The sequence below is a fragment of the Trematomus bernacchii genome, unplaced genomic scaffold, assembly GCF_902827165.1.
Source record: "Trematomus bernacchii unplaced genomic scaffold, fTreBer1.1, whole genome shotgun sequence".
In the NCBI taxonomy this organism is placed as follows: Eukaryota; Metazoa; Chordata; class Actinopteri; order Perciformes; family Nototheniidae; genus Trematomus; species Trematomus bernacchii.
Window position 1 is genome coordinate 4,728,802 of NW_022987573.1, and position 117,004 is coordinate 4,845,805.

The 117,004-nt window shown below is 39.8% G+C and overlaps 7 protein-coding genes and 1 pseudogene across 24 annotated transcripts; 4 read left to right on the top strand and 4 right to left on the bottom strand.

The window, feature by feature from the left end:
- The first annotated feature begins 2,640 nt into the window (after positions 1–2,640).
- LOC117479541 (protein phosphatase 1 regulatory subunit 12B-like) lies at positions 2,641–16,429 on the top strand. 4 transcript variants are annotated; one of them, XM_034126578.1, is made up of 8 exons: positions 2,641–3,262; positions 7,762–7,778; positions 7,896–8,025; positions 9,713–9,817; positions 9,989–10,039; positions 10,222–10,272; positions 13,031–13,106; positions 14,140–16,429. In XM_034126578.1, the coding sequence occupies exons 1-8, from the start codon at positions 3,161–3,163 to the stop codon at positions 14,181–14,183; spliced, it is 576 nt and encodes a 191-aa protein (XP_033982469.1). In that variant the 5' UTR covers positions 2,641–3,160; the 3' UTR covers positions 14,184–16,429. The 4 variants fall into 4 exon arrangements, with proteins under 4 accessions (XP_033982469.1, XP_033982472.1, XP_033982471.1 ...); XM_034126581.1 differs by lacking the exon at positions 13,031–13,106 and adding an exon at positions 10,998–11,065 and having other exon boundaries at positions 2,643–3,262; XM_034126580.1 differs by lacking the exon at positions 13,031–13,106 and adding an exon at positions 10,995–11,065 and having other exon boundaries at positions 2,644–3,262.
- A 102-nt stretch (positions 16,430–16,531) lies between these two features.
- Positions 16,532–78,158, bottom strand: LOC117479482 (synaptotagmin-2-like). Of its 6 annotated transcripts, none has more exons than XM_034126448.1 (11): positions 78,128–78,158; positions 76,797–76,863; positions 48,660–48,726; positions 31,253–31,468; positions 30,743–30,903; positions 26,750–26,887; positions 26,412–26,579; positions 25,769–25,936; positions 24,416–24,533; positions 23,710–23,843; positions 16,532–22,346 (listed from the first exon to the last, which is right to left on the bottom strand). In XM_034126448.1, exons 4-11 carry the CDS (start codon positions 31,446–31,448, stop codon positions 22,131–22,133), a joined length of 1,299 nt encoding a protein of 432 aa, XP_033982339.1. In that variant the 5' UTR covers positions 31,449–31,468; positions 48,660–48,726; positions 76,797–76,863; positions 78,128–78,158; the 3' UTR covers positions 16,532–22,130. The 6 variants fall into 6 exon arrangements, with proteins under 6 accessions (XP_033982339.1, XP_033982337.1, XP_033982338.1 ...); XM_034126446.1 differs by lacking the exon at positions 78,128–78,158 and adding an exon at positions 77,096–77,170; XM_034126447.1 differs by lacking the exon at positions 78,128–78,158 and adding an exon at positions 77,100–77,118.
- LOC117479430 lies at positions 71,952–81,929 on the bottom strand (annotated as a pseudogene).
- On the bottom strand, positions 78,534–80,301 carry oard1 (O-acyl-ADP-ribose deacylase 1). Its single transcript, XM_034126451.1, has 5 exons — positions 80,016–80,301; positions 79,696–79,861; positions 79,148–79,206; positions 78,928–79,040; positions 78,534–78,805 (listed from the first exon to the last, which is right to left on the bottom strand). Exons 1-5 carry the CDS (start codon positions 80,154–80,156, stop codon positions 78,658–78,660), a joined length of 627 nt encoding a protein of 208 aa, XP_033982342.1. The 5' UTR covers positions 80,157–80,301; the 3' UTR covers positions 78,534–78,657.
- A 1,457-nt stretch (positions 81,930–83,386) lies between the features above and the next one.
- Positions 83,387–88,164, bottom strand: LOC117479366 (serine/threonine-protein phosphatase 4 regulatory subunit 2-A-like). 3 transcript variants are annotated; one of them, XM_034126296.1, is made up of 9 exons: positions 88,061–88,164; positions 87,257–87,338; positions 86,929–87,099; positions 86,619–86,712; positions 86,469–86,506; positions 86,222–86,296; positions 85,850–85,999; positions 85,226–85,470; positions 83,387–84,552 (listed from the first exon to the last, which is right to left on the bottom strand). In XM_034126296.1, the coding sequence occupies exons 1-9, from the start codon at positions 88,092–88,094 to the stop codon at positions 84,251–84,253; spliced, it is 1,191 nt and encodes a 396-aa protein (XP_033982187.1). In that variant the 5' UTR covers positions 88,095–88,164; the 3' UTR covers positions 83,387–84,250. The 3 variants fall into 3 exon arrangements, with proteins under 3 accessions (XP_033982187.1, XP_033982188.1, XP_033982189.1); XM_034126297.1 differs by having other exon boundaries at positions 86,929–87,124; positions 88,061–88,161; XM_034126298.1 differs by lacking the exon at positions 86,222–86,296.
- Positions 88,165–88,901: 737 nt separating this feature from the next.
- Positions 88,902–93,411, top strand: LOC117479367 (eukaryotic translation initiation factor 4E type 3-like). Its single transcript, XM_034126299.1, has 7 exons — positions 88,902–89,384; positions 90,205–90,277; positions 90,795–90,889; positions 90,981–91,041; positions 91,130–91,196; positions 91,318–91,473; positions 91,567–93,411. The coding sequence occupies exons 1-7, from the start codon at positions 89,224–89,226 to the stop codon at positions 91,608–91,610; spliced, it is 657 nt and encodes a 218-aa protein (XP_033982190.1). The 5' UTR covers positions 88,902–89,223; the 3' UTR covers positions 91,611–93,411.
- Positions 93,412–95,554: 2,143 nt separating this feature from the next.
- Positions 95,555–108,789, top strand: LOC117479368 (forkhead box protein P1-B-like). Of its 8 annotated transcripts, none has more exons than XM_034126307.1 (16): positions 95,555–95,657; positions 98,134–98,278; positions 102,551–102,661; positions 102,761–102,850; positions 104,001–104,121; positions 104,544–104,646; positions 104,763–104,870; positions 105,134–105,221; positions 105,575–105,652; positions 105,751–105,952; positions 106,148–106,224; positions 106,318–106,419; positions 106,552–106,679; positions 107,502–107,556; positions 107,723–107,883; positions 107,968–108,789. In XM_034126307.1, the coding sequence occupies exons 2-16, from the start codon at positions 98,258–98,260 to the stop codon at positions 108,119–108,121; spliced, it is 1,599 nt and encodes a 532-aa protein (XP_033982198.1). In that variant the 5' UTR covers positions 95,555–95,657; positions 98,134–98,257; the 3' UTR covers positions 108,122–108,789. The 8 variants fall into 8 exon arrangements, with proteins under 8 accessions (XP_033982198.1, XP_033982194.1, XP_033982195.1 ...); XM_034126303.1 differs by having other exon boundaries at positions 98,134–98,274; XM_034126304.1 differs by having other exon boundaries at positions 98,134–98,274; positions 105,751–105,946.
- Positions 108,790–108,851: 62 nt separating this feature from the next.
- mdfic2 (MyoD family inhibitor domain containing 2) lies at positions 108,852–111,507 on the top strand. The gene is made up of 3 exons (XM_034126309.1): positions 108,852–109,621; positions 110,016–110,261; positions 111,155–111,507. The coding sequence occupies exons 1-3, from the start codon at positions 109,489–109,491 to the stop codon at positions 111,415–111,417; spliced, it is 642 nt and encodes a 213-aa protein (XP_033982200.1). The 5' UTR covers positions 108,852–109,488; the 3' UTR covers positions 111,418–111,507.
- Positions 111,508–117,004: the final 5,497 nt, after the last annotated feature.

The window sequence follows — 117,004 nt, forward strand, 5'->3', positions numbered from 1 at the left end:
TTGCCCTGAGCAAGTATGAGGGAGTTTAGGAACAGAGATGTGATGCGTACCTCACTATAAAAGGAAGATAGCATGAGCCGGCCTGTGCTGAAGATTATGGGAAGAGAATAAGGGGGGGGGGGTTGTTTAAAGGAACAGTCTGACATCTTGGGATATACGCTTGTTAACTTTCTTGCCAAGAGTTACATAAGATGATCCGAACAACTCTCTCATGTCTTTGTGGTAAAAATGAAGTAACCGCTAGCTGCTGGTTAGCTTAGCTTAGCATAAAGACTTGAAACGGAGGGGAACAGCTAACCTTGCTCTGTTTGAAAATAAATAATATCTTTCTTCCAGCAACTTTAAAGCTCACAATTCAACATGTTATTTCCTGTCTGTTAAACTTATAATGTGACTAATAAATGCTACCATTGCTCCCGCTTCCCTTTTTTACAATAAAATAACTGAAACTAAGCTAATCAGCTGCTGGCATTAGCTTTATACAGTATTTATTGTACTAAAATGAGAGGTATACTGTAGATCAGTGGTTCTCAACTGGTGGGTCGCGACCCAAAAGTGGGTCGCGGACCCGTTTCGAGATGTGTGAGTGAAGAAAAAAAGAAAATTAAAAAGAAAATTCCTTATTTATTCTTTTGGGAAAAAAGTCAAACTTTTATTTTGAAGGCCCAATTTTCTAACGCTGTGCATGCACTCGGCGTTGGACTGGAAGTACCGGAGACCATGGGTGTTTCTCAATCGCGAGTACACTTGCTTGGTAGCACATGTCTGCCGAGCATCTTGCTTCAGAAGCGAGTCAAGAATACTTCCTGGCATTCGGAAAACGAAGTGTGGAATACGCTAGCAAGTGTGAAGGTGTGCGTCATATGAGAGGCCCCGCCTTACATCTTCCGCCACAGATTTGGGGAAATTGGTCCGTGCGCAAAGCATTGTGGGGATTTTAAGATCGCGAAGTCTACTCATGTGCAGACTCAATATTTCTCCAAACGGAGTACGCCGGGCTCGGTAGATTTCCAAGTATACTGGAGATTGGAACAGTACTTCGGCGGCACTCGATGACGTAGTATGCTTGAAATAGTGGCTCTGAAGCAGCTTTACTCGCGATTGAGAAACACCCCATAAACGGTTTTTAAAACTTCTGTCACGTAGTGATCATCTTCTCAATAAAACATCTTTGCTGAGGTTTTTTCGAGTCTTCTGGCCAATCAGAATCAAGATTGTTGCCGGAAGTCCCCACGGAGAATAACTTTGCAGTAGAACTATTCTTTATACATCCATGGGTACAACTTCAGATACAAATGAACACATAATGAAATATGACCCCCGGTTTGATGATTGACAGGTCACAGAACAATGGGAGCTATCCACCCTTACCCACAATTTAAATCTCCTCTTTACTCTTCTCTCAGCAGCAAGTTCAGCATCAGAACAAAGTGAAAAACAAACAATGGCATACAATATTATTAATATGTCGGGTAGTAATAGATGTATTTATGTTCTTCTCAGAGTGTACCAGAATCCGTAGTTTATATGTTAGTATTTCTAAAAATCTCCTGGGGGAGACCCCCCTTCTGGGGTTGGGTTTTCAGCATGTGTGCCTTTTTATGTTACACAGTTCAGCTTTGATTCCATCATCTCATTAAACCTTTTTTAAAGCATTCTTTTGTTCTGTGAAGGGATATAAGGGATATATGCACTGTACTTCACTTTAATTAATCTTGTATGCTGAAAAGCGTATATATTACAGCACGATTTTTTGTTGAATAGATTTGAGTGGTTCAAAATGTTGGGTCGCAATCTATTGACTAAGGAAAAAGTGGGTCCCGAGGCCTGACCAGTTGAGAACCACTGCTGTAGATCTCGTCATCTAACTCTAATTAAGAAAGAGGATTATCTATTCTTAAACAACTGCATTTTTTAATGAAGGTTCATCTTATCTTAGCGTAAAACAATTTCTTTAATTAGATGAACTCTTAAAAAAAAGATACAACAAAGTCTTGGTATTTTTACAAACTACATTGGGCCACAGGATGAAAACATAATCATTACAGATGTAGAACTTAATCACCAATGACTTGTAAATACTACAGGGCATAAATGTAATTTAAATGAAACACATTTTGGTAAGAGGAAATGTGCCACGAGTGCTTGGTGTTAACACTGCATAACATTCATACTAACGGCATCTCAGCTCCATCGCACCGCGGGGTGTAAGGAGTCACTTGATACTGCAAGGATGTTGATGCTATCTCAGGTAATAGTGTGTGTGTGTGTGTGTGTGTGTGTGTGTGTGTGTGTGTGTGTGTGTGTGTGTGTGTGTGTGTGTGTGTGTGTGTGTGTGTGTGTGTGTGTGTGTGTGTGTGTGTGTGTGTGTGTGTGTGTGTGTGTGTGTTGAGGGGCGGGGGGGGGTTGACCTCCCTGTACACAGACTGCTGCAGCTCCCCCTCCAACTGAGGCTCTGTGATCCACGTTCCCCCTTATCCCCGTCCACATCACTGGACAATTTTAGCCCTCAGTGACGAGTCCAGCCATTGCAGAGCTTCTGGCAGACTGCCAAAGCTGAAGAGGGTGGGCGGGGGGGACTGGGAGGGCGACCAAGCAGTGAAAGGGGAAGGATAGATAGAAAGCAAGGGAGGGAGATGGAGAGAGAGCGGGTGTATAACTTTGGGGAACATAGCAAGAGGCAGCAAAGGGAACAAACTTTTCTCTCTTGGCTGCTTCCATTTGGACTTTTTCACATTTCACCAAATACCTCAGTGTGGACAGAGCGGAAACTAGGGAGGATCATTTGTTTGCTTTACTAGTTAAAGAGTTATTTCCATGTTTGTGTGAGCAACATAAGTTAATTTGCTTTGTTGATCTTTGCATTTGTATCTGATTATCGCTGCACTTTGAGGAAGGCGTGCGCACACATTTGAAACACACTTAGCTGCAGCTCTCTCCAGCTCATAGGAGTGTGAATCTGGACTGAGACACACACACACTTATATACAGACACACACACACACCTGTCGTTGCTGAGGATTCCCCGGGAGCGCTGTCATGGGCATCTGCGTCACTGTTGCTTGAGGGAAACGGTGCGTCTCGGCAGCTGTTGTCTGTGGTGGCCTCGCTGAGTGTTACAGTAGAAGTTGAGCCGCCGCTCCAGAGAAGAGGGGGGGGGATGTCAACCTACTACCCCCGCACCAAGGACCTGACCCGCACCAGGAAGTCAGTGACAGACTCACCGCCGGCCTCTCCGTCCGCTACTGACAAAAACTACAGAGTAAGACCAGAAATGCATCATACAGAGAAACACAACTTTTACGTTTTTTTAAATGTAATTATTTCACAAATTTAGACAGATATGTTTTATTTATCATTTCTGTATGTGTATTTATTTCAATTGAGCTGTACAAATATTGATTTTAAATATCTTAGTTTATTTACCAACTATCAAGTGAAGTATGTTAAGAAGTGTTAACACTGCAGCTTATATTTATATGGTTCTAAGTGATCGATGCATAAACTAGTTAAGTTTTCTGGGAATAAATCTTAAAGAAATGTAAACACAAGACAGCAAAAGCTCTGGGTAAAACCTAAAACCTGGGCAGATTAAAGTTTTAAAATAATGTTCAGTTATTTGCAATCAATTATGAATTGTTTGTCATTTTTCCAAGCTAAATATTCTATTTTTAGGGAAAAGCGATGACTTCTAAACCAGCAGATTACTGATAATAATTGAAAATAATGAAATAATGGCAGACCTTGGAAAGTATTTGTGTTTAGACATGTGCAGCATGTTCAGATACACCGGCAGATACTTCAACATTTCATAAGCAGGATTTTCTACATGATGATGTGCATTCGCATGAATAATCCGCCACTCCCATTTCACTCAGTTTATTACAATGATGAAATACTTTTGAACCACTCATCTCAGTTTATCTGATGACTCGTGTAAGACAGGCGAGTATTTGCTCTGAGAGTCTGAGCACATTTTCTGGAAAGGACTTTTGGATTGAAATGTTCCTTCTGTAATTTCCTGTTCCTTTTTTCTACGGCCTAAGTGGCTTATTCTCCTGGGCGTTGTTTGACTCTTATGTTTATGTCAGTGCGGCGGACTGAGCTCTACTCTGTGTGACAGCCACATTTAAAGAGATAGGAAGAAACACAGAAATATGAAGTGAATCTGTCTTTTGGAGATGCACACATTAGCTCATCTAATGTTATGTAACACTACAGACGCTCTCATTCCAACACAACCAGTGTCATTTATCTGAAGTCTTTTTTTTTTGAGACTGTCAGTTTCTCTGTGCTGTATCCATGGTGAAACTCAAGCGTTCATTTTCCATGATGTCAGACGAATCTGAATTGGTTTGAGTTTTCATGGGAGAGAAAATGTGATACAATGGGTAGGGGGGGGGGGTGGCTTCAAGTTGATGCAGTATTTTTAGCACTTACAACAATGTTTTGATGAGAACCTGGTCCTCTTGTGTAAAATACAACATGTTTCACAGCTGTGAGCAGAAGCAAGACATGTCATCAGGTGCACATTTAAATCATTGGATGACTCATCATTTGGCAGTTGGTCAAAGTGTTGGAAAGTAACCAAATGTCCCATATACAGTACTTACTTAAGTATAATTGTACTTAACTTGAGTATTTCCTTTTATGCTACTTTATACTTGCAATCTACTACATTTAAGAGGAACTTTACATTGGACTTAATGTATCCACTAGCTTCAATACTTGTATGTGTTCATATTATAATTTTAAACAAAAAAATGTATTTACAAGCTTAAAGTCGACCTATCATGCTATATTTAAATGATATATTGTAGGGCCATACCTATATAAGGTATATTTATACGTTTCTGTTTTCAAAATACCAAACAGATCATGCATTTTAGCCATGCCTCATTTCGCTCTATTTGCTGTTCTCCAGCCCTGTTTTTGCAGGGGGCTGATTCTGTGAGCTGCAGCTGACCACGCCCCCCTGCAGGAGAGGGGAGCCGCTCTGATCAAGTCAGAAGAGGGGGAGAAAAATAGATCTCCGTCCTGCGTGTTTTATTATAGCCTATTATTATATAGAGTCGTTATTCATTTGTTTTAAAGACCTTTGACCGGCACTTTTCTAATTTTGTCCGGAAGATTTAAACTTTAACGGACATCTTGACCGGCGAAAGAAAACCTAACTGAAACTCTGCCACACGGTCCCTTCGTTCCTTGGAAGAGGCGGAGAGGTGGGTGTTTGTCATCTGCTGGTGGACTAACCGGAGAGCATTACAGTGCTTGCCTCGACGGAGGGATTGCATTGAATTAAAGCAGCGGGAGCAAACGCTTGTCTCGGGGAGGGAGAAAAAAAGCCACAGCGGAGAATAAACACCATGCGCGGGAAGTCTTCTTCGCTGCTTTTGTGGCAGACTACAGCGCCACTTACAGGCCTGGCATATGTACTACAGTGTCTCCAGCTCCATCAGTTTCAGTCAGTGTAACCCCCACCACCAAGAGTGTGTGTGTGTGTGTGTGTGTGTGTGTGTGTGTGTGTGTGTGTGTGTGTGTGTGTGTGTGTGTGTGTGTGTGTGTGTGTGTGTGTGTGTGTTTGCCTCAGACTTTCCTACTGCAAAATCCAGTCATCTCTGAAGGAATGATGCTGTGACAGAACGAGGGGAAGCGTCCCCTAATGATGATTTTATTGGCTCCTGGGAGCTGCTGTTAACAATATGGTTTATATACTGTAGCAGTGAGCTCAGGCGGGGGGGGGGGGTCTGCATGTATATAGCTCCGAATCCCCCCTGGGGTGAATGATGTTGGTCCTGGCAAAGCATAAAACTGGAGGCAGTTGTGTTTACAGAGCGCCTGTGGTTCAAACATGCACCCGTTTGTGTGCTGTTTCCATCAGCCTGACACCCTGTTGTTTTTCTCCCCCCCACCCCCCCTGGTTGATTGTCTCGGCTGATGTGCTCTGCCACACACAGTCTGCCACTTCTGCCTCTGTTTCTCCTAACAAGGGAATCACATCTGTGCAGCAGAAGTAGAAAAGCAGCTATGATTCAGTTTCTGGCTTCGGTTACATTTGGGCAAAAAGGTTCAAGATTCAGCAGCATGTATTACTGTAAGTATTACTCTTCCACTAAGAATCAGGCCCTGTAAATCCCACCGGGCTTGCTTAAGATGTAAGTGGAATTAAGTAAAGAAATAAATCTAATTTCACCAATTTGATAATCCCCTCGTGTGAAATCGGTTTGCGTACAGGAACTCATAATCTCAAAAGAGAGTTTGGTGAAGGTCTGTGTAACAGTTCACTTCCCTAAAAGAAGACTTCATGATGATTTATTCATAAACCCAGGGGACTAATCGACCCTGTTGATTAATGAACGTACACCAAATCTGATCGAGGCATCCTCTGAGCCTTGCACAAAGACACAGAGTGAGACAGAGCTCTTTATGGCTCCATCTTCGGCCCTTTTTCATCTCAGGTCACAGAGGTCTGTTTTTTCCTGGATAGCTCTGCATAAGCTCATGACCACATAAGGACAGGCAGCACTGGTTGAGTTATGTAAACACTTGCTGAGGAATAGCTCCTTCGACGCAGCATGAAAAATCCCCCAACTCTTTAAATGTGAGCGCAGTAGTAACTGTGCACTGTGTTCCTTTGGACATTAATTATTCCCCCATAAAGCCGAAGCTTTTAATGCAGTCTACATCTGCTTTTTGTTTCCAACAGGACCACCACACAAGTCGTTTATTGCTGTTTTTATTTCTAATCAGAGGTGTTTAAAGCCTTCTTTCCCTGGCCAGCAGCAACTCCAAATCCTTAACTTAATTTGAAAGTAAATTCTACTAGACTGCCTTAAATACTGTGAAGACATTATGGTGCAGTCTGGACTCACATTACGACCTCCCTCTTTGTTCCTGTCTCTAACTGATAGTAAACACTTTCAGTCATGGTCCTCTCATGTGCCACGTTTATCAGCTGATGGCAGTGAGTTATCTATTTGTTCAGTGCAGGAATAAACCTGGCTGAATGGTTGAATAAACGTGAATTATGAGATTGGAAACCCTTTGCACACAGCGTATATCGTGCATAAACACAGGGAGGCAGTAGACATAAATTACACCTACCAGAACATGTATTTTATGCACAACTTTGAGGTATTATCGATTCTGGAAAATGACCTGATTGAAATCCAGCTAAAAAAAACAAAAAACACACAACCCCTCTGAACGTAGCACAATATCAGGATTCCTTGGTGAAGTGGAAACAAATTCAGTATGTGAATACAAAAGGCAACTTGGCAGCCATAGACTGGACTAGTCATAGCAAAGGCCTTCTAGGACAGCCTGCTATCAGTCTGCTGTCTGAGGTCAGGCATCGACCCATCACACACAGGATACTTAGCTCCTGATGTCATGATGTCATCTTTATGCTGCAGGCTTTTGCGTGGCAGCCGCCTGCTCTAAAAGATTAACCAGGCTCACCGGGGAGGTTTGACCCACGTGAACCCTGTCAGTGCAGTGTTTAAGTGAATTATATCTCCCTCCTGCACACATTTCTTCCCCGTGGGACTTCAGGTCTCTGAACACGCTGGGATAATTCACTTGGAAGTTTTGTTTTTGTTCTCTGTGGTGTCAAAAGGGAAAATATCGCACTGCCTAGCCTCTGTTTGGTCTTATCATAATATAAAAATCTGTATGACAGACTTCTTTTTTTTTCACTGTGTTGCTTTCATGCTGAGCTGCTGAGTGATCACACTAACATGTTTTTGTTTTGTTTTTCAGCATGAACGACTGTCACGGTAAGAATTTGGCTTTGTTTTTGATTCTCCTGTAATATGAAACTGTATTTCCTGAGAGAAATCTGAAATAAATGCCCTAAATAAAGTGGCAGTGTGGACTGATTGTGTTACTTTTAGATACGACTCCAGTGGGGAGAGTGTAACAGACAAACCATTGGGCCGAACCAGCTCTTACACTCGGAGAGAGACGAGGCTGGCTGCTCTGAACAGAGCAGAGCAAGACCCCACTACCAAAGACTATAAGAAGGTAAACTCTTACCTCAGTTCAAACAAGCACAATCTTTCTTTTCTGAATGATTAATGTGGTACAGAAAGCTGATGGATCACCAGGTAGATTTGTCTATTTTAAGAACATTCCAATATAAGGGGAAGCAGATGTTGACAGTATCATATATTTCAAATCTTGAAAAAAAGTATTTGACATTTAACAATAAGATTTTAAGAAGAAGGATGCTTTTTATTCATTACATTACATTGCATTTAGCTGACGCTTTTATCCAAAGCGACTTGCAATAAGTGCATTCAACCAAGAAGATACAAACTTGAAGAAAACAGAATCATATAAGTACATCAGGTTTCATAGAGCCAAAACATTTTTTAAAAAAAAGTTTTCAGTCTGCGCCTAATATTCATATTAGTGTCTTGTATATCGGATTACACATTGATATTTTGTTAAAATAAATGGATGGACTTACACATACCTGAAAGAAAGGATAATATTAGCAAGTTTTGAATAAGATATTTATAGTGACTGATTTCACATTTATTCTTTTTTTTGCACAGAAGTGTTCAATATGCATACATAATTTAGTAATTTAATCACAAACACATTTAGTAAAATATGTCAATTAACTCATTTAGATGGACAAGATAACTTGGAAAGACAAGGCAAAGCTTACCTCTGCAGCATTTTGATACTGAATTTTTTTTCAGAGAGGGACACACAACTCTGTGAGGAGCATAACAACAGATATACGTTTTGTCTACAACACATGAGCTAGCTAACAAGGCTAACACGCTAGCACTGATGGCACAGAATGATCGCAATTCAGCCTGGCAGGTCAGCAAGCTCACTCTAATGATGTTATATGTTCAATGTATGCCATTCAGAGTATGAATATATAGCAGTCAACAACATACTGTGTAAATATATAGTGGGTCAATGTTTACCTGAGCAGAAAAGGAAGTCGCTTACCCTTGTGAGCGTTGTAATCCGTACGTTGTTTACATTATGCTAGTCCTGTGTGTGGCTAGTTTTGCACTTCGCTCAACTGTACGGTGGTTGCCAACAACTTAAAAGGTGCATACCGCCACCTACTGTACATGAGTATGAATCATCATATCATACCAACTCTTTAACTTATGATCTAATAACAATTTTTTTTTTTTAAATCAACAAAAAACATGAAATAAATAAAACAAAAATTAAAATCTATGTTCTTTCCTAACCTAATGATGTTAAAACTTAACGGTCAGTCTTCGGTTTAGCGCTGTAACCGTTAGCAACTAGCCGACGGAGAAATGAGAGCCGTGTGGAAACAACCCCTAGACCACATTATGCTTTGAAGAGAGGCAGATGGCCTAAAAAAGTGTCATCTTGAATTATTAAATAAATAAACATAAAATGTAGCACATTTGAAAATAATAATAAAATAATAATAAAAATACCATTGAACAAAAGTATATATTTTTTTATTGTATGTAACCTCTTATTTCCATATTTATTATAAATTGTCCTTTTTGTCAAAAACGAAACAAATATCAAAACCATTTAAAAAAGAAAATATGTTTGCTTGATAACATTTAGTTGTTATAATGACTAATGTGTTATTGAATATTTTTAAAATAATTTACGGTATTGAAAAACCAACATTTCTCTGAACATCTGAACATCTTTCTTTCATTTCCTTAATCTTAATTTTGTTCACTTCCAGATGTATGCAGAGGCATTGCATGAGAATGATAAACTCAAGTCCAGGTTGCAGGACAGCAAACAGGAACTGGTGAAGATACGTTCCCAGCTGGACAAAGTCACTCAGGTACAGAAAAACCTAAACAAAAAACTGTCAACTCTTTCGATGTTTCACCCTTATCCTCTTTCATGGATGTGTGAAACTATAAGGCGGGTTTGATTACTTAGTGAAATCATGATCAAAATAAATATAATCCTTCCAGTTCTTCAAAAATAACAGTATCATTTTACTTTATAGAGGCACGACAGAATATCAGAGAGATCTACAGCGGTCGAATCTGAGAAAAGGGTAAGTGCTTTACAAACCTTTTGGCATTTTGTTTTTTTTATAAGATCATGCTCCTGCACTATAAAGATGGATGACCAAATGCTTTCTTCGCTTTTTTCCCTCTATGTTTCCTGACTACTTCAGACCGTAACATTGTGTTTCACTCATCATATTTATTTCAGTTTTTCCTTTTTTATTTGCAGGAAAAACAAGCTCTTGAGAAAAGAGTGTCAAACATGGAGGATGAGATAAAGGTCGGTGCATGCGAAAATCAATTGTGCATACTCACCCTGGATTTAAACAGCATATTTTGTCTCTTTTGTGTGAATTTACCTCGGATGTTTTTTCCCTCCGACACCATAATAACACTAACAGTGCTTGAAAGAACACCTCCAGCCAAGCCCCTCTTACCCATGCTAAATCAAGCACGCCTAAAGTGTTCAGAGAAAACCAGACACATATTAGCACACTCCAGGGTTGTTGTTAGCCAGGTGGGATTGAAGTCAAGGAGAGGGAAGGTTAATGCTTCAGGCTCATTACCCACAGTGTTCTGCTAGGCCACTTCCTGCCAGGCTGAGGAGGAGTCTGGGCTGCTGCTCCTCTGCTCCACTTATCCCACAGTTGGGGTGAACATTGTGACCTAGTTCCAGCTGAATACCAAAACCCTGTCCAAGAGCAAAAGACCTGCTTTTGTGAGGAATTCCTGCACTGCACTGTTTGGACCCTGCTTCATCAAAGAAATACAGGGCAGATTTCAGGCCTGGGCAGACGCGGTCTTATTTGTCACACATGACACTTTACGATTATAATGTCATTGTTATGGCAAATTACAGCAACATTGTTATACTCCTCATTAGCACTAGTCTGAGAACGTACACTATGCAGACAGTGACCTGGACAGTATAAATAGGACACATACATCAGGGTGGTTGTTACCAGCAAATATGTGACCCCCGTGTTGTCGTGGTTCCCTCAGCAGGACCCCCCAATGCGGTTCCGCTGTGGGTACCAGCCCTGAGAGCAGGGTGTCTCAGGGGGAGGGGGATGGTGAGTGGTTGCTAAAACGCAGACAAGTGATTGACACCTGCCTGTCACCTTCACATTATTATGGTCTCAGAGACTCAGGCATGTTTACACGTGTGGACCCACATATATACGTCACATGATAAGCTCAGATAGAATGTAATGCCACTCACTCACAAGGTCACTTGGAAAGGAAAAATAGAAGCAACACCTTTAGATGCAAAAATATTAGTGTTGTTTTCTAGTAAGAGCTGTAAACACTTACACCATTGTGTGAGAGTGTTACAACTATTGCTGTTTTGCGTGTAATATAAGAGATTGACAGTTGTGAGTCTGCAGGAGACAGAAGCGTCAACATACCAAAGCTATTACACTCCCTCGCTATAGATGGCACACATGAGCTTCATCTCTAGTAGAAAGCACGGGTTGGATAATGACTATTTACTTAGGTCATTTCAGGGGATTTACATCTATAGCAATTTTTGTACTTAATTTCCCTTCTGTAATAGTATCCATGTCTGCGTGTCCGCTTGCAGGGTTTCACATTTCATTAGAAAGATTATTCTCGACAGCCTCTGAAACCTAATTAATAGCAACTCTGTTGAATTATCTACAGGACGTGAGAGTTTGGTCAGATCTAATTTAACATCACAGAGCTCAATAGAGTGTGATACAGGATACTATTCATTATGCATTCTTGCCTCACTCTGTCTTTCGCTTGTCTTTTGCCAAGGGCGCCTTTTACTGTTGACTTTTCCTGTATTTGTTTAGTTTTTATCACATGCTAAATATTCTGTAAATCTTGTAAATAGGAGCCTGCTCTCCATAATCTTTCCAGATTAAATAAAACTGAATGAATGAAAGAATGATCCCAAATGTCTTTAATACATTATGTTTTGGTTTTGTAAGAAGCAGCTGGATATCATCCGTACATTTATCATGGGTCAATTCAGGTCAACACAATTGTGTTTGGGTAGTCTGAAACATAACAAGAGCCCAGTGTGTGTGTATGTGGGGGTGTGTGTGTCTGTCTGTCTCTGTCTGTCTCTGTGTGTGTGTGTGTGTGTGTGTGTGTGTGTGTGTGTGTGTGTGTGTGTGTGTGTGTGTGTGTGTGTGTGTGTGTGTGTGTGTGTGTGTGTGTGTGTGTGTGTGTGTGTGTGTGTGTATGTGGGGGTGTGTGTGTCTGTCTGTCTCTGTCTGTCTCTGTGTGTGTGTGTGTGTGTGTGTGTGTGTGTGTGTGTGTGTGTGTGTGTGTGTGTGTGTGTGTGTGTGTGGTTTGCCCTCAGGAATTGCGTCAAACCACAGATGTTTCTTTCAAACCACATTGAGGTTCACCTCAAAAAGTAGGCCGAGTAGAGAGGACGGGGGAATACATCGTTTTTCCCCCTTGACTTATAACCAGGCTCTTGCGAAACGTTTGAAATAGTAGAAATGTAGGTTATGCAATTTTTATAGAATTTATATTCCCTTTCCTTTGCAAAGCTATGCATATCATAACACTTCAGCATCTCACCACTCTACAGCCCAAGTTTGATGAGCTCAAACCCAAAGGAGAACTGGCTTCATATTTTCCTTTGCTCGTTGCAACATTTGCTATTTCTTCTCAATATCTCCCTGTGTAAATATAAGTTTTTCTGACGAGTCCCTCAGCTCTGTATTTCTCTTCCCCTATCTGGGTGAGTGTGTGGGCGCGTGCCTGTGTGAGTGAATCTGTCTCTGTGTGAGTCTTTCTCTTTGCACACGGCCTGCCTCCCTGCATGCTTTCTCTGTCAGCCCCTCTGTATCTCTCTCCTCCTCTGTGCAGGCGTTCCCTCCTCTGGCTCAGGCCCAGACCCTGCGGAGGGTGAACGAGTGTCTCCTGGCTGAGAATAAAGCAATGCTGCGCGTCCTCGCCCGCCTCTCTGAGACGGCCTCCATGCCGGAGACAGAGGACCTCTGATCCCCTGACATCATCTGTCCTCCTTTCTCCCCCTCCTCTCCCCTTCTCAGCCACATAACGTCTACACTCCCCTCTCCTTCTGGTGCCTCTACAGCCCCTTCTCGTCCTCTGCTGTGTTCCTCTCAGGCAGGTCCTGCACCTCCCTCCCCGATGCTCACTCCCCCCCCCCCCCCCCCCCCACACTGCAATGCATCTCCCTCTGCTCTCTTTTAACCCAATCTGCTTTATGGCTATCAGAGGGCAACCCTTCTGACCCCCTGACCCCCAAAACCTGTCTCACTTTGAAGTGTATTTTCAGCTACATCCACACATGACATGAATACTGCATTAGGAGCTTTCTTTTTCTTTGGTAATCATCTGATTTAGACATCAACGGCAGCGGTGTGCAACATAAAGTAAACACGTTTTTTTTGCGGTTATTGATCTTGCAGTCAAATGTAATGTGGGCCCTGTGTAATGTTCTGTGTAATCAATGCAAAGTTGTTTGCCAGGGAAATAGTCATTCCTAGTCAATCTACCAAAGGAAATGAAATGTGTGAGATCATTACTTTCCAAATGAGCAAGGCCTGTACCAGTGGGGGAAGCACTGGGTGTGTCTTGGTTTGTTTAGCCAGAAATGTTCAATTATTCCTTTTAAAACATTCAGAGCGAGGCATTACTATAGTAATAAGATTTATATGGGACTTTATTTTTTAATCAGAATGACTAAAAACGGAACATATTGATGCAGGGCCTCATTCACCAGTTTTCGGTAATGTGTCACAGCTTAAGAGCAGAGGTTTATTGTTTGTCTCGAGTAGAGGGGAAATATTTTGGCAAAGAGGTTGATATTTTTAGTCATCGCTCCTCATGAGGGACATGACCTAGTTTTGGGGAAATTGACCCTCTCTCAGTTTCTCTCTCTGACTTTGTTCTCTTTCACTTTTCACATGCAGACCATATTGACAAAGTCACTTCTCACTTGCATGATTAAGTACTCTAGAGCATGTCCTCAACTGTTGTGGTTAATTATCATTGAAGATATTTTACCATTAGAGTGAACAGTGCTGGTAATGTGCAAAGCTTTAAATGAGAAACCATCAACAAACCATTTCACAAATATGAATATGTGATCATTATATTGTGTTCTAATATAATTTCCTATTTTCTGCTGTCCTAGATGTTAACAGAGCTCAAGTCAGACAACCAGAGGCTGAAGGATGAGAACGGGGCTCTGATTCGAGTCATCAGCAAACTGTCCAAATAAAAAGATGTCTGAAGCTCCTGTTATGTGTCTGTGGACGCTCCAACCCCGATATGGCAGTTTAATTATCCACCATGTCCCAAGTTGTGACTCCTCTGCTCTGCCGAAATAAATTCCTGTTGGGACTTATGAAGATCCAAAGAGAAGTGTTATGGAGTTTCAGTCCGTGTGTGACGATGGAGTTGCAACAAATATATCTACACGATTAGTTCACAGTATTTAAATAGGGACCATATAAAACACATCCAGGGGTTTGCATGAAAGTACTGTTTCAATATTATACCCACACATTACATTGAAACATCACGTTACTTGCTGCACTGCAGAAACGTTTTTTAATATTGTTTTAATTATGACAGAAGATAGAGGAAACCAAGGCCACTTTGGCATTGGCATAGACTGTATTTTAAAATCATTGTAATTTAAATCAGAATAAATGACCACATGTTAAATGAGGCCTAACCAAGCAACAAATAGGTGCTCCAGTTCCAGAAACAAAAGCTAGATATTGATATGAATCCAACAAGGCATACTATAAGTACGAACCATCATTGACGCCATCACAGGATTGTTAGATGCAGTTCTCCTAATGGCAAGAACATGTTTGCTCCGGTCTAAGAATGCATTGAAAATTAAATGTTCCGGCTTCTGGCATACACTTTTATATAAGACTAGTGATGTTATAAAAAAATTATATTTTGAACATTTTTACTCTATGATAAAGATATAATGAGATGCATGATTTGCTTTGTGATTGCCTTGATTGTCAACTCTCTCAGGGTTTCCACTTGGCAGTGCCTGCTTACAATACCTACCAATGCCACTACAGTGTTATAAAGTTCTGTCGCCTTAAAACTATTTAGAACTAGTTAGATACATTTTTTTGTTAGAGAAATCCTTATTATTTTGAATATGACATAATTGTTCACCCTAAAATGTTCCCTGTATTTGGTATTCAAAGGGGTTTGTATGTTAGCCATGCAATGCAGATTACTTTGTGTAATGCACTTTCTACAGAGTGGACAGTGTGTGGGCATCACTAGCAACACTCCTTTATCCTCCAGCTAGTGTCAGTTTCCATGATAACATAATTCAGTTTGTGCCAGATTCTCTTTGTCAGTTTCAGTCGCCAATTCTTAAATGTTTGTGAGAAGTGTAAAGGATTCAGCTTCAAATCAGCAGAACGGCTACTCAGATGAGACAGTGTGTGTGTTTGTGGAGAAAAAAAGTGTCCTATATGTCGTGTGATAGAGATATATTTATTTATTTATGCATTTCATAGTTCTAATCTTCAATCATTTGTTTACTTTTTTAAGGAATACATCTATAATTTTGACTTCCTGCCCATCTTATTGTTAGTTGATGAAAATGCAAATGTCAAAATTGCGATGTAAATCACTGCTGACATTTTAAACCTCACAATATTGTGTGATCAAAAACTAAATAAATATCAAGCACAATCTAACGTTTTGAGGAATAAACTGTTGCCTGCACTTTAAATTATATTCGGTCCAGATTGCAATCATCCTTTGTTGTGTGTTGATATTGAGATACATAAATAACTGCCTGAGTTCATTGACTTATTTGGTACATCTGGCTACATCTTAAAATAAAGCTTTGAAATAAACCATTACTTCATGAAGGTAATCTTCTTTTGTTCTGGTCACTTCTGGAGGCCATGTTTACTGGTGCTTTCAAAAAAAATGGTTTGGATTAATTCTCAGTATTTGGGTTCAACAAAATATTTGAACTTTTGTTTAATCTTAACAAGTCTCCAACCATGATGCTACTCCCTTTGTCATGGAGCCTTCACTGTCATCCAACAGGAAGTCCTCCCTGGTCTAAAACAGTGTGTTATCATATTTAATGTATGAAACAGCCAGACTTATTGCATTAAAATTCCTTTCGTGTTGGCACAAGTGATGGATGATGTGCCATGAATAATTTAGGAATCCGTCTTCACTTCACTTTAATGGATGAGTAGCGAAAGTCCCCGGTGTTTGAATAATTCCTTTAACAATGTGATGCTGTAACACCAGGGCTATCTTTGTCACACCGGTCATTTACTCAGAACTACTAATTGGTCCGCTATTTCTACACAGAATGCATATTGAACTATACAGTATATATTGTTAAAATGTGTGTAATGTGTCCATGCTTAATACACAATGATAATACACTTTGCTTAATAAACTAAAGGAAAGGAGTGTGTCTCAGTGTGACATTCATGTATTATGCATCAGAGGCATACACATTATTAGGAGCCGGCTGAGCTGAACGTTTTGCATATTAAAACACAAACAAGTCATGGTAATTAAAAGGCCTTTATTTCCTATTTGTTTTTTTACAGAACTGGTAACACATATGATAAATTTGTAATAAGTTATTTGGTTCCCTTGATAACTTTATAAGGATCCCCAACGTTTGTCCACATAAGGGTCAAGAGGAGTTGGTGAGCAACGTTTGTGTCCAGTCAAGGGCTAAAGCATGCGATCCACAGTAGGCACAAGTACTGACATGAACACGCGCACCACGACACTAGACACGAAGAAACACAGCTAGAGGACACAACCTGACTGTCCTCCCACGCTTTTAAAAGATGATGAAGAAGAGAAAGAGGTGAAAAAAGAAGATTCGTTGCATCAGGGATGAGAGGTGGAGGACTAAGCGCTCAAGAGGGGGAGTTTGGTACGGTCCTGCATGTTTGGCAGTATACGGTATGTCCATGTTGTAAACATGAAGCCCGGCATTCTTTACGCTCAGCAAGAGCAGATTGAAAGGAGGAAATCAACAAGCCCGCTTCCTAGTCAGCATCATCGTACTGATGGTACATAGCTGGTTTACACATAAACAGGACAGAGACACAAACAGAAAGCAAATGTGATTCTGACATTGATTCAAATACAGTCCTACATTCTACATTCGAAGTATACATCACAGAAACAAATAAGGACAGAAGAAGTGATTACACATATGCACAAGAATACAAAGAAGAAATACAGCGAGTAATAGAGGAGACAAGACAACGTGTTTCAAAGTGGCGTCTGTACCCGCTGAGAGGCTTCTCAACACATTTAGACAGGGGGAGGTTAATGATCTACTGAACTTTGGATGTTTTCCCTTTTTAAATCCCAGCGTTTGTTCAAAAAACAAAAACAAACAAAAAACAGAGAGTTGTGAGAACGGTGCTCGAAAACTGTCCGCACGGCTGAAACAGCTCACAGTTTCAGATGCAGTTGTGCATAAGGTATTGTACATCTACACAGAACAGAATAACCCCCATATTTAAAATTAAACTAAGATTGTTTGAGTATTACGATCATACACACAAAGATGTACATTTAGGAATGAGTAATGTGTCCGTTGCATGCAGACCTGTACTGTATATTGTGTTTATATATTTTAGTGCTGTGTTTTTGCACCATTTCTGCTAAAGGGCCTACACTTTATCTGTTTAATTCACATATTCACACACACAGCTCCCACTCTCTGTCCCCCATAGAACTTAGATGACCGTTGTGACCCGGGCAGTATAATAAAATAAATAAAATAAATCTCTTAAATGTGCTATAACTTCACCTGTGATCACATTTGCCTCATCATCTCATGTGTTCTGTTTGTGTGAATCGTTTTCGCTTTAGTAGATTCAAACAGTGTAGACAAATGCAGGCAACTGTGACCAGGTACTGGCAGTATTTTAAGAAACACACTGAAATCTTGTATTTGAATTGTTCTCAGTGCATCGTTTGGTCACAGTCAGTAACAGTAATGGGACAGTGAGTAAATATAATATTGCATTAGATCATGTGCAACACCTTGGAGATCGTTTCCAGACTAGACGGATGGCAGTTTAAACGTTTACTTCAGAGAAATATCAGCAACTGAGGTAAACTTAAAGGAATATTTCAGGAAATAATTATACACATGTTGCCAATAGTTAAATAAGAAGATTGATACCACATTAGAATGACAGTGGTATCGATCTTCTCAAAGATATTTACCAACAATTGGATTATCCTTTAGTGCCGTATCATGACATAATCTCTATATTTTACACACTTTCTGCTATGCGTCTAAATCGTAATACTATGCATAGTTCTATGGGAGGGATTCAGGCTTACAATTTGGGTGCCACTGTTTTAAGTTTCTCTCTTTCTGCTTTTTCTATCACTGGATCTCCAACTATATTGTTTTGTTGCTTGAGCAAAAATGCTAAACAAACCAACAAAAGATCACAGATCAGTGTGTTATTGATTGTACGTGTGGTCACTAGTACTTCCTGGTAGGCCTACTGAATCCGACGAAGAGAAACTTAAGGAGTGACCCGGTTTGGTTCATAAATTGCACTCAGCCCAAGAAAAAGAACACGCTCTCATATTTATATAAGTATATACATATCATTTCAGCAGTATTATTGAGATTTGTGATATTATATTTATGCTATCAAAACAAGGCATATACGTTACTAATCACGATACTGTAAAATCAGCTACCTCTATGAAACAAGGACATCAACAGCTCTGAAAGTAGAAAAAGACACACTCACTCTACTAAACTCACAACTGCTCTCAAAGCTCACATTTACATAAAAGTGGATTTTTGCCCTCTTGATGAACAAAGACCTCTGAACGGAATGTAAAAGAGAAACACTGGCCAAGGAAAATGAAGACGTCAGCTTTTTTTTTTTCTTCATAAATAAACTCTAGCTACTCAGCTGAGCTCTAAGGAGTTAGTGCTAGAGTTTTATGGCTTTAGTTTTATATCTTATTCATTTATCTTGTATACAGGTACACGTATTGTATAATAAACACAGTAAAAGAGACACAGCCGTGAAGGGTTTCAGGTCATTTAAATACTTCAGAAGTGGGAAATTAAGAACTTCCAAGTAAAGTAAAAAGGAGAAGAAGGGATTCCAAGTCATCAGTGTTCACAAGAATGGGATTATTCATCCTTTGGCCCCTTTAAACACATAAAGATATGATCCAACAGACTTCATATAACAACTCCTACAATCCACCTATAGATCGCAGAGTTATTCAACCTTCATCCAATGAGTTATTTCAGATAACATCAGGCCAAATCTGTTATTAGAAAATAGTTACAGTATAGACTTGGAGACCCCCGCCACATCCTGAACATTAAAAAAGTTGGAACATATTTTGATTAAAAAAAAAAAAAGCAATAGCAATAAAATCCAGAAATAATTCACACATTGGTCTTCAGATAAGTGCTGAAACAGAACGTATGGCAAATAAATGGTATCAAAATAAAAAAATTTGATCACAAGGAATTATATAGCAAGCATGCGGCTACATTTTCATCCTACATAAACTCACACACAGTACTGGACGACACACTTGCTTAACAATTTCAGGCGTGGAAAGGTTGTTATTAGTAATATTACTCTAATGTTTGTATGACATTCTCTCCAATGACCCTCATGGAAAATAAATACACATTTGTTTCATTTAGAAAATATACAGTGCATCTTTTTTCCCCTTCGTTTGTGTTATTAAAATGACAAATGACACCCATTTACGTACACGAGATATTTTTGCTTCGTCTCTAAAACATGCTCCTATGTACAGTATTTTGTATAAACATGCAGTATCAACGTGTATGAACTATGTATATAGGCAAAACTACACACCAATGGGTTGTTTGATTGCTTCCATGTTGCCTTTTCTTTAGTGCTGCTTCATCAACAGAGGAAAAAGGATTATGTGGGATGATAAACTGAACCTGGTCTATGTTGGTCATAAAAAAATAAAGAGATACAATTTCCAACAGAGAAAGTGACAAGAGCCAACATTAATTTAACCCCAAAAGAAGTCGACATTTTGATTTACATTGACTTTGCATTTTCTTGCACACAGTCAACGGGTACTTTTTGCTGATGTTGTTCAAAGACAGCCCTGATTTTAATTAATAACTTGACCTTTGAGCAGGGTGAAAGCACCCGACATGTCAGAACTTTAATTAACAATCAAGCTTCCACCAATTTATTCAGGGCTGAGGAGTTTTGGTCAAACAACGGTTTGAATTTTCTCCTCAAAAGTCTTCTTCAACAGAATATTAATTTATAAATAAACTGAACCAATTACAAGGATCGAAGTAGCCTGGGAGCATTAGATTGTAATGTGTCTCTTTTCTTTTTGGAGGAGTCCATTATTATGAGGAGACCTGTCTGGCATGCCACAAGTGCCACAGAAAAATTCAATCTCACAACATTTTATCATTAAAAAACACAGAACAGAATAATACCCAGTAGTGCAATTAAATTCAACAGTTTGGTAAGCTGTGTATAAAATACACACGGATCAGTGCCTTCTTCCAGACCATATCCTTGCAATCAAGTGAGAAACGTCATATTCAAACAATCAAAACACATACACAAAAAGCTGAGCCGAAAACCAAAGCAAAAACAAAGAAACTTACATAATGCACTCCCCTTGCTCTTTTGTTTTTCCTTAAACCAGCTGTTACTAATGACATAAATAATTAAAGCTCTGGTTTCTGAGGGTACTTAAAAGTAACATTTGGATTTAAAGTGCTTGAGGAATAAAAAGTTAAATAAATTCAAATAAAATTGGATAAATAAAAGATTTAAAAAATCAAGAAATGAAGAGAACAACACCGCTAACTGGAAGGCGTCCCTGGTAGTTGAAAATTGCTTATTTTGTTACTTTGAAGGCTTGTCTCCTTTATGACTGTAAGACGGTTATAGGGATTCCTTTGAAGTAAAACCCTTGTGTCAAGTCCATGACTAATGGCAGTAACACTGAACGAGTGAGAGACAGAATTGGAGGGAGGGGAGGTGGTAGACTGCAGGCAGTAATCGACACCTTGCAAATATCATGTCATTGGTGGTTGGAATCAGTCTGTGTTGCACCCGCTCTGATGTTTCCTCGCTTTTTGTTATTCAAATGACAGACACAGCCGTTTTTGCGCAGTCAAAAAATACACATATACCCTTTTTTTTTTTTTTTTTTCACTGAAAATCCACCAGTCCCTGTTCCCTAACGTACCATTTGATGGATGAACTTTGACTAGTCGCAAGCCTAACGTCACCGAAAAAAACAAGCGCTCAAGCTTTTGGATCCAACCTTTCATTCTCGTCAAGTGGAGTATTTGAATAATAAGAACCCGTTTAGAAAAAAAGGCATGGAGTTTCAGTTTCCTCTCAGTTTTCCTGAGACGATGGGTGGAAAGGTTAACTAATCAAAAAGGCAGTGTGTTTGTGGGTAACTGGATATGTGCCTATCCCTACTCGCTACCCAACTCTAGGAATGTACTCAAACTAACAGAATCAGCTAGTATGATAACTGGCAGGTGTGGAAAATGGTGCACAAAACACCTAAGGAATGGACCTGCTTGTGTTATTTCTCTATCATATGGCAGTATAAAGCATTTTATTATTAAGCACTATTCTAAGCAAACTGTGTCACTAAAGGGAAGGGGTGAGAAGTACAATACGAGTGAATGTATGTTTTATCCCCTCTATCACCAGATTCCCATAACGCACTCTTACTGTTCTTCGTAGTCTACTCTGTATTCTTATTAATGGAACCACAACCCCAATACAAAAATAGATCTAAATGAAATCAACGGAGTATCTGTCCATCCTGTAACTTGTCTTCTTTTTTCAATGACATGATTTCTTATTACATGATGCTTCTTTTTTTAAACTATATTTCCCATCATGTTGAATGGATCTTTTTTGAAAGGTGGCGATGGGAGAGAGGAGGAGAGGAAGGGGTGGTGTGGGTTTTGGAGGTTTTGGAGGGAGCAGATGTACAGTCGGGGTGTTCTTCTGGAATATACACTGATATATGGGGCCGGGGGGAGATGATGGGGAGGGGTAAAGGTGGAGGTGGAGGTGGGGACGATGTGTTCAAGGGGGAGTTTTACTTCTTGGCATTCAGAGCTGCGAGGGCGGCATCCACCTCCTCCTCTGGCTGCAGCGGATGCCATTGGGCGATGGGGCGGCGGGGGTTGGCCAGCATGTCGGACCAGTGTTTGAGCCCGGCCCCCGTGGACTTGCTTCCCACCAAGATCTTCCCAATGGCATCGTTCTTGCCAATCTTGTCATAATCCAGCACTGTGATCACAGCTAGGATTTTCTGGGAGAGAAAGCATTACGACAATAAGAACGCTGCAGCGATTCAATGGATGAGAGGGATGGGAAAGATGCTTTACTTTTTAGAGGCAGGTGATTTATATATATCTTTTTATATTTCCAGAGATACATGAAGAATCTCTGGAAATATCGCCGACACAGCCCCCTTCAGAGGAGTCTTCATTTTCACTGTTTTCGGGTTATGGGAAGGTTCCAAACATCCACCCAAAAAATATATTTTGCAGCAAAATATTTGTATACAGCCATCCATTTCATAAACTAAACATATTAAAGTAATACAAAAATATGGTTGTGCTTTGTTCTACTAAGGGGTATCTCGAAAACTAAAGCCTTTTTTGAGGGTAGTTTGTTACTATTAGTTGATGTTGCATATTGTGTTTGGGCGTACAGATGGTGAGGTGTCAGCACAGGGGTTTCTCTGGTTAGGTGTTGGGAAATGGAACTTTAAAATGTTCATTGCCCTGCTTTAGTGCTGCACGATTTAGATTTTCATTATTTTGACTGATATAGCAGTGTGATATGACTCACCACATTGAAGGGATTGATCATTGTTATCTCATTATCATTATCATTAAAACATATGATGATCATGGCTGGATTTTTTAAGAGGATCTGTATCAAACAATGATATTTTACTAACTCTGTAGAATACTAATTGTAGGCCGGTACATTTATGAAGCACCACTAACCCTTATTGTGAATGTGATTTTGATACAATTACGATTCATTTAACTTCTTTCCCCTAAACATTGAATATTTAATGAGTTTCGTATTGTAGGTTTTGCTTACCATTTTTTAAAGATCATATATGAATCTTTGATGCTAATTTCTGTCAACATTTTCAGATATTAATAAGCACTGCACAGCCTCAGAATAAAGGTTAAATACATTTTTAAAAATTCTTTCTATCTACTGTATAAATAGCCAGTAGCGCAAGTGTAAATTACAGGATAATGTTACAGCAATAGTTTGGCATTTTGTGAAAAATGCCATTTTCTCTTGAGAGTTGGATAGATAAGTGTTTAAATGTGTACAAAACCAACAAAGTGTAAAAACATAAATTGTTCATATAAACAGATGTGTTCCCATCGTCTGATTTATCTGAGAGAGACCATCTGTCGTTGTCAGTCATGTTCAGTTAAAATGAAATAAAAAGCATGGGACAAGAATCATTGTGTCCATGTAATTGCTTCCAAGCGTGAATGGATTTTCTCTGCCTGATGATTAATTGCTTGTTAGTGCACACTGGTATTGATCTAGGTACCCATTTGCCTTTTTACAGTAAGTATACACCCATTTTCTACTTGTATACAGTATTTGATACATTACGCGGGACCCATCCTTACCTGCATTTGATCAATAGGAATCTCAAAGCTGAAGGACTCGTTGTAGTACGGATTCAAAGTGTTCTTCTTCACTGTCGTCTTCTTCTTCTTCAGCTTCTTTCCGTTCTGCAGCAGGTTAATTTTCACATAGGGATCTAAAAACCAGAAAGAATGTCAAATCGCGTCAAAGCTGATTTAATGTGGTTTTGAACATGATATGGCATTTAATCACGGCAGCATTTAGCTGTATCTGGGTAGAATTCTCCTGATCAGATACTCAGAATAAGCTTCCCCCCTCTTTTATTTCCAATAGGGCTGAAATAGAGGGACATGAGCGATGTCTAACATGCAGGATCTGTCTGGTATTTTGAGCAAATATATATGCCTAAAAATATATATACGACCTATAATATATGCCTAAAAATAGCATGATAGGAGATCTTTGCAGTTGCAGGGTTGGGTTGCAGTGCTGCGATGCACCAACAGATGGGGCCAATGCTGAACCAGGGGGGGGGTGGAGCTGCTGCATGGAGCACTGCAGCGTCGCACGTGAGCACAGCGCCCTAATGGCTGTGCTCTCAGGCACGTTCCTGTTTACTCTGCAGTCACGCTGCAAGCTCCCACATTACACACTAAGCTCTTGTGATATTTGCCAAATTCTGAACCCTGAAATAGATTCAAATGCGACAGTGTGGAGATGAAATGCAGGAATCTGATGCTCATGTACCTGACAGTCCTCCCACGTCCATTTTCTTCAGGTTCTTGGCCTCCAGAATACAGATGGTGAGTTTGCCAGCCGTGGGGACGTAACGCAGGGAGATGCAAATGTCTCCCAGCTTCTCCGGCTGTGAGGAGGAGGGATGAGGAGAGAAAGTTAAAGCAGGTCTGACGCAGAATAAATGTCTTGGCTGTGCTGGAAAAAACTCACAAACTGCCCCTTTGAAATCCTGTTTAAAACATTCACTGTCAATACAAACAATTCCTGCTGCCATTACTTGTCTTAGGAGCCATTACTAGTATGCTTAAGTACAGCTCGTTGGCCTTTTCAAAGTTAATAACATTTCTGAAACAGCAAGCAAATGTAGAGTGATTATTACATCTCAAGGTGGCTCTGGGGAGGTTTCATTGATTAAAAGCTGTTTTTCATAATCTGGGACAACATAATGGTGATAAAACGCAACGTGAGCGTCTGCATGGCGACAGAGGACGACTAAAAGTTTGTCCTTCCGCCCTCTGAGTCCTTCTGGTAAATAGAAAACATGCTGCCTTGTCCCCGTGGTTATTTTCTTATTATCTAATCAGATATTCAGGTTGCTCTAAATAGTAAAAAAAGTGTATTTGAGTCTTAATTATTATATTTCAGGATGTTTAAAACCGTCTTTAACATGTTGCATTATGACTACAGTTTGCAAAGTATATGAGATATTATCTGGTGGTTAGTTACTATTTACACTTCTGTCAGTTACAGGGTGACATTGTGATTCATTTGGGATATTGTGTGTGGCCACATGGTGGATGTAAGCCCAATATTTCCACTAATTCTTATGATCAACTTACTTGCTCAATACTCCACTATGTTTACCAGCTAGTCTATATGTACAATTTCATTGTTTGAAATGTTTTGTTTGTTTTGATGTCTTTTAATGCTATCTGTATTATGTATCTATGTGAAGCACTTTGGACTGCACTTGTTGTATGAAAGGTGCTATACAAATAAAGAGTATTATTATAACAGTGTTTGTCTGTTGTTTGGTGTTGAGCAGGTAAAGTGGCTTTTAGAGCTTTTTCTACTAAAAACCTGCACCTCATAGAGCGATGAGAGAGAAGCTCAACAGCAAAGTAAAGACATACAATTTTACATTGAGCAGAAACCCAATTGAAAGCTCTGCAAAGTCGATGGGAGCTGCAGATTCAGGGGGTAATTCTCAACACATTCACACTGTAAACATATAAATGAAAGCCTCTTCATGAGATTTCTTATAATCAACACATTGTTTCTGGCCTTAAATATCTATAAAACATACATCAAGTGAAGTGAGTATTAAGTATTAACAGTTATACGTCACTGCAGGACTCTCACCTCCTCTTGATCGGCGCTGTCCAGGTCCTTCCACTCCTCAATTGGCTTGGCCAGGTCCAGGGTGTTCATGGGTATTTTAATCTCTCCAATGACATCATGTTTAGAGAAGCGATCGAAGTCGTAGACGCACATCACCAGTGTCTTTCCTCCGATTTCTTGGAATGGAATCTAGAGGACAGAAAGTAGTCCCATTTCACCCATCTGTGTCGTTTATAGGAGTTGCTTTATTTTTTTGACAAATCTTGGTGCAGATAAGATCAGAAATATATACAGCAATATGGTTTATGACTTTGGCCTGGAGCTGAAAATGGCCTTGACTTGATAACATGCAGCTTCAGCAGAGCTCGTCTGACTTTGACAAGGAAACGGATTTTCTTTTTATATAGCGCTGTGTCAGCAGGAGGCAATGAGGTGGCCTTCTCCTTTAATTTGATTCTCTACCACATTCTCCTTCAATATGTCTGCTGCAATTGTTTCATCACTGCTGGCCAGAGGTGTTAGGATGAAAAGAAAGCAGCTTCTTAAGGCTCACAGACATAGAGGAAGACAGGAGGAACATTTCTCCTCTAACAGGACCTGTCTGAATCAAACGGCTTGTGTTTAATAAGTAATATGTAAAAAGGTTGGTCGTGTTTCAGCTTACCTTGAAGCCAAAGGTCTCGTTGAAGACGGGGTTGAGCGTTTTCTTGTGAACCTTTGTGTCGTACTTCTTCTTCTTGTCGGGGAGGACGAACACCTTGACGTAGGGGTCGGAGGTTCCACCGCTGTCCATGGAGAGGAGATCAGCTGCTTGAAGGATTCCCACAGTCAGCTGGGGAGGAAAGGAAGAGATTAAAAGTCACTGAGCGTTTCCCCCGAGCTCAAACTCAAAAGTCCTTCACTGTGTGCTTGATCCTGTTTCTCTATTTCCATAATGAACCATGAAATAACAGGCCAAAGGCTTTTCATTTGGACGAATGGACGAAAATGTAAAATAAATGCCTTGTTCTCCTGGAAGTCGTAATCGATGGAGTACTGCAGCTTGCCGAGCTTCTCTTTCTCCTTCACTTCTTCCTCTTTCTCGTCTCCGGTCAGTCCAGGTTCCACATCGTCCTCTTCATCATCATCATCCTGGTTTTTCTGAACAGAGAAAAAGGGGGACGGGCGGCAGAAGAAGAAGGGTGAGAGGGAGTTTGTGAGGTGGCGGCCGTGCTGAACACTAAACCTCGGGCATCAGCAGTCGGTTAGCCACAGCACCTACCTGCCACTTACCCCCGTCACCCCGCTGCTACTAGTGCAATCAGTTCATCGATGACCACGGTTGCAACCTGACTTGATTTCACTATTTCTTGGGTGACACCATTTGCTGTTTTATATTTTGGTTTGATAAAATCTGATAAAATCCGAAGTAGGGAATTTCTCTACAAGAAAGTGTACAAATGCCATTTTAATAGAACTCTTTTTGTGTGTAAAGAGTGGAGAGAGACAGAGATAAAAGGGTGAGAAATTAGAGAGAAACAACAATACATAAATAGTCAATATGCAGGGGGTGGACAGAAAAACAGGAACACCTTATAATATACTGCAATCTTACACAACAGCCATGCAAAAACCTCTGGGAGTTCTCAAATTGTACTCATAAATCAGTGATTCTCCAAACTTGTATATGGATAAACTTGTGTAACTGCCTGTAATTGTAATGGGGTTGGGTAAAATAAGAGGAACATGACATATCATGGGATCTTTTAGGATTGTAAAGGGACTGCATTGCAGTTAAACAGGCAGATACACAGGCAGCTACACAATCATAAAAAACTCAACCAAAATGAGTCATATGAACTTTTTTAAAGTCTACAAAATGGTGCCTACGTATCCCACACAGCTCAACGCTGCATCAGCAAAGATGAGCAAGAGCTGACGTAGGGACATTATGGGATGTTTTCTCAACAAAATTCTGTCTTTTGGACACAAAAGTGAGCACTAGTATGTATTGCACTGCATAGCACTTTGGAGCAAGGTGTTCTTGTTATATTGTCCACCCCCGTGTACAGCCTTTCAAACAGGCGCTGTCACAAGAAGCAGAGCGTCCTTCCCGAGAGGAACTGGAGGACAGCGCTTTGAGGGATAGATGTGATTTGATGAAACCCCTGACGCAGTCGTTCCTGACACTTTTCTTGAAACGCTCTGAAACTTTGCTGGCGAATTTCCTCTCACTGATAATATGAGCTGCTAGACAAACAGCTTTATTTCAGGCCAGACAATATTACTGTTTGCTTTCATTTGATTATTGTGTGCACACTTGTGCTGCTGATAGGATTTTGCTGCTCGAGCCTGATTATTGTAGTTAACTGAATTGCTGATATGATTTAAAACCTCCAAAACAGAGAGCAGATTTTTCCAGCTGATACTCTAATGTGAAATATTGTGATTCTTGATCATGTGCGGGAATAGAAATCTGCAGTTTACTGACAGTTAAATGCTCCTGAGATAATTGAAGATGGATCAATCTTGCTTTTACATCACACCAAGAGACTCTTCAGATTGTCATCTTTTTAGAGGCAGCCGAGACTAATCGAGTCAAGGCAATTTGCTCTGATATGAATATTAAAGTAAACTTTCATTTCTGATACTGTATGAATCTGGATGGTATCTCAGTATGGCCTACTTTCCTATGGCTGTCTTCTTGAAAAAACACTGATGTCCTCGTAAGAGTGGAGGGTCCAGCTACTCACTGATGAGCTGGAAGAGGAACAGGGCACACACACAGATAATACACACACTATCACACCCACTGCACACCATACTGTACTGCACACACACACTCACACACACGCTTGCTTACATGCAGGCTCTCATGCATGCTTAAAACCTCCATTACTCTCTCTCTCTCACACACGCATTCTCACACAATATCCTTTTATGTGGCATTCTCTATCTTCATTGTGTTAAATGCTTTTCATTCAAGCATGCCAGGCCACACAATGCAGGATCCAAGTTTCCTTCTGACAGCAAATGTCAAATGAATTACCTTATTTATGAAGACAGATTTCATAATTTCTGGAATGTTTCTTATCTTTCTTTTTTAAACCTCTGCGAGAAAGGTGTCCAGACATGTCCGTACATGTGTTCTGAGTGAAATGTACACATCCATGGCGGAATCATGCTATATTGAGAATTTCAAACTTCCAGTGGGGGTTCAAAAATAAAGACATGGTTTGTCTGAATGTATGCCCTTTGGTCAACTCAATGGGATGAATTGTGGGAGGTTTTATCAAAGGAAATATGTATTTTAAACAGCTGGTTGACTGTAAATTAAACTTTGAAACGACTGAAATTGTCGGCAAACATTCTGGCCCACCATTTCTCCTCAGTGAGACCCGTGCTTCAGGGAGAGAGGGGGGTCAATGACTGTCACCTAGTATGTCAGCAGCATGGGTCATCCAGGAAAGTTACTCTCAAGTCAAGTTGTGGCCATTCAATGGTACCTACTGCAAGGGCATATGCTGGTCTTTGTCAAGAGATACAGACAGCTTTATCTGTCGTGGAACTCGGAGCGTGTTTGCACAGGTGTGGCGCAGCGTGTGAATTTCAGACCAAAATTGTTTTATAATTTGTCCATTTTTTGGGTTGCGTTAAACAATCGAGGCCTAGTCATGGTGGAAACATGCTCAAAGCTTTCAGTTTAGGTAAAGTTCCCGCTTATTATTTGACAAATACCCAGCTTACCCCTTGCACATGCATGCTAGTGATCTCTAGTGAGTTGCTGAGTGCACTCGTCATTCAAAGGCTCAACCGTAGGATGAGATTTCATTTCAAACCACCTAAACACATCTTTGCTCTATAGTTTTTTCAAAAATATTGCAATCTCTAAGTATTCAAGACATAGCAGTCGGTGCGGCATATCAGTTCAGTAGATTTGTTTTGCGAAGCAGCTTAAAATCGCTCCCATAGATTCCTCAAGCACCCGCAGCACCTAAGCTTGCACAATTCTAAGAAAGCCATAGCACTCATTGTCATCATCACTGCAATCCAACCCCTTTCAAGCCCAGCCCACCCCCCCCCCCAACACCACCACCCCCACCACCACCCCCCCCCCCCCCAACCACCACCGGTCTGCGCTTACTCAGAGCGGCCAGAGAGGGGCGCCGCGTGCTATCAGACCTACCGTAGGCAAAGAAGTCCACCACAGTCAAGATACACGGAGCACACATAAGACACAAAGCAGGAAGGAGGAGAGCAGAGACAAAGGAAGAGATTGAACTCACAGCAGACACCAAAGAAGTGTAATCACAGCAAATGTAGTCAGCTACACTGTAGGCAGCGCGGAAAATGACAGATAGACAAGCCTCCTCATTAGCACAGTCATATCTAGCAGGGCCGCTCAAACCACTCCACGTTTAGATGTATACTTATTGTCAATGTCGTCAATCATGTATGTGGAAAGGAATAATAATTATAGGCCCGAGAACAACAGCATTGTGCTAACTGCTAATTTTCATAATTACTCTTTAATGACTAGGGGAAACAATGGCTGGGCTGAATAGATAAGAGTCCTGTCATTTTCCACTCAAAGCCCAAAGCATAAGTGAGAGAGAGAGCAACAATAACATTAATGACAAATACATTAAATAACTGAAAGAAAAGAAAGGTACAAATGAAAAATAATCATGGTGGATAAAGAATATAATTAACACCTGCGGAGAATACACTGACTGGGTTAGAAAGCCAACAGAGTCTGTATACATAATATGAAATCTAATACATTTCAAATAGGAAACTAGGATCAAATATGTATCACAAGGGCTACTGCTGTCATATGATTAGCTGAGGCAAACATACAGTATCAAGGCATGCATGTTTTCTCTCTATTCCCGTATCAAAGCCCCATAGCTGTTACATAATACGCTCATAAACAGGTTAGCTGTGCTTTGCTTCGTATACAGTATACGTGTAAATCCCCTCGGCCGTGATGTGGCCTCCCGCGGAAAAACATACCTCTCCCCCTTTCAGGTTCTTCATTCCCATCTCCCCCTTCCCCTTCTTGCCCTTCTTGTTCTTCTTCTTCTTGCAACAGCATTTCTTGATGATGCAGAAGCAGCATGTTAGAATGAGTAAAGCAGCGACCACGGCAATGGCAATGATGGCCCAGGACGGCACTGAGGAGAACATACAGACCGATGTATAGACGGCACATCCACACCCAGAAAGAGAAGAGAGAAGCAAATACTTTGACATTTGACCAACCAATCATTTAGCCTACTTTCATGTCATGTCCTGGGCCAAATATATTTAGTAAGAGGTGCAAGATTAGCAATTACATTGGGTGAAAATTAGATTTCGCTGCCATTAGGAAGGGCAGCCAGTGATCAATACTGAATAAAGACATTATGAGGCTGCCAATGCCCCACAGCTAAAGAGTAAATCTCATTCCGAAATCATTGCTCGGAGTCACATTAATACAAGTTGGTTGATCGGAACAGGATTGGTGTTTTGTGCGGCACTCACGTGGGATCTTGTCGATTTCATTGAGGAATTTGTTTTTGATCTCGTCGAAGCCATCGTTCTTGTCGACGGGCTCGGTGGAGTTGTCAGTGGAGACTAATGCGTCAAGGGCTGGAGTCACAGTCAAAGCACTGGCTCCCGTTGGGTCAGCAGCTACCATGGGCGTTGTTTGGTGCTTGAACAAGTTCCACTTCGTCATTTAGGCTGCACACAAGGTCCCTGAAAAACAGCAGGAAGACACTTTGATTAAGACAGGCCAGAGTCATTGTTACGTGTGTCAAAATCCACATGCATTGACGCATCAGTCAAGTCATTTAGCCAATTCTCATATTTGTGTCCCAATAATTTTTTGAAAAAGAGACAGGATTCAAGTTTGTTGTGCACATATTTGTTTAAAGCTATATTTAATGGAGAAAAGAATAATAACACACACATTATGAAGTACATAATGACACATCCATCAGAAAAATACAACCATAAAATCCATCAGAAAAATCCATTAATCCCTTTTTTTCTTAAAGAGAAAATTAAATGATGGAATTGTTTATGCTGGATTTCCAAAATGCCACTCGTCATGGTTTGTTTAACTTGAGCACTCTGATGGATGGAGAACATTTGCTGAGTATCATGTTAATAGTTTTTTTTTTTTTAAAGACTGGCATCTTAATTAATCACGAAGCAGAGCCACTTCACTCTCAGTCTTCTGAAAGTCACTAAATAATGAAAAGGGATCAAAATGGTCATGTAGCTCAGGTGGTAGAGCAGAGTTTGGTTGTTTGATCCAAGCCCTAGAAGTCTCCTTTAGTAACAACAATTTACTTAGAAGTTTGTCTGCATGGTAGACAATGTAAGTGATGTGTTGTTGCTTTGTAGCACTGTATCTCCGAGAGGATCATATTGCATGAGAGACACATAAATGATATGTCCTGGTTTCGAGAGTGTCTCTTCAAAAGGTCCACGCCTGATCCATTAATCCTTTCTTGTACATCTGCCACAAGAGCAAACACAGACGGACAAACAAACAGAAACTGGTTTTGCTAGATTTCCACTGATGTCTCTCCAGTTCCATTAATGCAGAAGCTTGTGAAATAAAGGAGTTTTTGTTCAGCTCTATTTATTCAGGAGGTCTGTTTGATAGCAAGACTTTTTTTTCAAAGGTAGACCTTGAAACAAGAAAACAATATCACTAAAGGGCAATTAATTCATACACAGCAGTCATCATACCCAGTCACAGTAATTAAAATATTTAAAAACACTAATACAGATAGGAACAAGCTCCACTAGTTTATACACGAGTCCTCCGGAGGAACTAATGTCTTTAGTGTCAGTTTGTTCCGCAGTCTGTTCTACTATTGAGGTGTTAGTAGAAAATTAAATGATAAGGATAACACTTTTTTAGTTTTCTATTGAAGCTTTTGACATACTGTTCTGGATAATGTGGCAAAAGGTAAACAGCTGCAGCTCTAATATAATATGCAGAAATATGCACAAAGGCAGTCACACACACACATTTCTGATTGTATCTACTACAAAGAGATTAAATTCCTTTTATGTTCCATATGATGCTTAAACGTATAAAAAATATCATATTTTCTACAAAGGCGGCAGCGGTATAACACAGATTAAATTATTATTAAATAGCTAATATATGTTATGACTAATAAAGGAAGGTATTTTATGACACGAGTGACAAATGTACTGAAAATGGTTTTCAAGATATCTGTTAATCTGACATATTGTCTTCTGTATGATTAAGTGTAATATCATAAGAGCTTCACATTTATCCTCCATGACAATACAGGAAGTGCCATATACTGAGATAAAGTTTTTTTATGACTCAGCCAAGGTCTGAACCCTTTGGATTTGTTACATTCAATCCATTTCCACTGAGGAAGTGCACAAGAATACATTTCATCAAATGATGGATTATTCCATCTACACCAGAGTCTGCCACTTTCCAACTTTAGTGCTGTGAGGGTCACTGGACAATGATTTACCGACAGTATTCATGAGAAATAACTATCAATTCTCATGGTTTTTGTCTGGAGCCTGTACTCAGGCCAACAGTGCCTGACCAGGAAAGATGTTTAACCGTATAAATGAACAACTACAAGCCGGTCTCCGGTGGTGTTTCCGCAGGCCAAACAAATGTTCAATCAGAGCTCTTATCGGTTCCAGAAATCACAGTGTGACAAGTGCAGCTGAAAGCAGCCTGCCGACAGAGTGATGAGTGATCGGGCGAGACCTCCATTCAGAAAGCAGAGAAAGATTACAAGCATAACAAGAGGATACTTCTGCTGTTGATTTTATTAGATTTATCTTTACATGGGCAAAAAATAAGAGCGGAATATCCTATTTCTCAAGTGCCAATTCTCCAAGTTGGTGCCAGAGATTCTGCCTCTATTTATTGCGGCGTATAAATTATTTAAATTGAGTCTGACAGCGGGATGGATGAGCTTATATTATTAAAGGGGCCAGAGCAGGTTTTAAATATCTTAAAATATAAGTATCTTTAGTGCTGCTGTTATGTAGCATGTTAACATCGTATATATACTGAGATGGAAACTGAACCACATGCACTCTTTAGAGTTCTCGAAAACATTTAGAAATAAGTATGATCCTCAATAAATCATCAATCAGAGACCTCACTGTCTCCACTCTCTATTTAACATTACTTTAGATATTGTGACTTGTTAAAAACATCCAATTAAATCGGAGGTTTATGTGCATTTTATCCGGTTTGCCCCCTCACATCATACCAGGCCAGACCAATTAAATTAACATTCATGGATATGTGCTCCAACATTTTATCTCCTCCACTCTGAGGGCGACAGTGAGGACGGACAGAGAGGACACAGACTTACGCTTTTGTTATATGACAGCCATTAGTCCTGCTTCACAGTCAGCTATTAGTGGTCACTCCAGACAAATTAACTATATAAAACCCTTTTTTCTTTGAAGAAGGAAGTGTTAGTCTTTTGTTCGAAATTATCTGCAGACTGAGGCTGCCAAAACGCACAGGATTTTTATTTCAACAAACTTAACCTACTGAATATCAAGTAAACCAATCATGAAATCTCTAAACAGAGAACAAAAATGCTAGGTATTAAATCTAGCTGGTTTTATAACCTAAATCAAAACACAATAATGCTAAGATTCTACTTAGGAGCTTTAAAATGCATAACTGTGGGGCTAATGTCAGCATGCTAACAAGCTAACAATGACAATGCAAACATGTGGATGTTTAGCTAGATTCATTTTAACCATCTAAGTTTAGTATGTTTGTATTGTAACATTTTCTAATTATCTGTAAACACAAAGTATAGCTGAGGCTCGCAGATTTGATCATAAACCCGAGTATTGGATACATTTCATGTTTACGCAAATGATGGTGGAATATTAACATTTAAAGTATGCCGTTTTATTCAAACCATACATGTCAAACGTAGTGGCACTACAGGGAAAGTCAGGGAAGCTTTGCTAAAAATGTTATGCCAATTTATTTTGTCGGTGTCGAGATACAGTATACCAGTGGTATGTGGAAACGTATCACTAAGGACTGTAGAGGAAATGTCAGGGGATCAACAAAGTCACTAGGAATCATCGTCTTAGGTGTACAAATGTCTGTACCACATTTCAGAGCAATCCATCAAATCATTTTGAGGTATTTTAGTTGGGAGTGGTGGACCAGCAAAATACATTGCAATCAGGCTTTCAATTTAGATGGATGCTGGAATATGCAGAAAAAGAAAAAAAATAAGATAGATAGCTGCAAGCTCGTATTAAGTTATAATAAGCAAGGCTCTTTATCTCCATTTGCTCCCGTTTTAACAGTGTAAGTGTGGAGCAGGGCGATCCCAGAGCAAGAGCATTCATGCACACGAGACGTTCCCTGTGACGAATGCAAGTTAAAAATAGACCTCTTATCCAATATGCATTCCATGTTATACTCGATTACTGAACATCTCTGGGAGTTTTGAGCTCCATCTCCCTATGTGCGTCTCATTTTGTTCCTGTTTGAGTCATCAGTATGTGTTGAAACAAAATGGTTCGGCTTCTCGGCCCTGAGCAGCGCGGCTATGGGCATGATCTGGCCTTATCTCTCTGCACACTGCTCAGGGTTGGATGGGGATCAAGCACTTTTATCTTTGGTGCACAAACAAACAGGGCGTAGCAGCCACACGTAATAACACGGTAGATTTACTGAGAAATTAAATGTGATACATAAAGGTTTAACGTGTCACATAAAGTCACTGGAGGCACATGAAGGTTATTGCAAACTGCATTCTTTTTTTAATTTTTAAACAAACCCTATTGTAGTCTTTGAGGACCAATCAGTGGGAACTGGCAGAGGCTGTGTTGTGTGGTTCTTTAATTTAAAAATATTGTTTTCAAGAAAACGTCCCTCTTCAAATGGATTAAACAAAAACACTGAATGAATAAACCCCAATTCAAAAATACCTTCTCCATCACAAGGGAATGGACATTACATACAGTATTTAAACAGAGTAATCATTCTTAATTAGTGCTTTCAAACAAATAATTCTCTATCTTAGCTATTTGCACCTTCTTCTATGTCATTTGCAGTAGGGATTCAATGTCAGAAAACAATAAGAAATGATGACTTACTTTGATTTGTATCATTACAGCATAGGAAAACCTATTTCACAGCTTTGATGTGATTTCAGTTGCAGCATAATTTAATGTATTTTTTCCAGAGGAGATGGAAATAAGAGCTGTACTCCAATTAGGGGCATTTCTGGTTCATGACTGGGCGTTTTAACCCCTAAGCTACAGGGATGCACATTGCAGAATATTTAATAGGCGGAACTTGAATGCAGTAAATAAGAGTATGAGAGATCAATGAGATCAGTAGGAGATATTTTAATCCGACTCATGCACCCTAATGGAGTATCACATCATATGTTGTCTTCATCTTCATTAAAGCAAAAATATGAGTAATTTAGAAACACTCAAAGAAGCCTACAGGCTAAGTGCTCTTACTTAATTACCTCCCACCTGTCAAGCTTTAATTGTAATCAGTACATGTCCTTGCTCTCACATGATAAAGAAACGCTGATTCCTTGTCTGATGTGACGCGTGATGACCTACTGACCACATTATGTGACATCTTATCCAGTGACAGGAAACCCCAGCCTGCAGATGTGACAGCGGGGGGGAGGGTTTACCGCGGGCTTATTAGCACCCAGGTCAGATACAAGAGAAAACAACCTTAGGAGAGTGAGCTAAAGTCATGCAGCTGTTTCATTACACGACAACATGTACCCTGAACAGCAATTAATTAACAATCTCCTGCCAGACATCCATTGTTTCCTCATGCCCTTACAACTTGCCTCTATACCATTTCACACATCTGTCTCCCAGTGGCAAATAAATATGAGTTACATATACACATGCTTCATTACATAGCTTTGTTTAAACCCTCAAATATCTTAGCACACACTTTCAAAATGGCTTCTGTAAAAGGAGAGACATTTTCCTGAGGTCATGTGACTGCAGCTCGGGGCAACAGTCAGGAGCAGTGGGGCGGCAAATTAAGTATTGAATATTAGTCACTGTGAAAAGGTTTGTTGTGTTCAAAGAGAAACAGCGGCAGTGACCATTGGTCGTCAAAGGCCACCAGACGACCGGGTCCCTCAAAAGATAAAAAGTAATCTGAATAATGTGTCCCCAATGAAACCACTCAGCCCCCACAGAGGCCCCCGCCATCTGTGACATTACGGGTTATGTGTGGGTGGGTAGAGTGCTTGGCCTCCAGCTGTAGTAGCTGAGCATCCTGTGCAGCTTCATTTCCTTTAAGTCTCACTAATGTGATTTCTGCAGTAAACTGGGTTGGATTATTTAAAAATGTACATGAAGTTAGTAACTTATTTATGTAGTAGAGAGAATCATAATTAGATGATTTCAGAATAAGGCAAATGCCATTTACATGCAAAGTGGTATGTATTTTACAGTGGGCAGATTAAGAGACGCTGCATGTGTGAACATTTGTATGCTTTGATTTTGTATTTGCTATGCCGACTGACTCTTTCATCTGTATCCCACTGAGCTATTTTAGGTGCGAGCCAAGTTGTGGAAGATCTCGAGGATATAATTTAGAAATTGTTCAAAGACATCCCGCCATCTTGAATTTATGATAAACACACTCGAAGAAGAAGAGAATATTGCCTCGACTAATGCTGAGTCACAGCTGACCTCTGATCTGTCTGGTCTCCATTTCAGCTGCAAATGTGTATTGGAACATTTAGAGAACGGGGGACACATTATTTTATTAGATCCATCAGACAGAGCATTACTGTAGACGGGAAGCTGAGCTGAGATGGTGGAGTTATTTCAATTAGAGCTAATGTGCAGCTTTGTTCCTGAACTCTTGCTACTCCATGGTAATTCACCCCTGCTGAAATGGACTTGGGGCTCCCACAGTCATAATGGTCTCATTTTGGCCGAGTTTTAATAGGATTACAGGGGGGATACTGATGGCTGCACTACTTGTTGTTTTCCAAGGAAGGATGAGATACTGTATGGAACTTGGCCTGAGCCGAACTTAGGAGAATATTCAACAATTCATTATAATGATTGCCATTTAGTTATTTAAATCAACTCATTACTCATAAAACTCGTACAAAATGCTCTGCGTCATTTACCTCAACGTAATTAAAAAATATTGAGCTGAGGTGCCTCAGTTGATTGGCATTTTAGTCTTTATAGCTGCTGCTAGTCGCATTTGTCTGTGCTTTTACCTTGATCCTATGCTGCATAAAGACATCTCTTCTACACCACTTGTGCACATAATGCCAGTGTGCATTCCTGAAAAGATCTCAGCTGGCATGCACAGTCAAATGAACAGACACAGATTCCTGCAAGGTGGCCTACTGTAGTTGCAGAACACTCCCTCTTTTGTCATTGTCATTTCATGGTGGAGAGCCAAGGGACTGACAAAAGCTCTGCCAAATCCAAAAAGACAGCACACGGTACACGATATGTGCCAGAGCCAGATTCTGAAACTCTTGACCAAGAGCCTTCAAGTCTCCTGCCACAATGCATCGATGGGAGCGTGCCAAGCATCTGTCCGGACGAGGTAATGTGACTTATCAGTAATTAAAATACAACGTTCAGCTAACAAGGCGTTGACATCAATGATCTAAATCCTGGAGCCCATCCCTCTTTTGAAGGTTTCTATGTCCCCTCGTTTGGTGGACAAATAGCTTAAGGCAGCCTATCATTGTGGCATTAGAGTTAGCTTTAAAATAACATTAAATTAAAAAAGGTTATTTCACTGTTGCAAAATGTATTTATTATTATATATTATTATTTTCAAAATAATTCCTATGTTTTCTTACTACGATTAATTATATGAACTTCTTAACAGTGAAATAGTCATACCACATTACATTATAACTGTAGTTCATGTTACATTTTGAGCATTAATATCCATATTACTATTAATACAATACTGTATATATAGTCAAATACATATCTTTCTATACAAATTGTTGTGATATGTTGCAGTACAATTTGCTCCAAAGTGTCTTTATTGTATGAATATTTATATTTTATTTCACTTTCTTATATTCTAAAATGAGGCAATTAATTAAATCTCACCCTGGGATGATATTGAGTATTCTGATTCTGATTAACTGATATCATTTTGTATTTTTTCAAAGCCAAAAATGTAGCCATTCCTTTTTAGTAGTCTCTGTGCCAACGGACAGACCGACTGACATTTTCACATTCACTCAGCAAGCAATCTGCAACACAGTCAGCAGAACTGCTTATGCAGGACCGGACATTTACCGAGGCATCAGACCCCTGTGTTTAGCCTCAGGGCTGCACAAACACTCAGAATGCAAACTACAATACAAGCATCCACAAGAAAAGGCCACGACTATCAATCAGAGATGTCTACATGGCAATTACACCTTTATCAACAAAGTAGAAGTGCATCAGGATATCCTGCTGGTGCCACTGCTGATCTGAGGGCAACAACCGAGATAAAGATGTCAAAAAGGTGCCTTGTGCATCGTCTCACTGAAGAGAATGAGAGAAAGGCCTCTTCCTCATATAACTCATTGTGTGCTGACCCAAAGAGCGGTCCAGAGAGGCTTATTTACAATCCTGCTTTTGTAGATAAAACAATGCTTATTCTCACCTGCAGCTGAATGTGACTCAGCTATTATCAAGGGGCATCCTTGAAAAGCAGGTGGGAGGCGCCAGAGTTTTAATGCTGCTGCAGGGATCATTTACGGCCAGTTGCCATACATCCTCCCTCTCCCTCTCCCCCCTCAGCACAACCCCTTTCCCCGTCCCCTGATAGGTCGATTAATCATTCTGTCACAGAGATAGTGACCCAATCTGCATGTAAGGCTGTGTGGAGAAACTGTGAAAGAGGAAAGGGCTTCTGCAGCACTGCAGATAGGCCACATCTACTGATAGTTTTGAGAGGGAAGATATGGAGAGACTGCAAGAACAGAATATCTTATTTCAAGTCAAATGAATAGTTTTGGAAGTATGCTTGATCAAATTCAATTTGAGAGTTTGATAAGCAGATAGATATCACTTTTATGTCTGCCAATGAAATACTAAGCTACAACCAGATACCAGTTAGTGTAGCTTAACATAAACCATGAAAACAAGGGGAACAGCTAGCTTGGCTCTGTTCAAAGGAAAAGCAGAATCCGAATTCCAGTCCCTTTAAATCTCTCTAATTAAAACTTCTAACATATTTTTGTTTAATCCTTGGTAAAAAAATGACAGTTCACCATTTGTATGTAACGGATAATTTTTTATGGGGCATGAGCAGTTGCCAGGCAACCAGCTGAGACTCCAGAAAGTTGCCATGACATGTTACCCCTTTAAAACAGATGTTTTACACTTTTGATTTAACCTGATTACACAAACCAGAGAAAATATGTTAGTTAGTGATTCTAGGTGGTGCTGGTAGGTTACTGTTGGATGGAGCCATGCTTACCTTTTCCCCATGCTTTTAGTTGTGTGCTAAGCTAAGCTAACAGGCAGCCAGTTGCACAGAAATAATAATAATACCTAATTTCTCATCGATATAAAGCGAATAAGTGTCAAACTGTTAATTTAGACCAAGAACTGAACAGATCTTCAACTTTCTATGAAGGAAATCTTAAATTCAAATGTTTTGCTGCAACATCGTAGGCTTTACACAACACATCCTCAGTATGATGAAACACAATGAAAATGTTTTTCTCCACAGCAAAGTGTTACCCTGCTCTGTAGAACGCTCTCTGTGACCATCACAAATCCTCTCCTCCAAGAGGCTAGATGGTGCAAAAAAAAAAATTCTGCTAGAGGTCTCACAAACACAATTGGCATGTTTTTCTCCCTCTGAAGATTAAAGAGTGGTGAAAATGTCCCATCAGCGCAGCAGGAAGCTGTGACTGGTGACAGGGTCTGACCGTTTAACACCGAAGCTCTCTGCCGTCGGCTGCCAGCGACGCACCATCAGATGGGCTGGGGCCAGGACTGGGAGGGCAAACCTCTCACCTGGAGGGAGACGCTGACTGCGCCTGAGCAATACCAATCATAGTTGTGTTAATGTGTCAGAGAGAAAATCACTGGCTCATACTACGAGTCCAATATGGGTGGCTTTGTCATTTTGAACATGCTTTTGTGAAATACTTTAAAGTAAAAGCAGATTATGTCAACCTAATGAAGCACCAGGAAGTAAAAAAAACATGGTTATGTGGGTGCAAAAGGGCACACCCACTAAAGTAAGACACTCTGGGATGCTGCACAGAATCGTTTCTTCTTTTGAGCAGTTCTCAGCAATCGGGCACCAGCTGCCTTCTTGCAGGGAGCCAAAAGAAAAAAAAAAAAATAAGATTTGTGAACTTCAAAGCATCCTCTCAGTTTTTCTGGTTATGTATGAGAGACTCGGAGAGTATTTGTCAGTGTGAGAGCCAATGGGAGCGGCAGCCTGAGGTACGGACTTAATGAGCCTGCCTGAATGTTTTAGAGCCTGACAAAAAGCGAACCTTCAAAGCTTTTTTCGGTATCAAATAGTCTCCTGCACTCCGGATATTGGAGGAGTAAACATGTATGCAATCATTGTATATATACCCAGCTGTATATACATATATTTTGTGTCCTCACATCTTCTGCACTGTGTTTGTTTACTTCACTCCTGAAACCTGAGTGATCATGTGACGGCGCCATACACGAGCCATTGACTGTAATAATGATAATTACAACACCAGAGACCCCGGGGAAGGACTAAACCTGGTTTATATTTCAAGATGTTACCTCAGGACGGTATAATTATATGTGTGCATAATGTGAGAAGTGTGTTATATTTGGACTTTCGCTATAAACCTCAGGCGCTCCTTGTCACAAAATAACCATATCTATATTTAGTCAGTGTGTTAAAATGATTTTGAATTGAATTTATTATAATGAACACTCTGCTGTGCTAATGATGAGCCTGATACAGACCCACAAGAGTCAGCAATGGGTTTATTAGTAAGAAGTATAGAAGCCCAAGATAGGTTTTGTCCTTGGTACTGTCACCTCAGTGCTGCCTGTGCTATATGTCCCATGAGAGACAGCAGAAAAAAAGAGCATCCTGCAGCACTTTACAAAATCCCCACCCTCCACTCTCCATACTCCTCAGCACAACTGTCAGCCTCTTTGTATGTCTGACTTATCACTCTGAAAAGATAAAGACAACCGTAGCATGAGTCTGTTTTGTGACATTATTATTATAATACATTACACCTGAGGTTTTTTAATGTGATGTGCCGTTTATCTGGCTCCAGTTGTTTGTTTTTTACGTGTTCAGGGAGGTTTGCAGAAGACACCAGAGTAGCTACAGGGGCAAGCAGAGCATCTGTCAGCAGGGCAGCCTCCTGGACAATCTCCAGGAAAGAGGTACTACACCCGCCAGGCGAGCTAAATGAGGCATGATCAATGAGAATAATTTGATCCAGAGCTACATCCCCCTAAATCTAAAAACCAGTGCCTGGTGTGGAATCATAACGGATTGCAAAGAAAATAGGTGAAGACAAGGTCCCCAGCTGGATCCTAGTGCAGATCAGGACGCAGTATTCCCTTCACGAGGCTTATGAATCAGCTTAGAGTAAACTTTGGACCACATGCGCCAGAGAGTAACATGCACACAGCACCGTGTTAAAACCGACATAAAGCTATTTAGATACAGCCTGTTAAAACTACACTCGGCACATCCAGCCTGTAAAGCCTAGAAGTCTAGATTCCTCAAAGGAAGTGTTGAAGCGATGCTGTGAAGAGAGTTGAAATACGCCCTTACCAGCACTTCTGAAATCCTGTAATCCTGTTCTCCACAAAAGGCTAACCCATTCACCAAAGAGGCACTTAGGGTTAATGTAACAATGCCTTAATAACGTCCCTCCACAGCTCTCCCATCAGCACCAGAAACTGCAGTCCTCCTCGCACTGTTTCCACTGCAGCACTACTTGTTCTCACACACACACGTACACACACACATGCTCACTCACTCATTCTCTTGGTGACTACCCCCACCTCGGTTTCTCTCAATCCCCTCCTCCTCTCCCTCTCTCCACTCTTTCTATCTCTGTCACTGAAAGGATCCCCCTCCCCCCCCTTTCCCCCCCCCCCCCCCCTCTCCTGCTTTCTCTCCATCTTCCATCTCTCCCTCCACTCTCCAGCTCTCACTACTCGGCCGGCTGATTTGTGATGCTGCTCACAAGGTGCTGTATGCAGCAATCTGTCCCCCGGTCCAATGCATAAGAGCAATCCAAAAGCATCCATATGCTCCACTGTCCGACCGGCACCCACACCCTTGAACATACAGCACAGCTGCTAGGGGACTCCACGCTGCTCAGATATGTCCCTGAGCTGCAACTGCATACAAAAAGAGTAGGTGTAAATAAGTAAAGGAGGGAAATAAATTACATACTGTACTAGATAATAAGACAAAGACAGGAAAAAGCCTGGCAGTTGCTGTGTGCTAACCGCAGCAATAGTGTGCTGCTGACTCTCCTTCTCCCTTGCTATCTCTGTTCATTTATCTGAATTATGTCTCTGGACTTGCACCACTCCCGCTGTCATCAAGGAAGATTTTAATCCTACGACAGCGGTAGGAAGACCAGCAGGGTATGGCGTATAGAGCTGTATAAATATTTGGTAGTCTTTGGTATGATCTAAAAACCTTTTGCTGACCTCACACTGCTTTATATAAGCACACGAAGCAGGGTAAAAAGGGTTTTGAGTATGCTCATGTGTAAAGAATCACAAAAAAGGCTTAAAAAATAAATAAATCATAGTAAAAATACTGCAGAATTGTCAGAAATGCCACCAAGACCTCTAACCTCACACTGCTTTTCCCCTTTGGAGTGCGCATTTCAGGGTGTAAATCTGGTGACGAGATGTGACGCACTTTTTTCGCTTTACACCAACGCTGACCTAGACAGTTTACGGCCCTTTGGGTATTACTGTGTGACACAGAGAATTATGTTTGTCCCCTAAGTGAATCACCCTTCTTACTGGCCAACAATGAGCACTCAAACAAGAAATCAATAAAATCTCAATCAGAGAAAATGGAAGGGAGAGAGAGAAGGAGAGAGGACTGGCTTTTTGTAATTTCAAAACATACAACTGGAGAGAGAGAGAGGGGAATGTCATTTGTTTTACTGTCTGTGGAAACACAATTTCTCAGCAGCAGTACATGGCCGCTGGTTTTGAATTAGAAGTGATCTGGTAATTATAGGGGAGGTCATGCTGTACCAATAAAACCCACATGAAGAGAGATGACACAATCACATCTACTGATGTCTTCACCTTTGGGTGCAGGTTGATTAAGTGTACAAACTTTAAGCGATATTTAGAAAGCCGAGACTGAGAAGCTTGTATTTTACCTACTATAGTGGGAAGTACTAGAGGTCATGTGTTTACATTTCTATGGATGGTGTTTTTATGTCACAACGGTGCAAGATGTGGTCACCAGACTGGACAGATGTGTGGTGGAGTACAAAGATGGGCGTGGTCCAAGCAAAGGGGCGATTAGGGGTCATTGGCCCCCAATTACACTTTAGTGTTGATGGCAGGGTCAAACGGACACAAGCCTTTTACACAGGAGACTGCTGCTTGTGTCCCATGTGAGAAAAGAATGTCAATATAGACTTAAGTCCAGGAAGTTGCTCAGACCATAGAGATTTGCCTTGGAGACCAGAGGGTTAAAGGATCAATTTCCCCCACGGACCAAGTAGAGATTATGGACTGGTATCTGAAGAGGTGCCAGTTCGCCTCCTGCACCCTGCCGAAGAGCACTTGTCAACAAACTCCTTACTGCTCGGGGAACCTGACCATGCTCAGACCATTGCTCCATTATTGCATGTGTATAAGTCCTGTCTGTGCATGTATGTGTGATTGGTGCTTATGTATGTGTTAAGTGCTAAATAACACCAAAGTGAAAATTGAATTTCCCCTTGAGGGATTAAAGGTGGGGTAGGTAATTTTGGAGAAACCAGCTTGAGTGCGCTAGATTTTGAAAATACACAGCCGGAAAAAATCTGCCACTTCCTTACAGAGCCCCTCCTGACATGACCAATGAGGGCACAAGATAAGTTTGTGCCCCGATGGAAGGCTGACAGGCAGGTAGGCCATCCAGTTATTTTAGCCGGGCCGGCTAAAATGATTGGTCGTGCTTTTTACAGTACTACGGCTTCCACAGATGAACTTTTTTTATGGATTTTTTGTCAAAGCACTTAAGATATTCATTGCTATCGGGATGTTAAGAGCATTCCATGGAATATAACAAAAAGTGTATCTCGAGCCGGTTTCTCAAACTTACCTAACCCACCTTTAATAAGGTATGTCTTCTTCTTCTTCTTTCCGTGCAATTTGTCGTTTTAGCTGGTGTAATCCCACCACAAAATGGTCGCTAGTTTTTAGTTTCCTGCGCATTGACGTTATTGTCAAATGTTACTAAAACAGGAGTAAATGGTGCATCTCCAGATACATATTTGGTTTGTTGCTTTTGTTTAACTGAACCAAGGTGTGTAATATTGCCTCAAAATAACAGTGCCCAGGTTCATCATGACCACCAAGGAAAATACATTGACAATACTTGTTAGCAGGTTCACTTCTATATTGGTGTTGGTATATTTATGGGATTTTTTGACAATAAGAGAAAACTCCTTTGACATTGCAAAGGTTCAACCAAACCTGGAGGTGGATGCTTCTTCACTTTCTGCTGCTCTCCGCCTCCATATTGTTTTGAGAAGGGTAAAAGTAAAATGGCAGCCTTCCAATGTGATTTGGACTAAACAAAAGCCCAACAGCTTATATTCCCTCCTCATCAAAAATGCGGTATGATATTTAGGCCTTGCCATTGAATCCATGACAGCTAGTCAAGCCTGAATTCCTCAGTGGATTCTTTTCCACAATGTGTGAGATCTCTTACTGGCCAGTGCATGAAACCCAGGCAACTCTGATTCAGTGTCTGAGTGGGAACAGGATATTGATCCAACACAGATTCATAGCATGCTGGGTAAACCCGTGGTGTGCAACACTGGCACCTCTCCCATGAGATATAAAACATATCAGCATAGTGATTTGACGGATGACAAATCTAAAGGTTCTCATCGTAGATTTGTACTGCTGACTATTGCTGCTAAAGAAGACACCAAATACACTAATAAACGTGTGTGTAGTAAGAGAGAGCTAAAAAAAACCTTCGCCAGACCTTACTTTGAACTAAACAGGCCAAGTCTCCTGAGAGATTCAGTGCAACTTGGAATACATATTTAATATGGCGTGCGTGTTGTGGAGACTAACTGCATGGAGCTGGCAGCCGTGTATTAAAGCCTTTCAGTCCATGACTATGGGAAGCCATTAAAATGCATCACTCAACCTAGGCTTTCCTACGAAATCCATGTATGTGAAGCCATGTATTTTTTTTCTGGACAATGAGTAAAGGCACATGGCTGCGTTTTAACAAGATGTAAATGCCAATGTTTTTCCGATGAGATATTCAGCAAAATTTCAACAGGAAAACTGTGATGCTTCGCTGAAGGTGATGAGACGAGAAACCTCATATACAGCATCACATCCACCAGCAATCACATCTAGTGCTTCCCTTTATCGAGTGAGGTCTTATGATTTATGTTTGCGGTGGCCTTAAACATGAAGCAGCGAAGCATTGTAGCCGCTTTCTCGATCTTCAAATCTTTATTGCAAATGCTGCCTTCATGTATGTGTGGTGAATGCACAGTGTTGGGGCTGGCAGCCAGGGATTAGATCTGGTTCTGTGTCTGTATGGGATGTGCTGCAGATGTGAGGAGGTGCAATAATGCTATACTGTGTGTTTCATTTTGGTGGCCAATTTTAGATCTGGCAGAGTGAGAGGTAAACCCCTCTGCTGGAGCTATATTTCTATAATCTGCTGTCCAGAAGCTGGGACACTGTGTGCCGGTATTACCTCTGAAGATTGAAGAGGTACTGCAGGAGAAAATGCCAATTTAGGACTGAATGGAAACTTCTTAGATTATATGTTTCAAAAACAACTGTGTTTTCAAAGATTGTACAAATCAATGCTCACAATTGTTCGTGTTCTACAATATATCATCTGGTGAATGCACATAAAAGTTACTAACGCAACAATATTTGGGATGATAAATGTATAGGCCTAAGCCTTGTTTAATGAGATAGAACAATTCATTACAAACAACAACAATGTGTTTTAGAATAGATAAATTATACTTTTTTATACAAACATGCCAAACGATTGCTCTACTGTATATTTTCAATTCAAAATATTATAATCCAAATCAAGGGTAGACCATTTATACGTTTCTCTGTTAAAAATGTATTGTTTGGCAACTCAGACCTCTGGAATATCTTTCAGCGTATTGGTTTGGTTTCAGTTTCCTCCTATCATCAGTTTATAAAGACAAACTACACCATTTGCTCGGCACTAAACAGCAGACAAGTTAGCGTCTCGCTTGTGAGCATAGTGGGGCATTTAGCAGCTGCTCAGTGGCATTATATTACCCTCAGGAGTTGGTGGAGACCAAAAACAGAGCTAAAATACGGGTGGATGTAAGACTTTCATCCATTGCATGAAACACAACTGCAAATAAATTATGTCTTTTGTGTTTTAGCTGCACCAAATGGCCAAATATCATCAGTTGAATTAAAACAATTCTAATTAATAACATCTTTGTGTTTGACTTCTTGTTCATTATGTAAAGTTTCATCTTGATAGTGTAAACATATATGTTTCCCCCATTCAACTATGGTGCTTTACTTAAAACAAAAGACAAGATAAATGTATGTGCATTTCTTGAGCTGCTCTGGAAAAAAATCATTATACATTTAGTGAGAGCGACAACCTCTCTTGGCGCTGCTGCATATTCAAACAACTAATGGAGAACCACCAGTCCCCGGGGTATGAATCTCATTCAGTAGATATTGAGCTGATCAATGTTAATACTGATGAGACTGACACAGGGCAGTGAGGACTGAAGAATGGCAGATGGCCGTAGAAACAGAGATTGTATAAAAGCGGCGGCCAGTAACCGTCCTTCAAGGCGTGGCGGTTTGTCCGCTGAGGTTTATTAGCTCTCAGTAGCCTCTGAGGCACCGGAGCCTACATCACTCATGGAAATGACTCTGATTAATCAGCTGAGTGCTGGACTGTCCATGGTATGCTGGAGACCCGACCACTCCGACAGTAAATCATGCGTGGTCACAGTGGGCTGCACCTTCATCCACACCACGCCTCTCCTGCTCTCTACACACTGCAGTGGCCTTCCCCCCCCCCCCCCCTCTCCCTGGCACATGCAGAGCTTTTCTAAGAACAGATGGGAGAGTGGGGGAAACCCAACACAAGACGATTCATGCTGTCATCTAGTGGAGTCCAAAACATGTGACTCTGCATGTGTATTTAAAAAATATTTTGGGTTTAATGTTAATCCTAAAATAAATATAGTTCAAAAATAGTATAATTAATTTTTCTGGAGGAATTCATATCTACAAGGCAATTAATGATAATCAACACAATTTGCCTTTCAGCTCGATTAGTGTTTCACCCAACAGATCACCAGAGTGTTATATTACTGGACAGTTTGAGAAAACATCCAGCCATAGACAGCCTGCCATCTGGGCCATGACTTCAGTGGACAGTAAGGACACTGAGGAGGACGAGGGGTGAGAGATATTTCTGAGAGCAGCAGAGGATGGAGGCTTCTAACAATGTGCAGTGATCTGTCTCCTCTGAGGATGGTCACAGCGATGACAGTGGACTGCTGATGGAGTGCAGAGTCTCCTCCTCTGTCCTTCCCTCACAACCTTTAGATTCACAGAATAGTTTTTTGGCCTCGAACCGCACCACACAGAACATCTTTCCTGACAGGATACTTACAGCCAAATCTTGATTCCTTGAAAGTGGCGGGAGGTAATCACTGTGAGGATGTCGTCAATCAGAAACCCTGAAAGAGAAAAACAACGTGAAGTCAGAGGCACAGTTCACTTTTGAGTCAAACAAACATATGTTCTGTATTTTCTGGAAACATTTGGCAAATTGAATTATATTTCAAACATTTGCAGGTCAACCCGGTCTCATTATAAAAATGAATTTAAGTGATTTGAAGGTGGTGTAACTGGTATGTGTATATTTTAAAGATAAATCACACACAGTCTTGAATAAAAGCATGAAAAATGAAACTTTAGAATTCCACACTGCAGAAAGTTATTACCCCCAAAAATCGTTTTGAGGCAAGAGCAGAATATTGATACAGTACAGTAACTGTCTTCCTTTCACATAAACACGCTGATATATGGCTGAAGCCAACCATTTTTGATCCACAAGCTGCAGGGCGAATGAATAATGACTGAAAGCTATCCGTTGCACATTACGGCTCACCGGTTATTGAATAAAGTCATTGTCATAACCGTAGGACCACTCTACTGTCTGTCTCTTTGAAAACTGGCTGGGTCAGCATGCTATACATAAAACAGCTCTCTAATCCAACATACAAAATTCAAGTTTAGTTAATAATGACAGCGTTAAAATTCACAATTGTTTTTATAGGAAATATTTTGTCTATCTTTTTTAAACTTCCCCAGTTATCTCTACAGTAGTATTTCCAATGTTAAACTATTTACAAAAAACAAAGACCCCTATCTATCATTCATCCATAATAATAACATACTCAAAACTTAAAGGCATAGTTTGCTTATTTTATCTCTTGCCAGGAGTTATATAGAAAATATACACACTGTCATGTTAGATATGAAGACTGCTCCTAACACTAGGATGGGTCACATGCAGAGAAACCGTTTCGTTACTAGTAGCCTACCTGTACTATGTAATGACAATAAAAGTTCAAATTAAAACAAATTAAATAAATAAGATACAGCCAGGATATGGTTAGCTTAGCTTAGCATAAAGACTGGAAACAAGAGGAAAATAGTTAGCTTGGCTCTGTCAAACGGAAACAAAATCTGCTTACCTGCAGCTGCTCAAGCTTAATAATTATAATATGTTTGTTTAACCAATATAAAAACCAAAGAGAGAATTGACAAGTTGTGGTTTTACTGGGGATTATCTGCTGTCCTACTTCTTGTTCAGGTGCAGATGATGCATAGTGACACAATTAAGCTAACGCTCTCTTGGCGGTTGCTTCATGTTAGCAATACAGATACTACAGTGGCATTTTCTCCAAAACTCAAACTATTCCCTAAAGGTATAACCACCAGCTAAGTAATTTGCGCAACAGCACACCCCGCCTAGCACCAGTCTACTGTGCTATGTAATATGGTTGCAAATCACAATGTGCTGACAAGAGAATTGAACAACTTTTATGATCAGTCAGATTCAGTCCCCGTTCCTATGCAGACCTTTGAGGATATACTATTTGTGGCCCAATTTCCTTATTCTTTTTTAGCAAAACAATCAATTTCATGATTCACTGGACTTAATTGCCTTATTGTAATTGTATCATGAAAGACATCCACAGGGAGAGATAACCAACTTCAATTTGTGCACCTCAGTGAAGGAAAACAGTTCACATAATTCTGCCACCCCCAGCATTTCCTCTGCGAATTAATGGATTATATATGGATTATACTTTTATAAACATACTATTTATTTTTCTATTGAAATTGCTTTTTAATTACGTCAGACCCTTGGGATCAGTCCATCATTAAATCCTGCTAATGCCATAAAATATATGCACTGTTAAAATAAATTATTTTCTATACCCAATGCTTGTGAAATTTGAATCTCACACATACCAAAAGCACTTCTACACAACAAAATGGCTGATGAAGATTGTCATTGCATAATCTCATGGTACATGGAAGAGGGTAAAAGCGGGGAACTCTTTAGGTTCCTGCACAGTAAAATACCTGCAGTCCTTATAGAAACACTATGAAACTGTCAGAGTGAGTTGTTTGCGGCCAGTTGAGGAGCAACAGTGACAGAGAGGAGAAAAGCCCTGCCTCACTCTGCAGCACTCCAAGAGAACAAGTGGCATTTCATTTCATGTCAAACAGAAAGGTCAAACGACAAGGACTGAATTCAAATTAGAAAAAAAACACAAAAACATTCAATCAAACCTGATTGGAAGCTCAAACATATAAATGCTTTCCTATTAAACGCATAACATGTCAAGGCAGAAATAAATGATATACTTTAAGGACACATTTAAGGTCAAATCGCCCCAAAAAAAAGGAAGAAATGTTGAAAGATCATAAATTGGCTAGCTGACAGGGGCGACGGGCCCTGATGTGCAGATTCTCAGATACAATCACGTTAAAGGGAATTGCCTCTTGGTGAACATAATTGGATCTTTCCCACACCTATTTGTGTCACCAAGGGAGCAAACTATGCAGAGGGAAAATGAAAGGGTATTTAATGAAGACTCTTTTCCCTTGGTTTTATTACAAGTCCACATCAGTGAGCCATGCTGACGGCGGAGTCATGTCAAAATGAACATTGATAGGCAAATGCATTCAATGTTAGGATGTGTGTCACCGGATGTGAAACAATTACAACTTTTAGGATGTTTTTTTTAAAAGACTACTACTCAGAACTGATTAAAATGCACCCACACAGTTGTGACAAAGAACATTAACCAACTTTTTCTGTGTATAACTCTTAATATGATATGTGTATTGATTGATACTCTCAGAGGCTTTAAGTCTTTATAGCAGTTAGATAACCTTTCACGATGTCCTGATCTGATTGGCAGTAATGATGGCTGTTGGAGTCGTCCTCATGTGTTAAAATCAGAGCCCATTAAAAGTCATCTCCAAAAAATCTTCACACCACTGTTATCAAAGTTTCATGTCACACAAATCTTCTTTTTCCTTTTCAATATCCAAGCTTTTGTTCCTCAACATTCTGGTTAAAATTAAATCCCCAAAGCATTGTTGAAGCTGTCGGTGCTGTGCTTTATTGAGTCATTGATTAAAAAAGTCCACAGTAAGAAACTTGAAATAAAGCTTTTTCTAACATTCCTCGTTACTAAAATCACACTTCTGTCCAAGAGAAAGGACCTTCTCTGATTTATGTTCCTTTTTATTGCCCAATTGTTCTCTGTTTGATGAAGATGGCGATGTAGTCCACACAACTGGAAAAGGCACTCAGCACCAAACTACAGAGCCTTTCCTTTCTCTAACCAGATTACTGTGCAGCTTCTCAGACAGTACTTGAATTGCAGAGCCCCCGAGGATGCCATGCTTTCTTTCTCTCTCAGTCTCTCATTTCTCTGTCTGTCTCGAAGACACGTGGCTCCACATGACTGTTGCTCCCACTCAGACATGGGAGGGGGGATTCATGTGGGGCAAAGGGAGCCTTCAGGAGACTTTGGGGGGGCTCTCAGCTGCCCTGCACTCCCCGGAGCGTGGCGTATGAACACTGGAAGATGTGCATGTGTGTAGCGAGGAGCTTTCTACGCAGGAGATCTGGCCCACATTTAATCCCTCTATTGTGAAGATGGAGGGTTAGAGAAAAAAAGGGTCGTGCCTGCTGAAATCCCACTGGCAGTACTGCAATGCAGGGGTTTAACATAGAGCCAGAAGGCAGGCGTACACATTAAAGAAGCAGCCCTCTGATTACACACAATGCACACATTTTTTGCACAAATACACACGGATGCATGCACACACACAAAAGCCCATTTGATCTCAGATACCTGCATAAAGAGTGGTTGAGAGGCACAAAGAAGTGATTTCAACGTCATGAAATCCTGAGACATGGGTTTTATAAAGCCGCTCTTCTTTAAGCTTGGACACGTGTTTTATCTCAGTGCCCAGGTAGGTCAAGGATTTGCATCTCTGCAAGGAGAATCACTAAGAAACCAAATGTAAGGAGTGAAAACAGAGAAGAGAGTTCTTCATATATTAATAATTAATGAGGACGCGTGGGTGTGGGTTGATGTTGATGTATCCTGATTGTTGCATGAAGGAATGTGACACTGCCTTTTTTAACCGAAGATGTTGTAATTTTGGCAGAAAATAGTGTGTCCATGTATAATCCCATCACTCACAGTAGGAAGATTATTTAGAAAGTAGGGCCTTTAAAGGTTGCTCAAATTAAAGTGTGAAGAAGACTCCTTCATCACAGTTGGCATAGGGGCATGGTAAAAGGCACACTGAGGGCAACACATTAATAACTTTGCTGGACATTGATAAAATAAAACCCAAGTCATTATTTGTTCAAGACAGCTTTATTTTATATACATAACAATGCTGTGCCAAAGTAACCTGCTTACCCTCTCCTTCAAGGTTGTGAAGTCCAAACAGAGCAACAGAAAGCTGCAGCCTTAAGTAGAGGCTCAATCAGTGGAAACACCTGTGCTCAATTGGAGCATACCCTGTAGTGCATGGGCACGGGTGACAATTTTCTTCCAAGTGTAAAAGTGTTATTGTTTAAGGCTTCTGTGGTCAGAAATTTAGAATATGTTGACCTATTTGATTTATTGTGTTTAATTAGTTTGAACTACATTTTTAATACGTTTGTAGATGATAAGAATAACAGTAATTAAGGGTATAAACAGTTGATTGTCCTATGGGGAGGGGCTTAACATATATAAACCTCTGGCCACAAGTGTTTTGAGGTTAGTCTGACTGTGGCTGTAGAGCAGAGAGGTACCAGTTATATTTCTTCGACCTGTACATGTATATTGAGGTTTGTTTTTCTTTCTATTTTGGACTGTCCTTGTTACTTTGTGTTCTTTCAGCAGCTGTTAATAAAAGCACTTAAAGGTAGAGTAGGTAAGTTTGAGAAACCGGCTCGAGATTCACTTTTTGTTATATTCCATGGAATGCTCTTAACATCCCGATAGCAATGAATATCTTAAGTGCTTTGACAAAAAATCCATAAAAAAATGTCATCTGTGGAAGCCGTAGTACTGTAAAAAGTACGACCAATCATTTTAGCCGGCCCGGCTAAAATAACTGGATGGCCTACCTGCCTGTCAGCCTTCCATCTGTGCACAAACTTATCTCGTGCCCTCATTGTTCATGTGTGTGTTGGAGGAGGGGCTCTATAAGGAAGTGGCAGATTTTCTCCGGTTGTGTATTTTCAAATTCTAGCGATCTCGAGCCGGTTTCTCAAACTTACCTACCCTACCTTTAAGGATACATTTTGTATGACTCTAGCCATCTTATTTAATTCCTAGTTTTTTCATCGAAAGGTTTCACCAATGCGCCCGCAGCACTATTTTTAAAAAATATAAATCGAGATGGAGGCTGTGAGGGGGTTTCTTGTTTACTGTCTATTTAGTTTCTCAGAACGAGAGAGGTGAAGAGCGTGCTGGGTGGTTGCGTACATGACAGATTGCTGACAGTGGGAGTCTTTTACAGTCAGCAGAAACATGCAATTGATGACACTTTGGCTTCTTCACGCTCTGATACAGCCAGTACAGAAACAAGAGGGAGAAACAGTGCTGTCCATCAAAACACTTCTTACTTTAAGAGTTCATTGAATATAAAACTGAATCTCAACATTAGTGTGGATTTAAACAAAGAATATGTCATTTCTGCCACTATGGGTCTTTCAATGGTGACAATATGACCATGGGAGTTGTTGTCTTTAAAGCACCATGGCTAATGAAGGTCTATCTGATGTGACAAAGGCATAAATCATGTTCATGTCTTATGTAACGTATTAAAGTTGTATTCACCTTATGTGAAATAGCCATGAGTATTATTATTTAAGGTGGTAAGGTACGTTTATTTATACACAGAGGCAATTCAAAGTGCTTTACATCCACTTTAACATAACATTATCTTGCTAATTTAGAATAAGATGAGTTGACCAGCCATACAGCCACTGGAGCTACAGTATGTGGCAAATTCAATCATGAGTTAGCCCAGCGTTGTTATCTTTATACAGTCTATGGTTGTAATCCATGGTCATAACCATACTAAAAATAATTGTATGTTTCATCTGGTTAGAGCATCTACAGAAGATGAGACGCAATTGACAGGCGACCATGATGCAAGTGCATCATTTTATCTTTCAAATTGCGGATGTAAGATAACGTTTCACAAATAAATACTATTTGTGTTAATGTGAAGGATTTGTGAGTTCATCATAGCTGATGCTGTTGAGTCATATTTATGATGATCCATTCAAAACCTCTCTTAGCCCAGGGCAAAGCCTCTGCTCTCCCCTGCCCGGACACGCTGTGCCCATCGCTGCTTTATTGGGGAGCCCACCACCATCATGCTGACATTATGTTGCCTCAAAAAGGATATTATTTTTCAAAATGGCTTCCTCAGTTGAACAATCTGTTGTCAGCATCGATGTATAATAAGAACTGGATACAGCGTGGGAGGCGGGGCCTCGTTAATTCCTATGAGAGTTGCTCATTGGCGCAACTTTTGAGAGAGCGAAACGTCACGAAAGTATTCATATAATCATATAATCCGTTCTTATTGTGCATCCATGGGTAAAGGTAAAACTCATGTAGTACTGAACACGTCACATGAACGTGCCGGGCGGCACGGTCCCGTGGGTTGGATCGGCGTTCATAATGCCGAGGAAAATAACTCTCAGAATAACGTTATTAGCACATTTTACAACTTGAGGACCAAATGTTTTTAATAAGGGCTATACAAATGTTCATACTGGGTAGTTTATTTAGTTTAAAAAAAATTATCCAACGATTTACAGACGTCTCTTTCCCAATGTTAGTCAATGGGAAAAAGTATTTCCGGGCCCAGCAACCTAACGGAAGTGTAGTACCGCCGTTTGGCCACAACGAATATTTTCCTCAGAGTCCGGCGCACTTCCTGGGGGCTTGGTTGTCAGCAGCAACCCCTACTGGCTGAGTTACATAGCAGCTAACTGATATTGTTACATCCACCATTTTGAGTTTTATCCAAGCAAATACTGACAAACATCTTTCATCTACTCCACAAATAAGCTTATGAACCGCAGTGACGCGTCATAAAACCCGGAAGTAAGCTGCGCATGGGTCCCTTCGACAAAAATGCAATGCAATTTCTCCATAGGATTTTGGAAAATAGCTCGAAATAAGGTCTGTGGTTGACACACATTTAAGAGACGGATCACGTTTTGTTCAGCCGGATAATCTCCACATGTCTACCCTACTTTTATAATTTTCGAATCATAAATCTAATTGATAGATTTATGATCGATAGATTTATGATCGATAGATTTATGATTCGAAAATGATAAGAGATGGGTAGACATGTGGAGATTTTTGTTGAAGGAACCGGAAGAAGTTTACTTCCGGGTTTAAGGACGCGTCACTGCGGTTCTCTATTAGGACTTCATCTTAAAAGGTACGCATTTTATTTCAGACTTTTTCTAGTTGTTTGCTGAAGATGTAGAAGATTTTTTGTATCAGTTAACTGCCAACCAAGCTAGCTGATATGCTGTATACATATGCTAATACGACATTCTGAGATTAATTGTGCTAACCTGCTGTCTTTGCTTTCACTATTATGACTTTATGTGTACTAGATGAATGTTCTACTTTCAATGTGGACTTAATGTTGATCCTTTAACTGAGGTTATTTTCTGAAACTATTTTGTTTCCTTCTTACAGTATCTCATTCTTACAAAATCTTTGCTCTAAAAGCCCATTACTCAACACAGGCGTGACAAAAAAGAGTAAGTATAGGCGCCAGTCATAACCCTTGACTAAACCTCTGGTGTAAGTTCTGAAATGACATCCTTTCTGCGTTTATGGCGTTTAATATGTTCACAGCTTCACAGTTGCTCCCAGTAAAAACCGCTAAAGGCCGTGTCCTGCGTTCAACCTTTAATGGAAGTGATTTTAGCTGTCTTCCCTGCACCCACAGAACAAACACAGTGAGGTCAGACAAAGGACTGTGATACCCTTTAGCAGAGATCTAACCCTGATGATCTTGCATTAAGCCCGGCAGATATCATATTCAATTTAGGAGAACAGGAGCAAACAACTGTGTTAGGCCACAGATCTATCAGCTAAATTTAAAATGGCTGCATCAAATCCATTTCAATGTCCTGCCTGGCAGCAGTTAAAAAGTAATTGCTCGATCAGCCTCTTGACACAGCATAAACACCAACGAGATAAATGTAGCCTTTGCAACATATAGTTTTTAGTCTCTTTTAGGAAACAATGATGTGTCTTCATTTATTTGAAGCACGAGCTATTCTTCCCAAGCTACTGTCCATAAATCCTGGTGAAGAGCGCCTATACTTCCCCCAGGCTACTTGCTTCACCGAGAGACAAGACCTGTGTTTATGTGCAGAAATAAGGCAATTTATCATCCAGTCCCAGAGAAATGGTCAACGGCAGGGACAAACCAGTTTACAATTCCAGATTAATTGCTTCCCTCCTTGCCTGTACCCGGTGAATGAAACATAACCCTACAAACCACACTAGACAGGGAGAGAGATTAAATATTGTTAAGGAAATAATTACATATATATCAATTTACTTTCTGCTATTGATCATTAACATTTCGCATACATCTAAACGACTGATTGACCTAATTGTGCTACACATGGTTTGAGTTAACAGCCTATTATCATCACGGGTTGACTGTTATAGAAGAGGACAATCTGTACAAGGACAAATGGAGAAGGGGAGACACACTCAAAGGCCTGCAGACCTTAATATCTCTGAATTACATGCTTTCTGAGAGCAGTGAGGCTCAGGAAAAACAACAAACTCCCCAGGGGACCAACAAACTCTTATAAATGTCAGAAGGGTTTCTCTGATGTAGCGCCTTCTTTAGGACATGGCCTCTCAACAGAATAACCCACAATACCTGTCAAGTTATCGATAGCTGAAAGAAAGGATACATATTTTTTTGTGTTTAGTGATTTCTGATTAACACCAATGCAACAATTCTTATTTAATCGGATATGTTATAAGGGAATTTAAGATGTAGACGTCTGAAATGCCTAAGAATGAGTGCAGTCTTGCAATATTACATTTGTCAGAGGAGGCTCTTTTTCACTCCTACTAATGCGGTCAAAGGTATTGTAGGACAAACGATGGACAAGCCGCAAGTGCCAAAGAGAGTGGCGGCTCATGGGTATCATTCACCTTCACATCGACAATGAACTCTATTACTAGGCAGGCCCACATTTTGGAAACCACTGCGCCATTAGTCAAACAAAAATTGGGTGTGACAGCTAACCCCTCATGATGATATCATTGGCACCACATAAAAAACTGAGTGTCGTTGCTGCATAATCACTGTGTACTCACATCAGTCACACTGCATAGATATAGCCTGTAAAACCAAGCAAGGACAACTTTCTGCCTATCTATTATACAACATAACTTTTAAACATCTAATAAACTATGAAAATCTGTCAAATATAAAAGAAAGTGAAAAATGACTGAAACTACATTTAATAGCTTTCTCTTATACTTTATACAGCTGAGCCATAACATTTAATTACAAATACTTTTAATAGGCTCACTGTTGCATCCCTTTTGATGTAGCCTATGTCGTTAATCTGCATTTCCTTCATGAGTTTAAAACAAACTTTCCCTCTACTGATTTTTTATTCATAAAGCAGTAGTTTTACTTACTTCTTTCAAATGAATGAAATTGACTTTAAGCACATCTCTCATGTATTCAAAAAGTCCCCGTCTCCAGTTGATTGATGGAACGATGTGACCTAAGAACATTGCGATATTTAACTGAGATTATCTGTAAAGTAGACAGAGAGTCGTTTTCAATTAAGAGCTCATTAAAAACTAAATTAGGTACTGACCTTCGAAACATACTTGCATAGGGAAGAGGAGAGGAAGGTAGAAGTGTATTTTAACACATCCATCATTGATTAAAATGAGACCTGTCAATGTTGTGTTTCAAGGGACTCTAATCGTACATTATGTTAGCAAAATGCCTCCAAACCATAAACAAATATTAATTACATCAGATACATTTAGTATGCTCTGATATACAATTTCAACTGCCACTCACTGCAAATTGCAAAATATCAAGATAGTATTTGTCCTTCTTAAATGTGCACTGCATGCTGGCAGTGAGATTGCATGGATATCTAAAGTTAGAAATCCAATCAACTGTAGTGTGCTCAGCAGAAACAAGTGCTTCAATTGCAAAGAAATCTGAAGTGATCAGCTGCACTGTAGCATGTGTTCATGAATAGCTACTTATACTTGAATTTATTTATGAATTAAATTGTGTTTCTGAAGAAATCTATTAAAAAAAAACATCTTCTGTGGCGATAAAAGAAAGCGTGACTTGCATAAACACACATTCAGTAAGATGAGGCGACATACGTTAGGGATGTTCCTGCAGACCAACACTAGTGTATTATCACCTGCCCTCACGTAGCTTCGTAATCAGAGAGCGGCATCAACAATCAATGGAAGGAGGGAAAGAGAAGACAAGACCGATCGATGCCCGTTAGAAACACCACGGTAATTGTACACTTATCAGTTTGGAGCAGCAACCTGCTATGAACTTGAAAGAGCATGAACCGAGCGACCATTACAAAATAGCCACAAATTCCCTGACATTTTTGTACAATTAGAGTATGTTTCCTTTTGTTTACTGTTCTTTGCTCAGGTGGTATATCAATTATAATTGTAATTGATTCAGTGAGATTTGATTTGTGATTAACGGCTGTTTCCAAAAGCTCTTCCCATTTTCTCTTTGTGTGCGATAAGGTGTAGCATTCAGTGTCACATATTAAGACAATTACAAGCTCATGTTTCAAGGGTAAATTGAATCAGACCAACATAAATGTGCTGTATATCAATAGACAATTGACCTCTTAACTACACCCTATACCAACAGACATGTTAGCCAGCATAGACATGAGGTTAGCTCTCATAGAAAGACACCATTTTGATTCCCAAGGAAGAAAATGTCAGATTGTATTTATGTACAGTGGTGCTTTGAGCTACATGCTCACATGCTCAAAATGGTACTAGTGACTATGGCTGATGTTCAGCAAATGTGTTAACTATAGTCACACCCTTGGTTTTGCGTGTTAACATGCCAACATGTTCTCATTAACACTAAGTACAGCTAAGCCTGATCAGAATATTATTACCTTTTCTGGAATTCGTTTTGGAAAAATGTGAAACAGTGGAAATTGGGACATTATGATAGCGCTAGATTAAAAGTCTTAAGAGCACCAATGTTATTACAACATATCTTATATCAGGAGCATATGATAAGTCCGTAACAAATTATATAAAATCCATCCAATAGTTCTCAAATAATTTCACATAATGCCAAAGAAGTGTACATGCTGGTTGCACCAAAGGAAGTATTTAAGCCTCATCCTCTGGGGACCATGAACAGACTAATATATAGTTAATTGACCATACTCTTTAGCATGCTACAAACAAATAATAACAGCTTTTGTACACTGTGGTAAAAAGACATTTAAATAGTTGGACAAAAATGCAGGTGCCCAAATACTGTGCTGCAATGGAGTCATTAGACCTTATTGGCAGTCAGTGTCAGCTGGCTGGAAAACACAAACAGTTTTGAGGACTTGCTGGTAAATGTTATCACAACCTGCTTTACTGTAGGCCAAAATGCAAACTGAATTATCCAAGAGGGACAAAATGGCTGTGTTTTATGAACCCATCAAATTATCCCAGCAGGATGTAGCACTGGTGAAAGAAGAAGCGATAGTAGGGTTAATGCATAGACTGTATCAAATATAGACAAAGGCGTTGTGAAGCTCATATGGTTGGCCCCAGGCATCACTACCTTGGCAGTGGTGACTCTGCCTTACTAATTAAAAAATGTGCAAAAAGGTGGATCATTGGTGGAGCGGAGTCAGGCCCAGGTGACGCAGAAGAGCAGACAGCTAGCGGCTAGCAACCTGTGATGACACCCACCTGTCAAGCCTTAATAACATTTTAACGAGTGAGTTATATAACAAATCACCCCCCGACAGCTGTGGAGAAGAGAATTAGCTACAGAGGCCAAAGCCACTCTTTGTAGGCGAGTGTGAACATGGTTATTTCTGATCTGAAGTTGGGAGTTTTGACAGGGGGGTCTAAGGGGATTGACTCATATTTGAAGCCAGCCTCGAGGGGCTTTACAAAGAACTGCAGTTCCCCCGTTGGCGTTATCTTTTTTTAGCACCAGAGGTTGCCACTTGGTTTTAATATGAGGGCAGAGGGGATGTCTGACCGAGGGCCCAAACACACCAAGAAGGAGCCCAAAAGATCAGGCCCCAATGTCTTAGTTTCTTTGCCATAGATATAATTGTACTGTTGTTTTACTTTTTAGAACTCTCATACTCTATTCTGTAGGGCAGAATATACATATGCAGTGAGCCGTGCGTTTGCTGTTTATCTATAGCTTTCTATTCTGGAGGCAGATATTGTGACTGGTAATAGTAGGGAAAGCACAGGTGTTACTAATAACACTAATGATGGCTGCGGTCTATTCAAGTGTTCCAGTGAGAGTGACAGCGGGCCAGCATGCACAATATCAAGACCCTCAAAGCCAAGCGGCTAAATGGAATACAGCCATCATTGTTTCATTATCAACACCTGTGCCCTTTACTGCTGTGACAAGTCAAAATGCCTTCTGTTAAAAAAGCTCTAATGTGGAGCTCCTGTTGTTTGTCTGCCACCCGTTGACCTTTAATTTGCTTTGCCGATATGGTTGATTTGGTAGTCTTTTCAATTATTTTTTAAATCACTGTTTCCAACATGCTTGATTTTATTATGCATCTGGTTTGGCATACACATTAGTCAGCCAATGAGTCATGGTGGTAGACTGTTAAAGGTCGATAACACAGGGCTGGGTGTGGCCATTGCAATTTCGATGTATTTAGGAATATTCTGCCTGAGCTTTGTCAGCTACACACTTTGTCAGCCACATCTATTTAAGCAGGTCAAATCTTATATTTGGCCTGTCTTTTATTACTGCTAAACTATCCCAGTTTTACAGGTAGCCGTAGGATTTCTACATAGCATTCAATAAGGTTTCGCCATAAGTCCTTCATCTAACTGCATCCCAACAGATGCAAAACCCACAATTAAAAACCAGAAAGCCTTGAAGGGGCATATAACAAACCAAATCTTTCCACTCAATTGACAATATGTGAAATCCTACACAGCCAACTGACAGAATTGTATCAATTATTCAGGAGGAAAAAGGCTTGCAAAAAGTACTGCACCCCCGGCTATGCAGCAGTAAATCTCTGTATAGCACACCATCTGCTGCTTGTCACAGCCAACGGTAGCTGTGTGCACCGGAGAGCTGAACAACATTGATCTTTAAGTCTGGGTTGATTTCCAGTCTGAATCATAGAGGAAAAAGGGCATGTAAAATGATGTCTGGATACAAATGTAGAAAGAAAACGCATTATATGGAGGTATTTATAGTTTCCTGGGCACATTTTTTTAAAGCCATAAGTGAAAGAGAAATGTCTCAATGTGCACACTGTGAGCGCTGTGGTATTTCTGTATCCATCTTGTGTGATTCACCTGCCAGTCTAAAGGATGTTACTGTTAAAAGAGCAACAAAAAAAGATCCCTCATTAAATATTGAGCTTCCACATGATGGGATGTAAGGATGACTCTCCCTCTCGGCTTTGGGTCTTTCACCCTCGTTGGTGTTTCAAAGCGTAACCTCCTCCAGAGACAAAATGTCCCGTATTCAGACTTCAATAATGCAACGGCCTCGTTCTCGGGGCTAAGGGAAGCTTGTCTGACATCTGACTAATCGCTGACATAGCCTGGGGTTCAGTTAGCAGACCAACCCTGTGTACTGGCTATTTTTGAGCAAATAGAAAACAGAATCCTCCACAATATTCAGTAGCATAAACCAAAACAAAGAGCAACCATTTTGTAACAGTATAACTGAATAAGGACCTTTCAAATGTAACTTTCTTTAGTTGTTTTGTGGCAGTTTTGACTTATAACACTGAGTACTGAGTACATTTTGTGTAATTAGCTTTTGGTTTCTCTCAAATGACTTATGGCAAAGTCCATTAAAGAACTCATTTGGTGTTAGAAAATATGCAACTGCATTCCGGAAAGTGCATTATGTCCCACACTGCAGATATCCCAGGACAACAAAGTCAGTGTGGGTTCTCATTATGGCGTTGATTATCAGTTATTCTGCACGCCAAAGTCAATATTTAGTCCTGTCAGTCACCCAGTCAAAGTATGACCCATTTAATTATTCGCCGTGTTTACATTTCCTGATGTCTCCGAGTGAGACACTTCTACTGACATCCGCTGTAACATGTTTAATGAAGCAAACCTTTCCCAATAAGCATCTTATGAATACAACTTCATACTATAACACTTGTTTGAAATGGGTCAGGTGTACACAATACTGTTTTTTATTTCACCCTGGATCAGTTACATTTCCCTCCTTTAGTCAAATTAACTAATATTTATTATTCAGTCACCAAGAGAATCATTTCAGTCTTGGGAGAAGTGTAAATGCATTGCTCCTTTAAAAGAGCACTCTGCCTCCAAACAGCAGCACCTGATTATGAAGCAGCAACACATTTAAACGATGCATCATTGCACCCCTGGCGCTGCATGGCAGGGTTTAACGTCATCCAATATTGTCATTAAGAAATAGTGACATATCTGTAAAGGAATTAACACTTCACAGAGTTGGAGGAGAAATAATCCGAGCTGCTGTACGCTCTGTTTCATAACTGGCTGACATGTGGGTGGTGCTGCCTGTGAGGAAAAGGAAAAACAGCAGCCATTTTGAAAAAGCTCAATTAAAAGGGATTATTGGTTAAACAAATAAAACATAAAAGTCAATTGGAAATGAATTCTTCATTTTTTTTGTGTCATGCAAACTCTTTAAAAGGCACATTTTTCAGGTTTCTACTAAATGCTCAAACGTTCTGTTTGAAAAAAAGGAAACCTACAAGGAGTGGCAGTTTAGTCGGCAGCAACAGCGGTTTAAAATGTGCTCTAGCACAAAATGCACTGTTGGTTTGACTTCTATTGGAGCTTAACTTTCCAATTTGGATTCATTTCTTCACTTTATAATACGAAAATGGTGAGGCTGCAAAAATGAAAAGAACGTTTGTAAAGAGATTCTTAAACTTTTCAGCCGCATGCCGGGAACTAGATAAGGAGAATATGTCAATTTCAATTTATGTATAATTTACTCTGTAATGGCCCTATGCAATGTTACTGTGCTTTCAGACTGAGAGCAGCACAATCAGCCTTTCCCCATAAACCCATTCTCTTCTCATAGAGCTGAGGCACAGGGGAAACCCGGGCCAACGTGATGTCGGACAACAAGCCTGCCAGCTGAGATAGAGCCAAGCTGAGGAGTTGTTCCCTCCTTGCAGTCAGTTCCTTGTTTTCCAACCTATTTCATTTCATAAATAATAGCTCTGTCTGGAAAGTGTTATTTACAGCAGGTTCAAAATGTCTTATCCTACAACTTTAATGTGGACGTGGTGTGAATGCAAGATGGTGCAGCGGCTGTGGGGGTTTGTGGTAAGCTGGTTCTTCCTTTAATTGGTTTTTACAAAGAACTGATAAGACGATGAAAAACTGATGATTATAGCATAAAATGTAACTTGAATCACGATAATATCATATCTCATTTATTTAAAGGGGCCCTATTCTGCTAATTTCAGGTTCATATTTGTAATTTGTGCCTTTACTGTGACATGTTCACATGCTTTAAAGTTCAAAAAGGTCTTATTTTTCTCATACTTCCTGTGCTGCACCACCTCTTTTCACCCTCTGTCTGAAACCAGAGCCCAGTCTGCTCTGATTGGTTAGCTGGCCGGCTCTGTTGTGATTGAAGAACTGCTTAGAGATGTCCCGCCCCCTAGCCTGTCACGTACAATGTGTTGGAGCGCTAGCCAATAGAAGTGCAAGTGTTGCATTGTGATGTCAGTCACTATGTTACAGAAGTAAACTAAGGAGTGTGTGGGAGTGAAACTCTGGAGGGAACTTTGGGACTTTTGCCTTTGCAGAACATTTCCATAAACAATAACCTGTATAACCAAAAAGCATAATAGGGCCCCTTTAAGCTATGCTACTAAAAGTAACTCTCAAAATATATTATTACATTACCCAAGTTAGATAGCATAGACTTCAAAGAAGATGTTAACTAAATCAGTCGTATCAAATCTAAAACAATGTCCACTGATCACACTCGGTTGCATCACCCACTCCAACTCATCTCAAGGGTAAACTTTGTGGCGCAGTTTCATATTGAAAGCTGAAGCTTGCAGCGTGATCAAAGGGCCGGACAAACAGGGAATGATGCAGGGATAGAAGAATATCAATAGCAAGAGCAGATTTTTGGATATCATTTTTAAGAATCCTTCAATTAAATGTGATGAGGATAATTCAGTCAGACAACTCACGTGTTTCTTAAAATGTTTATTATAAGCAGCATATAGTTTGAGTTTGGCGTCTAGGCTCGGGCCTCATCACTCCACAGATTTACAAAGAACATTGAGGGATGATTAGATAACTATCCCCCGAGCCTACAGGTGGAAGCTGGGGTGGTGGTGGGGCAGGCAAGTAGCAGCAACATGACACACAGCAGCAGGAACATGAACGTAGCAATAGCAAGTGAACACAGCAGTGGCAGCAGCAGCATAGCGAGGCAGAGGCAGGAAGACCTGGCAGCTTAAATAGAGCGGCATGTTTAGGAGAATGTGTTTGGTTGGTTGTAAGAGGGACGAGGTGCGTCATGTGTTAATGTATCATTGGTGCTCGAGTTGACTGCCTGAACTAGCTCGCAGGCTTCGCCCCATTTGTGGGGGGTCAGCCTTATCTCTATCAAACAGAAAAAACTACTACTTATGCATCAATGCATCAGAATTCATGATCTATTACTGTCATCTATAATATAGGTCTGAAACTAACAATTCTTTTCATAATCCAAAATGCTGTTCTCAATTAATCATTTGGTATTTATAATGTTGCAAAGTGCATGACACATTCAAATTCTGAGGTGATGTCTTACAATTATTATTTTGTTTGTCCAAAACCCAAAGATATTCAGTTTATTGTGCGGTAAAAAAGATAAAGAAGCAATTATTTCCATATTTGAGTTGCTGAAACCACATGGTCTTCCAACGATTAATGGTTTAAAAAACGATATATTATAATAATAAATTGCTCGATGTTCTTCCACTTAAAGGGGACCTATCATGCAAAATGCACTTTTGTACGTCTTTTATACATGAATATGTGTCCCCGGTGTTCCAGGGAACTCACCAAGTGTCAGAAAACACAACCCTCTCTATTTTCCTCCATACCCAAATCTCTAAAAAAGGGGCTGCAACGGATCTGATAAAAACTGATCCAGATTTGAACACTGTCCTGACGTCAGGACAGTGGCGCTACGGCTATTGGGCCAACTCCACCAATCAGGAGGAGACAGCCACGGCCATTGCCGTTCGAAAGCGCTGGAGACGCTGTAGTACATATGCCAGGCCTATAGGTGGTGCTGTTCTCACTGAATCTGCCCTTGCTAAAACAGAGCTAGAAATTGTCAAATTGAGCAAAATGACGCATGGCTAAAATGCATGATCTGTTTGGTATTTTGAAAAAAAAAAAGTATAAATATGCCTTATATAGGTATGGTCCTACACTATATTATTCAAATATAGCATGATAGGTCCACTTTAAGCAGGATTTTAAATGAGGAATGTACTCTTGTAAGGGAGTACCATTCAAATGTAACATTGATAATTTTAATCTAGTAAAGTATCTGAATACTTCTTTCACGCCTTAGACGAAAACAACTCACGATGATGACTGTGAATTAAAAAAAGATGTACCCTTATTTTTCCTGAGAATGTGAAAAGGTCAATTAAATTGTGCACACTCTGTGGATCTTGTCAATGCCAACTCCACTGTGTCCCTGGGCGCAGTGTTGACAGTAATGTGGCTCCTCCACGACACATGCTGTAAAACTCTCAAAGGTCAATGGTATCCTGCAGATGTGCTCAAAGGAGACACCACAACTAACCAGAAGGAGTCAATTGTTAAGCAACTAGGACATGATCCCTCTCTGGCTTCCCATCAACCATCATAACCATGTCTCTGCAGTGGTATAGGTGAGAGTTTAGCCCCTTCACTATCAGCGAATCTCCTGAGCTAATGAGTAATTGCCCCACTGTGTCAAGGACATTTCATAGGGAAGTCTGAGACAGAGAGAGGGGGGGGGAAAACACAACTAACTATCAAGCTCACTGTCACAGCCCCTTTGACGCATTTCAAATGAGGGGGCACAAACCAGCCTTGCCCTAGATAAACGGTACCCTGCACTGCATTGGAAGACTCTCTACAGCAGTCAGGTTTACATAACATCAGACAATACACGGGGAAGCACATCACTGCCACAGCTCCATATGAAAAAACACTGGATGAAACCCTGCTTGTTTAAAAATCACAGAGGAATTTCTCCCTGGGTTTCAACATGACTCACAGGTGCACATTATGCTTTTGTAATATAGATTACAAATATAGATTGGTGTATTTTACTTGGATTTCTATTATTTGGTCAGGGAAATGATGCTGTAATTCGTTTTTGAGTAGAACTGTTTGCCAAAGGAGATCAAGTGAGATGGAAATGTGATTTCACACCCACATTCAGGTAGTACAACAATTATATTTGTTTGAAGATCAGGATAGGCAATGGTTTGTAGGGTTAGAATAATTACATTGATAGGGGTTTGGGCAGAAAAAATAACCCGTCTTGCTACTGATGCACAGCCATCTTACACACCCAGGGTGTTTCTCAATCGCGAGTACGCTTGCTTGGTAGCACATGTCTGCCGAGCGTCTTGCTTCAGAAGCGAGTCAAGAATACTTCCTGGCATTCGGAAAAACGAAGAGTGGAACACGCTAGCAAGTGTGCAGGTCTGCGTCATATGAGAGGCCCCGCCTTACATCTTCCGCCACAGATTTTGGAAATTGGTCCGTGCGCAAAGCATTGTGGGGATTTTAAGACCGCGGAGTCTACTCATGTGCAGCCTCGAAATTTCTCCAAACGGAGAACGCCGGGCTCGGTAGATTTCCAAGTATGCTGGAGATTGGAACAGTACTTCGGCGGCACTCGATGACGTAGTATGCTTGAAATAGTGGCTCTGGTGCAGCTTTACTCGCGATTGAGAAACACCCCCAGTCTAAGCTGTATAAAGCATCGTTGTTCATTTGTTAAAATTAACAATTTTAGTGTTACTAAATGTTTGAGATTGAAAGGTTTCTGAGGAATAAAAAAGGAAGATAGCCGAAGCCCACTTTATATATGCATCAGGAAGCCGTTGTATGAGTTAAACTTTTTTATCCTACACTGAATGTTTTAGTACAAATGTTAATATTAGTCTACCATTAATAATTGCTACCTTTTGTCTTAGGTTTTACTTTGTGTGTATACATTTTTGCACTCAGTTGATATGACATTTTCCACAATAGGAAATCCGACTTTACTCTCTTTCGTTTGATATCAGAATGTGCCTACGCAGGTTCATTAGAGCAGAGAAGACTTGAGTAGATCCTGAAATAAGCATCCCTTTTTATTAAATCGAGATATTAAGACATGATGACCTTGAATCAAGAACGCATTTTGAATCCTACCTGGCAGACACAAGAGGGGAACCTGAGAGAGGGGGCGGCCTTTCTGAGATGAAGATGGACACATTATTTCTGACCAAGAGAGAGGTTGCATGTTTGCTAACCAAATTGAATTCACCATTATGTCACCGAAGTCTGTTTCAGACAGCAAGTAAGGAGTTTGGTAACTGCAATGCATAAACCAAAATGCAAAGAAAGCACGATGTGGAAAATAAGACTTTGAAAGGGTCGTGATTCACCAAAGCTTGGATGTAGTGCACTCCCCTCCAGCATAGAACAGGATCCAACACAGCACCACCACAGCGACATCTTGAAGCTTCCCCCACTTTTGTTTACCTATTTCTCCTCCTGAGCTGTCATATTATATTATACAACCATCTCATGCAAGCTCCTGGCGATTAACACATTCATGCTACAATTCAAAAGGCATTCTTTTTTGCAACCAAAAGACACACAATGGATCTCTGCATCATGAGGATTTGTGAAAAGATTCAAGAAAACTCTCCAGATTAGAATAAAGATTCTGAAGAAAATGTATTTAGGGACAGCTCTTCAGATAGCAACGCTGGGAGAGGGCTCATACAAAGGGATAAAGGGACGGTAGCAATTATTTCGATCAATATATAACAATAAATGTCCTTCTTGCTGGTCCCAACTATTACCAGCCTTATCATAGATTTTGAAACCCTCCATCATGCTCTTGGAGAGGCCGACCAATTTGCTGTCAAGTCAATAATCTCTTTGGGAGAGATCGAATCTGAAAGATTTCTCCAAGTTGGCTGGCACACACTGCCTAGGCAACAACAAATAAAGTCATTCAGTTGTTATAATTCACTCTTTTCAATACCAAAGAGAGGTTAAATTAGCAGACATGAATTTATTTTTCCAACTGACACTTCTTGTTATTGGAGTCTGACTCAAAACAGGTTTGCTGAATACAAATGAAATCTTTTATTCTGTGGACGGCAGCGGCTCTATGACTTGTGTAGAGAATGAGTAAAGAGGACGGTTCGACAGAGTGGAGCAGTTTCAGCTTTACAAAGCACCGTAAGTGACCTGCCACTCACACCACTTGAGTTCATTCAAGTCCCAAACAACTGGAGTCCCAAAAACTGGAGTCCCAAAAACTGGAGTCCCAAAAACTGGAGTCCTAAAAACTGGAGTCCCAAAAACTGGAGTCCCAAAAACTGGAGTCCCAAACGGTAGATCAAACCTTTGGGATGAACTAACTCGCACGGACACGATTTGTTCCTGAGGGTATTCTATATTAATAGATCAACCTTAAATGACATGTCACTTACAAATACTCCTTCTACAACAAGTAACATGTCTCTGTGCCTGACTGCATATCATAATTCATCATTTCATGAGTAAAACATGTTTTTCCTTTGATTCTTATTTGTCTGTCAGCCGCACGACAGGTAAGACACACAGGGATTATTTCGTTCTGTATGCTGAGTGTTTCGTCTGCACACTGGCCTCAAAGAACTCAAAGAGAAAAGAGGCAGCCTTCATGCTGAGCTCCTTCTCACAACGCTTAAATACTCTCCTTCCTTCTCTCTTTCCCTTCTCTTTGGCAGACATTACATTGCACCGTGTTTCTCTAATCAAACACATACATCGTTGCACACCTCAGATGTAAAAACAAACACAAAAAGGCACCGATCACAGAAGCTTAGACGTCAATATTATAAAAGTCGTAATTTAAAGACAATTACCACACACACTCAGAACAATTCCAAAGCCTTTGTGTTTGTTAAAAGCAGAATTTTCTCCTTTTTTTCACAGTTTCTGTTGATGTTTGCACCGCTCCAAGCGCTCTGAATGTCAGATGGGCAGATTCTCACTTGGCAACGCTAAGAAATGGCAACTCAGCTCTCGCACTGCAAAACCCCGTGGGACTGCAGAGAGAGAGAAAAGAGAAAATGTCTCCTCATTTCTAAGATTTCAGGGGACGGGAAAAAATATATTTAATGAGGCTCTGAGATGTTTCTCTAAGTAGAAAAACAACAACTTCAGAGTCTGCTGCCAGATGCCTTGTGGGATAAGAAGAAAAATAAAGAGGATAATACATACAAGACCCTTGAACTACATTTGAAAACAAAGTGAGACCCTGAAGGCAATTTCTTCAGACAACTGTTGGCTAACATGAAGTCAACCATTGTTACTTAGACAGATTGAGTCACTGCCTTGGTGATATTGCAGCTACACGATGAACTCTGTATGTTACTGTGGCTTTTCTCTTCAAGGTTAAATAGTATCTGCCTCTGCGTGCACCTGATCATGTGGAAGTTGTAGTTTCGGTGTGATTTGGTGGCTCATGGGGGACTGGAATGACACAGCCATCATTACCAGCGTCCTCCCTCTGTAGAGAAGCTTGGAGACGACACAGAGAGCATTTCAAAAGCCTCTGTGCGATCCCTCAGCCCTTTTGACAAGGACACATCCTCCCAGCAGCTTTTGGCAGACACTTCCCCACAAAGAGAGGCACTGCTTTGAGTTAAAAATAATAAAAAGGAAATAAAAGATATTCAACACAATATGGATAACACTGAATACACTTTTTGAGATTTGCTGTAAAGCAGTGAGGACATGAAGGCTGGGCATGTTGCAGCAGAATAGATGTCAAGAACTGGGAGCAGCCACAGTGATGATGAGGTTAGGTGACAGGGGTGCCAGCAGTGCAGCGAGAGAGAGATGTGATCAGCGGCCAGGCATTATCGCCCCGGAGACACAGGAGTTAAACCGGTTCCTGGGCTTTGACAGCACCAAAAACCAACACCCTTAGACATCCTGAGCCCTGGATGTGTTTCAAACATGCCTTTATAAACATGTATTCACATCCAAGAGTGATCCCTGAAGACCCTGACTCCATCTTTGTCAAATATGTGCATGCATGTGCATACGTAATCCATGTGCCCACTGTGAGCCGAGAGAAGGGCTGAACAGGCAGACGTCTAACATGCAGGGAGTTTAAAAATAAAACTGAGGAGAGAATAATAGAGATTGTCTCAGAGCACAAAGAGCCTGAAAACAGCGGGTCTCCTACAAGAAAAGAGTTTCAGAAGATTCTCACCACGTAGATAACACTGAACAACAACCTAGAATCTGTAAAGGAGAGGACTAAATATAACACCGTCCTGCCGGATGAAGCCACTCCCACTCCTCCTCCTCCTCCTCCTCCTCCTCCTTCCTCATGGTCCAATTCAGACAGACCAGATGAGAGTTACACCAGATGTGTCATATAGGAAGCTGCTTTGCTACAAATTGGATGATTAACAGAGCCGTGCAGCCAGCATTGAGGCACTTGGCCGGGGGAACGCAGCTCCGAGGAGAGTGATTGGCTTTGAGGGCCGAGGGACAGATGGGACGGGGACACGGAGCTGGACCGGTGTGCCTCCTTGGTTCTGCATGAAAATATCCCTCCTCTGTGTGATTAAACACTCACATGGAAATACGAGGTGGCTCTGTTTATAGCAGGGATGCAGCGGCTTGTTCTTCATGGCAAGTTATCTCCGCCTGTAGCTCCTCCCCCTTAACATTAATTATGCAGCTCAATGCAGCACTCCGAATCCCCACTGCAGCTCACCCACACTACAATACTCTGCCGTTTGTCTCCCACTCTCTCTGTCTCAGTCTTCTACAAACCAGTGTTTCTTTATATTTCCCTTCATGACTACATTCTCAGCCATCCACAGTCGGAAAACGGCATCTTCCTCCATGCTTAACCTTGAAAAGTTGAAAGGAATAAAGACATGACTGTAGCAGAAAGATATGTTTTATTTTCTCAATACATTTTGCAAGGTGAGATAAGAAGAATCATTACCTGTGAAGTCAAGGCGACACATATATTTCTAAAGCTTTCATGAAATGTCCTACACATAATTTGTTACATGTGTTTCCCAGCACCGTTATAAACACAATCATTCAGCACATCTGACACATTTGATGTGAACGAATACATTTTGAATAATTACACGTTGGATTACTATCTTTGGTTGCAGCGTGACTCACAAACAGCATTTATTCTTTTTTTGCTTTATCAATTTCAAAGCCTGGAGCTGATTTCTGTGCAAATCAGAAGCAAACATGGTGTGATGTGCCGAGGCAAACACACTTAACAGCTCAAACACCTGTCTGGCAAGGTGTAATTGACTCAGCTACTCCCGAACACAGCGAGAGACACAATCAGGCCCTGTCACAGGAAGCAGAGAGTCCACACTACGCAACGTGAATCAGCTACATCAACAGAGAGGAGGGAGAACGTATAAAGAGGGACGCTCTCACGCTTCAGCCGTCCACCCCCCAGGCAGGCAGTGGGATGGAAACGTAGCAACTGTTTATGGAAGCAGAAACAAGCTTCTCCTTGGTTTCCTAGAGCTTTCACGTGATTAAGATTCATTTCACATCTGCACACATGTGTTTGTGTGATGGCGTGTCAGCTAGGCCAGCCAAAAGGCTGTATAATTAATCCAACTTCAGTGTCAGGCTAGCCTGTGTGACTCATTCATGCACGTCCTGACTTCAAACTGAATAAATAGCGTTTTTTCCTTAAAGCAATAGGCAACATCACATAAAGGTCTTAGCAGCTATTCATGGCATCATTATTTGTAATTCGCCACACAGAGCCTCGTCAACGAAATGTCAAAGCACAGGCATACACACAGAAGCTATTTAAAGGCACATGTTGTTTGTCTCTCCATTGTTTCCATTTCAATAAGCTCAATAAAGTCTGTGTCTTTGTTTGCAAAGATGCTACCACTGGTACCACAAGCAAACAGCGAGGCAGATGTTCCTAATGAGGAAGACACGACCAGGGAAGGAAGGATCATTCGGCTAGTATCGGGTATAGTTAATGTGTTATAGGCTTACATAATCCAGGGGGAGCGTGAATCAACGACTCCCTCTCTCTACATGAACGTGCACTGGCAGGCGCGGGTCGGCTGTTTTGTCATGAACACCGTGTCTATTATCACGCCTTCAAAAATCTGTGCATCTTAAAAATACCACAATGTACAGCGTCAGGTCAAAAGCTCTTTGCGAGGTTGCCTTCTGCGCCGTGCAGGGGTCTTCTCAGTGCATGGAACCGGATGGTGAGCAGAGAACGCAGCGGGGGCTGGGCACTGCAATGTACTGCAGTGCTCGTAGCTCTGCTATGCACACCCACTCTCCTCCATTCGAGCTCTGCCTCTGACAACCTCTCAATCCCTCGCTCTATCTCTCGCCTATACTCGTATCGTTTGTCTTACATTCCTCACTTCCCTTTCCTCTCGTTGCTTTCAGTCCTTTTCAAACCCATTTTCTACACACTCTAAGATGTCTGTTATCCATGTGTACAACATCAGCTCTTATAGTGTTCATTTCACATGCACTTGACAAGCAAACATTTATATAAATATGTGTATAACAAAAACGTCCTGTAACCTTTCCCTTGAGAGAATAGTAAAGGGGCCTTCTTCTCCTGGTCATGGAGAGGGCACACACACACACACACACACACACACACACACACACACACACACACACACACACACACACACACACACACACACACACACACACACACACACACACACACACACACACACACACACACACACACACACACACACACACACACACACACACACACACACACACACACACACACACACACACACACACACACACACACACACATTGACTTTACAACACTCCACTGTGTTTCTCACGTGTCCTTCTCCTATCACCAACAAGGTCGAATCACCTTAACCATCTGCACACTTCATCTGTTTAACATTAGCAGCACAACATAGTTTCTGCTTGTTTGGTGAGTTTTTTTACAGTACCTATTCTCCTGCCCTAATATGGAGAGTTTGGGCATTGTTGCTAACTGTAGTAGGTCACAGAGACAGCCGCTGTTGCTCCGCTATGTTACCCACACCATCATTTACAGGGGCAAACCAAACACCCATGTCGCACAGCCTGGGACTGAGGGTGTCAAACATGCAGGATGAGCTCTGACGAGCCCAGCAGCTGCTCCATTCCCCCAAAAAGAAACCCACCGATCTCAGAAAAGAGTTACAGTACATCATTCATGTGCAAACATAGGAGTAGACAAAATGTCAACTTTCAAATGAAACTTGCAAGCGCTCTTTATCCAGCTTTTGCCGAGGTAAATTCTCACACATGGCCCACACTGTTTATGTTGCGATGCTGAACAGCCTGGTTGGAGAAGCTGCGATCACACTGAATTACACATACGTTGATGTGAATCCCAGAATACAGGTCTGTGATTTTGAACTACCCATAAATCGGTGGTTAAATCCGATCCATCTCTGACACTTGCTTCTATCTTAGAGGGGGGATACTGGCTAATTCTTAGGAACAGTGAGGGGTCTCATTTCCGTTTTCCATTAAGGCGCACATGGTTCTAATCATTGCTTTCTGAATGAGTTTCTCACTGTGCTGGTGGTCTCCTGCAGAGACACTTCGCTGATCGCTCTCAACCATGATATGAAGCAAAGCCTTTTTGTGACAGCAGGAGTCAGAGCTATAGGGGCAGCTGCCATTACAGGTTTTACATTTCATTTTGAATTACATAACATTACGCCACTCTTGTTGAGCACCATCCTCAAATGTTTTAAATGTGATTTCAGGGAAACATTATGACTAACTGTCCACTCACAGACACCGTGTGTATACAGTCTGCCTTTTATTGAAGTAATATGCATTAGATTTAGAGCTAGCCCCGATATAGATCCATATAATAAGCAAGTGTCAAACCTGAAAGATTTTTGCTGCCGCAGCATGTGTCCATCTGAGCTTTGCCGTGGTAAAGGAAGGTGGAACAATACCACAGCACCGGCAGTCACAACTTGAGCGTATAGTGATAACACAAGTGGACAAGGGCAGGAAGGACAAGGGGTTTCTGAAAGGAAACAGCTAAGAACTGAGTTTTCAACACCTCTGTGACTGTGTTCGAGAAAAGGAGAGGGGCATGAATAATGAAAAGTGTTTTCAACTGGAAAAGGAAAAGAGCAGATGTGCACAGCAGACTGTCACATCAAATTGGGAATTAGAAATATGTGCAGCCAGAAGATTTATTAGGTCATCTGAAACAGCATAATGAGAAGAATTAGCTTTGCCTTGATACAACCCTCATTCCTAAACACTGGTCTGCTTTCAAGTATTTGAGGGAGCTGGGATCTGTCCATGGTGCTGAAATGACTCCCATTTCCTCCCCAGCCCTCTCCTTATCCCCGCCTATAACTCTGTGTTGAATAATTTAGACATCATTTAACAGCTAACAAGGATCAGTGAGTTCGGTCAGGTTAATGGTCGTCTTATAGCTACAATCTGCGGGTGAAAGGTATAAGCCCCCCGGCCATGTAATATGAAAGCAGCGGTACAAACTGTACACTTTATCCGGTTTGACGACGCTTTCCAGCGTGCCCACACAAAATACACTGTGTCCAGTCCGTCCATTATTTCCTCCCATTCTGCAGCAGGCCAGTGCTCACACACATTTCCTACAGAAGAAACACACACTGCCCACTGCTGGACAGTAGCATTATCTTCATTCACAAATGATGAAGGTCAGACGTCCAAAAAAAAAAGAAAAGAAGATGGTGGGATGTAATAAATAAACTGCGAATGTGCTTGAATAAGGTGATAATTAATACTGGGGGGAAAAAGCAGAAATGTGTGATAGTATGAATCATCTGTCTTTCACTGAGCAATTGAGCTCATTTTACAATAATCATAAACCATATTTCAAAGTGTATAAGTACGCATTTGACAACTACTACTTTTATTTTACCCCGCTTTTTTTGTACACTGTACATTCATCCAACCAGAGAGTCTACTTTTGCTGCATCTCAGACTAAAAAAGGTCCCAGAGCAGTGGACAAACAAAACCAGAACTCAAACACTATCAGGGCCAAATCTATCTGTTATCTAAGCAGCGCCAATATTTCCCAGAATACACAGGGAGGGCATATACTATAAATCTAAAATGGGCTGAAGCACTTAAAGCTTATCAACGCATTCACAGTATAAGGGAGAACACTTTCCTCTTATCCCATCCAGGGAACAAAAAAATAAGTTCAAACTGTGACAGTGATTCTTTTTGAAATATGTATCTGATTGTAGTCGTGCGTCTTACACTGGCTGGATGCTGAGGCAGCTCCGCTCAGGGATGTAATGGGATACTGCAGCACTAGAGAACCGTGTGCACAGAAACTTGCCTAGAAGCATCAGGGAGTCCCGCACTAACCTCCCCCCTCCCTCTCTCTCTACTCCCCCTCTGCTTTTCTGTTAAGTATTTTAATGACAAAAAACGATAATTAAAGTATGATGTTTAAATGTAAATGTGATGCCTAGTGAAAGAGGGCATATGAGCTAAACAGTGATGAAAGGGATACCCCCAAAGAAAAACTTCAAAAGTGTTAAAAAAAACAGCATGCCTGTAGTAGGAGGAGAACGGAGCTGCTTACCGTTTTTTGGCCGGTCGCTCTCCTCTGGACACCGAAGCTCTTCCCCTTCTCCACAGGCTCCGAGACACTTTGAGATAGAGAGAAAAATGATCAACCTTCTCTTACTTTCTCTTATTTCCAGTTTTAGAATGAACAAGTCAGGAGTCTAACACAGCCATTTGGACACACCTTTACCCTGTCCTCCTGTAAACTCTGCCACATATACACACACAGGCACCCATTCAAATGCACCCCAAGACTGGAGTACACAAATTGATAAAGATCTGCTCAGGGGAGGGATAAAAACTACACACACTCACACACTGCAGTTTTTTTTTCTCCCTTCCTCTTGCCCACTCGCTCTGCTGCTTTTTTCCTGCTGTCTTTGCCTGCACTGCCTCCTGATTGGCTAAGCTGCTCTTCAATAACATAAGCTCTCTTCTTTAATTGGAAGTGGGCCAGTTGTGTGGTGCATCAGAAACCCTCCCGCCTTGCTCATCTCTCCTTTTTTTTTTTTTTTGCCTAAGTGCCTGTGGAGAAGAATGCTGAGCTGTGCAATTTCATACGCATCGAGCGAAGAGGAAAAAAAAGGGAATGGAGGACAGAGGAGGGTGGGGGGAGTGTGTGGGAGAGAAAAGTGAGAGTGGGGGAGAGCATCGGCGTCGAAATCACTGGACCGCAGTGGGACAAGCAGAAGCTGCACGGGAACAAAGAGAGGGGAAGGGGCTATTTGGTGGAAACAGGTTAGATTTGGATGCACAGTCGCACCAGCCGCAGCGTGTTGAGGGGATGCAGCGGGTCAGATGAAAGGAGATTTCCCTGCATGCACTGCAGCGTGGCAACGTGGCTCTGCTGCAGTGTGGAGTCTAATTGCCAGGCAAGAAGGGGGATGGGAAGGGAGGAGGAGAGGGAGGAGGAGAGGGGGTTGGTTGCAGTGATGCCGAAGTACAGTCTTCCAGCCAACCGTGGATATATGGGGGGGGGGGGGGAGCCGCAGTGTACAGCGGTTAATGCCTTTTCCTCATGAATTATTGAAGGTGCTTCAAAGGAGAGAGGGAGGGTCACAGACGGCAAACTACTGACACTGTTCAGACAGTCTCACTGCCACCGAGGTCCACTATAATTACTCACACACCTGAAGTACACGTCGTCAGATTATTAAATGGAGCCCCCTTCAGTTAGATTATTTCAACTAATGTGATAGACTGCTTTAAATGGAGATTGTGCCGTATCAGCCCTCTGCTTTCCACTTCAGTTCGTGTTAAAAGGCTTTTGTCATCCCGGGGAAAATGTATGTGTGTGATTGACTTTGTGGTGTCAGGTTTCCTGCCACTCTTTTTCTTTTGACTCACATCTGGTGCCTCCCATGTGTCCCAGCTGCTTTGAAGAACAATACCAAAGCAGATCAATACTTGGTCCATCTGCAGAGGCAACAATGAGCACTCTAGAAGTTATACGACGCCCACGGAGAAATACAAATACACTGTTTGCTCAATCAACAACCTAATTGCCCTGGTGGATGAATGTGCAAATATAGAGATGCCTGATATGTTAAGCTCAATATCCTGTTGTGAAATGCCATGTGAGCAGAAGGGACAGGTGAACAAATGCCAGTATTATCTGCATATAGTGAGCAATCTAGATGTGTGTGTGGAAAGCAGCTGTTACCTTGTCAAATAGCTTAAACTGGGTATAAGTGGCTGTAGATACAGATAATAGTTGATCAGTATCTTTTTTGCAAAATAAATTAGAGTTGACTTTTGAAGTGCAAAAAAACATTTATTTTCAAGTTTTCTATACAATTGTCCACTGAAAAATGGCAACATGTGGAACAAGAACATAAAACTGCATTTTGATGTCAATAAACTAACTTTTCAATCAATCATCTGAGCATGTTGTCCTTCATCACTTTGCTCTCTGGTCTCTCGGGGAGGCTGTAGACTGTGATGGAGATGTTTGTGGGTTTGAAGATCTGCTCCAGTATCTCTGCCACTTTTTTCCACTGCAGTTTATCCAGGCCACAACCAATACTGTAAACAATGGAGAGACAACACAAAGCATCACATTCAAAATAAAGTATTTATCTAGCAAAATGTGGCTTTTGAACCCTGGATGACTAGGTATTTCTAAATGACTGAAATATTATACAAACCGAGGCATTGATATTCTGGTTACACTGTTACTTTCACAGTGTGACCTCATGTTCTCCAGGCTTTGTGCCAGGCTGTCATAGGTGGGCTTTTGGCTGGCCTTTTTCTTTGTAATCTTTATTAGCATAACAGAAAAGTATCAGTAATAATATGAAGTACAACATATGTGTTAAAATTTGAGATTTCATAGGTAAAAATTCTAATTAACTGCTACATCTTTACCAGATAGTAGACGAAACGACTCTCTCTTTTTAGAACAGCGCACTCTCCTGTCAGCTTTTCTGTTTGGAGATAAAAAGATAATATTCCCATCAGAATAAGACACTATACAAACGCATATTTGCCTGAGTTTGTATAATGAAACTCATAATACAAACTCAAGGCATGTTTGTTTGAAGCCCGAAACTGAAAGCATTATTGAAGAAGCCATTACGAATTCATGCTGTGCAAAATAAATGTCACAGATGTTGATTTAAAATGTTAGTGGTGATCCTTCAGTTACCAAAGAAGACAAACATGGGGGAATGCATTTTGGATAAATGTGTACAAAATGATGCATCAAGAATATTGTCATGTGATGGGATGATGATCCAACTTCAGTATCAACTGATACAGAATAGATGTGGGATACTGTGTAGAATAGCATCCAGTATTTTGAGAGCTGCTTCTCTGTGCAGAACAACATGATGCCAAAATGGCAAAAAAAATCGATGCCCCCAAAAATAGGACACTTCACTCCTGATTAATTTTTAATAAAAGGGCTGACTCACTCTGCTCCTTTAGCTCCTCTACCCCTTTGAATTTCTTCTTGAACATCACTGCTATGCCTGCCCCCATGCGGCAGTCCTCACTGATGCAGTGGGCCAGAGCCTCGTCCCTGGGGCAGGAGAACAGGTCCCCGGTCACATAGCTCACTGACCAGCGGTCTTCTGCGGGCTGGACGGCAGGGGGCAGCATTGCACCGTGTGGTGAAAGCACAATGATAGCACAACAAATAAACACTGGTGCATAGGAAGGGAAACTATGATAGAAACATCCCATGTAAAACCAAGATAATTATATATTTTGTTCGTGTAGGTATTAGCTTTACCTTAGCGCTGTCAGTGTTGATTGGTCTTTCAAGTGCAGATGACATAATTTGAACACTTGAGCGGTGAGTTATTCGGTGTGTCTTTCTTGAACACTCAAAAAAACTGCTAAGAGACTTGTTAGCTAGCTTATAGTGCGTCATTAATATAACTTACAAAAAGTTGACTGTAGGTGGTCGCTTTAATGCTGAATAAAGGTACTTTCGGTATGCTTCTGGATAGCTCATTTACTAGTCACTTTACATGGTTGAAGCTGGAGCAGCCACGGAATATGCCTATCCTCTCGCGAGAAAACACGATACTTTGTGGTATAAATTAAACAAAACAGCAGCTGGGTCACATGATCTGTCCCATGTCAGCTGACTGGATCCGAGCAATAGGAATAGGTACAAATGTTAACTCAAAATAAATAACTAATCAAAGATAAAATTATAATAATACAAAAAAATACAAATAAAAAAATAAATACATAGACAATAAATAATAAAATAATAATTAATATTGATACAATATTAATAATAATAAAATAATACAAAAACTTACAATAATAAAAGAAAGAAAAAATTGTAATAAATACATAAAAAATTATAACAACACAAAATTAAAAACATATATAAATACATTAAATATAGTTATAATGAAAAAATAATGTGTGTTATAATAATGTGTGTTCTGTTTTATTCTCAACTCTTATGTATTTATTTATACATTCATTTATTTTTTTCCATATTTACTTATGCATTTATTTTATTTATTTATTCCTGTATTTATTTCCACATTTATTTATTTATACATTTATTTATTCGTCTATTTATTTATCTATTGATTTATTTATTCATGTTTTTATTCATACATTTATTTATGCATTTATACTTACGCCATGTTCCGTCCTCCATAACCAACACCATCCTGAGAATTGGTCTAAACATCCTAAATCAGTAAAAACACCATGTGGCGGCTTCATTCATGTTTATTGAACCCTGTTATGCTACTTTCATGGCACAAGAAAATACAATCATAAATATCTGTAGCATCTATTAATTACAGACAAATAAAGAGCTGTGTAGACCATAGGTAAATATGGTCAAATCTAATATTATCAAAGTGTTGAACCTAAACCAATACAAATAAAGTGTTTGCTCCTTAACAAGCGTTATTTTGTAAACAATGTCAGGCTAACTTTTGTTATATCTTTTACAGAGAAACTGCAATATAACACAACACTGCATGTCCATCTGCAACATCATCTGAGTTGACAAAATGGTGGTATGGAGACGACGACCATTGCACAGCCATGACACAAAACTTCCTTTTATCTGGGCACACATTACCATTATCATCCCACAGAGCCATTACAGCAGCCTGACACAGACCCTTTGAATAATTCATGAAGCATTTTAAGCTGTCAGAAATCTGTGACAAACACTCACCATCTCCATTTTCATCGACCCGCTCAAATATCCGGTCAACCATTTGGTCTGGGGTCAGCAGATTGCATTTTTCAGCCAGCTTTCCATGGCAGGCCTTTTTCAGTTGATAAATAGACTTTGAGGGACAGGAAATAAGTTACAAAAGCTTTTGCTCTCACTATATGTTATAGCATATCATTCATTCATCGTATAAAGAAATATGCACGGATAAAACAACGCATAGCTTTCAGTATGGGATTTATCTGCCGATCATTTCCTCAATAAATTGTTACTAAAATATTGAAGAACACACATCTGCAGCCTCCTTGTTATCTTTTACACCAAAAAATCCCTTAAACTTGTGCACGAAGAGTCCCACTTTGGCACCTCATAACACATTTATGTTGTACTATTCTTGCAGCTGTGCCCATGGATGTATAATAAGAACGGCTGTACCACATCGATTTCCTTGTCTGGGTCACTGTCCTCGCTTAGGCGCCGACCCATTGAGGAAATCTTCTCTTCAAAGACTGAAATAATTTCTTACATTACATGAAACCGTTTGACCTTGGTGACTTTTAAAGCTTGCCTCTACATTACGACATCCACGGAGCCCTCAGCTATCTATCGCACCAATTGTTGCAACAAACTTAGTGCAAATGTTTTCAAATGTTTCAAAATTACCGAAATAGTCCACACTAGTGGAATTGTAATTGTAGTCAGGAGGACTGTTATGGATCACATTATAAAGGATTAGAAATGGCTAAAATCATTTAGTTCACAGACATCATGAGTGGATTTCTTTGTGGCCCTACTTCCTACTTAAGCTATAAAATACATCTGTTAGCTTTGTATAAACACACAAACATTATGAATATATGTTTGCACAGTATGTCTAAAGACTTGGTGGTGTTTGAAGTTAAAGGCGCTAAAGTAAACTCGGGTTTCACACAGGCCAAGAGTCTTGTTATCCCTGACAGCTTTGACCTTCATAAGCCATGTTATTTTCTGCTACCCTGATTACTGTTTACCCGACTGCTGCAGTCTCACTGAAGCCTATAATAAATGTAGCTAAATTCAGTGATGAGGGGTATTACAACTAGGCACCAAGAGGGTAATTATGTGTTTTAGGAAGATGGGTGGAAACATCTAGAAAGCATTTCAGTGTTGGTCAGCAAATGAGTCAATGGAAATTTGGAAATACCTGCATTGACATTACAATAAGAGTGTCATTGTTAGTGGTAGCCATTGTTGACAGGCGAGAGCTTGGACTGGTCTAATACCTTCCTCTGCTGACGACAGGATAGTGATAATCATAGCTTATAAGGCTATATGAGGTGTCACTAGATATATTCTTCAAGTGATTATTATTATTCTCACGTACAATTATTATATATATATATATATATATATCAAAGCAGGTTTAATTTGAGCTTGTTAACCAACCTATTGTTGCGTATTAGCATCAACACATTTATCAGATAAGCAACCAACATCAATTGCAAGCATTTGATCATAAAGCAAAGCATTGGAAAGGTTTGTACCAGATGGCGCTACATTAAAAATCAGGAGACCATTATAATTCAACCTCAGGGATTCATGAATGTGTGTACATTAGGCATGTTATAAAAAACCTCATTATGCATGTTGCTCATTATGGTATGGTGTGCATTGCAATCAGAACTTTAACATATGTTGCCAGCATTCCAGTCAAAGTCCAGCTAAAGACAGATTAGTTTCACAGGTGAGCAGTCGGGAACATAGTGTTGGACAAGAGGATTTTTTGGGGGTGTTGAGTCGCCCATGTAGCTAAAGAGGTTGAAGACTTCAAGGGGGACACCTCAAGCGTGGCTAAAGGTCAATCTAAATAATTCAGTGGCCCTCATTGGTCTGCAGTTATGAAACAAAACTGGATTTGCAAGTCAAGAAAACAAACACCTTAATATTAACCAAGCATACCACAGTTTGAATTTTAGCATTTATTGCTTTCCACGAATACTATGATACAAGCTCAAGCACTCAATTTCCAGCAATTATCAGTGTTATGAAGGCAGTGGACATGTATAACAAGTCTACAAAAAAACATTTACAGATGTGTACTGTCAAAATCCAAGCTATCAAAAGAGATATTTGTACAACTAAGGTATTACATACAGAAAGTGTAAAAGTACTTTGTGTTGTGTGACAGATTTTGATGCAGAAATGGCCAAACCATTCATTTATAAAAACCAAACTGGTGACTAGTGGCAATATTTTGTGTTTACATTGGCCGTTTAAAGTGAGAAAGCAAAACTATGACATTTCCACATCCTTCAAGGGGTTAATGAAAACAAGTGCGATTTAATTTTAATAAGCAATACAAGTGCTTCATAGAAAAATCTGACGCCTATGAAGTGTTGCTGCGCATTCTTAATGGCATGTGTTCATACACATTCATCAGAAAAATAGTCAAAACAACTATGCTGAGGCCAAGACACAACTCAAAATGCTAAATGTATCTTTTTTGGAAATACATGCCAAAGGACTTAAGAGTAATGAAATTACTATACATCATTTATCAAGGTTAAATTATAATGCTTATATAAAAATCAATGAATAAAGGGTTAGAAAAAGTTTTAGTCAACAGTGAAAAAAGTCTCCATAATCTTGAAATCCTTTCCTTCCAGTTTTACGACCAGCTGATGTGTAGACTTTGAGTATTTGAGGGATCGTTCAGTGAGGGATCTGAGGTCCGTCCTGGTCCTGAAGTCCACAGACATCATGAGTAAATACCCTTTGTGTGATATCATACAGTGTAAAAAAAAAGTCAGTTGGCAGGCGGCCTCAAGTTAGTCATTTTCCTCGTGCTCTGTTTCAGTCTTTGCAATGTTTGAACTGTCAGCGTTGCCCTCTGCTGACAAGTCAGGTGAACTACTAGAAGAGGGGAGCTGCTTGTCGCCGGGTAGACCTTCTCCATCGCTGCTGCTGCTGCTGCTGCTGCTCTCCGTATTTTCCTCCTCGACGCTTGGACTCTTCTCTGATGGAGCCTCAGGTGGATCCACAGTGTTAACCTCTGCCAGACTTGGGTCCTTTACCTTCTCAGACGATTCTTCTTCCCCTTCAGAAAGTCCTGTCTGTGTGCTGCTGGGCTCTGAGGACAAGAAGGGACAATATTAAGACTGCTGCTAACAGTCATCTTCATTATAGGCTGTTAAAATGTAAAGATGTTATAGAATTACAGACGGCTTTAGTTATGCATAAAGCAAAAAACAGAATACTGCCAGAAAATATACAAAACTAATTTGTTTTAATTTCAAAGGATGATTATCATAGGAGGAAATTAAATGTTAAGCATCAGTTTGCACGCACTACTTTAAAGCAGATGTGTGTCTGTAGTTGGTGTAAAGAAGTGGAATTCTTTGCCGAATTATTTGAAGTAAGAACATTTTTTATGTTTAAGAAAATGTATAAAGAAAGCGTAATTAGTTTCAGTATTTGTAAGCAGCTGTGACTGAAAGAATATTGCTTTTATTTTACTTTTTTATGGTTATTTTGTTTTGTTTTTTAAGAAGGGGCAGGTCAAATAAGATTTTCTTCTCCTTGCTCCTTTCCACAATGCGCAAACAATAAAATTAAAAACCAGTATAAGTGTACATGTTTTGTAAAGTGTACATGTTTTGTTTTAAAATAACTGCCATGTGTGGAATAAATAAATAATTAGTCATTCCTTTGTTTATATGTATAGGGAAACCACAAACATACATATTGAAGAAGCTACTACCATATAATGTTTTCATTCATCCTTCAGAGAAGATCCCACTTACCATCATCCTCTGAAACAGTATGTGTTTTACAAGATGTTCCTCTTTTGTCTTCTGACGAGCTCTCTGACTCTTTACAACAAGAAGATTCCTTTTCTCCACTTCCCGTTTCATCCTCTTTCTTTTGGTCAAACTTAAGTCTCTTGACCTCACGTTTGTCCGCTTCAGAATCCTCCTCTTCCTCCTCGGGGTGTTTGTTCTTTATCCCGCTGCTTGTTGTAACACCACCTGCTGATGGCGAGGAATCACTGCAGAAAGAACAGAAACACAGGGTATCAGTTGGTGAAATGATATACTTACTTTTAAAGCAATAAGTAGCTCATATTCTGTATAGTCTGTTAATGATGGGGTCTTGAGAGCATGTGATTATGGATGTAAGGGTTTGACAGATATCATCAGTGTTTCTGCATCCCAAATAAACAATCTTCTTTTCCACTATATATATTTTTGCTGCATCCTGTGCTTGGCACCACCCAGTTTTAATTGTGATTGGTTTAAAGAAATACATAGGGTTTTTCTCCAGAATGTAAATGGCTGCGGCCACCTTTCTAGAGATTAGGGTGAGTTGTTACTAGTACACTTCACACTCACTCAATGCCACATATGTACAACACTTTTTTCATTCACCTCCTAAGATGCTCCTCCGCCCCCTCTGTGGTTGGCTCTGGCTCTTTACTGATTGTACAGTCTGGGAGTCCGTTGGAGGAAAGTGAGGACGCCTGTGACAGCTTTGGTCTGGTGAGCGGTTTTGGTGTGTCCGGTCCATTTACATTTCGACTGCAATAACAAGAGATCAGTTTAGAGTACCTTTTAGCCATCATTTCTCACACAATTCATATTACAAAATGGCAAATCAGCAGAAATAGTCAAACCCAAAATGACAGGCAAGCTATATCTGCCCTTACTGTGGCCTCATTCAACTTTCCACATGGTGGTGTGGTGTATGAGGCATATTTTATATTTGTGGAAGTCAATCATTGACAAATATGTGGCTCCCACCTGTCTGAATATAGAGAAGAGTTACCAGGAAACATCACTCCATTCATTCTGTTTACACTGGATGCCCCATTTTTCCTTCGAAAGAAGTAGAAAGGCACAAAAAATACCAGCTGTTAATGGTCACTTTGTAATTGTGACTGAATCAACAAAGTCAAGGGAGCTGTCAATGTGCACCAGAAGCAGCTTTACAGGAGTACTGCAGGCAGCAGAGCAAAGGGAGCAAAAGCGTAACAGCTGATATACTTACTCTGATGCGGGGTACATACAGCTGACCACCATTACATTCTGCAAAACATTTAAAAAAATAGTGTGTATTAGAATTTAATTCAAAGTTTCAAATAGTTCAAACTAAATGCATGAATATTGTTTATCTCTAGAAAAAACACTTATTTCTCACCTTCTCTAAACCCATGAGAAACTTATGTGTTCCTGTGTAGTTGCGCTTGGGGTCCATAAGGAGTTCACATAGACGCTGGATGGTGAATGGGATTCTGGAAATGTGATCAAGAGATATCTTTAGGATTAGCAACGCATAGCCGTTTTACAGCCAGCATCAACACTGCCAAATCCTGGCAGCGCTGAATGAGAAACAACTTGGATCGATCTGAACAGACTGGGTCACACATTATTTATGAATCTTGACTGTTTGTCGACATCTACAGGGTTGCTTGCAGTTTGTAAAGTGGCTTATTATCAGCTTTACTCACCCATGGTAACCATCCACTATTTTTAAGATCCTCGTCTTCATCTCTTCGAAGGGAACATAGTCCACATTGGGATTATGTGGCGCTCTATGTTCCGGTGTTGAAGCATGGAAATCATCCATGACTTTTTCCAATTTAAACACAAAGTACGTTTTGAACTGCGACCATGAGATCCTGGAAAAATATTGGAAATGCAAGACTGCATGTCATACCGAAAAAATGAAAAGTGTTGGAAAGAATTAAACAAAAAGCTTGATAAGAATCAGAATGAGTCCAACAGGCAGGTTTCTCATACAGTAGATCTGATGTATGTGTGTGAACTACTACTCACATTGGTTGCCCCGTCTTGGCAACATGACCCAAGAATTGCTCTAGTTCAGGACAGGTCTCATTCTTGCCTTTCTTCTCAAATTCTGTAAGTGCCCACAAGCAAAATAACAACAACATAGTTAATAAGTTGATTAGTAATATCTCAACCGACCGGACCAACCTACCTGAACTAAACAGAACCAAAGATTGTTTTACCTGTATTAACATTAACCTAAAATTGGAACTTTTCAAAACAAGCCAGAAGCCCATTCTGCAATTAGATATGAATTTGTTCTGGAAATTATTCTGCAAAGCTGTTAAACCACATTTCATTTCATGCTACTTCAGGCATATTGATTCTACTCTAACAATGATCAAATTATTGTCGTGTCAATTACTTAGTGAATATGTGCTGGAGAGGCAAGGAAAACAAGTTAAACACAACATCATATAATCGTCAAACACCAATTTGAGTTTCCTAACAGGAAAGTTCTTGCAAAAGTTGGTCAAGTTAGCTTGTGTTTTGTGATGCTACCCAGCTAGCTGTTTACATAATCTATCAATCCGGTAATACATAGGTCGAAAGTGTAGCAAGCAGTGAATGTATTTCCTGCAGAGAATAACATTACACTAACTAGGCCATGCAGAGACAGATCAGAATGTCCCTAGGTGGTTATTCTCAACGCTAATCGCTGTTAGTAAGCTAAATTGAGGTAATGCACGTAATGTATTTAGCAAGCATTAAGGCACTCTTTCAAGGCATAACAACACATTTCAAAATCATTCACAAAAACATAGCCTTTGTTTAAATAACTGTAAATATTACCTTGAAACGCCTCCAATAACGCGTCGATGTCCATAGCTGTGTCCAGTCACAGGCAGGAAATACTTGCTAGTTAGCAGTAGCATGTAGCAACCCAACAAAGCTGCTGGTAGGGCGGACTGCGCATGTCACAAAATGACGTATTCACATAAACAGAAGATTGCAGTTCAACCTCAGATCATGGATTTTTCTTTTTTTATTAAAGAACATTTATGAACATCATATCATTTGTGTACACACAAATTCACATCAGGGGTAGACAAAAGTAAAACAAAATTACATTAAATAAATACATTCTAATAAAGAAAAAGATAATAATACAGTTATGAATCCAAACTTCATTTAAATATATGTTACATAATTAGTTTCGATTTTTTTTTTCATCATACTGTTTTTAATAGTGATACTATATTGTTTTAATTCTTGGTGAGATCATGGATGACAACTGGAGCGGGACCCCGTTCATGCAAATGTCCCCTCTGTGGGACTAATAAAGGTATTCTGATTCTGATTCCTATGAAAGTTGCTCAGTGGCGATAAGCCAAAATAGCCTGCCTTTCGAGAGCAAAAGCACCCGTCTGTGGGCCTATAGAGCATGCGCACTTGAGTTTTCCCTTAAGCCCCGCCTCCGATGTCCCTCTCTCGGTTCAGTCAGAATGGAGAGAGAAAATAACTCTGGATTCAGCTTTTATCGCAATTTAAATGCATCTCTTTCCCAATGTAAGTTAATGGGGAAAGTATTTTTGGGTCTAACGTCACGAAAGTTGTAGTACCGCCATTTGACCACTACAAAATGTGCCTCAACTTCCGGCGCACTTCCTGGGGGGTTTGTCTGAGATCAACAAAGCATTTGATTTGAATGCCCTCACAGAAACGGAATATAAGTCTTCATTGAAATAGTGTTTATTATTATAGCACTATATGTAGTTTCAATTAAAGCATTTGTGGACTTCAGTGACAGAAACTTCTGGGTCTCTCACAGATCACGGTCAGCGGGCGTCATCGCTTCTCTGACGGTGCAAACCGGTGGAGCGTCCAATGATTCAACAGCTGATCGGGGTTAATTTTACCCTACCAACCTATATATATAACGACAGCCCGGGTGAAACATCTGCACAAGAGACCGGCTAGTTTTAACGAAGTCTTTCGGGTTTTAAGAGGAAACAATGGCAGTTCCTGTAGCTGCATTACAACTGAGCACACCATCCAGCCCCAGTCTGCTGGAGCACAACATTCAAAACAACAACAACGATTTAGGGAGGATTTCAAGGGACAATGACAACGACACTCTGCCTTTACATTCTTCTTGGACCTTCTGGCTTGATAGGTAAGACACTGCTTGTGTATTTGTTTCCCTTGATCGTTATATTGTCATGAGTGTCAAGTCGGGGAACTCTTTGTTGCTGACCTTTTGATGAGAACAAAGAAGAGACATCACAATGTATCAGGCCTGCTATAAATCGGCATTTTTTCCAACCCAGAACACATATTGTGTGTTTAACAGCTATTTAGGTATTGTCTGGTTTATTAAATGGCATAATAATAACATAACAACAAACAGTTCCTTGCAATTTTGTAATGGCAGCTTTTGTTGTTGTTTTTTCTCTGACCTACATACTTGCTGGAAGGATCATAAAGGAAACAAAAGGGCGTACTTATTAATAACTGGTTAATCATAATAACTATATTTAAAACAAGGTCAGCTCATCCGGAGCCGTTATAAGAAATGTGTTAAAAACTAATGGTGTCACTCCTCATGTGTTGAATTTGTGTTTAGTTAAAACTTACCAAGCCATTGCTTTATAAAAACTTCCCAATTTAAAGTTATTATATAAAGAGTTATTTCAGAATGAATGTTAGGCAACAACAGAGGTTAACACAGGTGACCGTGAGTTGAGTAACACGTCAGAGGGTGCTGTGTTCAAACGGGGTCAGTGTTGTTTACTCTGGATTATTTGTCATTTGATTCCCCCCCCCCCCCCCCCCCCCCACACGTCTGCTCAGCAAACAGCTGAAAAATGTCTGAGTAATGTAGCACTGGAAATAATGCATTAGGGCGATGCTAAGCTAGATAAGATAAGAGGAACTACATTCTGAACAAGCTTTTGACTTCTAAATTCACATAAATTATTATTTATTTTTGTTAGATCTCTCCCAGGAACTACAGCAGCTGAATGTGAGTCAAACTTGAAGAAAATCTACACCGTAGAGACCGTCCAGGTGAGAGTCTTTACAATCTTGAATAGTTTCATAACCTCTACATTGTGTGGAGGTATTGACACATTTCAATAGCAAACAATAGCATTATGGGGGGAAATCTGAAGGTTCAATAGCAATACATATTTTTTTCAAATGCACTGTTGGCATTGGTGTGTGTCATTATCTCCTTACTAATAACGAGTTTAGAGAGCTACATAGCATGTGTTAAAAATGTTGACATCGTAACCCCTGCTGTAAATCTGTATAGTTACCAAATTACTGATTACTGCCATTATTATTATGTGATTATGGCAACCTGTTATAGAGCTCAAGTACCACTTCATAAATACGTAACCACATCGATGTTGGATAAAGAGTGTGTGTGTGGTTAAGGGCAATGAGGAAAAGATCTTTGGCAGTGATTTTCTACATCGTAACAAATGTGATACATTAACACGGCCAAGTGTGCCCTCCCTGTGCCAGTAAAGAGCTCACTAAAACATGTGTTTTCTTCCCTTCCTCATTGACCCTGGAGTAGAACTTTTGGAGAGTTTACAACAACATACCCAGCGTCTCCAGCTTGCTAATGAGATGTAGCTATCATCTGATGAGAGGAGAAAGAAAACCACTCTGGTAAGTTTAAATGTAACAATACAGCATGTATGGGCTCGTAGTGTTTGAAGCTAATTGGTTTGTGTAACACTGTCTTATTGTTTGCATCTAGGGAAGAAGAAAGCAATGCTAAAGGTGGTGTCTGGAAGATGAAAGTACCCAAGGAATGCACTGTAAGTGACATTATCAATACATACATTTTATGTACAATTTACTTATTACTTATATGTTTTTTTAACTATGTTGTCTTTTGTTTTACAGCCTGTTGTGTGGAAGGAGTTGCTTTTGGCTATTATTGGAGAGCAGTTCAGTGATTATTGTCCCTCAGGTCAGTTTCTTGATTGAGTTATGTTAAAATCAAGAGGCTTTTGCAGAGCCTTGCATTTTGCGTATACAATACTTTAACTAAATTGCATGAATCTCATCCTCATCTGCTCTCATTCTTGCAGATGATGAAGTAGTGGGTGTCAGCGTCAGCGTAAGAGACAGAGAAGATGTGTTTCAGGTCTGGAACGGAAACGCTTCTTGTGCTAACGATTCAAACATCTTAAGCAGGATCAATGAGCTCCTTCCCAATATCCCTTTTAAAGCTGTGTTTTACAAACGTGAGTATTTTCTTCAACGACATAATGCTATTTTGAGGCGGTTGACAATGACACAATGACATGTGAGTAATTGTTGTTTTGCTTGTATTTTAGCACACGAGGAGCACCACGCTTTTGAAGGAGGGCGAAGACGTTAGGGTATTTTGCACATCACAGCCCATGAGACGTACATTTATTTTTGGATGTTTTGGATAATATTTGCTCACATATTGAAGCAATAGAGTTTATAGTTGCTTCATCTCGATCATCTTGATTACCTCAAAATGTAGCCCATGGTTTATGATTCTCAATCACTACTGTCATAGAATTATCCAAAATACTTTCACTTTAGTCAAAAGAAAAAAAAAAATGTTACCTTGACTTTTATCTGTAGTGTTTGTGTGTTTTTATACTTTAACATTTTGCAAATCTTTAATCAAAACAGCAGATCATGTACATGTCGGACATTTTTAGATGTATTTTAGCATATTTAGTTTTATTTCATGAGCACAAAGCTAGGTCTCTTTGGATCTAAAAGAAGGCAAAGCAATGTAAGGCTTTTCTAGTGAGTTTATCAGTGTTTTATACGTTACAGCCAAAAAACGTTTGCCTATCATAAATAGTTTGTATGCTCTAATACTGATATTTGAGCCGAAAATTGCACATTCTTTATTGACTTTTTTAGGATACGAGCGGATTGTTTAAAGGAATATGTTCCTGATACAATTAAATGACCTCAGTACACAAATCATGAGTAGATGCTGAGACATATATGCAATCATTTCTATTCTGTAGAATTCCCAGCAGTTTTGCTGTGTCTTGGTTGTCATTTTGTTTAAGCATCTGTCTCAAGTCAAGCATTTTGTTTCTTACTGTGTGTGTGTGTGTTGAAATAACTGAGACCAAACCCACTCTGGTTTATGTCACCTTATCTGATGAAATGTAAAGCCGTTTATTTTTTCTGCTTTTAATAGTAACTAGAGATGTTTAGACGACATGTTGTGTTTTTTATGTATTCATATGACCTGTGTTAAAATGGAATCTGTGAAGCCTGACCCTTGTAGATAATACTGGCCCTAGGAAAAATGTGAACATGCACATGACCCAGAAAAATACGTCACATGCAGGGACATCAGCAGAAAAAAAAGATGTTGCTCTTAATCTTACTCCTAGAGGGACTGCTTGAGGCCTATTTGAGTGTATTAGTACAAACTGTATGTGTTTGGTGAAGTAATGCAACCACTGCATCAGGGTAAAATCTGTATGAAAGCTACTCAGAGATGAATATTCACTATGTCACCAAGACACATCTCAGTGTCTCTGATAACCATAGCTTTTAAGATTTATTTCAGTGGTGATGTAAAAGACTGTTTTTGTATTATTGAATCCTAATTATATTCTGGAAATGTTGAACCATTATACATCTCACCAAAGGCACCTCTTCTGTGTTTGTTTGAGAAGAGGGAGTCAGATTGAATATTGTAGGCTGCAAAGAGCAGAGCTGATTCTTTCGAGTACTAGTACTGTACTACCTAGACATTTGAAGTAATTGTCTATGTTGCAATGAAACACTGCTGCTGTGATTTTATCAATCTAATCAAATGTTAAAGTATTTATGATGATGCTGTCTTGCCTTGGATCCTCTTCTAAAGAATATTGACAGGAGAAGTTAGTTTTCAGACCACCGACTTGGCCAAATTTGCTTTATTTTCTCTTCATTCTTGTGTTGGTGTCATATAAGCACCTAATGCATGCAGGATAAGAGAATACTCCTGTACCCTTGCACATAATGTTGACCACTCACTTCAGTCCTCAGACTTTGTAACTGATTGTTGATCTTGGATGGTGCCTTGTGTTTACCAGCAGTTTAGAATGTCCTCTGTGTTCAGCATGTGAAATTGTCATGTTTCTCTGTTAGTTTTACACGTGTTTGAGAAATAAAGATGCCTAAACTTTCAACATTTGCTGTTTGGAATACTTGCTGTACTGTATGTGTGATGTGAATATCCATATTGCATTGAACTAAAAAAAAAACATCACATTACCAACATAGATCCAGTTTTTGGGTTAGGTTATGGAAGAGTGTAGGGCTCCGGAGGAGCCCTGCGTGGTGCACTGGCTCTCGGTAAATGAGTGTGTTTAAAAAAACATTAAAAAACTCCATAAACATAGCCCTACAAAGACCTTATAAAAACCCTTTAAAAAGCATTATAAAAGCTCTGTTAGAACAAGACCGTTTTAAAAGACTGGTTAAAAAGTACAGGACGGGGCTGGACCACGGAACGGCGGCAGAGTATGTTAAAAAGCAGATCTCCCCAACCCAGGGTCTCTGGAGGGGGGCGTGTGTGTGTGTGTGTGTGTGTGTGTGGGTGTGTGTGTGGGCGTGTGTGTGGGCGTGTGTGTGTGTGTGTGTGGGCGGATGTGTGCAGGCGTGTATACTTCTGTACCCTTGCACATAATGTTGACCACTCACTTCAGTCCTCAGACTTTGTAACTGATTGTTGATCTTGGATGGTGCCTTGTGTTTACCAGCAGTTTAGAATGTCCTCTGTGTTCAGCATGTGAAATTGTCATGTTTCTCTGTTAGTTTTACACGTGTTTGAGAAATAAAGATGCCTAAACTTTCAACATTTGCTGTTTGGAATACTTGCTGTACTGTATGTGTGATGTGAATATCCATATTGCATTGAACTAAAAAAAAAAACATCACATTACCAACATAGATCCAGTTTTTGGGTCAGGGTTAGGGGTTTGTCTTTGTAGGAATTGTGTTCAACTCTTAGATGTATACATGAATTTGATAACGTCTATTTTCCACTAATTAAATTGCTATCGCATTAAATCAAATAAAGACATGTTTTAGTAATCCCAAAGGACTTTTTTCTCAAGCAGCTATTAAAAATATGTTCAAATCAAACTGGAAGTCTTTTTGTGGCCATTGGAACAAACTGAGGCACTGAAAGGCTTTAATTTCACTCAGACCCATGCCCCTAGTTGACCTTAAGAATAGGGAGCCACCATTTCATGACTTCCAGATGGAAACTGTCTCCCTCTTGTGGTTTTATCAATGCATGGACAAACCACAGTTTACAGGATACATTTGGAACGATCCTCTCGTATCTTGTATGAATGCAGTACTGTCCTTACAATTACAGTAATCTACAGTATGCAGCATCGATGTGCAATGCATCTGTTCACAGACAGTACTGAGCAGGATGTTTGTGTTGTTGTTGGATTGTACAATCTTGATGAAATTCCTTTTTATGACTGAGCCATGTTTGGTTAGTGATGCAGGGAGACATAGTTTTCACCTCTGCCTTTGCCTGGTTACCAGAGGTTGGAGAACTACTCAGATCGTGTACTTGAGTAAAAGTAGAAGTACCCACGTGTAACTCTGTTACAAGTAAAAGTCCAGCATTAATTGCTATTCAAGTAAAAGTAATAAAGTATTAGCATAAACATATACTTCAAGTTCAAAAAGTAAAAAGTATTCATTATGCATTTTGTCCATTTCAGAATAATATATGTTTTGATTATAATTATTGATGCATTAATGTGTTTATCAAAGCTGGTAAAGGTGCAGCTACTTTTAATTCATTTGTATACTGTAGGGTAGCTCGTGTATCTACTCCAGGTGTAACTAAAGTCTGATTTAAGTGTTGATTATATTTCACATAATTAATCCAAATCTGTCAAGTAACAAGTTACTAAATACATGTAGTAGTATACATACTCAAGTAATTGTTATGCGTTTCAGGTTATAAGAATGTACAAATAACGAGACATACCCTTTCAACTACTGAAGAAAGAAAAACTGAACTAAATTAGAAGTCATGATGAAGAGTAAGATATTTAGCTACTGACATGCATTTCTTTAGCTTTGTTGGCTTATTTAGCTTTATGAATTTGACTTTTTAAATAGGTCAACCATAAACTGTTCATCATTACATTCCAACTAATTGACAAGATGTTCACCCCCAATAATAATTGCATTGGTTGATTTTGTATGGGCAAATGAAATAGATACAATAAATACTTTCTTTAACTGAAGTCTCGCGTGACGTCACCAATGTTTACTTTCACCTAAGCCACGCCCTCTGTTAGCAACTTGTGGCTAGCTCGCTACAGGGGAAGGAGGCAGAGCTCCGAGGGCTGATCCTCAGACACCACGCCGAGCAAAAGACTGTCCGCCCGCACGCAATTCGGTGAGTAAAGCTTACTTAAACAGTGTGCTTACACTCACTGGAGTTAATTTAACGTTGGATTTAATGTGATATTACGGGGTGTCAAAACGAATGGCTGAGAGAAGCGTTTCATACAGGCTAGCGTTAGGAAAGCTAGCTTTTGTTGTTCTGTTAACACAAACGTTACCTCCCGTCGCTCACAATTTGTTATACTAGCTAACATGTGTTCTTCAAAGACAGCCTACTCTATGATATTAATGTTGGTTAACACAGCGTTAAACCTGGTCTTTCTCGGTGTTAGTGCCTCGTTAAAGGCTCAAGTCCTCATTGTGGACATCAGACTGCAGTGGTTGGCGTTAACGGATATTGACTCCATTCATATCAGGCTAACTTATTGTAGCTACAAATGTACCTGACGTTACTTCAGATAACGCTCATTAGCAACGTAACTTACGTACCTTATAAGCTTTAGGGTTTGATTGTCTGTCGAAATTGTGTCTGGAAGTGTTGCTAAGTAAACTTCAGACGGAATGAACCAGCTTTAATCAGATTTAATTTAACGCAGATAAGCTGAGGTTATAACTTTCTACGGTATTAAATCTTCAAGGTTATCGACATTTGTAAGATTGTAAATGGTCGCACTGACGAGTATCAGTCGGCACCGAAGAATAAAACAATGTGTAATGAAACCAAACTGGTTAAGTGCATTAAAAACTCAAATATCAGAGGCTTTTGTGGTTATCAGTTGTAGTTATAGGTAGGTTAATACACTAACCATAGTTTGATAATAGTGAAGTTATGTATCAGTGGGAATACTGTATTAAATGTGAAACGTCTTTGCTTGTTACAAAATGCTCATATCATAATGCACTGCTGCAAATAAATCTATGCAATACATTACCAAAGACACAATTTGTCCCTGAAAGCTGATGTAAGAATGTTTGGTCTGCACTCTACAGTATCAGTAAATGTGAACTTGCAAAAATGTGTTTCTGATAAATTGTGGGGAATCTGGGGAATGTGTCTGTATAAATGTTAACCAGTTGGTATAAACATATTTTAGCATGATTGATTTAAAAGTATATTTTTTTGTTTATTTCAATTGCTTTAGTTTCCTTGTGTTTATCCATTTGGATGATGCCAACTAAAAGCTTGTGTGAAACCATTTGTCCAAAACGATATTCTTAAGAAAAAGGGTGTATATTGTTTACTCATTCCTAGGAAAGGCCTCTCTGCAGGGTTTCCTCTGCATTCTTTGAAGAGAAGTGGCCCCCACTGCTGGAGGGTTGCCCCTGTGTTAAAAATAAATAAAGTAGAAATTAATCATGTACTGATTACACAGTTCCTCTTTAAAAACGGTTGCACTGCAGCATGACTTCCCAATTATCATATTATTACAGTATCCAGATAAGGCTGTTTTGAAAACCCAGTGTTCATCCTGGTTCCACAACCTTAATCACCCCTGACGTCTTCAAAAATGTCTACAGGAAACACTGCCCTTTGTCTTCAGAAATAATCCTGAAAGCAAAAGTAAACAGAGTGGAAAACCTCAACCAAATCTGCCTCTTTTGATTAGATATGTTTATGGTTTGGATTGCAGGAATTACCTTTGTTTTAATCGTCAAAATGATGACGCGTTGCTGCAGCTAGACATAACTAACTGTTCAGTAGTCACTATTCAGACAAATGCAGGAAACACGGGGAGCGGTTTTCCTTCTTCCATTTGTAACTGTAAGTCTTATAATTTCTTCTGTCAGATGTTGCCCAAATGTTGATGTTGGCTTTCAGTGGGGCTCTCAACTGATTGATAGATTAACAGATTCTCAATATGTGAATGTGATAGTTGGGTAAGCCGAAGAATAATGACATTATCTTTGAGGCTCGGTGGTCTTTTTCATTCGAGGCTTTCTGTGTAAGTTTCCATCTGCTCACATTATTTGTTTGCTTGCTTTATTTACCTTTGTTTATGCTGCTTAGCTTTTACCTCAAACACGCCCAAGCTGTATACATAAAAGCTTATTTGTGCATTGTACGACTGCCACAGCCGTTTATCGCACCACCTGGTTAATGGTAAATTGTTCCAGAAGGAAGATATGTTTGCACATAAACACAGACCCAGGGCCCCTGTGTTTACAGTAGTCATGGCAGCACTCGGTTATTCAACAAATAGACCTAACATGTTCCTCTCTCACTTGTTGAAGAGAATGTTTGTCTTGCTGGGGAAAGCTATAACAGTGTACTTCTTAACTTTTAGTACTGTCCATTTTCACATTTGAGGTTAAGTTTATTTGACATGGTGAATGAATGTGTTATTGGTTCCTCCATTTTTATATTGTTAAATCTTTCTAAGAATGGACCTTATCACCTTGTAAAGTAAAAGGCTTGTCAAACACACCCAGACAGTGGTAGATATATTCTTCTTGTCTATTCCCTGCATGTCATTATTATTGATCTGCTTTATACAGTGGTTTTCATTCATATGCATTTCCTTCCTCAGGTCGTTGGAGTCCAGATGCATGAGTCTGGGTCAGAACCCACAAGCCACGTCATTCCAGCGAGTCAGACAGAGAACGGGAATAATATCGAGAATGAGAGTGGAGTGAGGGGCAGCCAGACTCCTCATGCCGAGGCACCAAGGGTCAGTCACTCCCAGCTGCAACACACAGATTTTAAAATCAATATTTTCTACAAAAGTTGCAATATATGTAGGGTTTTTCTTTGCATATTGCACCGAAAATATGAAACCTTCCAGTATTGTGAAAACACTAGATGCTATACTTCAGTTGTATTTGACTACTTCAAAGGGAAATTGAGCAACAGTTATTTTGATAGCTGCATACTTTAAACACTTTCAAGCCAAACTTTTCAGGCATTTCCTGGATCCAGCTTACAAATGTGAAAGTGTAATTCTTTTTTTTATGTCTAACATGATAGTAAACAGGATATCTTTGCCCTTTGGACTGTTGGAGACAAACCAAGTAGTTTGAAGATGTCGCATAGACCTTAAGCAATGGACTTTGTGATGTGAAAATACTAATGAATGGATATTAAGAAAACAATTTGTAGATAAATCAATAATGAACATATTTTTAATTTGCATCCCTTTTCTTACATTGTTGTGGTTTTTGGAGGTTCACTGCTCTCAATGCAGTGGAATCAATAACATTTACTTTAGCATATTGGTGATATTGATGACATGTTGTTGTTAAATCTAGGTTCTAACAAATGTGTGTTGGCATTAAAGAAAAGGAACGCGTTTGTGTGCTCAGATCTAGGATTGCTAAGTCTTGATTTCTAACTGTTTGAATTTAAAGTGGGCCATTAAAGTCAACCGTCACAGTCGTGAGGAGTGTCAGCTTGTTTTGCTTCATGTGTTGGTTATCAACAGTTTCTTGTTTTAAGAAAGCAATGTTCAGACGTCACTCTTGGCTGTAGGAACTCACAGTGGACTTATTTCAGACCAAACTTTTATCAGTGTGCTGATTCATACATAATGAATAGTTTGTTGCAGTCCTGAAGCAATGCTGTTGTTTTCAGAAAAGCTTTATTCTGCTGTCGAGTGCAGTTCTTTTACTTTGTAATAACACCATACAGCTGCAGAGAGGCATGTTTGTTCTCAAAAAAATAACTATTGCAACGGATCCTTCTTTTACTTCACTAAAGTGTTCATCCCCATTAGTTATTCTACATTTAAATATACAGTATGTAATGCTGGACTGGTATACAAACATTTATCTGCTCTTGTCCGTTTGTGAGAATATGGGGTGTTTTGTCTTGTAACATTGCAACCTTGAACATTTCACTGTGAGTTTCTCAGGTTCTCCAAACTGCAGTGTTTTATATTTCTGCTAGAGAAAAGCAGGGGGATGGGGGAGGTTTTTCTGAGGCTGGGAGGGGGGGGTGGGGCGGGGGAGCCGGCTCCTGCTCCTGCTGGGCGAGGGATCAGTGTCATATTATTAGTTTTGTTGCTCACATCATGTAGGTTAGCGGAGCTCTGTTAGACAGGCAGAACATTACTGCTGAGGAGAAAGACAGACTTTTCAATGGAGACTATCAGGTTGGTCAAACTCATTTATTTTATGCTATTTATTTAATCATGTTTTATTATTTAATTTAGAAGCTTCTGTGTAATCTATGTTTGTCAATGAAAATAAGCTTGTATTTTGTAATTACATATTTTTAGATCCCTTCATTTTCAGTTGAGTTTATTACTGAATATATCCATGTTTTTTTGGGCCACATCCATTGTGTTAGTGAAAATGAGATTTCACAGGAGAAAGCCGATTGAGTTTGTCTCTCAGTGAGTTTGTAGCGTTCCTGTTTGCTGTCAGTCATCTCAGAGTTCACAAGACCAGTCTTGCAGGAACAGATCCGTGTTTACACTCAGTTGCTCACTGGTATGACTTTCAACAATAACAACAACAGAAGATGTTTGGACTTGCTGGCTACCATGGCAACAGGGATTAGGCAGAGGCTGTTGTTGTGTTGATGGTGTCCACAGAAAAATAGAGGGGGCCAACTGGCTCTCTTTGTGGGATAGACCTGTTTTCACTGCTTTGTCGGCCACCTCTGGAGGATTGAATTTCATAAGAAAGGACAAAGTAGGAGGCAGTCGTCTGTTATTGTAAGCCCAAAGCCTGTGAAATTCACTGTCAGTTTGTTTACCCCATTCAAAACAGACCCTGCCTGGGAGAGACATGTTTGTTTGTGATTCAGACCTTAATTAAAATACGAATCTCAAGTTCTGTTTTCATAAACAGGCTCTGTATGCTTTTTATATTCATTATTTATATGTCTCTGCGATTTTGATTACTCTGTTTGTGTTTACTGTAAACAGCCCTCTAGCTGTGAGGCTTGACAGTGAGGGGGGTGGTGTGGTAATTGCTGCGTGCCTCACAGAGGATGTTGTTGTTGTTTTTGTAGCACTGGTTGTTGTTGTTGTTGTTGTTTTGATGGAGTTCTATTTCCCTGAGGTCATCCAATGTTGTTGTTTTTCTATGCTTCATTTTGAGCAGAAGTGGGAATATAGTCAGGTTCAGCCCGATAGATTGACCTGTGAATGGTGAATAAATAATAAGCAGAACTACTGTGAGTGACTTTAGTTATTTATAAAGCTGCAACAAACTGCCAACAGTGAAGTCGACCAGCAGAAAATGCTGGAGAAAAAAAAGTGGCATTTATTATGATTGAGTTATCGGTTTATTCATTTCTTTTAAAACAATGTCAGTCATTTGCTGGTTCAAACATGAGGTTTTAATTCTTTAATTTATCATAATTTCGTATTTAACCAATTGCTTTTAGGCTTAGGACTGTTGCTCGGACAGGAAATACTTCTTAAGACGCACATTGGGCTGTGGGAGGTCATATGTTTTTTTTCACGATTTTCTGACATCATAAAGATGAAATGAATAATCGATTGAAAATTATCATCATCATTTATAATTTAAAAAAAGGCAGTTTGATATTACTTGTGTGTATATAGTGGGTCCCTTCCAGTTGTTGTTCATGTACTGGAGTCTACAGTAAACCCACTAACTTAACACAAAGGCAACAGGAAAAAATAAAGAACAACATGTTGACTTGCACTGATATAACCTGTTTCCTGCAAAGCTTTTAAACAACAAATTAATTGGTTTTGATTGGCTTGCTTTTTTTTCATGTTCATAAAGTGAAGTGTTGTGACAATGCAATTGAAGTAAACTACCTTTTTATTGGACCTACTATCATATTAACCAAGGCTAGCATAAATGTGGTGTAAAAGCAAAGGTAACTGTGTATACAGATCAGTGATGTTGTGTGGGAGACATAACACTTTTACGTGACCTCGGTTCAGCTCCGCAGTGGAAGTGTATTTTGACCTGTTTGTTTCAGTTTAAGTTGAACTTTGGATTTAATTATTTTGGATACAAGAATGCACTACGACATGTTTTCCTTTTTATCCTGCCACACTTTCTGTCACAGGAAAACATTTCCCTTACGAAGTCTTCGTCTTGCTCATGTGCTCTTATTAAAATCTATTTTAGAACTCTGTAAACATGCGTAACCAAAAAGCAGGTTACTCCTTGATAAAAGTGATAGTTTGTTGATTTTCTGCACTCTAATACAGCCCAGATAGATTGAACAGCCTGTCTAAAATTATTATAATTTTTATTTTTGTATATTATGTATTTATTTCAACAAGGACCATGCATACAAATACATTAATCTCAGAAAAGAGAAGATATGAATTATGCCAGATTATAGCAAATAGCTCATTTCCATCTGCAGTCCTCAGGCCGGTACATAACAATCAACAAAGACTAAAAACATTGCATAATCTCTCACACAAACAATTATAAAACATGATTTAAGTACAGGTCAATAAAATAATACATAGTACAGTTAAAATATAATATTACAATACAGTTCAAATAAAAAACCTCAGATTACAGTGTAATTAATGTTGGCACGACTGGTTACTTAATATCAATGTTTTTGCACCATAACGGCCCCTACACACGGCGGCGTGCGTTGAAGCTTCAACGCTTCTGCCCATTCACTTTGAATGGGGTGACGTCACGCTTTGCCGAACTGCATTGTGGGAGCAAAGCTTTGCTTCGCTCGCTTCAAAAGTTGAGCAATGTTCTACTTTTGAAGCTTCGACGGAAGCGTCAGCCAGTACAAGCTCTAGCCAATCAAACCGCGTGCTTGTGTGGCCGGGGCGGGAGATTCATGTGATTGGTTGTTGGTCGAGCTTCAGACACGCCCGCCGGCAAGCTTCAACGCACGCCGCCGTATGTAGGGGCCGTAAGAGAATGAGTTAAAGTCAGTACAGGTTTTTAATGATCCCCTTCTACACATATACTTTTCAAAGGCTTTTATTTTGTTCTGCATTATGGATTTTAACTGCTATGTCTTATCTGTGGATGCTGCAGGTTCCAGTCTCCATGATGACCCCACCAGCAGAGGCTCCACAGCAGCAGGTCCTCAGTCCCCAGCAGCTCCAGGCCATGCTCCAGCAGCAGAAAGCACTCATGTTACACCAGGTAATGCATGGTTCAGAATACTCATGTGTTTATCAAAGCCTACATGACACACAATGCTTTTTATTTATCCTTACTAATATTTCATCAACGTTTTTGCAGCAACAAATTCAAGAGGTCTTCAAGAACCAGCAAGAGCAGCTAAATATCCAGCTGCTGCAGCAGAAGAATGCTGGGATTGTTAGTCAAGAGGTAACTTTTTAGTCATTATCGCATTGTTTTATCAGTTCATGATAGGAATACTTACTTAGAATTTTATTTTGGACATATAGCCAACCCTTGTTAACATTTAAACATTCTCATTGTCTGTTAACGGCTAAACAGTTAATTATTAACATTGCTAGTTAATGAATATTTGATTATTTCCGTGATCATGCAACAAAGATAATTAGTTCCTGAATTGCGTGTTAGTCTACTTCAGTGTAGTTCAGTAGTACAACAGGTTATAAGACAAATGCATTTAAATTATAGTGATTATATCACTATAATTTAAATTATACTGATATATCACATTCAAACTATCCAGTTCTGAGTGAGGGTGAAACTGTAACAGTAATAGTCCATAATCACGTAGGAGGTGCTTTTAGCTGTGGGAGGCACTTATTTCTAATGATTTCCAATTAGTTTAAAGGCAGTTGCGTGTTGTTAGTGGAACCTTTTATGGTGCATCACATGTTCAGGAACTGCATGTTGCTCTGTCACACAACTCACACTTGGAGTCATTGACTGTCAGAGTGTCCTGTGCATGCATTTGCTTGACATCTTCAGTTAAAGGAAACAGCAGGTTGTAGAGTCAAGAAACCAATATTTAATCTGCTGTTAGCGAAAAAATGTGCTCTGTTTCCTTTTATCTATTTAGATAAAAACAAAAGTGGCTATTTCTTCCATTAGATCTTTTATACACAACTGAAATGGCGGAAATACTAGTAATTTTAGCTGATTTCTGTGTGTGTGTGTGTGTGTGTGTGTGTGTGTGTGTGTGTGTGTGTGTGTGTGTGTGTGTGTGTGTGTGTGTGTGTGTGTGTGTGTGTGTGTGTGTGTGTGTGTGTGTGTGTGGTGTGTGTGTGTGTGTGTGTGTGTGTGTGTGTGTGTGTGTGTGTGTGTGTGTGTGTGTGTGTGTGTGTGTGTGTGTGGTGTGTGTGTGTGTGTGTGGTGTGTGTGTGTGTGTGTGTGTGTGTGTGTGTGTGTGTGTGTGTGTGTGTGTGTGTGTGTGTGTGTGTGTGTGTGTGTGTGTGTGTGTGTGTGTGTGTGTGTGTTCTCATCACTGAATCAAACCAAACCAATGAATCAGCATGAAGCATAAGGACAGTGTTTTCTAACAGATGTCCTGTCTCTGTCCCAGCTGACAGCGCAGCAGATTGCCATCCAGCAGCAGCTCCTTCAGATGCAGCAGCAACATCTCCTCAACCTGCAGAGACAGGGCCTGCTGTCCGTCCTACCCAGCAGCCCCATCGCACTCACAGGTACGCTGCTTACACTCATTACTGCCTAGCTTTTTTAAAAACACCTTGAAATACTTTCAGGTAACACCACTGAGCCAAGGAGTCTGTTTAAATGTTGAAACCTTGATCCTTGATAAGTGTTAAACTGACCAACTTATATCAATAATGGTAGCCTTATAACAGAAACACCTCTCAGTCTATCGGCAACACAGACTGCATCTTCCAAAATGATCATAAAGTTAATTCACCGCCTTTCTAAAACAGTTTCAACAAAAACTGATGATTAAAACCTTCAAGTTGATGGGTTTTATTGCAAGACTGTCTGCTTTAATTTAAGCTAACTACATAATAAACTCCTCCTAAAACTAAAAAGTGACTCATACAAGTGTAGTAGGACCCGGGTGTATTTTAACACAAGAATCTATTTATAAATACTATTTCAGGCTGTGATGGTAGCACTCTGTCCACTGGTGGAGACCCCAGAGAGTCTTCCAGTCAACAATCATCTACCAATGGTCTTCACAGTTTGCTGAGGAGGAAAGAAAGGTACTGCCCTGTCAGAGCTTCAGTTTCTATGAACCCTGTTTTTAATGTGCTTGAGCTGTGCCAACATGTTGTCTCTAAGAAGTATGACTAATATTTGAACTTTGTACTCGTTGCAGCGGGTCACTGGATGAGATCACACATAATAGCCATGCCCTCTATGGAAATGGCATGTGTAAATGGCCCGGCTGTGAGACTGTGTTTGGAGACTTTCAGGCATTTCTCAAGTGAGTGAAAGAGTGCATTCCTCTGAAGCTGGCGTAATGTTTACTTAATGATGTAGTCATCTAGACACACGAGCCGTAAATCGTTTCCTCTTATTTTACAATCATTTATTTATACCCCTGTTTGTTACGTTAAGCCCTGTGATGATTTTAATATTTGTGAGTTGAAATCAATATCATTTTAGATCGAATTATTACGATTATTTGCCATTATCCTCTTCGTTTTTCGAATAGTGTGAAATAATTTTGTATGCATTTGTCTGCAGGCATTTGAATGGTGAACATATACTGGATGACAAGAGCACAGCACAGTGTCGTGTGCAGATGCAGGTGGTTCAGCAGCTGGAACTGCAGGTATGCTTAAGCTTAATGCTTTGTTGTTTTGTTTTTGTATTTCTTTATTTTAAATAAAATTACTAAAGGGACAATATATTTTTGATTTAATGAGTGAAATATACAGTCCTCTTTTAGACTATTGCCAAAGAAAGGGAAGAGTTTTTTTATAAACTGACAGTATATGCAGGAAGTGTTAGCAGTGGTGGTTTGTCTTCACACCAGGCCTGGAAACAGAAGTGAGTCTCTATAGATAATAACACTTCTCAGGATGCTGGAAGTATTCCCACACCAAAATGTAATTTCCTCATCGAACACAAGCTGTGAATTCAGCAACTCTCTCACTTCTATTTCTGTGTCCCGCTCTAACGCAGTTGAAGAAGGACAAAGAGCGGCTGCAGGCTATGATGGCTCATCTCAAGTCCTCTGAACCCAAACCCACAGCGCAGCCTGTAAGTACCTGCTGCAACTGTTTCCTTCAATTAAGATAAATATTGCTTTGTCTACAGTAACGCTGACGTTTTGTACATAACTGCTTTGTTTTTCTCAGGTGAATCTGTTGCCTAATGTGTCCTTCTCCCAGGCAACAATGCCCAAAGGCCCTCCTCAGATGAGTTTGTCTCAGAGTGCCACGGCTCCCTCCACCCCCCTGACGCCGCTCTCTGAATCCCCCTCAGTCCTCACCCCCAACAGCATGTTCACTGGGACCCCCGTACGGAGGCGCTACAGCCGCTCCGTCAGCCAAGGTAACGGTGAGACCATTTTTCATTCTTCTTTTTTAGCTGAAACATGTCTCTGCAAAGATGAACACATGTCTAAGAGACACAGAAAGGTGGCTTATAAGTTGCTTCTATTTTCATTTAATTGGAAATGTTATGATCTTTGTTTCATGCTCTTTCTGTATATATGTTGGTGAATAAATATAGTTTTTTAATGTCTTTCCACAGATATAGTTGATAATAAAGAGTTCTACTTAAGCACAGAAGTTAGACCGCCATTTACATACGCATCCCTCATAAGACAGGTAACATTCACTTTCTCTCTTTTTAAACTTCCAATGCATAAAGAAACAGAAATTGATTTTTTAATATCTCATTGCTCTTTCTTTCTCTATCAGGCAATATTTGAATCTCCTCGCAACCAGCTGACGTTAAATGAAATCTACAACTGGTTCACAAGAACCTTTGCATATTTCCAGCGTAATGCAGCTACTTGGAAGGTATGAACTGAGTTAATGTCTTTTAGATTTTCATATCTAAAACAGAAAAAGTCTCCAGAAACATTTCATGTAACTACATGGATGCAAATAACTAAATAATTCCTAATTGTATTCTCTTCTTTAATCTTCCAGAACGCTGTCAGACATAATCTCAGCCTCCATAAATGCTTTTTACGTTTGGAGAATGTGAAGGGAGCCGTGTGGACAGTGGATGAGATCGAGTTCCACAGGAGACGACCTCAGAAGGCTGCTGGTACCGGGTACGTTCGCTATCACCCTGGGTGGTTTTTAGATTGAACTACAAGTCTGATAAGCAGGCCCTTTCTGACCTTCAAGCCCCACCTGATAAGTACACACAATATTTACTGTAAGCAAGTCCTAAGTCCACCAGCGCCACAAACAAAATTAGATTTGGCGTGTTCAAACAAGCAAATGGATGCCTTTGAGAACAAAGTGATATTTCCCACAACCTTGATCACTCGGAAACACTCCTGTCAGCAGGTGTTTGAAAACGCCACGTTATTGTGTTATTCGGCTTGTCATGTCTTGCCACGGTGACTCAGACACCTAACTTGTGTTTATTTAATGAAACTAACAGAGCAGAATGTGTGTTTTGGCAGATGGTCACAGTGCCATAAGTTTAAGGATATCCCACTAAGTCCCACCCTCCTATGTTACTGTTCCTACACCAGTCAGGGAACAGCAGCAGATTTCCCTCTTAAACTTCCCTCCCAAAACGCCTGTAGAAGAGGGCTTAAATATTCCTTTAATTGCTTCATGCATAATATCCAAGTAAAGAATATAAATGATCTTAACCATTGAATGAACCATGTAGATATCATAGGGAAAAAAACCTTCTTTTGCAGTGTAGAGTTGGGACTAGGATAAGTGAAAATGAGAGTTCAGAATGATATTTCACTCATCTAATATTAACCTTTATGGCTTCTACAGTCAGCGAGCACCAACTATTGCTCTTACCATAGTGCCAGCCCAAATCTATGATGCATATCTCGAGCCCTTAAGGTGTTGATTCTAAATTAAATATAACTTTTTGTCGCTTTTCTCCTTATCTCTATTTATAGGTCCTTGCAGAAAAACTCACATAACAACCAGAGCGTATCGGGGTCTGCTCCTCAGGTAAGACTGACTCAAAGCCCCTTTTTTCCAATTAAAAAAACTGAAATGTGTTAAATTGTTATACGACACTATTTACTTCATAATGCTCATAATATTCTGGAATTGTCTCGACTTTATCTGTAATGTGTTGCTGCAGTGCTATAATGAGAATTTTTACTTTTTTCAGAGTGGTGGTCTAGACGGCAGCAACTGTCTCTACAACCCTCTGGGCAGCATCCCATTTCACTCGCTGCCTCACCTCCTCCAGGAGCAGATGAACGGAGCCCTGGCTAATGGGTCTGGATACCAAAGTGACAGCAGCGCTACACAGTCCCCTCCACGGGCTTTGTAAGTGTCCTCTCCGGAGCTACATGATTGAATGTAATTATGTGATCACAAGTCCTGATTACACGTTGTTTTCCCCTGACACAGCATTAAAGAGGAGCAGGAGGATGAGGAGATATGTGAAGGTTATCCCTACGAATCTCCGGAGAGCACAGACGAGCTCGGCCACAGCCCGGAGATGAACCACGATGAACACATGGAGATGCCCAATCTTCATTTTGATCGCGTGCCTTCTCTCTGACCACGAGGTCCAAGACTCTCCACTGCGAGGCCGCCTCACTCACAGCCTGTGTGACTTTATATTCCCAAAGTTTCCAAAAAACGACTGCTTCATCTACGTAACCAAACACTCTCGTCTAGGGGACATTTTGTATCATCATTTGTTTCATTTTGTTCTTAATCTAGTTCTTTCTGTACAGTAGAGTGAGATCACAAAAACTTGTTTGTGAAGCTGTCTCTTAATCATTTTCTTATTTTATATGTGTGTACACAAAAGGACCAGGATGAGCAGAGAAGCCAAAGGAAAGGGAACAAGGCTAGTTAGCACTTCACAATGAAAAGCTGCCCCCCCCCCCTCTGTATTGCTACTTAATGCTATGTTGGGGTCCTCGCTACCTGATTTGATTCTATTAGTCATAATATATTAAAAAAAAATATGGAGAGGTAAAGAAAGAGGTTGCTTTTTAAATGAAATTATTCACTGCCAACATGATCTGATATTTGTATTTAAAGTATAATCAATTGATCAAAAGAAAACGTAGCTTCTTTATACTCGTTGGTCTTTTTTTCATTCCCTCCACAAACATTGCAGAATTCGCTCTTATCGAGCTTGTAAGAGTAGATAATATAGATTTACCATTGTTGTAAACCAATGCATCTATGAATAATAAATCCCTCATGAAAAATGTGTATACTGTTTGTGTCTTTTACCTAGTTTTATGATTGCTCTGACGGTAAGCGGTGTCTCACATTATGACATTATGGCGCCTAACAGCCCCACTTCTCTCAGTAATGGAAGAGAGAAAATGCTCTGGCTGGCAAATTGTCCACGTGGTATGTTGACGTTTTTATAAACGTTATCAATTCAGCCGTTTACCGTCAACAGATGAAGCACTGGTTGTGGCAACGTAATAAATTGCAGAACAATCATTACATATAAATGATATTGTTATCTGAAATCATTCGATGTATGTAGGTGTTTGATAAGTGACTCGGCTTGACTTTCCATTGACATAACAACATAATTGAATGGATCTGTCATACATTATGAATCACAGATCTGTAGTTGTGCCTCCTGATAGGCGGATATTGATTTATGTGGAGTGTTCTCACATTGTGGGTGTGTGCATGATGACGGGAGGTACTGGAGCTCACAAAGGGGTTCACAGTTGCTGCTGCTACCGATCCCACTGTTGGATATTTAACCAGTAAAGACAGGTAACCTTAAAGTAAATATTTTTGACAGAATTAATAACTTTTAATAATGGGGTTGATTCATTTTCTACCTTTGTATGCAGGCACATTTATTGCATGATTCCTTCACTTAACAGGAAAACAGGATGTTGTGATTTATTGCTGTCAGTCTTCAGTGAAGCTCTTTAGGTGATTATGATTATTCAGCATGCATGTGTCTCACTGTGTATTTTCTCCACTCTGCATAAGATGACCGCTCATGTAAAGCTTCCTGTGAATAATCAGGATGGATTGGAGCTTGAGAAAATAGAGGACCATGTGTGTGATGGTATGTTGTTTTTGTCTGATCAGGCTAAATACCGCTTGGATTAAGTTATTGTTAGTCACAACCAGAATAAAACTGCAGTGTGATTGATGGACGCTGTGGAGGAGTATATTTTCACACCGTATTCATTTTCCTCCTGCCCAATTCAATCCAGGAAACTAGATCCAAATAAAAGCTTGCAAATCAATAATCTCTCCTTGCTGAAGTTTTATTGAACAAGCCTCCATTATGCGCTTCAAGTCTCACCTCCCTGAAATACTGCATGTTAATGGTGCTCTGAATTATTAAAACTGCCTCCTAGAGGATGTGAGTAACTTATCTAACATAAACAAGACTGTGAGGGTAGCAGTCACTACTCTTATGATTTTTCTTCCCTAAATCATTCATTCTTTCAAAGGCAGCATCCCTCAGACGGTGATGGAGAGTCCACCCAAAAAGATGACGGGCAGGTCGGTCAGTGCGGTGTGCAGACTGAGCACCATCTCAGAGCAAGAACAAGACAAGCTGGACACCGATCCCAGTTCCAATGATCCCCTGGGTGGCAGTAAGTGGGGCGGATCCGGCTTCTCCCTGTGTTCGGACAAGTTGAAGAACAGCAGCAGTCATTTGTCCTCTGATGATTCATACCAGCCAGGAGGTGGAGGTACTGTTTATATTACTCCTTAAATACAACAATTGATGACATTGAAAATCCCTGAAACTGTAGTGTTATTAACAAGATTAGGAAGGGTGTAGTTGAGATTTATATTTAGGTGAACTGGATGACTCTTTTAGATTTCACACTACGCAATTGTTAGAGAAATTTCATTTTTGTCTTTCTTTGTAGACAAGTCAGATTAATTTAGAAAGCACATATAAAACTAAATAAATAAATAAAAATGACCAAATGTAAATTCAATAATACAAGTAAATAATATCTTGACGAAATCAGAACAGCATGCATAAAAAAATAAAATAAAATAAAAAGAATTAGATAAAACCAAAAGGTGGTCAGGCATTTTTTTGATGATAATAAATAAGATCTAAAAGGGATAGGTCTTTACACGGGTTTCAAAGGTATCAATGGAGAGTTAGAGCTAAACAATCTAATTGCTTGGAGGTGAAATAAGGGATGGGTATATTAGAAATAAAACAGTCAATGCTGTGCTTTAACAATCATTACAATTATCTTTAAATACAATATGTACTTCATTGGGAACGGATCAAATACAAAAAATAAAAAATGTTTTGAAGTGTTTTGTGAACTGCTGTAGCGTTTTGTGAAATGTTGTTTTGACTTGCACTTCAGGGCCACTGTAAGAAAGCACATATTAAACAAAAAAATATAATGCTTTACGAAGAGCAAAACAAATCTAATTGCTGGGAGGTGAAATAAGGGATCGGTAGTTCAGAAATGAAACTGTCAATGGAGTGCTTTAACAATCATTAAAATAGTATTTAAATATAATCTGTATTTCATTGGTAACTAGTTTAATCATGGTCATAAATGTTTCCTCTTTTTCATTTTCCCTTCTTCTACCTCGTCACTGCCTCCAGATGACTGTGCAGGACTTCTCCTCGCCTGCCTGCATTGTCGTTTCCATGAGTTTATGGTTCTCATACCGGATACATGCGAGAGGGCCGTGATTCGCTGTTTCCCCTCGTACAAATACATCACAGCGTTGAGTGAAAGAGATCAGCAGGGACAGGAATGCTGCAATTACAAGCTGGAGCTGGACTGTAACTGCTGTGGCTCCTGTCAGGATGCTGGAGAACTCATAGAGCTGGCCATGGAGATGTCAGAAGTCTGCTATCGCTGAGAAAGGACTTCAAACAAGACCACAAACATTATAAATCGTGAATGCTCAACAAACCTAATTACTGTCTTGTCTTATAAACATATGTGATGAATTGCCTGAATTGTTATTTTTTTTTTTTCATGTTTATAAAGCACTGAATGGTTTAGGACCAAAATACATTTCTGATCTTGTGCTACATTATGAACCATCCAAAATTCTCAGGTCTTCTGGGATGGGTCTGCTTTCTGTCCCCAGAGTCACTAAACTAAACATGGAGAAGCAGTGTTCAGTTATTATGCTCCATAGATCTGTCCTTTGTCATTTATGATTTTACTCTTTTTGTAAAGCACTTAGACCTGCCTTGTGAAGAAATGTGCTAAATAAATATACTTGCCTTGCCTCATGGGAAATGCATATGATCTGTAACTTTTGTGCTCCACCATTACATCAGCAGGAGACAACTGCCACCCTGTGAAATCCTGTGTTGAGTTGGTTGTTAAATAAAAGCAGAGAATAGCTAATTTGTTGTCAAAGCCACACTCAAGAACTGCCCTGTCACATCCAGTACCTTTTCAGTGTCACTCCAGCATGACATGTCGCATATCGGATGTTAAAATCTAAGTTTAGAATGGAAATAGCTTGATATTATGCATTAAAGGGACTACACTATAAGGGACTACACTGTAATATGTATTATTAATAGGTTTTAGTTTGTCTCTTTTTCTGCAAATGTGTTTTTGTTTATAAAAAAATCGTTTTTTACTTAAAGAGTACTTCAAAGATTCATTACACTCTTTTTGGGGAACCGTATTTAATAAAATCTCACAGTTGATCCAGCAGAACCAGAGATATTTGAGATATTCGACACATTCTTATCCTTATCTTATAAAATGTTGCCAGGAGCCATAAACAAAGATGAGTAGTAGCCTACTACTCAAGATGAGTAGTAGGCTACTACTCATCTTTTTTCATACCTACTACTAGTAGGTATGAAAAAAGAGGTACGGAAAACTCACTACTTCCTTATCCCCACACCCTCAGATTTTGTAAAATGTTTGACCCAATTAAAGCTGCCTCAAATGACATCTCTCAATGCAGTTTGTGAGATTTTGAGTAGCTCCCCCTAAAGCCAATTAAAAGGCATATACAACTTTATTTTTTTCACATTTAGTTATAATATTACTCACCAAGACCCGTAAACGTAATTTGCTTTTTACAATCTATCGAGTTAACCGTTAAACTAAGGTTTCCAATTAATGATTCGGACCAGAGGGGTTGTCTCCACACGGTTCTCATTGTGGCGTTAGCTCGGTCGGCTAGCAGCTAACGGTGCTAACAGGGAAAACGCAGTAAAAACAACGGCATAAGTGCTAAGAAAGCTGACACTGTTTACCTGAGAAGAAACAGGAGGCTGGTTGCTACGTTTCTTTGTCGCCTTGGGTCGGCACGGCAATATCAAAGGTAATGGCCAGATACTACCAACCAAGTCTTACGGCATTTCGTGTTATAGTCACGAAATTAATCTATTGATTCGTGTTAACCAACACGATTTCCCCATTTCTTTCGTGTCACACAGAACGATTTTAAAAGCAATGTAAATAATAACAAATTAGAAGGAAAAAAAGATTAAAAAAAATACAGATTTCAGTATTCTGAGGCTCTGAGCCCCATTTCTTTTCCTCGCGGACGGCAAAAAAAGTCCGACATTATACTATATAAAATAAAAACAATAATCGTGGCTTGATATTGAGTACGATTTTTTTTTTATGAACCACACAGCTTCTGGTCTTCCAAGACCCGACCGGACAAAAAGACTTGGTGCAGGCACGAAACATACTACCAATAGAAATACATTGCTTTTAAAATCATTCTGTGTGACACGAAAAAAATGAGAAAATCGTGTTGGTGAACACGAATCAATAGATTACATTTATTTCGTGACTATTACACGAAATGCCGTGAGACTGGGTTGTACCAATTTATAAGAAATAGAGGCAACCAAATGTTTATTGAGATGGATAACCTTTCCCAAACACGTCTCAAGTCCTTTGAAGCATTTTTCTGAGAATTAATTTGTAGTTATTACCAAACTCTTCACTTTCCTATACAGCTTACACATTGTGCAATAGTGTCTGAGTATATGTTTTATTATGTATAGGCATATTGACAGTGAACATTTACTAAATATGTTTTTATATTTCCATCTTTTCTGACTGCACAGAGGATGTAGTTGATACATGGAGAGGCGGTGAACATGACCTTCGCCATCATGGTGCATGTTGCCCACCAGAGGGGGCTACTCACAGTAGACAACAGGGGCCTGTTTCTGGTAGTAAACCCTGGCCCTGGTGCACAAATCCACCAAGGAGCATCTGAAGACCTCTGATGGCTCTCTGAGGATGTTTCTCCCCCCACAGGACTGGGACATGCAGGTATAATAATATTCCATAAATCCTGTCTGTCAACATTCCCCCTTTAAACATAGTATAAAGAAAACAAACACAATTTCTCTGTTAAAAGAAATATGCAGATTACAATTGTTCTGTTCTTTTCAATGTATATCCCATTTTCTTACACATTTATTTTATACTATAAATGTATGTGGACACAGTAGAATATAGTTATTAACATGTATAAATGTGGCAAGATATAAAAGTCCTTCTGTGGGCACCTATGGATTATTATTTATTGTGGATTCAAATATGAATAAACACTTAAAATGTCAATATATTAATGTGCTTATCACTATATGATAGTGTCTTATAAACCATTTATTTAAAGTTTGAATACTGATTTTAAATGTTATATAGGCAAACTTAAATAAATAAATCATTACACATTTAACAAAAACTGTGAAGAAAAACACAAGATCTACAAACATTCAAAGGAAACTTTTAATATTTCTCACAAGATAAATTCAACATTGAGTACCAATGGGTTTGAGTTCACTAATCTGAAACCAGTGCTTACAGTAACTACTGCTACATTCATCTAATCTAAACTGTAACAATAAGAACAGTAGCAACATCAGCCGAGAACGTTGTCTGTGAGCCACAGGAATGAGAAGGAGGAAGTCTAAATTGAGCTTACATGGTTCTTCATTAGTGGTTTACCCATAATGTGCCATACTAATTAACAACAGGAAGATTCAATCAAGTCAGTCGTAGGGACAGCTTTAAATGAATTGCCACCACTATCACATGCTGACGTTTGTAACCTGTCACATTGCAGGGTTCAGATGATTTATCTATTCCATTAAAAAAGGCTGATCTGGGTTCAGTCAAATGGCACTGTTAAAGGTCAGTGTGTGTTGCACTGTTAAGGCTCAGTAGCTGGGATTGGTGTCACCATAAAGGCCATTGTGCAGTCCTTTAAAGCTTAATTCACCCATGACAGAAAAACGGAAGGTACAGTAAATGTAGCTTCTGACCACATCAGCTAAGCTTTCTCCACCTGCTGTTTAAGACAGTGAGATGTAGAAAATCTTTAATAACGTCTTCAGTTCTCTCTCTTTTTTGTGTCAAACTACTGTTTCCAGTGGTACTGTCCTAGTTAAGTCATGGCTGATTGCTATCATGTGTTATTGCTTGTTACAACAGAAGAGAAAAACACCACTAACAGGTGCGTGAGCTACGCAGTTAAAAAACAGCTATTTATACCTTTTACATAAACATATTTTATATATCATTTTGGCAACACATTTTGGCATCACTTAGATCTACAATCATACTAGTCTGAAAAGATGCTGAATATTCAGTACAACTTTGGAAACCCCGCCCTCAGTGTGGAGCCCCAATGTGTTCAATATTACAAATAATTTATCACATAATTGCAATTTCTACAATGACACCTTTTTATTTCAAATTATAACTTTTTATGATTGAGCTCTTCCTCTTTACAAAATAACTTGTGTTTTTCTATGGAATAATTTTAAAGACGTAATAAGATAACTCTGAATTAATGAGTAAGCTAATACTGTTAGCACTGGCTCTATATATTCCAGGTTTACAAGCCAACCTAGCTGGTTAGCTGGGTAGCATATGTAGCCGTGTTGTGTTGAATAATAGTTAGTTGTCCTTGCACTGTGTGTGTTTGCTGCAGCGAGTCAGTATTAGTTTTAGCATTTCCGTTGCTCTAGCTAACGGGAGCTAGCTGGAGAAATGTTGTGGCTGTTAAGGCGGTATGGAGAATTGAGCGATTGGCTCAAGAGTTAAGGGGTTGTTTAACATTTGTAAATAAAGACGTTAGTGCTGATTTTGAAATAAAAATGTAATTGAGAAAAATGCAGTTATCAAGCAAAAACAAACTTTTAAAAAAGGGCACTTTGAAATAAAAAAAAATCTGTACAGAAGAAAAAAAATAAACACTTTAAAAACAAATAAATAAAACACTTTTAATACGAAAAATAATAATAATGAAATAACATTTAACATTGATTAGTTTTAATAATTTATTAAATTACTTAAGAATTCATTGATTTACTTGATTATATTATAATAATTTATTTCGTAATGCCTTTTTCTTTTCAGTACTGAACACTTTGGGGTTCCATCGTGACATCTTGGTGGCTCTTGAGTTTCCTTGTACTGACAAACCACCTTTCCTACTGCTTTCTAAAACACTTTGGCACTCTTCAGTTAATTCATAAAGCACCAAACACCAGTATTAACATCAACAAAGTTTTGCATCACTGTCTACAACTCCTCAACACCAGGGTAACAGAAATGACTGTAAGGCACTTAAATCAATTAAAAAAGAGAACTACATTGACATTGTTTTAGACTACTTCATAAGGAGATCACATTGTTGAGACATGATGCTATTCTGCAGGCACAACTTCAACCATTGCATAGTTTAACAAAAATGGAGGCTGTGCTGTAACAGTAATGGCAGGAAAGTATAAACAAAGGCTTACCTATGCAATGTGCTACAACTGTTGAACACAAACGGCTGAAATGTACAATAACCGTACACCATAAAGAACCTACAATCACATACAATATTCTGTATGCATTTGAAAAGACAAATACAATAGTTAATATGCTTAGATAAAAAAAAAATGTGAACAAACCATGTTTTAAATTACAGAGGTCATTCCAGTGTTTCTGACATGCATTTTATACAAAATCCCAAAGCAGTCTCCTTATACTCCTTGGCAATAAAAATGTTCACATCATGGAAAATAAATGTGGTGAATGGTCACCGCAGTGGTGTAAAATAACAATAATTTAGCAAATGGATGGACAGTTAGAAAACCCAGCACTTGCATCAACACAGGTCTGAAGTATAAACACTAGTATTATCAGCTGTTTTAGTCTGATCACTACAGACAAGAATACAATAAAACTATTAATCTTCTTCTCGCATTAATTATCTATCAAATTGTATAGAATTATTTTCAAGTGAAATGTGCTTCTTGTGTGTGTGTCAGGGCTTCAACAGCTCTTTTAGTTTACATTTTTTGAGAATGCATTATCAAAAATAATACTTTTCTTAAATATTTGTTAAAGGTAGGGTAGGTAAGTTTGAGAAACCGGCTCGAGATACACTTTTTGTTATATTCCATGGAATGCTCTTAACATCCCGATAGCAATGAATATCTTAAGTG

What these genes read in the sequence shown, in the direction of transcription:
- LOC117479541 (XM_034126578.1), top strand. Translation starts at nt 3,161, where the DNA reads ATGTCAACCTACTACCCCCGCACCAAGGACCTGACCCGCACCAGGAAG. An exon ending in AGCTGGACAAAGTCACTCAG is followed by an intron (nt 9,818 to 9,988) that starts GTACAGAAAAAC and finishes TTTACTTTATAG; the next exon opens with AGGCACGACAGAATATCAGA. An exon ending in CTCTGCTGTGTTCCTCTCAG is followed by an intron (nt 13,107 to 14,139) that starts GCAGGTCCTGCA and finishes CTGCTGTCCTAG; the next exon opens with ATGTTAACAGAGCTCAAGTC.
- LOC117479482 (XM_034126448.1), bottom strand. Translation starts at nt 31,448, where the DNA reads ATGACGAAGTGGAACTTGTTCAAGCACCAAACAACGCCCATGGTAGCT. An exon ending in AGAACCTGAAAGGGGGAGAG is followed by an intron (nt 26,888 to 30,742) that starts GTATGTTTTTCC and finishes TTCTCTGTTCAG; the next exon opens with AAAAACCAGGATGATGATGA. An exon ending in ACGACTTCCAGGAGAACAAG is followed by an intron (nt 26,580 to 26,749) that starts GCATTTATTTTA and finishes TTTCCTCCCCAG; the next exon opens with CTGACTGTGGGAATCCTTCA.
- LOC117479367 (XM_034126299.1), top strand. Translation starts at nt 89,224, where the DNA reads ATGGCAGTTCCTGTAGCTGCATTACAACTGAGCACACCATCCAGCCCC. An exon ending in AAGTACCCAAGGAATGCACT is followed by an intron (nt 91,042 to 91,129) that starts GTAAGTGACATT and finishes TTTGTTTTACAG; the next exon opens with CCTGTTGTGTGGAAGGAGTT. An exon ending in CAGTGATTATTGTCCCTCAG is followed by an intron (nt 91,197 to 91,317) that starts GTCAGTTTCTTG and finishes TCATTCTTGCAG; the next exon opens with ATGATGAAGTAGTGGGTGTC.
- oard1 (XM_034126451.1), bottom strand. Translation starts at nt 80,156, where the DNA reads ATGACGCACTATAAGCTAGCTAACAAGTCTCTTAGCAGTTTTTTTGAG. An exon ending in AGAGGAGCTAAAGGAGCAGA is followed by an intron (nt 79,207 to 79,695) that starts GTGAGTCAGCCC and finishes ATCTCCAAACAG; the next exon opens with AAAAGCTGACAGGAGAGTGC. An exon ending in GTCGTTTCGTCTACTATCTG is followed by an intron (nt 79,041 to 79,147) that starts GTAAAGATGTAG and finishes ATGCTAATAAAG; the next exon opens with ATTACAAAGAAAAAGGCCAG.
- LOC117479368 (XM_034126300.1), top strand. Translation starts at nt 98,149, where the DNA reads ATGCATGAGTCTGGGTCAGAACCCACAAGCCACGTCATTCCAGCGAGT. An exon ending in CTCATGCCGAGGCACCAAGG is followed by an intron (nt 98,275 to 102,550) that starts GTCAGTCACTCC and finishes TGGATGCTGCAG; the next exon opens with GTTCCAGTCTCCATGATGAC. An exon ending in CCAAACCCACAGCGCAGCCT is followed by an intron (nt 105,653 to 105,750) that starts GTAAGTACCTGC and finishes TGTTTTTCTCAG; the next exon opens with GTGAATCTGTTGCCTAATGT.
- mdfic2 (XM_034126309.1), top strand. Translation starts at nt 109,489, where the DNA reads ATGATTATTCAGCATGCATGTGTCTCACTGTGTATTTTCTCCACTCTG. An exon ending in AGAGGACCATGTGTGTGATG is followed by an intron (nt 109,622 to 110,015) that starts GTATGTTGTTTT and finishes ATTCTTTCAAAG; the next exon opens with GCAGCATCCCTCAGACGGTG. An exon ending in ATACCAGCCAGGAGGTGGAG is followed by an intron (nt 110,262 to 111,154) that starts GTACTGTTTATA and finishes CACTGCCTCCAG; the next exon opens with ATGACTGTGCAGGACTTCTC.
- LOC117479366 (XM_034126296.1), bottom strand. Translation starts at nt 88,094, where the DNA reads ATGGACATCGACGCGTTATTGGAGGCGTTTCAAG. An exon ending in ATAGTGGATGGTTACCATGG is followed by an intron (nt 86,713 to 86,928) that starts GTGAGTAAAGCT and finishes TCACATTTCCAG; the next exon opens with AATCCCATTCACCATCCAGC. An exon ending in TTCTCATGGGTTTAGAGAAG is followed by an intron (nt 86,507 to 86,618) that starts GTGAGAAATAAG and finishes AATGTTTTGCAG; the next exon opens with AATGTAATGGTGGTCAGCTG.